General features: G+C 41.1%; 6 protein-coding genes across 10 annotated transcripts; 2 read left to right on the top strand and 4 right to left on the bottom strand.

The window, feature by feature from the left end:
• The first annotated feature begins 20,110 nt into the window (after window positions 1-20,110).
• On the top strand, window positions 20,111-28,296 carry adra1ab (adrenoceptor alpha 1Ab). Its single transcript, XM_072371966.1, has 2 exons — window positions 20,111-21,027; window positions 27,191-28,296. The coding sequence occupies exons 1-2, from the start codon at window positions 20,127-20,129 to the stop codon at window positions 27,664-27,666; spliced, it is 1,377 nt and encodes a 458-aa protein (XP_072228067.1). The 5' UTR covers window positions 20,111-20,126; the 3' UTR covers window positions 27,667-28,296.
• A 10,182-nt stretch (window positions 28,297-38,478) lies between these two features.
• Window positions 38,479-68,131, bottom strand: dpysl2b (dihydropyrimidinase like 2b). Of its 3 annotated transcripts, XM_072371306.1 has the most exons (15): window positions 68,008-68,131; window positions 67,330-67,711; window positions 54,651-54,739; window positions 54,225-54,409; window positions 52,902-53,066; window positions 51,266-51,327; window positions 49,508-49,588; window positions 49,066-49,134; window positions 47,537-47,657; window positions 47,220-47,376; window positions 46,969-47,110; window positions 46,479-46,649; window positions 44,032-44,211; window positions 43,593-43,758; window positions 38,479-42,044 (listed from the first exon to the last, which is right to left on the bottom strand). In XM_072371306.1, exons 2-15 carry the CDS (start codon window positions 67,594-67,596, stop codon window positions 41,953-41,955), a joined length of 1,947 nt encoding a protein of 648 aa, XP_072227407.1. In that variant the 5' UTR covers window positions 67,597-67,711; window positions 68,008-68,131; the 3' UTR covers window positions 38,479-41,952. The 3 variants fall into 3 exon arrangements, with proteins under 3 accessions (XP_072227407.1, XP_072227406.1, XP_072227408.1); XM_072371305.1 differs by having other exon boundaries at window positions 67,330-68,131; XM_072371307.1 differs by lacking the exons at window positions 67,330-67,711; window positions 68,008-68,131 and adding an exon at window positions 64,379-64,715.
• Window positions 68,132-75,335: 7,204 nt separating this feature from the next.
• On the bottom strand, window positions 75,336-87,751 carry bnip3lb (BCL2 interacting protein 3 like b). The gene is made up of 6 exons (XM_072371312.1): window positions 87,456-87,751; window positions 83,588-83,801; window positions 81,375-81,453; window positions 80,875-80,978; window positions 80,034-80,183; window positions 75,336-77,750 (listed from the first exon to the last, which is right to left on the bottom strand). Exons 1-6 carry the CDS (start codon window positions 87,508-87,510, stop codon window positions 77,702-77,704), a joined length of 651 nt encoding a protein of 216 aa, XP_072227413.1. The 5' UTR covers window positions 87,511-87,751; the 3' UTR covers window positions 75,336-77,701.
• Window positions 87,752-88,241: 490 nt separating this feature from the next.
• Window positions 88,242-99,601, bottom strand: ppp2r2ab (protein phosphatase 2, regulatory subunit B, alpha b). Its single transcript, XM_072371664.1, has 10 exons — window positions 99,311-99,601; window positions 97,433-97,501; window positions 94,915-95,012; window positions 94,637-94,802; window positions 92,969-93,081; window positions 92,069-92,246; window positions 91,783-91,947; window positions 91,441-91,610; window positions 90,931-91,022; window positions 88,242-89,932 (listed from the first exon to the last, which is right to left on the bottom strand). Exons 1-10 carry the CDS (start codon window positions 99,315-99,317, stop codon window positions 89,653-89,655), a joined length of 1,338 nt encoding a protein of 445 aa, XP_072227765.1. The 5' UTR covers window positions 99,318-99,601; the 3' UTR covers window positions 88,242-89,652.
• A 6,203-nt stretch (window positions 99,602-105,804) lies between these two features.
• On the top strand, window positions 105,805-128,390 carry gsna (gelsolin a). Of its 2 annotated transcripts, XM_072371303.1 has the most exons (17): window positions 105,805-105,949; window positions 114,748-114,947; window positions 116,648-116,802; window positions 116,927-117,088; window positions 117,232-117,381; window positions 117,459-117,548; window positions 118,166-118,298; window positions 118,482-118,786; window positions 118,911-119,044; window positions 120,438-120,528; window positions 120,742-120,768; window positions 122,853-123,023; window positions 123,919-124,093; window positions 126,435-126,556; window positions 126,770-126,847; window positions 127,179-127,239; window positions 127,995-128,390. In XM_072371303.1, exons 2-17 carry the CDS (start codon window positions 114,752-114,754, stop codon window positions 128,162-128,164), a joined length of 2,220 nt encoding a protein of 739 aa, XP_072227404.1. In that variant the 5' UTR covers window positions 105,805-105,949; window positions 114,748-114,751; the 3' UTR covers window positions 128,165-128,390. The 2 variants fall into 2 exon arrangements, with proteins under 2 accessions (XP_072227404.1, XP_072227405.1); XM_072371304.1 differs by lacking the exon at window positions 120,742-120,768.
• A 1,346-nt stretch (window positions 128,391-129,736) lies between these two features.
• Window positions 129,737-138,690, bottom strand: stom (stomatin). Of its 2 annotated transcripts, XM_072371310.1 has the most exons (8): window positions 138,530-138,690; window positions 137,709-137,741; window positions 137,270-137,379; window positions 137,067-137,139; window positions 134,348-134,430; window positions 133,950-134,153; window positions 130,839-130,973; window positions 129,737-130,410 (listed from the first exon to the last, which is right to left on the bottom strand). In XM_072371310.1, exons 1-8 carry the CDS (start codon window positions 138,588-138,590, stop codon window positions 130,222-130,224), a joined length of 888 nt encoding a protein of 295 aa, XP_072227411.1. In that variant the 5' UTR covers window positions 138,591-138,690; the 3' UTR covers window positions 129,737-130,221. The 2 variants fall into 2 exon arrangements, with proteins under 2 accessions (XP_072227411.1, XP_072227412.1); XM_072371311.1 differs by lacking the exon at window positions 137,709-137,741.
• Window positions 138,691-144,179: the final 5,489 nt, after the last annotated feature.

Here is a 144,179-nt window from a genome sequence, read left to right as displayed (position 1 = left end):
ATTGATGTTACTAGAAAACACCCAAGGAACTATAAAAGTCTGTGCCGAATCGAATTTTATCGCCATAAATCAAACGACTGTTTTTTGTTTTGTTTCAAAGGATGTGAAGGAAATCCAGAATTTTTTTACTCAGTATGTACAGTGCTTTAAAAAAAGTATGATTGTTGCTTTATGCCATGACTTAAAAGTAGATATCATCTGGAATTCTATAAATAGTCTTCAACAAAATTCTTAAAACTGGTTCAGTGGAAAAAAGTAGTAACAGCATATGTTATCACCTTGTTTTCTTTGAACCCCTAGATTATGAACTGGTGCAGCCACTTATCTTCAGGAGTAATGTAATTAGTTGAATTAAGTCAACCTGAGTGCAGCCAAAGTGTTACATGATCTGAGCAGGCTATACATACAGCTGTTTGGAAAAGCCTGAGAATCTGCAACAGCATTTAGCAAGAGGAACCCCTCAGCTAGAAGCACAATAGTTGGGTTTTCATTCACTAACAAAGCAAATCCGGCCCGATATTTTGAAAATACATGAAAAAGAAAGAAAAGACAAAAGAAATATGAATCAAACATGTTTCCATTGGCTAGTTTAAAGCTAATAAATAAATATCTTGTCTTAAACAAATATCTTCTAAAACAGCGATGGAAACCCAGCGGATGGAGACCAAGGAGCTCTCCAAACATGTCAGGGATAAAGCTGTGGAGAGGCACAAATTACTACTGGGTTATACGAGAATATCAAAAACCTCCAATACTGCTCCAAGCACCATTAAATCCTAATCAGGAGCACTTTGGAAATTGGTCAGACTTTAAAGAATGATCAATGGTGCAAAAAGCTAGACAAATTGCTGAGTAGACTCTTTAAAAATTAGAAACTACCTCAGAGGACCTTTCAGCATCAGGTTACTTCTAAAATAAAACTCTGGTGGTTTAAACGGACACATTCAAATGTTTTGGAAAGCCCTGATCTCATTCTGATTGAGCATCTTTGGTAGGGCTTTAAAATTGCTCAACCTATCCAGTTTGAACGAACTGGGGCAGGTTTGCCTTGGGGAATGGGCAAAAATCCCAGTGTCAAGATGGGCAAATGTAGAGGTATAACCAAAGAGGTATCACAGTTACAGATATCTTGTACTTTCAAAGTGGCAGACATGTTGTGTTGATAAAGTTATACACAACTCTGAGAAATGCACTTTAATTCCAGGACATAAACCCTCTATATGGGAAAATTGCCTGTAGGATGAATTCTTATTTATGGCACTGTATCATCATACTGACATAGCCAGTCATATTTTATTCATCTGTGACTTTGGAATAAACAAGGTGTAAGAACTTACATATTGCAGGATTGCCTACACTGTGTGACTCAGCGCCAATCCTGTTCTTTCAGTGCAGTGACATTAACAACTTCCACTATACCCTTAAAAAGCAACCACAGCATTGTGGGAAGCAAGGCCATCAAATATCCAGCATGAAGTTGGAGGGACAGTCTGGAATTGACCGCCTGTTTCTGCTAATGGCAGGAAACCAAGGACCTTCAATGAGAACTGACTGTGCCCAGATATGAGCTTCACACCATCATAAATAACAAAAGAACGTGCTGCTTTAATCATTGTGGGAGCTATAAATAAAATTTGGTGAGTCAAGTGGGAAAAAACAACTGGAAAAAGCTTTTATTATCATCATCATTCAGACCTTTACTATAAGAAAGAAATACTATACATTCCAAATGGCATATCAGCAACATTCCCCCTTTTTAAATCAGAAACTACACTCAACCCCTGCCTAACTGAGAATTTACAAGCAGCATGAGAGTCCATGGGCAAACCAGGGTAATATTTCTTAGAACTTATGGTTTCCCTTTCTGCAAACCTCTGCTGTATTATACTTGTGCTTTAAAAAAAATGTCAGAAATAAACATTCATCATTATCTAATATTCCAACTGTTCCATATATAAAACTGGACAGACTCAAATCTGGAGGCGCACCGTGTACATGCATTGCACCATCGATAAAAGAGGTCATGGCATTTCAATTACACAAACACCAGTTGCACACTTATGGTCATCAGAAAGTGCTGAGAGGTTGCTACATGGCAGTAATACCTGCATTTATGCCAGTGTAAGTCTGCTGCCATTGACGTTATTACACGGCATGCGGTGTCCTTGTATTTCTATTGACAAGATGTGAGTTCACACAGATGCTCCAGTTGTCATAAGGAAACACTCCAGAGATGCACAAGTTGCCTGGCCTGCTTTTCAGAGCTGGCAGGACATTTTGGTCCCCTTACCCAGCCAGTAATGTACCAACTGTTGTGCTATATAGTCCCCTCAGATTTCATAACACACTGAGAACATGCTTTGTGCTTATTCCAAAAACTGTAATAAAAAAGAATACTCTAAACAGATTTTTTCAGTGATTGTTTCCTTATTATTCATTGATATTTGGTCACAATTTTGGTTCACAAATTTCTAAAATTAGCATTCCTCATATTGTCTTTTTGTGATCTTACAAAATTATGTTTAATCCACATAATTCAGTGTAAAATAGAAGAAGCACGTCAGTGAAATACAAAAATAGGACCTCCTTGAGGGAAGGATCTGTTACAGGTTTGCTGTGTCACAGACAGCAGTTTTAGCCAGACGTAGCTAAAGTAGACACTGAGCCTGCATGCTGTGTGCATGCAGCATACAGTCGTGCCTACTGTCATGAGGTGTCATGAGGTCCTGACCAGGTCTAAAACAGTTAGTAAATGCAAACCTCATGTCTGTAACAACATGACATAAGATGCAGAAGCAGAGTGTGAAGAAGTAAAGACAGCCAATGATTCCATTGCTTGTCCTACAATTAAAAGCAATAACTTTACATCATATTTTTCTTTAATATTATCAGTCTCTCACTTTGAATTCAATTAAATTAAAAACCAAATCACATGTCATCTCAAGGCACTTCACAGATACAGTTTAATTCAAGCCAATTATAATCCATTTCATTGCAATCCCATCATAATTCAATAAAATTAGGCAGGCAAATTAGTTCAATTCCTATAATGCCAATCAAAAGAAAATCCCTAGGCTACCAACAGATTGCATCAAAACTGTTGTGGAAGCTGTGACAGCTGGTATGAAGTATTTGTGCAGATATGAAGTATTTGTGCAGATAAGATGCTCTCTTTAAGGCCAAACATCTTCTTTCTCATCAATCCAAAGGACTTCTTCCATGGACTGTTCAAATGTAACTGCAAGCCGAAGCTGTGCTGCCATGTTCTTTCCAGAGAGAAGAGGTTTTCTAAGGGCTATCCCTCCAAACAAGTCACTCTGGCTCTGTCTTTTTGTAATTGTACTGGCATGAACTGTAACAGTTAACGTGCTTGGTTAACCGGTCTGTGGGGTCTGAGATGCAGCTCTTGGTTTTGTTGTTATTTCTCTGAGCATTGCACTGTGAATTTGGGATGAACTTGCTGAGAAGTCCATTTCTGGGAAGATTGACAACTGTCTGAAATTAATTCTACTTGTGAATTATCTTCCTCACTGCAGAATGACTGACTCCAAATAGTTTGGAAATAGCCTCACAACAGATTGATGGGCAGCAACAACAGCTTCTCTAAGATCATTGGTATCGTCTTTCTTCCTTGACATCGTGTTAGCACACACCTGAATGCTCCCAGCAACTTCTGCTTTTATAGAGGTGCTCACACTTACTGATGATCAGTTAATCAAGTGCATTTGATTAACAGCACCTGGCTGCTACTTACCCTCTTCACTCATATGGAAGGGATAAGTGTGTACTTAGTTTTTCACACACTGCCTCTGGATGTTGGCTTAATGAAAAGAATAAGATCATGAACATGTCCCCCTCTGCTCCGTGTAGGCTGTAAATCAGAGGAGCTCGCAACTGTGGCTGATTCCTGGAATAAAACTATTGAAATGTCTACATACTAATACTTTATTGCTCTGATTCATGACTAATGGGGAACGGACAACACTGCAGAAGCAGCGTGTTCATCTAACCTTATTGTTATCGTCTCTGTCTCACAGATTAAGCCTCGGTCAGCCACCTCAGTTCTGTTTCAGACTAACATGGAAATAAATTCCTCTCATTTCACACTAAATCTTGAAAGTTTGCTGCATCTCAAGATGTCCTCTACTCTCTTGCAATACATGGAACTGTGATATATGCAATTCACATTGCATGTCACCAGACATTTTTGGTGGCGGTCTCCTCAGCATGACAACAAACTGACGTGTATAGATGTGCATGCGTAAGTCACAGATAGAGGTTGTTTTTTACAACAGTGCCATTGGATGCCACAGCTGTAGGGGGAGCCAGAGAGCTAAAAACAGACAAATTCTCAAATTCTGATTTATTAAAGTGAATGTTTTTATAGAAAATAAATCCTGTAATAACCACAAGAGATAATCCACAATTTTATGTCAAATTTGGGAACTTCAGGTTCTTAATCATCAAAACAGCTCAAAGCTAAATCTAGTTACCAAGTGCAGAATATTTAACAGGGTTAAAGAGATTTATTTCATGGTTCACTGTTAACATGAAAGAATTAAGTGAGCCAGTTCTGCTTATTCAAATCTATGTAGTAATCCCTGTATTTGCAGAGTTCAATACATTTCTCAAGCTGACTTTGCCAAGTCCCTGCCATAAATTGTAGGCCTCAAGGCAGTCTTTCTATTTCATACCCTTCTTTTCTCAACTGTTGATGTGGTTGCCCTGTCTTTTGTCAACCCTTCAGTTGATGAAACAAAAGTGCTCATATCAAATCCCATTTGCCCATCACTAAATGCATTCCGTAATGAATTGGACCCACCGTATCTTTTTCTCCCCCGATTCCCTGATGTTGTAGATATCCCCTTGAATCTCCACAGAGTCCTTCCTGGCACAGCAAATCAAATTAGAATTGATATCAAGAACATATGTTGCTGAGTCTGCACAGGGAGGGGAAACAGTGTGTCCTACATTTGATGAATGTAAGTGAACCGTCCGTCTTTTTTCAATGAACTGTGGTCAGACAGGCTTTCTTTCTCAGCTTTCAGAGCACATTCTATTGCTGTGTGTCCGACAGCAGGTCAAGGCACTGAGCAAGAGGCTGTTGCTGGGAAAATTATGAACTACTAATTATTTTAGGTTGCTTCAGCAAAATAATTGTCACTTATCCATATAATCATAAAAAGCTCTCTCTTCTGTCACCCAACATCTGAGATTTTAATGCTGCATTAATTAAGAAAGTCTTGGGGCCACATTTACTGAGCCTTAAGAATTAGAATAAGGCAGCATTTGCTTTTAGAAGTGATCTACTAACCATGATCTATGAATACAGTAGCACCAAGCTCATTTCAATAGTGACCAAAGTGATCCATCAAGAACAGCGCTGCTTAGTACGGGTTGTGAACAAGCAGATAATCTGTTAATCAGATGCAGGTCATTTATCAATGCCACACATGCTCCTGGATTCTTAACTAGATAGTTTAGAAGCTTGTCAAAAGATTGAGACTGTAACTGTGTAATAAACATGCTGTCATGATGAGAAAATGAATGTTTCCTTGTCCTTACTGGTTCTTAAAATTAGGTGGTAAAATCTAAGCCAAAATGCGTAATCCATGTGTGGAAAAACTAAGTGCACCCTTACTGCTATTCCATAGGAATAAAGAGGGTTAGTAGCAACTAGGTTCTGCAAATCCAATGAAACTGATCATTAGTAAGTGTGAGTACCTATATAAGAAGCAGATGTTTTGGCAGTTTGCTGGTGTGAAGCATTCTGATGCGAGTTACGACGATGCCAAGGAGCAAAGACATCATCTACAACTCTTCCTATCAATCTGGGACGGAATGGGCTCAGAGAAACTGCACAAAAATCCAAGAGCCACAGCTCAGACTCTACATGCCTCAGTTAGAATGTTAACTATTAAATTTTATAACAGTACAGCTGGAAACTGGACTTGTTTGTAAGGATTGCCTGGTTTGTACGAACAAATATGAACAAATCAAAAAACTTCTGGAATACTGTCCCTTGGACAAATAAGATCAAAGTGGAGATGTCTGGTCATAATGAACAGAACCACATTTGGATAAAACTAAACATGGCATATCAGCACAAACACCCCATACCAACTGTCAAACATGGTGGTGGAGGGATGATGATTCGGGCTTATTCTGCAGCCCCAGGAGCTGGACACTTTGCAGTCATTAGCCCCTTTTACATATGCCTTTTTAAACTGGGATGCACCTTTGTTGCACACCGTGTCACGTGTGAAAATACACAGGTGGAATGGAGGTTTGAAGTTGATCCTCTGCTTTTATGCTTATATGCAGGCAAAAAGTATCCCAGCATCAGGGAACGCATCACTCAAACTCACAATGCTGTCGTCCCTCAGCTGATTCGGCAACGCCAGCTTCATGCTTGAAATGACAACGTGACGCAGAGCTGTTCTACTACTGTTTCACATGTGTGACTTACAAAGATGAACAGCGGCGGATTAACCAGGACAACTTTTTTTGTGTTGACATGGTTTCAATTCTTGTGTGAAAGAAGATACTGAGTCAGCCATGAACTCCTCTGTATACCAAAGTATTCTAATGTTGAATGTGAGGCCATCAGTCTGAACACTAAAGATTGTCTCACAGAGAAGAACATCATACAGAAAATACTTTTTCAGCACTTATATAGAGCAGTTTACGTTTATGTTTATGTATTTAGCAGACGCTTTTATCCAAAGCAACTTACAAATGAAGATATAACAAGCTATATAAAAGAACCCACTAGTCTAACTATGTCAGAGGTGACAGAGTAGAGATAGGGTGCAGGCATAGAAGGAAGTGCAGAAAGATAAAGTGCAAAGATAGAGGGGGTAGGTAAGGAGCTGTGGATAAATAAATGCCCACAAGCCTCAATGATTAGAAACAACATGGAGAAAAGAAGGCAGAAATTCCCCGACAACGACATGTGAGACTGATATCATCAGGTAGAAAACAATTATGTGAAGTTAATGCTGCTAAAGGTGGTTCTACATTCATGTTGTGTTTTAAGTTTTTCACAAACTGCACTTTTAGCTCTTTTTTTTTTGGGACAAAAAAATGCATCAGCAGAAAAGCGGGGTTTAGTACCTTGCCTATGGTTACTTTGACTCGGAAAGCCGGGGAACGACCAACTGGCCTTCTAATCACTTTTCTACCTGAGCTACAGCTCCATCAGCCATGGAGTGTTACCGTTGGTTATTGTACACTACAAGAAAAGTAAAAGAAGACAATTCAATCTTATACATTTGTAATATAACAAATGGTTAGTGTTGTGCTTCAGAACTTTGAATGATACAAATAACACTTGCTTTGACCTTGGACTGTCCAATGACCTCTTTACAGCCTTTTTCACAGACACACTGAAGTGCTGAAATGTTCTAAAAATGTTCTGAGTGGCAGCCTTCAGTAACAGAAATGTCTGCATCAGTCACTCCAGATGTTTTCCACTTACAATTTCCAAATTTCCAAATCACACTCCATTGTAAAATCTCTCAAACATCAGTGACTGAGACATTGTGAGAACACAGCAGCAAATATTCCAGCGCATTTACGACCTACAGTATGTGCGTGCTGGTAAGAGTTGCCCTTTCACTCTCCTTCCTGTTGACCTGTTTGTTGCTTTTCAGTTGTTTCTTTCTATAGTGGAAACTTTCAGGTACATGCAGTATTGACAACAACATGACTAGTCTTATTTTCCCCCTCTTTTTTATGTTTTCACATAAAAAAATAAGTCTTATCACTTATTTTTTTATGTGAAAACACTAATTTCCATGCAAATGTCTCAGAATACTCAGAAGTAAACATCACTTAATCCCATTTTAATCACATTACATGCAAAATTAAACCTATATTAAAAGTTTAAGGAAGTCTCTTTTTCTCATTACAGCAATCCTCCAGGATGGCGGCGTTCAGTCAACCTGTATTCAGGCAGAAAAACAGAGGAACAACTACACCCACTAATCCCATGAGGGCAAGACTTTACCTCCTTATGAATAATTTTTCATTTAACCAACTGAAGCTGATAACAACAAAATACTTTTCTCTCTGCTAAGTGGAGGCTGGAGCCGCCAGTGTTTGCACTCTCCTGGCAGTAAAAGAAGAGAGAGAGTTTCTCCCAAAACGTAATCAGTTTAATGTCTGAAGTCTGCGAATGTGACAGAACATCATTTATGGAGGAATGCTGTAAGGACTGTGGTGCAGTAATATCTCTTTGAGATGCTTCTCTGCCAAGAAGGTGAGTAACCTGACCTTTAAATAGAAGGAGTTTGGTTGTTTCAGATTCCAAGACGGGAACTGAACAAGCACAGTCTCACCAGTAAATGTGTAATTGGTATTTTTGACCACATCACAAGTAAATACTATTGACACAATTCACAGCGGTAAATTATGAAATGCCAACTTATCTCTATGCTGTTATTTTTCTGTAGGCCAGCTTTCACATGAAGCTGAGTTGAAAGTGTAAGGACTATGGAAAGGGTTGACTAGAGTAAGACTCAAACTCAATCAGTGTGTTTGATAGAAGTCCACAGGCTGGCATCATCCGCCATCCCCTCGCTTTCCCTTCTAAATATCTAATACCATTTTAGAACCAGTGTTAAAAGTGTAGGATGACATGACAAGTACATTTAACAAGATGTGGAGCGTGATAGACGTCACGTACAATAGCAAGACGTGCAAACATGTTGAATGCCGACGGATGACCTGAAGCTTTAAAGCTTTGTGATGCGGAACAAATCAGCTACAACTTGTTCTGTAATGAGATTGGTTTTCACACATTAGATGTTATGGTGAATTGCTTTAGATGAAACCATGGAGGAGGAAAGTTTGAACAGTGCTATGATTTTTTCATGGAAGAATGCACCCAGTCAGATTTCATTGGACAGCTGTTCATATGCCAAATCAGCCCTTGCTGCTGCGTGTTCCTGTCCATTAATGGGACTGCAGCAGTTCACACTTGTGCCACACTGTTACAAGATCCAAGCCAATTAGATTTCTGCCTCAAAATGTCACTTAAAAGCATAACACTGACACGTTCAGTTGCCACTAGATTAATGGAAAGAAGTGCATGCGTGAAAGGAGCTTTATTTACTCTGTCACACAATTCTTGAAGCCAGCATCTCTATCTTTAAGATTAGGCTTAAAACTTTCCTTTTTGATAAAGTTTATAATTGCAGATAGTTCTGGCTTCCCTGAGATATTCCTTAGTTATGCTGAAATGGGCTTGACTGCTTCCCATCAAATTAAATTTAAAATACTTTATTCATGCCAAAGGGAAGTTATAATAATGCAGTCACTTTTTTTCTAAATCATTATGCATGGTTATTGCTGCTGGCCAGAATGACCTCCTGTGTCATTCTGTGTTGTATTGGAGCTGCAGAAGCCTTTTACAGAACACACTCCTTTGTTTCAACATGATGTAATGTAGAGGGTGGTCAGTGTTGTTCTTTAAGTTCATTAACTTGTGCCGCATTGTTCTTTGGCACAGAGCCAGCTTTCTTGTCAATTTGTTCAGTTTCTTTGACTCTAATGCTGCTGCCCCAAAAGATGGCTGTAAAGCAGACCGCTCTCTGCCACAGACTTATAAAAGATATACAACTTTTTGGTGCTACCTTTGACAGACCTTAAGAAGTACATTCTGCTCTGTCAGCCTCACTGTTTCACCTCCAACTTATTCTGCTATCCATGGTATCCGTATTTCACAACTACTGCAACCATGTTTGTTTGCATTACATGAAGTAAAAAATTTAGTTTTTATTTTAGTTCATTTGATTTGATTGGAATTACATAGAATTACTGGCTTGAATTAGACTGTAACTTTAAAGTGCCACTGGTTGTGACTGTGTGCTACATAAGTAAAACTGAAATTAATTCAGTTGAATTTTTTTAAGCATTATATCAGGTTTTTTTCTTAAAACACATCTGCTATTGCGTTGTACCTTTCATTTATTACAGTCGTATATTTTTGCTTCATCTATTTCTGCTTCTCAGAAATGTGTTCTATAATTCGCATCAGTCCTAAACAAAGTAAAAAAAACAAAAACAAAAAAAATAAAGCATGAGTTCACCATGGCAAGTCTAAGGACAGTGTGAAGACGGCCCCAAATGTGCACTGAAAGTTGCAACCTAAAACCGTAGAACAAAAAAGATCCATAAGTCAGATCAATACACCCAGTAGCAGCAGATATATGAGACAACTCTGTCATTGAAGATGTATGTTTCATCTCTCTATTCAAGCAAAAAAACAAAAAAAACATCTCAGAGTGAACAGATGCCAGGGCCCACAGTGGTATCTGAGACACCAATAGTCAGGTTGCTGAACCATTGGAGAAACCATAAATAAGTCAACCTGAAACAATAACTTGAAAGAAAGATAGCCTATTTATCATCCTTTGGGTATTATTGATGTAGTTGACACCTCCTGGTCCCATAAAGGGTCTGCTTCAATACATCTTGTATCTCTCTGTAAAGCAAAAGACAAGCGCCACCAGGCTTGAGGCAGTGTCTTTTCATCACTGGAGCCCCACATATCCCTCACAGTCTGATGGGCTTTAAGACTCAAAAACACTGCTTAATACCTAACCATTTAAGTCAGCTATATGTAACCAAACACGTTACAAACCAAACACTTCAGTTTTGCCGTGGGGTTGGTTTTATGGTTTACACCTTTTATTCTGTGGAGGTGAAATCTTACTTTCACAGCATGCAAGGTTATGACTGACAGCAATCTGTATGCCAGGACTAAGCAAGACTTTAGTTCACTGTCAGCCCATCTCAGTAACATATACAGCAAAGATACTAAAATACCAGAAACATTACCTCAAATGGTATCAAAACTAGCCAGATGCTAGTTAGTGTCAGAGCCATTTTTCAGGACAAAACAACAAATCTCCAGGAGATCATCAGGAATGAACACCAATAATGAACAGCAAGTGAATGCCTCAGGTAGGTGAAGAAGAAGGATATGGAAGAAATGGTTGATATCAAGAAGTCCTACCAATGGCAAGAAAAGGCTAATCTGAAAGACAACATAGAGCACAACAACAAGCTTTGAGCACAGGGGCTAAAGAGGCCAGACAACACCAGACAGAATCCCGGCTGCAGGCTTTGCTAAGAGACATCTCAGACAGTCTCCAACCTAGTAGCAGGATGTGAGATGAATGCAGCTTTGGCATACATGGAATGTCGTAAAAAAGTGGCTGTACTGTGCCAACTATGGGCTGGCAACCATACAGATGGGCAGGGTGCGATTTGTGAAAAATACAGAGAGGGGGGTAATTTTTAGAAACATTTTATTAAGAAAAATTACCACAAAACAGTGTGAAAACATGAAAACTGTTGATTCTTGTGTAGATAAACCTTACACTTAGGCTACATAACGTAGGCGGTAGGCCTATTTTGATCGTGCGCTTAACCACTGTATTTGCAGAAATATTTCCTCAAAATATTGTTTTAAAACTTGTCAAATAGAAATAAAATTTTAATTCTTTACCGATATCAGTTCAACATAAAACACACACAATGTGCTGTCAAGATGTTTTGTTTTTTTAAATGATTTTTTAATGATTAATCTGATAGACTATAGGTCAGACTATGAAAACAGGATATATTTTTTGTTGCGGTCCTGTAAAATATGACGATACGCTGCTCTGGATTCTTTTCATTTTTTCTTCCTTTGATTTAAGCTTTTGTTTTGGCGCGGTGACGCAGACAGGAAGTTAGACTTGTGAAACGCAAGAAAATTCGGTTGGTTTTCAAAATAAAACTGCTCTCTGCGAGCGCAGGGGGGGCAAATCGCACCCTGCAGGTGGGGATAAGTGGGGAGAAGAAAAAGAAAGACCTGTCGCTGTGTGACAGAACGGTGTTCTGACTGGTCATTCTAACTATTCCTAACTTCCGAAATTGATTTTTATTTGCAGACATTGATTTGTTTTGTACTCAGAGACTTGAAGACAAGTAGATGTGTACACAAAGAGATTATCTATTTGAATTTATTTTATCCAAAATATTTTAACACATTCAAACATAGTGTAATCATCACAGCAACCTGATAATCTACTTCAGTTAATTTCCCCCTAATCATAGCACGTAATTCCGTCCGAGAAGACAGAAAACATACTCGGAACATTACATTTTCACCCCGTTTTATGCTTCATGATGTTCCTCTTTTGGAATTCTGTGCTTGCTTTATGCCAGCACCTTGCAACATAGCAAATATTTTCAGCTTTGTTGTTACAGTTTGTTGTAAGGAAGAGCCACAATAGTCCAAACAGTTCTTCACTCGTCAGTTCATGAAATATTATCCCAAAGTAATCTCTGTGTGTTTGGACAAAGTCCTGAAAAACATTTATGTCTATCTGGAATAGCAGTGCTTTTTGCTTTCTGACTAGTGTCTTTTGGCTGTTGGAATCACGAACTCCGGCCTCTTTTAAGGTGAAAGGTGCACTCATTGACACATCCGGATGAGTCGTCATTAAGCTCTTGGAAAACAGTGGAGAGGTAGTCTACTTCTGGCGAGATTTACTGATGTGTCTTCATCCATTCAAAGCTTCGAGCCTCTATTGGCTCAAAAAAGACGTTTGCTTTCACCCGCACTGTGGAATCTCAGCATCACTGTCACCGGTTGCTGCATCATGTTCCTCCACTTTGGCTCTTCCCTTACTCACATCCTCTTTTGTCTCTTTTACTGCATCCCTACACTGACTCAGGCATATCAGCTCCAGAACAGTCTCAACCCCCACCACACTCCCTCTGTGCACACAACACAAATGCACAATGAAGGTTCATCAGTCCCGACCACACTGTGAATCCGTGGCATCCACCTGCCTAAGAAGGAACTGTGGAACACTGCAAAGACTTACGTATTTCAATCACCATCTGCTCTTCTCTTCTGTTTTTCACGTTCGTGCCGTGTGCAACTTGTGACACCTGTTGACATCCCTCAAGCTTCTGAAAAATATCCATTTAAATGATGACTGGATCGAAGGGGGCAGACGGTAATCAGGCCTGGGTAGGTCTGGTACAGCTGCAACCTGTTATCTCTGCAATTTGGAGGAAGAAACCTTTTTTCTACTCTGGCCAAGTTGGTCAAAGAAAGCCATTTTTCAGACTACATTAAGGTATTATTTGACATGTCACTTTAAGTTCACTTGTGCTACCTTTTTAAAAGTAAGATCTGAGAGTTTCGGAAACTGAGACGCACGAATAAGCATTAATAGCACAATATAAGCATTAAGGAAAATGATTTTCATAACTCTGTGTATTTACACTGGCAGTTGGTGTCTGTCTGTCTGCAGCCCATGTTTCTCCAAGTAGATCATTTCCTGTTGTTTTTTATTTTAAAGTCACTTACCTTATTGCCTTCTTTTTTCTAATTAGTGCCAATTGTTTCCTCTCTCCACAGCAATCAGTGTCATGAAATTATGGATTTATCCCACGAACGGGAACAGTTACCGTTCATCCGACAGAGGCTGTAAAATACAACAGTAGGCTGTAACAAACCTTCAACAGATGACACGGCTGTGTCAGTTGATTAAGAACGACGGCCCTGAGGTAAGGATGTCACATCTTGTTAGGTACCTCTTATGGTTGGTGTCTTTTTCTCAGCTCCTCCTCTTGTATTGCAGATGGAATGGAATAAAATCCAGGAAGGGAAGCGGAGAAGAGGGAAAGTGGATGTTCAAACCGTGAAATGAGAGAAGACAATTGCGTTGATGTACTTTCCGTCCAGGTGCTTTTGCTACTCTTCACTTGAGTGGTCTTATCTTTGCTTCTCCATATGTATCTAAAGCCAATTTATTCTTTCCCTCATCTGTTTGTCCACATTAAAACCATTTCACTTCAGTGTCTGTTGCCTGTGTCCACTCCCTTTATTCTTCCTTTTGTTTTATTCATATGACGCCAGTTCAAAACCAAAAGTCCACCTTGGACACTTTACATAGAGAAAACCCCTTTGAGCAAGCAGCTGTGAGGGAAAAATGCCTTTCAGTAAAGAAATCTCTCTCGCCGTACCAGACTCAGGGTTCCCAGCCATACTCCTCATGGCTGCTTTAGAGCTTTGGATTTCTTACTTCTGTCTATGCTGCTCCTGCTTCAAAGTTGTTGTTTTTTTATTCTGTGTTCCTCGGCCACCTTTTAACCTGGACTTTGACACGTTACAGACAGAAACTGAATTATACAGTGCCAACTTTTCTTTGGTAAACTGTAGTTTTACAGTCTTTACTGTGTCTTTCTTGTTAAACATGGCCAAAGAAGGGGATGACTGATAGCAAAGATAGATGATAAATCAAAAGTTTCATAAAGTTAGTTGGACAAATACCATGAAGCAACTTTTGTTGTTTAGCATTCCTCTGTGCCCCATCAACATCAAAGCAGCAGAGATCCTATAGATTTAATCTACTAGCTGTTTTCATTGTTTTGAAATAAAAGAATTCTAACATAAATCAACATTCCCCTTTACAAACTGTAAATCTTGGACTGATCCCAATACCAAAATGAATGGATTATATTGGAATCAGTGTGCCAGACTGGCTCCTTTCTTTTTCCATTAATTTAAAATGTGAGAGACATGTGGTTCCAATGTAAGAGATCCAGTAGGCCTACAATAAGGATTTATCACGGCTGGTTGACTGGTTTTCAAGGTCAGATAAAAAGCTTTTGAGTTTTTTTTCGAGGTGTTCTGTGACTAACAGTGGATGGACTATAGGTCAGACTATGAACTATATAGCTGTAGGTCGCTACAAAGTACGCAGTGAGGCAGGCAAAGAAAAAGACTGGACCGCACACTTGATATCGATTGGCCCTAAAAGTGGAAGTCAGTGGTAACCCAGTCCAGTTCAGTCTAACGCATCAGAATTCTATACATATATACAAAGCCAGCTCATAAACTGTTGATCTCTTGAGAGGTCATTAGTAAAGGGTTAGATACCCAACCTGCTCCTTCATCACACCTCGTAACTCAAACCCTCATCACAGTATGAAAATGTGGATGCAAAACAGTCTCTAGTACCTACCTGATTATCATGATAACGTAGAGCGTCGACCTAGGTGGCTCTCACAGCCACACAGATGTAGACACACCCCTGTAATCAAAGGTTGTGCTGCTACAGTGGGGGTGGGGGGTGGGGGTGGGGGCGGAGCCTGGGAGGATCAGGTTGGTGGTCCACTGTGACTTTATTTTCTATCAGAGGAGGCAGCAGGAGTGCAGGAGGGAGGAAAGCACTTGACTGTGCTCTCTGTGGCAGGCACAATAACGAATGACTGCTCTCAGAGAAAATTAACTGAATTCTTTTATGGGAGCTGTGATATGAGTGCGCTCTGAGGAAGGTAAGACTTTCTTCCTTTTCTCCTTCCATCCAGCAGCTTACTTCACTTTCTGAATGGCTTCCAGTTTACTGAATGAATTATTATGGGTTTTTAGTCATAATTGTTATTTTGGAAGTGAGTGATTCTGCAGGCCACAAAGGAACACAGTGAAGGGGAAAATGCTATATTTTAAAATTCAGTTGGCAATGTTCATTCATGCAGCTTCTTTTTCTGTTTCTTGCACGTGTACAAGCTATACAAACAATATATACCTGATAATATTATTGCTAATAAGCCAGAAAACACAGGGTGTTTCCCTTTGCCTTGATTTAGATTCATATTCTGAAGCTCCCCCCTCAACAGGTGGGCTATCTTTAAAAACAGATGTGGAGATAGAAAATTAACAGGAGTACTTAACGAGCAGAAAGAAGATAATCAATAACTAACACAAATTGGCTGCAGTGACATGACAGACTACCAGCACCAACAACAGAACCTCTTCAGGTGGATGAAATCAAAACTAAGGCATATTCTGAAGGGCATCATGTAGCTAATATACAGGGTTGATGCATCATAATGACAAATATCATAAAGGAACTGAGTTAGGAACTTCAAGCAGTGACTCATCCCTGGGGACAATATGCAGCATTTTCGAAATGGACTTCCGACGAGCAATTCATCATGGAAGTGCCCCTCTCCATAGACCTGACACAAACTGTTATATTACAGTGTTTATGGAAACAGCAATTTTATTCAAACTGACCGACTCTGACAGCAGAGGAGGAGGCGGCATTTCATTTGTCTCTCATGATACCATGACTGGAAGGACATATTCAGCATTTTACTCTGAGCTGCTATTGTGGCATTTGAAACATTTTTAGTAAGGTTAATAGAGTTTCTGAGGAAAGATCTGGGTTTTTTGGCTCTTATTGTTGACTGGGGTTTTCTTGGAGGTTATAGATCGTTTGTTAGATGAGTCTTTTTTCTTTCTTTTTGTTTTAAAGTCCAAATGTGCCTTTTTCCAAAACTTACAAGCGACCGTAATAAATCTGTCGTGGTATAAGTGAGTTAGCAAAGTGCAAACTCCCTGATTAGTGTCAAACAAAATATTGTGAGGAATGTTTGTTAAAGGTTTGTTTTGGTTGTTATATGGTTCACCAAGAAAGGTTTCTGCTGTAAATATATTGGTTCCCCTAATTTCTATATTGTGGAAATCTTTGGGTCACCCTTTTCTGTTCGTTCTCCTGACGTCTGGTTGCATTAAAAGGTGTTTCCTATGATTTTGTTTTGGTTGTTGGATGGCTTACCAGAAAAGTTTTTCTCATGTAAAAATAATGTTCGTTTTCAGTTACATGTTTTGGTTCCCCAAGGGCTATCATAAAGCTTGTAATGTGGTAAATGGAGCCTTGAACAGGACTTTTGTTTGTTTTCATTGGAATTCTCAAAATGTATTGCCTGCTTCTGCAATGCTTGTCCCATCTGACCTGATCCTGATCCTAATGTAGCCGTTTAAGTTTAAACCATCTGGCAAATGCACCTAACATTACACCTAACACCTTTTCTGTTATTATCACAAATTAACACAATAAAAAAATTACAATTTAAGCCTCAAAGTCTGTTATACACTCTAATCTAGAAGGTGCACTTATAAGTTTGCCAATTGAAAAAAACAAAGAAATAATAATTGTACAAGTGGAGACACCCCCATAAATTCTATTTTACTAAATTCAACACTGGTTACAGCAAGCTGCGTCTCTTAGCCGTTGTCACACCGTGCGACCTGCGAGCTACCGTCCACAGCAATGTTAAAACTACAATAAGAATGTTAAAAACGCCCACTACAATCAAATGTCACTTTTTCCAAACATTAATTCATGGTTCTTTTCAATCCTTAGCATTAACCTTAGGAGAACCGCAGGCTAATGTTAGTAACACATTCTGCGCTTGCTGGGTGAACATGTGACTAACACCATGCAGCGGTATGTCACAAAAAATATCCACATATGCTATCAGGAGAAATTTACAGTATGAGGCAGAATTAGGGTCGTAAATTCATATTGTGTGTAACCTCTGTGATGCTAGTGCTTCTCTGGACTATAAACTACTCCTCTGAGTAATTCTGCCCACATGTCAGGGTACATTAGGCAGCCTAATATGCTCGCTAATATTCTGTCTCCTCAAACAAAACTCTAATCATGAATCCAATCCTACATTTAATTGGCTTACAAGTTTCAGCTCTGTAATGGCCTCTCAGCTTCAAGGACAAAGCACCATCTTTCCATTACATCCATTAATGCAACAACGTGAGCAGATCACCCTTTGGATTTCAAATGTAAATTGGAGTAATAGAATGTTCACTGATAGCTTTTAATCAAATCCTGTCTGTTGAGAAAGGAGAACGTGTTTGGCCTCAGTCTCTTACCGCTGCTCCTTATTATCTGTTAGTCGCTACGTTATTTTTGTTGTTTGCATAATGTCAAAAAATAGCCTTAAGAGATTCTAAGTCCACAACAAAATAAAATTGGAGAAATACAGCAAATCTTCATATCTGAGAAGCTGTAGGCCTAATACCTGTTTGTGCAACACACGGTGATTACATGAGCTCCCAGATGATAGACTGAATCAACAAGTAATTTGGGGCCAATTGACGGGTATGCTAACTCTGTTTTCTCAGAGCGAGAAATATTTGATGGAAAGACACTAAGAGGTAATCGCATGACACTTGAGAGAGGGTTGGAGGACAATACATAGCGGACCAGACTGAAAAGGTCATTTCAAACATCTCACAGCACTTCATAATTTTGTCTCTGTGCTGCTGTCACCTTAATGCCCAATCCATGGTAATACCTGCATGAATTCATGAATACATGAATGAAGCATGAAGTGGAGAGATATGTTTTTGGCTGCAAATATAAAGCTATGTCTCGGGCCTCAGGGCAGCCATCAACACAGGGCATGCAAATAAAATCTAATGTATGCCGTGCGTCACCCAAGCAGCTCCATGACATAAATGTGTCTCTGGTTCTGACCTACTGCTCTGGGTTTTAACTCTGGTAAAGTCTTTAAAAGCAGATCTTACAGCCTGAGGACATACATTGCTGCTGAGTGTAGGAATAACAAATGGCAACATAAATATCAGCAATCTTGTTTAACCTCAGGTCAGGATTAATATATTTCATGTTTCGCCACTTTCACAGTAACGCAACAGTCCTCCAACACTGCAGTTAATCTCTTTTTTGCATGCACTTTACAACAGTGAAGAATCTCATTACTGTTGAAAATGCATTCCAAATATGACTGAATTCACTTCCCAGTAAATCCAAGATATCCATTCCCCATCTACTTTCTTTCATTTCCCCACTGGCCACTGATGCTGAAATCCCAGCCTCGACTGTTTATTTCGGTGTATTTGGTTCCGCCGCTCAGTTCAGCGAGCAGAAGCCTTTGATCCTGCATGAACATGTGACAAGCATGACTCTGTTCTCCCAAGGCTGTATCGCAGCTGCTTTATCGGCCCTCTTTGCCATGCCGGGGCTTATCTCGCTCAGCAACATCCTCAGTCTCACACACGTACACTGAGAGTGATACTGAGCAGGACTATCAGCAGCCAAAGCCCTCACAGGGACTTATATATTGCCCTCCTCACGGTTCAATTCTTGGCCTGTCATTCGGCAGATGACTTAAAGCCCGATCTGCACACACACAAGACCTTCAAGGAACACATCACAGGCTCTGGCTGAATGTCTGCCCTTAAAAACATAATTATTTGTGCTTTCATTTATCTTCCCACTGCACAGTTGGCTGGATTTCTCATAATGCCACAAATGATTTTCCTTTTGCTCCTGAGGATCATTATTTCTGCTTTGGTGTCCTTGTGTTCGCCCCTGTTGTTCTGTGATTATATCATATTTTTCCCTGTCTGTGATAATCTCCTGCACCCTTAAAGAACATCAATCTGGCTGGTTAAATAAAGGTTAGACAAAAGAAAGATATCAATAATGATATACTGTTATGGTTGTCAGTTGTTCACTGACAGCAGTAAAAATAATAGAATAGCAGGAAACACTGTTAACATTGTTTTTTTTTGCTTTTGTCAAGCATGTAAAGGAAATTGTGAATGCTCCCTTGCTCACTCAAACATTCGCTATGTTTTCTTTGCTGAAGCTGTAACAAAGAGAGACTATTAAGTGATATTTTTACTTTTTATTTAGTTGGGTAATGTGTAATGAGCTTGAACAGCTATTTATGGTCCATATGTTGTAATGATTGTGTTTTTTTTAAATTCGCTGTCAAGAACAGGGTCTGACAGAGAAGGGTTTAAGGAATCATGAGCATGTTTAGAGTATTTATACAAGGAAACTATCACTGATTTGTGGTTAAATATACTTAATGGCTGTCCTTCTTTTACAGGTTTCTTGCATTGAGGTCTTTCAGCATCAGCGTCAAATCCATCAGCAACTGCCACTTAAATCTGATCTGATTTGTGTGTCCTTTTCATTACCATTTTTTAGTCCAAATATGACAGACTGTGGTGGTGTCACGCTGTCAAGATATGACAATAAGCCAAGAAAGCCAGGCCACATGATTGCTGGATTGTTGGCAAGAGCTGTTGCGTCTGCAAAGGAAGTGGAAGAGCAGCTTTTGCAGCTGGAAAAACTTTCCCTCTCTACACTGGATGGAGCAGAACACAGCAGAGGCATGGGGCTGTAATTCCTTCAGGAACAGATGTGGTATGAGCGCCATCAGTGTGCAAGACACTCAAGAAAGTGTTTACGGTGGTTAATGCTGAATAAACAATGATGAGTGTTTATTCTTCAGTAGATATATGCCCCAACTGCAGCTCCTCCACCCACCAAGAGGTGGATGTAGCCAAGGCGGTGGTTTTGGGGATTGTGCTGGTCGTCTTTTTAGTGTTTGGAGTCCTTGGTAACGTCCTGGTCATCCTGTCCGTGCTGTTCCATCATCAGTGGCGCTCTGTGACTCATTACTTCATTGCCAACCTGGCAGCGGCTGACCTGCTGCTCAGCTCTGCCGTCCTGCCTTTCTCCGCCACCTCAGAAGCTCTGGGCAGATGGGTGTTTGGCCGGTCCTTCTGCAACGTCTGGGCTGCCCTGGATGTCCTCTGCTGCACCGCCTCCATCCTCAGCCTGTGTGTGATTTCTATTGACCGATATCTGGCTGTCAGCTATCCTCTGCGCTACCCCGCCATAGCAACTGGGCGGCGAGGCCTGACCGCAGTGGCTGCGCTATGGGGACTCTCAGCAGCTATATCTGTGGGCCCTTTGTTTGGCTGGAAGGAGCCTGACCCAGAAGATGAGACTGTGTGCCGGATTACAGAGGAGCCTGGCTATGCTTTGTTCTCAGCATTAGGCTCTTTCTATATACCACTGGCCATCATCCTGGCCATGTACTGCCGTGTGTACACAGTGGCGAGAAGAGAGACCAAAACCCTCAGGGAGAGCAGTAAGGGAGAGGGCGTAGAGATGGAGGGGGTGACGCTGAGGATACACAGAGGGAATTCTGCTCAGGCAGGGAAACAGGAGGACTGTGAGGATGCTGCAATGCATAAACGCCCCTCCTTCCACCTGCCGAGGATGCTGAAGTTTTCAGGAGAAGAAAAGGCAGCCAGGACACTTGGCATTGTTGTCGGGTGCTTCATTCTGTGCTGGCTCCCCTTTTTTCTGGTTTTACCAATCGGTAGGTACTTCCTAAATTTCTCTGCACTGAACCTGATAAAACCCGAGTTGTCTCAAGTTTAATTTTTAGATTGAAGTTTTTGTGAAAGTAAGACTTGTTATCTTCCAAATATAAAAATACAATTGATGTGCATCACAGAATAATTGGCAGAACATTTTAGCCTTTAATTCCAAGTAGATCATTCAGAATATCTTCAGACATAAATGCAAATGATCAAGTTTTGTATCAGGTTTTTTCATACAGTGCCCAAAGAATTTGAGCCCCCCTGATGTTCCCCTGACATGATTATTAGCACCATTCTAATGTTTGGTTTCATGTTCTTCTAGCAACAATGAGAGTCTCTGAGTCTGCCTCGTAGCCATCTAGAAGGTTCTTTTTACCAGTCCGCCTGTAGTTTCTGCCACTCCTCCAGTACTTTAGATTCAAGAATTTGTTTAATGGCAAATTTCAGCTCTCTCCAAGGGATTTCAGTGAGATTTAGGAGTGGACACATTGCTGACCAGCTTAGGGTAGCCCATCTTTTCCTTTTCAGCCACCCTTCTGTTGGAAGTTCAGAGGCTGGGTTATAAATTTTGCTGTCAAATGCCTTGTTGATACTCTCAGTTTAAACACTGAATGCCTTCAATAGCGAAGCATCCTCACATCCTCCACAACATCACCATGTTTGACTATATGGCTATATTCAGACCGATGCACTGCATTCTCAAAGAGCTCCACTCTGCTTTCTTCTGTCCATATGCAGAGTAATTATCCCTGAAATACTGTGGCTTTTCTAAGTTTGTTTTCACAAACAACATTCTTGCCTTTTTGTGCCTCTCTCCCAACATCGGTGTCTTCACTGGGCTCAGTTAAGTGGGCAGTGGATAATACAGGCTGAAATTGCCACTCCAGATTACTGCAGAAGGCGACAGCCTGTCTAATTAAGTAGATGAAGCAGTGCTTCATAAAAGATTTTAAAAGAACTCACAACGGAGAAAAACAACTAATGGGGCTGCTGAATATTGATTAGATAAACTCATAGCAAGTTGATTCTTCTGCTCCTCTGCTGTTTTTGTGATTGGTTCAGTGACCTCTTGTTCCAGGCTTTGACACAGAAGAATCAATAATGTAGTATCCGTGCATGTTCATGCAACATGGACTGACAGGTTTTTGTGTGATTGGCCGCAGACCACCTATAGTCTATGATGGAGTTAGTCGTCAGATGGAGAGTTTTCTCTGCAGTGCCAGTGAGAAAGGTCAGTCTCATGGTTTTCGGTGTGGATTTTTTAATGGTGGAGGAAGTATTCAGAGGCTCCCTGAAGCAGAAATACGAAAGCAACACAGTACAAACGCTCATTTTAAAGTTCAGCTGTGAAAATTGTACCCTGTGACTTTAACACAGTCACATTTCCATCATTACATCTCGTGTAGAATCACGAAAATGTAATGAAAAGCGATTTCACGATTATAGTTGATGGGGCTGGAACACAAAACATCAGGCTGCAACTAATTATTATTGCCTTTGATTTGCTGACTATTTCCTCAGGTGGTCTCAGAAATCTCAGAAGGACACGGTGAGTCCAAATGAAAAGAATTTAACAAAAGCGCTGAGAGAAATGGATGCAAATTCCCACATTTGAAAAGGAGGGTGTGATTTTTTTTTTCAAATATAAAAACTGACTTTAAATGTTATCAAAGATTTGTTTCAAGTTCTGTAAATTCAAGCGTTTCAACTTTATTTCAATATGAAATGTAATCTTTAAGGACCTGAACCATATATCATAAACTCCATGTCAAAAATCTGTGTTCTTTGTTTTAGGAGAACATGATCCTGACACCTTCAGGTCATTCCGGTTCACAGTTTAAACCTCTTTCTCTACTTCATCACAGACCACTGGCTCTCGCTCACCCTGAGGCCCTTCAGATGTTCAGTGTGGCTTATTTTCAACAATCCTTATCGATTCTTTCAGACTTCTCTGATTGAGTTTCTTCTTAGCACCACATCCTATAGGGGTCTTACCAGTTTTATGACTTTAAAACTTCCTGCAAACATTATCAACTCAAGGCCTTTGGTGAAATCGTGCAACTGTTGGAAATGTTATGCTCTTTGATAAAACATTTCACATTTCTTAAGACAAATCTCTCGTCTTTGCAAATTAGAAAAAGAAACCGGAAATCAGGCAACAAAACCACCATTTATTAGTTAAATTGGGTCACGTGAACACTGTCAATTAAACCTAATAAGTTACTTTACATTGTAAATATGGGGACCAAAGGGAGGAAGGGATTTTTGAGGTTAGGACTTGGCTTTAGGGTGACGGTAAGAATTAAATCATGGTAAAGTTTATGGTGGGTTAGCCTTTCAGTTGTGGGGCCAGGGAATGCGTATCAATGAAGTGTTCCCGCAGAAACAAACGAAATTATGTCTGTGTGTGTGTTTGTGAGTTTCATGCAAATAAAGAATGGATATGGAAATCACAAATAAACTGAAAATTAATCATTTAACTTTGCTGCTGCAGTGGGAATGTGTTAGTACACTGGCATCACTGGTGAGTGCGTTTATGACTGCAGAAGACTTGAAACATTCAACCAGAGGGAGCAATCAAACACTGCTTTCCAAGCCTGTCATTGGGAAATGTGTCAATTTTAAAAAAAAAAAGTTATTTTGCTGATGCTGCATGTTCAGGGAACCAGATATACGACCCACATACTGCATCTCGTTGGATCAGAAGTTTTGCAATTAGTGATACCATTGTGAAGTGCCTTTACAGTTTTTCCCTCCTTTTATTTCTACACAAACAGTAACATCATGCAAATCTAGAGATAAGATCTCTAGTGGAAATGTATTCTCAGAATGCAGAAGGGGAATTAAGTTCCAGGAAAAAGTAAAATCCCACTGAGCCAGAGGTTCTCTGCTTTATCTATAATTAATCATACCTTCGAAAACACTGTCAAGGGGGAGGGGGGGGGGGGGGGGGGGGGGGAATAATGATGGCGTTATGGAAGAAACTCAAAAAAATCAATGTTTTACCTTTTAAAAAATGCTTTTATGGCTTCACTTCATTAAGTGATACCTGGAGTGGGTCCAGGGGAACCACAGTGTTCACAGACAGATAAAAATATGACAAGGAATGGGGAAGATGTGCATGACAAAACATCTGGTCAAAATTATGTACCATCTCCTTATTTTATTTTTATTTGCAGTGTGTTCAGCTGTACTGAGGGCCCAGGGTGTAATCCAAATGTCCCCTGATAACAAACACTGGAACCTGTTGCCTTCCCGAATAAAAAGCTTCTTTAAAAGGAGGATCAACTCGACACAATGAGTACATCTATGGTATTACGGCTTAACAATTACCGGTAATACCGTCTTTTTCAGAGTTTAGATCAACTACATTTGACTTCCCTCCCACTCGTAGTTCTTTACTTTTCTACAGCGCTCTCACCCAGTGATGATTAGGTTTGGCTGTTGAAAATGACATGGATTTAATATGCGTCATAATGTATTCACACTCATACAAGCGTGCGATATTCTGTCGGGTAAAGAAAGTGACAGGGACCTGCCCACCCCCACATGATTTGTTCATCTATGTCTTATGTCTTTGGACAGCATATTGGCCTCCAGACGCATCCTCTTGTTTTCATTCCTGTGCTGCCTGTAACTTTGGTAGCCTTGGTAACCACGGTAACCACTGGGACTGTTGTCACCGGCTGCATCAACAATTCTGTGTTTATAATTTTTGTAGCACTTCTCTCTGTCGAGCTTTGACAGAGCCACACCGCTCCCTCGTGAGGTCTGCATTCACCCTGCATTCACCCTGCATTAACCGTAGCTTATAAGATTTGAAATGAACACTGTGAAAAACTCTCATTTTCCTTTAGCGAAAACAATTCAGGATCAAAACAGAAGTTCATGCAATGGTGAAGCAAAGCAGAAAGACGGATGTCATTCATTCGTGTGGACAGACAATGAATTTAGTTGATGAGAGCCTAAGAGAATATCGTGAACAAAAATACTGGCACCATTTTTGTTGCAATCTCCGGCTCAAAAACCAGGCAAAGTAAGCTGAGATGCTCAAGTCTTCTGTTGCTGTGTACACACAATTACACAGAGTACAGTTTTAAAAAGTCACAAGTCACTTTCTTTACCCTCTCAATTCAATTCAGGGTCGCAGGTTGGCTGGAGTCTATCCCAGCTGCCATTTGGCGAGAGGCAGGGTATACCCTGGATGGGTCGCCAGTCCACCACAGGGCCGGAAAAAGATGATGATTGAATTCCATTTTCACATGCTGGGCTCAGACCCATGCTGTCATTGCATGATTCCATTTGAATTTCAGCACAAGGAATATTCATAAAAGTATCCCCACCTTTGAAGAATTCTTGTTTGGTGACTTCAAAGGCATTTCATCATAGATCAAAGTATCATAAAAATTGAGATTCTGACCTGATGCACTGGATGAAAACTCACAGGATCACAAAAAGTAATTACAGGTAATGTTGAGGTGACCTGAATTTTTAACTGATCAGATATTTCACAAAGCTTTGTCTCAGTACATCTAGAGGTTGGTCAGATATGTCACTCTGAAGTTCACCAACCATTTGAGAGACAGGCAGAATGACAGACCAACATTACCTTCCAGAGTCATGCTGTTTTAACAACTCAAAGTCTAAATTCAGCTTTTAAAAAGAGGAACCCAAATATGAGTTAGCGCTGCAGCTACAACTATTATGAAACAAAAGGTGTTGAGGCCTGAGTTATTTCCTTAACGTTGCATGATAATATGTTTTGCTGTGTGGGCAAAATGTCAAGCGGGACCTTCTTTCACCAAGACTGCTGTGTCTCGACTGTTCTAACTCTGTAGTTTCTCTAAAGGGACATCAAGAAATTCAATTACAAGCAACCAAATAGAACAAACAAAATGGGCTTCTACTGTGAGATGAAATGGAATGAACCAAACTATTGCTCCCTTCTAAGAAAGCTATTACAGATAACAAGCATAAGGCTTAATGGGCTGTAATGCCAAGAGGCATCGAGTCACTCTTTGGACTCCCGAGGCAGCCAGTCACAGAAGGACAGTTATACATTTCAATTGAGACAGACCTTCATGGTTCACAGCACAACACTCTTTGAAATGCTTATTCAATGATAGTCTAAGAATCTGACTGAAGGTTAGGAAAAAACGAACAATTTTATCTTTCAAACTCCTCAGATGAAAAGCCTTTTGTGGCCTTCATCTCTTGCTAGTCTCCCACTTTTCACAGGAGCTGCAAATGTGTTCCCACTGCAACAATTCTGTATGTTCTCGAAAATTCCCACAAAAAGTACATGTTTAGGAGTAGGACGCCTAACTTTATCGCTGAATAGGTTTGGTCTACCTACCAGAAAATACATGGTTAAACGGTTAGAATTATCTACTCAGTGACAGGCTGCATATTTTTACATTAATGTGATGTGATTCCCACGTCCCATGTCATGTAAAGGCTGCCCAGCAGAGTGCTACAACAGAGACATACAATATGTTGTTGGTTGGTTTTGTTGTATTTTTCCCCTCAGGGCCACTATAGTGAGGCCATCATATTGAAAGAGGGAAGGATCCGTTTTCCACAAATCTACAAAATGGCAATAAACTGTAAAGGAACGTGATGCAGTTACAAACTGATCTCACTTCCAACTCGTCACATATTGACGCTTGCTCAAGAACCTGCTGTACCGGTTTTGAATGCAGAGGGTACCCCCTTAGCATGGCTTTTGGACACGCAGGGTTTTTTTTTCGCAACAGAATGTATGTTATTGTGTATTTGAACGTTTAATCATGATGTTTTCCTGACCTTTAACAAGTACTTCAGTGCAGTAGTAAAAGGAGGTCAAGGCCCGAAGTTAACTCGAGGATGCGAAAGTATAAACTGTCAGTGGAAACTAATGAAAAAGGGGCACCTGATGCTCTGAAAACTGGTGCGAGACCCTCTTGACGAAGCGGCATTATGTGATGAGTAAAGAATGTGCTGGCCATTTAGACTGTAAGAAGTTGAACCTTAGAATTAAGTTATGAAATAACTGAGAAAACACTGAATTTAAAAGACTTTTTAGACCTGGCAGCCAATCTGGCCATCCAAGTGAGCTTAAATATTTGTACTCTTTTATATTCATTTTCTGATTAGTATCTGTTTGTGCTTCTTTTCCAGGATCAATCTTTCCATCCTTAAAGCCCTCTGAAACCATCTTTAAAATAACCTTTTGGCTGGGTTACCTCAACAGCTGCATTAACCCCATTATCTACCCATGCTTCAGCCAGGAGTTCAAAAAAGCTTTCCATAATGTGCTGCGTGGGCATTGCCTGAGAACAGGAGTGCCATCTGCCAAAATGCAAGGACACGTCGCCGCCCATTCCTCCAGTCCCGGTCCCACAGCTGATGCATCTGTTACCTCAGACAAAAACCATGTCACTGTTTCCTCGTGGGCTTGCTGCAGGGTTCTTTCAGCCTCCTCCTCATCTGTTGGTGGTCTGGACCAGAAACACAGTTCACAAGTCCAAAGTAAGAGTCTGCTGAAGGCTTGGTGTTTCTCAGCGAGGCAGACTCCGGTACCACAGAACTCCTCCACTCACAGGTCTACTAAGGTCTTGCGCCTCTCTCTTGGCATTTCAGGGGAGGCTGTTTGATTCACCCTGTTGAGCTTTTGGTCTCTTTTGGGTAACAGTTATGTACAACTCCTAGGTGAGCATAATCCCCAAAGGCATCAGGTAGCAGGTCAAGATGAATCCAGAGCAGGCAGAGGATAGCTCTGTTGCTTTAGCTCTTGAAAATTAGCATCAAGTAGCTTTAATTTGGAGACTGAATGAATACACTTGAACGCCACTCCAGAGCTGCTCCAGGACTAGATATGTAACAGGACTGGAAAAACTCAAGCCAAAAGCCCTTTTTTGCCATTATGGACAGAAGGATAAAAGGTATATCATGCTATGTGCTTGCCAAGGAATAAAAGAGATTTTTTAAAAATCCATTGAAACTGAAGCTATTAAACAACCTTAAATAATTAGTGATATTTCTGCAGTTTGCACAAAAGCCAATCAGGTGACGGTATTAGGGGGTTGTGAGGATAATCAGTATTCACTGACAGCTTCGAGAATGTGTAGGCTGGTGTAAGAGTGTATTGGTATGTATCACATGTGGGACCATGATTTTAAAGAGAAGAAGCTAAATTTGAGACATACTGACATATTTAGGAAAAGGGTAAATAAAGGGAAACGATTTATTGTACAGTTCAATGCAAAAGTTCTTCACTAAACCAAAGTCCTGCTTTTGTTTTTAGTAAAGGCTTCATCAAAGATATGTTGAATCAGCTTTCCATGTTTTACATAATTGCTTGTGGTGTTAAATAAATGAAAAGGTGTCAGATGTTTTTCTCTCTGTCATGATGATGGACTGCTGTGTGTGGACGCTGTTTTCCTGCCAGCGATGAGCTTAACAGATGGATTTACTGCATACAAACACTGGTGGGGTTTTTTTTTTGTAAAACTGATGCAAAAGTGGTTAAAGCACCACTGGTTTGATATGACTGGTTCCCACTCCCAGGACATTAAATAATATTGTCTTGTCAAAGTCACGTTGCTACTGTGACACACCAGCAGTAGCATAACGGATGCTGTGAGGAAAAACAGACTTATGAATAAGCAACAAAGTTCCAATTAGGAAGGAAAAGAGAGCTTGGTTTTGGAATGAGCCGATTGTCTTTTGTTTCACAAACTTGATTAGCATTGACCAAAAACAGTTTAGGTACAAAACATACTTGATTAGAGAGAGAAATTGGCCAGGGTTTGGGTAAAAATGTCCCCCTTTCACAGCAAAAGGTTTGCACAGGGAAAAACTAAGCTAAAGGATGTTGGGGCCCTCATAAAGTGACCGTATGTAGTGTGAGACAGGGCGTTTGGTTTAAAAAGAAAAGAAAAAAACAATACAAAGCAAATGGGGAAACTACATCCTATTCAGAGCTCGTAAATTTCGTAGATTTGCAATGAGGAAACACTAAAGGCAGTTTAAAGAAATACTAAATTATAATCTAAAATCCTTAACCAGCACTATGAGACTATAAACATAAATAAAATCAACAAAAATTACTTTAAAATGTTAATATTGACATACTAGCTGTTCATTTTCATATTGGCATTGAAGATTATGAATACAATTTTTTAGTCAGGGAATAATCTTTTTGTTAATTTGTAAGGTGTGTATGATTAAGATTTATCATGGATTTGTTGAAGCTACTTTAAGTGCAGATTTTAAAACGCATCAGGAAGGAAAGCAACCACAAGGTGGTGGTAACGCACAGAGCTGTTCGCTAACTGCCATGAAAACATAGCAGAAGAATGTGTCACTACAGTGACTGCAGGTTGAACCAAAGAACAGTTGGTGTTTGCATCTACACACATACCATACCGCTCAAGCCCCCTTTCTAAAATAATCAGTTGAGTGGTGTCTGCTTCAGTTTGGGGGCAGACATATGAGCTGTGTTTCGCACCTGCTGCTTTGTAGAGATGGCACTTTAGAGGGCACAGTAACGGCATGTGAGGGTACGAACAAACAACCTATTTTGTCTTTTTAAGCGGAGGACTTGTTGTACCATCACATTGCCGACTCTAGAAAATAACCCGTCACAGCAACACAGAATGATTCACAGGGGATAGATTTCATTGCAGGTATTGGATGGTATGTTCCACAGATGTCTGTCGTCCCACCCTGCCGTCACAACACAACAAATCTTTATTGATTCTGTCGATCAACTACACAAATCCCATTGTATGACACGTGTTTCAGGTGTCTTCTGTTTTCTAAAAAACTGTCACAGGACTTATTTTTGACATCAACCCTTTGCTTTCCCTAGTTACAAGAACCCCCCATAGTGCTTGGATCAGAAACATTTTTCTACCCCTCAGACACTGTAACAATAACGAATATCTGAGAAGGATTATCTCTGAAAGGGAAGATGTAAAAAGAATTTCCAGAAGACAAGTGGGTTTTCATTTTTGCAATCACCCAAGGTCAGGGCTCAATAGTTTCGTCATCCTGCTCTGCAGTTGAGGATTTGTACTTTAACGTCTCATTTCAAACTCTGTAAGCTCCCACACTTTACATAATTGTTGCCACTAGACTGTCTCAGATTGCTAATAAACATGCAGCTGTTGTTATTGGGAATTAAGCAGCCAAAGGTTTAATTTTACGCTGCAATGAGCACAAAGAGATTTGCTGACTTTTTCCATAGAGAAACAAGATTGAACATATACAGTAAGTGCTGGATTTTTTTTTCTTTCTATCTTTTATATGAGTTATTCACCAAGATACAGTTGAGTTACAGTTATACTGTGGATATATGCTTAAAGGACAGACTACCAGCTTTAATTTCATGGTATTCACACCCAAACTGAAGGCAGGGCTCTTTATCATGTACACTTGTTTTCTGTGGCAATGAACATAACATCATGAAAATGTTCATTTTAAATGCCTTTTTTTTCTTTTAAAAACCTGTAGACAGAAAGAAAGAACAGGTTCCTTCCCCTGAGATGCTTTGCCTGGTCTTTACTGCATTTGTTCTCAGTCACTATTTATTCATGGGTCTTTTTCCTTTTATCTTCAGACAATGAAACTCAATCTTAGCAGGGCAGAGATCAGATGACTGGCTCCTCCACTTCTTCACGTTTTAGTTTCATCCATCACCAGAACGATCCAAAACTTTTTAAGATGTTGTCTGGCGGTCTAATCTGGCCTTTCTCCCCGATAGTGTTATGAATGCTTTGCAGCTTGTGGAGGGCCCTCTTTTCTCTGACTTAGACTGAGAGAGCTAATTTGACACATTAATTATCTCAAATGATAATTAGGAATAAAATTTGATGATACAGTTAAAAGTCCAAATATTTCTGGATCTAACCAAATTACATTTCATGATAGAAAAATCTCTCATACTGCCTTGAATCATCTTGATGTGACACTGCAGGTGCTTTCATAAATAAAAAAGAAAAAGAGAGAGCTTGACAGGAAATGATTCACAGCACAATAACAGGTCACAAGGGGCACTCACAGGGGAAGATGCATGAAAAACACTGCTTGCTTTCTGAGTATGTGTACAGCCACATTAAAGTGAATCTGTGTCCATCCACGTGTGTGTACAGCAGTATTTGTTTCCCGTTAGTAGGTGTGTGTGTGACGAGCAGTCGTGCAGTGTTGTGTCTGCTTCCATCATTCTCAGTATTATTTATGGAAATTAATTCACCAGACTCATATTAAACATGCAGCTTTCAAATTCAAGAAGCAGCACATGATTCAATGAGAGTTGCTGCCCAGTCACATTTAGGTAAAAACGGTCATGATAAGTGGATCTAGGCTCATAAGTGGAAAGGCGAACTTCAACCTAATCAGTTGACTCAGCAAAGTGAGGTTTCATTACAAAGGGATGATCATGATTAATAATGTTGAGCAACAAAGTAAGGCAGATGACAAGTATTCTAACTGCATCAGGAAGTTAAAGATTATTGAGGTCAATGAGGAAAATGAGCTTTGTGCTATGTATTAAACTGGAAAACGTCCTTGAACGTCCTTCCTGTGTAAAAGGTTTTTCCCAGTGGCTGCACAAATTCTGAATCGTATCAACACACTTAAAGGCATTCCTACTGAAATGATGGCTTGTAAGAGCATGTTGAACAGACTTTTGAATGTCCAACCACAAAATATCCAGAATGTTCCCATGTTTAAGTTTGTATCTGATGTTCGTGTAAATGTAGGTGTTGCTGTTTTTTTCATCTGTGTTGTTTGCTTGAATTATTTTCTGTCTCAATAAATGTTATGATGATATTTTGCGACACGAGAAATGTCAAATCGTGATCGTTTCCCCCAATGCTTTTTTCATATAGCTTATTTTAATACATGTGTTAATGTGGACGAGCAGTGGCTGCAAAAACACTCTGAAATGAGATTAAATTAAAGAGAATGTCTCTGCGGTTGCAGTTTAATGTTCTTCATTCTTATTCAGCTTAGGCAGGCATTTTCTGCATTGTCCAACAGAACTAATTTGTCATCAAAAATCAATATATTCTAATCAAAGTGGATTTGGGAGACAATTGCAGTGATGAGCCCACAAAGTGATTACCAACTGTACAGCTCATTTTCATAGACACAACACGTGAATGCTAATGTTGCTTTGTTTTCTATTAGCTTGTTTTGGAAGTTCCCTATTAGCCAAACGTCTAGAATTCTGCCTTGAAGAGATATAATATTTTAAATGATCATATTTTGAAATGGGGTTGTGTATAAGAAAAATTACCTGCTATAAATTGTGGTTAGCATTAAGCTAACTACTACTCAGACCAGTGTCACTATAAGAGCAATATTTTGCCATTCACAGCCAACTTAAAATCACTAAAACCTTAAAGTGGTAAACATGGGAGCAAGTGCACTCATAATTTATACAAACGTCTTAGTAAAAATAACCTAACTTTGCAATCATATTGTTTTAGAAGCATAACGTCAAGATTGGGAGTTTGTCTACTCTTTCGTGTGATCATACGTCTTTTACCACTACGGGCTGGCAAAGTAATGTTTTAACAAACAAAGGTGGGTTTTTTTTAGCATTAGCTGAAATGTGAGCTCAGGGACATTATTCCTGCCATCAAGAAATCAGTAGGCATAAACAAAGGAAATGTTTTCATGGAGTTGGTTCGAAATGTAAAAGACACAGTTCTCTCCTGTGGGAGAGAGCACAGGCCAAGTTTTACATCTGAATAACTGTAGATGAGTTTTGGCTTCTGCCAAAAAAGATTCCATAAACTCTGCCACATGTTCTAATGTGCTTTTGAAGTTTTGTACTAAAAACTTGCTCAGTTTGAAAACACACAGCTGAACATCGAGCTCTTGAACATAAATAATTTGAAATTCTTTTAAGAGTTGAACAATTTCACAGGTTTTATTTTTGGCTGCAGTGAAAAAGTTGGCAGATGGAAACTTAAGGTGTTTTAAAATTTTTGTACCGTCTACTTAAGAAAAAAGATTAAAATAATTCTGTATGTATGGGTGGACATGAATTGTGAATTTCAACTAAGAAAACAGTCAACTTTCAAAGTAATCTATTTCACTAGCAGCATTGTTAAAATAATACATTTTATTTGTATTGCACGTTATATTTTAATCAATCTCAAAGTGCTACAGAGCAGAAAAATAAGACAAGAAAATGTTCATATACATTTAAAAGGAGAACCTATAAAAGTCATTTTAGCAATAAGCTTTCTTACAAAGATGAGTTTTTAGGTGTCGTTTAATAGTCTCTGCAGTCTGTGGGGCCCTCAGGTGGTCGGGGAGGGTGTTCCACAGCCTCGCAGCTGCAGAGGAAAAGGCCCGATCGCCCATTGTGCAGAGCTTGGTTCTGGGGGCTTGGAGGGTGTTCTTGGTTGCAGAACGGAGGGTGCATGAGGAGGTCTGGATGGTGAGTAATTCCTTTAGGTATTAGGGGGCATGTCCGTGAATGCACTGATGAGTGAGAAGGGAGCCAGTGTAAAGATTTCAGAACGGAGGTGATGTGGTCGTATTTGTTGATCCTGGCAGCGCTCTTTTGAATGTATTGCAGTCTCTGGATGTTCTTGCTAGAGATTCTGATGAGGAGAGCATTACAGCAATCCAGCCTGGAGGAGACAAAGGCGTGGACGAGCTTCTCTGCATCTGCCCGGGTGAGTGTTGGACGGAGTTTGGCCATGCTCCTGAGGTGGAACCTCCACCAATAACACGTTTTCTATCTTTTCTTTTGCAGAATTGATAGGACTCATAATCTAGGTAGATTTTTATGTCGTAGAGTATTTCAATTTAAGCCACTATGGTTTCTATAACCTGACTACATTGTTTTTCAGTTTCTCTTTTTTTATGTCTAAACCAAACCAAACAGTAACTGAAAGCAGAACAACTACTGGAAACAAAAATTAGGTTTCAAGCCAAATTAAGCTGAGGAAGTACTGGTTTTGACAAGAAACAGATCTGGATCTTCTGGTTGCTACTCATGAGTGAAATTCCTCAATCAAACCCTTCTGATCTCAAATGGTTGACTTTTTGCTTCCCTCAAATACTCCTTCCAGACAATAGAGGAGAATTTTCTATTAATTCTGACCCAAGGATGTGAATCAATAGATTACCTTCAGTGGCAGTTTTAAGACCTCCCTGAGACTATGCTGGATTTCCATCATTTGAGGTTTGAGAAGTACAATTTGTTTTCTACCATCTTCCCCCATGGCTATCATCAGGAAAAAAAAAAAAAAAGCTGAAGGAAATTTGGTTCAAATGTGCCCAGTTTTTGGATGGACAGAGGGCCCGTAATTTACACAAGGTGTCATGGGGCTAGAGATAACTGCCGACAAGGCTAATTTATGAGCATACACTGATATTGTGTTAAAAGAACACCAGATGGAAAGCGCACTAGAGTGCATCTACACAGTTGTTTTCACTTATTTCACAACTGGCATGATTTTGAGACTCCATCTGCAGACTGATTGACATCTTTATATTCATGCTTATCATTCTTATAGGTACACAAAGCTGAGAAAAGTTTTAAATCAACAAAAACAACTGTGAGGGGGTGCAGTCCTTGGACATCTACAAAGAACAACATATCCTTGAGCTTCTCCGCCAGTACTAAAGCGTCTACAGGCACGGTGCCAGAACCGAGTTGTGACTGAAGGAATACAGATCTCAGACATTGGTCTAAGCTCTACAAAGAACCAAGACCATTTTTTTTTCATGACAGTATTTAAATTGTTTCGAGGTTATAAAAACTATTTAAATGTGAACTCCAGTGAACTACTAATGGAACCAATTTTCCTATATAATAAAACTATAATGCCCAATCTGCTGCTCATTGATTGGTGGATTATATGAGACTGATATTATAGTGAGATATTTTAGAAAAAGGCACCCAAAGTTGCACAGAGTGGCCATGAGAGAGCTTCACAAGAGCTGTAAGAGAGCATTGTGTGAAATGCATGTCAAATTCCCGGTTTCCAGTTTGTGTGCAAACAAACTGGAAGTGGGTCTTCTGATGCAAGTGGTGTGGGTCAGTCACACCAAAGCTTCTCGTGCAGAGGCAATAAGGGTATTGCGATATACCCGTATTGTTGATAATCTTAACATTAAAAAGAGAAAAAAAAGATATCCATGTTGATTGTACACAAGTGATTTCCTGATCTGATGTTAGCTGATTAAATCAAATCTTTATTGAAAGGAGGTTGGTGTGTCCCCCCCCCCCCCCCTCCCCAATAGGTTCCCTCCCTCCAAAATTTCTTAAAACAAAAGGGAACGAGTAGTCTGATAGCAATGTTTTATTTTCAGCTTTTCAATTGATATTACCATAATTTTACTCTGATTTCCCCACCACAGGGATCTTGTTTTCAAACTATATTGTTACAGCACTTATGGGCATAGAATCGGTCCATTGTTGAGGTATATATAACAAACTATTTTCTTGCAAAATCTGTCCTTGAAAGAAGAATCCATGTTGTTATTCTAGTCCTCGTCTCCTTTGTCTGTTTTTTTTTTCCTGAATGGGAGATCAATGCAGGCACATGTGCAGTTGGCAATCCTAGTATGCACAGTTACAAATTTTTGGCCTGCACATGGTTGGCCTCAGAGTGATCCAGAGCACGCTTACAGACTGGTGCAGATGACAAATTGTATGTTACATAAGCCAAGCACTCAAGCAAAGTCGAAACCATGAAAATCCTCTGTGTAACACAGCCTTTAAATCCTTTTGTATTTCTAAGAATATCTGTGAGTGGGCAGAATATGAGAAACAGTGCAATATTAACTCACAGATAAGAAATAAGGCTGATCTATGAAAATTCAGGTGAACTTGAGTTTGGCTTTTTGAACACTTTAATTTTAGAATGCAATGAACAATTAAACCTGAAGAGGAAATCCTCATGGAATACATTCATTTCAACCTCTAACAGCTCACTCATTTAGACCACATATTTTTCTCCCCCCCTGTTTTTCCAACCCTCTGAAGAGAGCACATGAAAGCTCCTCTGAAGTCAGAACTCTTTTATGCTTCAGGAAATTATGGATTCAGCTTAATGCTCTTGAAAACAGGCTCAGCAGGTTTATGGCATAGACTGTATAGCTGAATAACACCACCATTTGATTTCGCCCCAGTCAAAGGTGAATTTTCTAAAGTTGGTGCAGCGACGTGAAAGATAAAAGTAACAGAATTTCTCATAACATAATAAAAAAAAGCCTTAGAAATCCCTCAATATTGTGTGGCAGAATGATTTGGGAGCGATGGTGGGAACTGCAAGACAGCACTGCCATCTAGTGTAAAAAATGCAATACATTCATTTTAGCATTCACTGTGAGGTAACAGAAAATTATGTGAGAAGAATGAATGCAATATGGATTAAAATTGTCTTTCCCTTAAGGATGAAGTAATCAGAGTATCACTTACTTTGGTTTATCTAGCGTAGAGTTGCAAAAGGCTGGAGACCATTTCAACAGGTGGAAAGGCAAAAGCATTGTCATGCAGTTCAGCCATTCCAGGCCGTCTAACATGAACATCTACTGCAAGACTAGACACCCTGAGCGCTTTCAGATGGTCAATTAGGGGCAAGGACTACAACCTGTTTGAGACAGCACGGTTAGAAACTAAATGACTTTACTTAAAAGTATGGCTTTCATTCTAAACCCATCTGTTTTTTGTCAATTTTTGTCAAAGTTTTAATGACTTTTTCAAGAATAAGTTTAAAAGAGACACCATCCAAACATGAGGATTGTTAATGAGCATTTGTTCCCATCCAGTATATTCTATCATTTTAACCATATGTTTAGGAGGAATGGTGGACTGAAACCTACCAGAAAAAAAGTTGTAGTTAGATCCGGTTTATGAAACAAAAACCTGGTGAAACAAATCAAAATTGGACGAAACAAAGATGGTAGCAAAGAAGGCTGAGGAAAAGACAACTTCGCTGCAATGAGAATTCAACCACATTGATGTGGGTCTGCTGCAGTGAAACTACAGATGCGGAATACATAATCTGCAAAAGGTGCTTCAGAAACTTTGCCTGTTCAGTTTGGTACATGAAAATTATGTCTTATATATGATATTAAAGATAATGCAGATTACTTATTTATCAAAGCTCATAACTGAAAATGATAGGAAACATATTAAACTGAAATACAGTGTTGCCACAGGCTACTCATACTCATCCTGTTCTCATATTCATCCACATTATTCGCAGTTAGTACAACTGGATGAGAATAATCAAGCATCACTATAAAAGTTACAGCCCCAAGCAATTGTCAGATGGAATTATCTCCTTTCTCTCATAAAGGATTGTCCAGTGTATCCGGTGCTAAACGAGATCATTAAGGAAGCACTGGAGCTCCTTTAGTATGTAGAGAATTTGAACAGCTCTTATCTTGGCTGCTACGCAGATACTTCCAGGTCATTTCACTCGGTTAGGACGGTCCTTAAGCAATCAACTATTTGACCAGACCCAGTATGTACTGAGTGATGAACAGAGTAAACACAGGTGAGGAGTAATCACCTGATTGAAATCAGATGGGAACCAAAAGTAACTGGGAAGGGTAACATAAGAATGGTTAAAAAAAAAAAAAACAGGAAGTGGAAACATAAACATAAATTTGTACGGGCTGCATGGTAGTGCGGTGGTTAGCGCAGCCTGGCTGAGACCCTTCTGTGTGCATGCTCTCTCCAGGTACTACAGCTTCCTCCCATCATCAAAAAACATGCATGTTAGGTTAATTGGAGTCTCTAAATTGTGTGGTTCTGTAATGGACTGGTAGCCCGTCAAGCGTGTACCCTGTGTTTGGTTTCTGCATGTGACAAAGTGTTGCTCAGGATCCTCAGCTCCTGTGTCGTTTTCATGCTGTCGTTTCTGTGGTCGCCACGGTCACATGACAAACTGCTTGAAAAGGCTGTGCCATAATTAAGTTCAACAAAGGCAGCAGCACCCACCAGGGCAGCAGCAGCAGCCGCTCCACCTCCCTGTACTGCTGCTGCCAAGCTCACCAAATATGGCTGCAGTTGTGTGTACACTGCAAACTGTGCAGCTGCAACTGCTCACTGTGTGTTTGACCCTGCCTTTGAGTGTTGCTTTCCAGGACAGGTGTTAAAACTTTCCTCTTTAGATGGTCAAACAACACAGAGGCCTGTTTGATAAAAGCATAGCAAAGGCTTGAGTACAAACTGTGAATAGCCACACTGCTACAACTAAGCTGGCAGTGTTCTTCCAGTCACTCCTCCAGTTACTTAAAGTTCATCATGGAACACTTTTACACATCTCTAAAGTGGTTCGGTAACTGCCGGTTACCGAACTGCAGGTGTAGTTAATTTCAGGTGTAGTTAATTTCTCTCAGAAAGCTTCCAAAATCCCACAGAAGTCAAACAAAAATGTAAGACATTGTTTCCTTTTTCCTTTTTTTATTTTTTGAAATCCTTGTTTGTTTCTCTTTTTTTTTACATCACCATCCAAGGGATTTGACACTTTTCCCATAACAAGCAAGCATCCCAGAAACCCTACAGCCACCAAGACAAACACCATCACACAGTTTCACTTTCACAAAGGCGGGGAAAGCTTACAGAGGGTCGACTATAAGGGGCTCAGGGGAAAGACGGTGTTCAACAGCATCGGCAACCTCAGAACGGAAGGAAGTTCCTCTCAGTCTGCAGCACGTTGTGTACATACATATCACTCATATATCATTAGCATAATATGGCATAGAAAAAGCATCCAAGCTGAGAGCATCAAAGGAGCATAAGTGTGTGTGTATGTGTGTGTAGACAGAGGAGGCATGGGACACAGCAAAGATGCCAGTGCTGACGGATGTTTTTTTTTAGTATCAAAGTCAATTCTTTGGGTGCAGGCGATGCATCATAGCAACGGTTTCTAAAACGGTCTTTTTCAAGGTGTAGTCGAGTCTGGATTCCACCCAAGTCAGCGCAGGATTATGCAGAGATGTTGCTGCACAGTAACAGAATAATTGGAAAAATATGCGTGTCCGCACAAAGCTGTACTAATAGCACCAGGTCAGGGCGGGTTGCTAATGGCACCCTCCAGTTTGACAAAGCGTTGCCATGACAAATAAAGAAGCAGCACCGAGTGAGAGTGGAGGGGTCTGTCCCCACGGCAACAGCCAGAAACAACCAAAGATCCAAGCAGGGAGGGAGTTAGAGAAAGGAAGGAAAGAGTGAAAGGAATGGTTGCTGCCAATTTGTGTTAGTGGAGCTGGACTTTATGCTAGTCTAGGCTGCCACCAAATTGATTTTCTTTTTGCAGTAACAGTTTATTGTGTCTTTAAAGGAGGCAAATTGATGTTAACTTGGATGATAAAAAAAAAAGGAAAAGTGAGATAAACGCTGGTAATTTCAACAGAAAGTTCTAGACAAAGAAAAAAAACATGCTGTGTGTAATTTGCTACAAAGGTTAAGTTCTGATTTGCAATTCCTATCTCGTGCCATCTTTGAATGCCTTAGGGACGTGCACTGGCTACGATCCTTGTCCCTTGGATTCTTTGAATACATGTATCAGTTGTAAAAGTGATGGACTTTGCCTGAAAGAACAGAGGCTGAAAGCACAAACATAAAGAGGCGGTGTACATTTGGTCATCAACTTTATGTAGGAGTGAATAAGTCTGGCTTTGAGAATGAAAGCCAAGTGGCAACATTAAAATGAGTCAACTTGCTGAATTTAAGCCCAGCCAGAAGCCTTTTCTAGTCTTAATTAAAGAAATGGCTCCTGGTTACATGTATGCCAGAGTGAGTTTACTGCTCTGTGTTGACTTATAGGGAAGGAAAAAGGCTGCAGAAAGGTGGTCAGGACCTTTTCAATATAAGCAGGAGCACTGCAAATCTGTTTAATGATAGCTTAGTGAAAACCAGATGCTTAAAAAAAAAAAGAGAGAGAACATTTGAACAGATTGCCCAGCGTGATGTAGCATCCACAACCAGGAGCCTGCAGTGCGTGTCCCATCCCTCACACATCAACACTGTACACTAGTCAGAAGTACAATAGCTCATGTCTACTTTCAAGCATAAATCAATAGTGCTCAGCCCGTAGGCACCTAGTTACAGAATAACACTAAAAAGCAGTTGGACAACAAGGTAAAAACTCTAAAACATTAGAACATTTCAAGATAACAAGCATTTTTCGTCTTTACAGGGGCTCTATCGGCACAATAGGCCCTACGAAAGCGCAAAGTCTGGCACCTTTGAATCGGTTAATCCTGGCTATTTTACATTTTTTATCTTACATCCTTCACTTACCTCAAAAAGAATAACAAAACAAGAATTATAAGATCAGACTATCAGTACAACTTCTGTGGGTTCAGGCACATAAAGAGTAGAAAGGAAAGAGGGACTTTGATGAGTATAAAAGTCACATTTGGAGGAGGAGAAACATTCTGTATGTAAATGCACTGGTTGGTGACGGACAGCTTTCAGATGTTTCTGCAGCTGTCAATCAAGAAATGTGGACTTTGTGATTCATAGGAACGCAAACAACGTGGAAAATGAGCATCTGCGTAGTGAATGGCACCTTTCCCGCACTTGTAAAATCTCTCTTAGTTAAGTTGACTCTCTGAGTTAAGAGACAGTAAGGCAAGGAAAGGCTAAGTTTGAAGTGACAGAGTAAAACTTCCTCTTACCTCTACAACTCTTTTCCACATATTCTTTATATTAAAGTTTCATTGTGTAGGATTTAGAGAGATCTTTTGACCAAAGTTCCATATTGTATTCCAAATTATGGTTTCGTTTGTGTAGAATTGTTTAAAAATATGACTTTAATGTGAGGCCTTTATATCTCAGAAGGTACAGGTCCTCCCTCAGGGTGTCCCCCATATTTGTACAATCATGTTTCCATGGCAGCCACATAAATAACATAACATAACAAACCCTGGTTCTGGTGATGGAGTTTCACAATTTCTTTTGCCATTTGAGCCCCAGGATAATCTCACGCACCCTCTTGTAAATTCAGAGTGGTGCAGGGTTATTGTATTGGTTGCAATCTGCAACTTCACCAATAGATGTCACTAGATCCTACACTTTGTTTCTTTAATCATGACCTAAATCTCGTTTTATGACGTGCCAAAGCTCGCTCTGCTTCACAATATTCTCCAGCCGACTCATAACGTGTCTACCTTAGCAAAGCCACAGGTGGGAAAACATGAGAGCCACGGCAATGACAGTTAAAAGTGAAAATAAGAGACTGCTGTATTTAATTATGTCAAATCTTAAGGCAGCCCTCAGAGCAAACCATCAATTAAAATCACAGGTAGTCAGATAGTCAACAGCTTGAAGATTCTTAACATGGCTGCAAGACCGTAAGACTTCAATTTCAAGCTTGTGTTTGGCTTATTGAACAAAGGAAAGAAAAAGAAAACACAACAGTACTGGCTTTGTACCCATGCTCCATTTCAGCTACTTCCAAAATGAAATGAATGAATGGAAATACAATGAACATCCTGCATGAAATTGATCTTCTCTCCTTAACTGTGTTAATTCAGTTTTGTTTTCAACTGACCTCAATGAAAACAACACAGCAAAGCAAGCATCAGAAGGACACATGGCAGGGAGCAAATACAGTATAAAAAGAAACACAACAAAATAACAAAAGTGCTCAAATAAGCAGTGTTACATTTTTTTCTCTTTATCCTATCATATGAGGCAGATTTTTTTTCTTGTTTCTTACTGTGTCCACTAGGATCAGGTTAAGGGGATGAGGAGAGTGGGTTTGTGGGAGGGAGGAAAAAAAGGAGACAGAGGAGGAGGTGTTAGATCAAGGCTGGGTGGCCCGCTCAGGTGCCGTGTAGGGTTTGGCTTCAGGTGTAGTAACGTCGCTTCTTGACTTGCACAGCTCCTGAAGGCCATCCTTCCACAAATCTGTATTTCCTCCTCTGCAGCAGGGGACGGAGCTCTAACCCAGGCTGGTGATGTTAGCCCTGCCGCCTGGAGGCGCCACGATGCGCTGGGTATTCCGGCGAGGAATATTGTCATCTACTTGAGCACCTTCACGATCAAAGGAAAAAAACATGAGTTTATTTCATTATATGTCTGTCTTGTTTTCTTTTCAAACCAGAAAGTGGGAATGTTAAATTCTGGAAGTTAACCTGCATTTAACACCTGAGCATGAATGTACAGTGATTAATATACACCTGCTGTATAATTCATCTTTTGACTTATACATCAAAAGATTTAATTAAGTTGTTGTGGATATCACCTGTTTATGAAATTCTGAAATCCATATTTGAAGTTTTCAATCAATGCAATGAAGGCTACAAAATATTTTCTATCAGCGGTTGTTAGAACCAGAAAAAGGGGTTTAACTGAACAAAAACAAAGTCTAAATGAAAGTTGAAAGAAATGCAGTGACAGACAAGAATGATTCAGTGAAACCCAACATGCCGTGTCAGTTAAGCTAATGAAGCTTATCAATACACTAAAATCAATCACCAGCTAAAAGACACTTAGCTAACTGTAGGCTAAGCTTAGCTAACTCCTCAGAAAGTTTTTTTGCAGACCTCACTTAAGCTTAATGTCTGCAATGTACTTTAATTCTGTATTAAGAAAATTTGAAGATTTGCTTCAAAACAAAACATGTAAAAAGATTGAAAACAGTTGTGGTGTTAAACTGTTAACCTTCTTTCCCCAGTGTTTTGTGTTTAGCATTGTTTTGGTGAGTCAGAAATCCAGGCTTGAATTGTATTCAAAACGTGGTGCTCCTGACTATCGTGTTCTAAATACTTAAGGCATTACCATCTGATTAGCTATCTGTAGCACCTAGCTAAACATTCAACAATTAGCTATCTAATTATGCTGGCTCTGTCACACATATCAATCTTCCTTAGATGCCTGAATTTGCAGAGCAACTTGGGCTCCTTATTTAACTGCCCAGGAATGATGACTTTAAAAAGAATTGGTATTATTAAGAGAAAATCTGCTTTGTGGATGTGGAGTCACTGGAGTTTAGCTTAGTGCACTGATTTTTTTAGAGCCACAGTGGTGGTGAGCGGAGCATTACCACAAATTCCCGCCCTTGCGGTGTTTATGTAGTGACTGTAGGGATCTACCAATAAACTACTGAACAAAACCAAAGCTGATAAAGATTAAAGCTAGTGTCCAATTACATTGATGTCAACCAATTTCTAAATAATTTCAGATATACCTCTCTAAACTGTTACTTGATTTATTTAGTAAAGAATTATATTTTTTATAAATCCTTCCTTTGATCTGTGTGCATACATCAAATTTCTTAAAGAAACTGTTACGAAAGGTGTCAGATAAGTATACTATTCCTCTCAAATGCCATGAGAAAACAATCAGATTTAAGTAAACTACAAGAATTTCAAATTTATCCAGTAATACAAAGTAAATCTTGCCTGAGCACATTTTTTTATTTTTATGGATTGCCATAAAATTGGGCAGCACTACTATAGTCTTTAATTAATTTTTTCGACTGAATGTTGAGAAAGAAAACAAACTGAAGGCCCTGAACTGAACCATCAACTCCACGCTAACACTGAGTTAAGGTTAACGAGTTATGGTTTTATGACTGACCGGATAGGCTGAAGCCAGATTGGTGCAGGTTACGGACGGGTTGGTTGGCCTGCTTGGCAGGTGAGGTTTTGGCAGAGGAGGCGGGAGTCATGGTTTTAGGAGTGACTGACACCTCACAGACTGGGCCATCATACAGTCCCCTGGGTACACCCCTCAGCTCAGCCAGCTGCATTGTGGGAAATAAAAGACAGCATTCATTGCAGTTAAAGCCTGACAAGCTGCATAGTGCCTCCAGTTTTCCAATTAACAATCGTAAGTTTTTTTTAAATTATACTGAATGTGAGTTGTGGTTTGAACATTGAAAATCCTTACTTTTAATAGCCTGAAAAAAGGATGAACAAAATGTCCACTCCTGTAGCACATTTTGCACATGTATTACAGTCAACATCAGACAAACATACTAAACACACATCCTAGCTGAAAGAAAGAAACACTTTACCCTGCTGCGAGCTTTTATCCTCTTGTAGACGTAGTCAGGGAATGGTTTACGAGCCACAAAACGTCCTGAACCCTCAGTGGCGTGCAGGTTCCCTTCCTCCAACACGATCTTCCCTTGGCTGATAACCACAAGAGGCCCGCCGCGCACCTCTGTGCCCTCAAAGATGTTGTACTCCACAGTCTGTGAGGAGGACGAGAAGAATACTTTCAAAGTAATGTTAATTGGAAAGGAGGATGAATCCAGCTCTGTATTTTTTTTTTTTAGTACAACAGATCATGATCATGATCAAACATGAACATCTGGGGCTAAAAAATTTCAGCCAACTGCCATAAATGGCACTTTCTCAAATAACCACCAGGGCTTGTTTACAGATGTGAGCCACACTCCACAGTTCAAGTGTTAAAGGCCCAAATATATGACAGAAATAAATATTTTCACAGCCTGGCAAAATAATGCCTTTAAAGCTAATTTGTCCCTTTGTGACAACTGTACGAGGCATTTATTTTCATGCCGCACTTTCAGCTAAACTCTTAACTTTCAGTTAAACATAATTAATGTTGGCGTTGCTTTATGTTATAAGTGAGTACTGTGTTTACTACCCTAAGAATGTGAATGTGTGCATAGTCTGAGTAAAAATTGTTGTATTCAGTGTTTTTATCTATTATCAGCTTACTGATAATGAAACTGCCAGAAACTATCACTACCTCCCATGGACCATCATTTGTGACTCTCAAAAGATTATCAGGCTAGTTTTCTTTGACAGAACCATGGACATCAGCCCATCAAGCCATCAATTTCATAACTTTTTTTGGTCCACGAGTTGCTGATGTCAGTTTTGGAGCCTCCATATGAGACACTGAGGGCTGTTGAAGGTGTGTTTCTGTAAAGAAAAGGTGAGCTCTGTCCACTTTTTGCAGCCCTAAGCATCGCACCCTCAGTAAAATTAGCTTGTGCGCTCCGAAGTTGTGTTCCTATCACTGTGAATGAGAGCCAGGGCCGCTAAACACCTGTAACTACTGCAGAGTGATTTGATGAGGGACTGAATGCCAATCAAACACTTTCCCATTACACTCACCGGTTAGCAGGTGTTTGTGGATTTTGACTGGTTTAAAAAGGACTGTGGAGACATGATAGAACAGAAAGAGGCACCAACAGAATGTTTAACCTAAAAGGCCCTGACGTCAGTCATCTAATTGCATAATTCATTTTGGGCTCTCAAAGCTTTGAAGACATACCCATGACGTGATGCAGCTGATATGACATCTTAAAAAGATTCCTTTGTCTGCTGATCTTTAGTTTATGCTTTTAAATGTTAAACTAGTTACAATTCTTGTCTGACAGCCCACAGCTGTGCTTCTGTGATGTTTTATTACAGCCGCTTATACCTCAGTGCCGATACATTAAGTCAGAGCAAAAATACCTTCAAAGCAGGGATACAGCTGATTTTCCCTTGTCATCGGGATGATGTAAGTGCCTGTAGCACATGCTGAATGCCCCTTTTAGTTAATAGATTTATGAAACCACACCCAGACTTTATCTTAAAAACTGCCTGAGCTATGTTGTTGGACTTATGAAGCAGTCATATAAAAACAGCCCCAATGTGTGGATTAAAGCGCAGTTGTGGAAAATGCTTAAATTATTTATTTCACACTGTGTTCAAAGTGTTCTCTCTAGCCCAATACTAATAAAGAAAGCACCAATAAAGAAAGTTGTTAGGAGGGGAAGGAAGGAAGTCAGCTGACAGGCACCAAGGCATCAGTTCTTGTGCCAAAAGGAAGAAAAAGAAGCGCGGTCATTAGAGTGGTTTGGAAGACTTACGACAGCTCTCTCCTAAAAGCCACTGGAGCTAAAGCTGAAGTCATGGCAATCTTGCAAACTTTTAGAGCCCAAAATGAGGTCACCAGTAGGTTGGTCTATCCCATGACACATACATTTACACGCTAAGCTATGAGCAATCTTTCCCGTGGTGCGTTATTTTCGGACAAAATGGAATTAAAAAGAAACCGAAGAACAAGATGGGATAAAGCAAAGAGATCGGAAGAACATACGCCGTAACAGTCTCTCTGTCGTTCTTACACACACACACATATACACAGATATTGGCCTGCTAACAATCATACGATGATGTGTTTGAGTTCTCTGGCAGATTTTATGGATGACATCACTCCCTCGACGCTGTGTGAGGCCCACACCCTGTTCAGCAGTTGAACAGACGACCATAAGTCATCCCTTACAACAAAGAAGTGGACAAACAAACCAGTCGCTCAGACTGAGTAATGACATAAAAAAAAAAAAAGAATCACCATTAATTACATCTGTCACATAGTAGAACGATTTGTGGTTTGTAGAAATATCAAAATGCTCTGTGTGTAATGCAACCTCCATGGCCCCAGTGCGTTTACATTTTTGGGCTTTGCTGTATCAACAATGGGCCGTGAAGATCATACCGAGTTGTGGCTCTTGGCAGAGATGATCTTTGTGACGTCTGGGTCCCAGAGCACCAGATCAGCATCTGAACCCACAGCAATGCGGCCCTTGCGGGGGTACATGTTGAAGATCTTGGCGGCATTGGTGCTGGTCACAGCCACAAACTGGTTTTCGTCCATCTTACCCGTCACCTGAAATGAATCAGAGCTGAGAGTGAGAAAAGCACGCTTTCCTCCCTTCAATCAATCCTTTTCTTCTTTGTGCCGTTCAGAGTTACATGGCTTTGCTTTGTGGGTAACAGCCCACACACTTATCCCCCTCCTTTTACCTCTGTTTTATTGTATATATTGTATATATATATATATATATATATATATATATATACATGTATGCTGTACTTCTTCACAAATGTATCTATGTATACCTATACTCAAATTCATAATGACAGATTGACTGATCAACAGCTAGATCGATAAATAGGCCCAAGAGAAAAAAAATATAAACACATACCACACATTTGTCCCAGATGATCGACATCCTCTCCTCGGTACCATTGACACCCTCAGGAATCAAGCTGAAGTCATCTTTTCCCACCGCACGTTGAGCAGTGTTGAAGGGACAGTGTGCACTTCCTGTCACCTGCAGGTCACCACTTTATGAAAAGTTACGCAGAACAAAGGGGAAAGGAAGAAATTGGTGTCAATCGTACTTCTCAGACAAAATTTATTTGAATCGCATTTTAGTGATCGGATCATACATACCAGGACAGCAGGGAGTTGAGATAGTCTGGTGTGGTAGGGTCAGGGCTCAGAGGAGGAGAGGTGACGTAGGCTGCTGCCTTGGCCCAGTTCTTGCTCCAGTAGTGTGAACCGTCTGTTCCCAAGCTAGCAGTAATGGGTTCTCCATAGACCACAGTGCCTGAAAGTCCAGTGCTATTAAAACATGAGGCACTACTACACTCCTGGAGCTGTAGTTACTTTATTATGAGGACTAACAATGCGCTTGAAAATTGTGTTTTGCAGGATATGCAGGTAGCATTGATACAAAATAAGATGCATATTTAGTTTAAGCTCCTTACCCTTCTTCCTGGCTTGAGCAATGACATCAGCAGCACTCTTGCTCATCACCTTGGTGACATACAGGGGGCAGTTTGTCTGATTGGCTACAGTCACAGCACGGTTGACAGCTTCTGCCTCCACCTGGTGAACGATGAAGTTTTCTTTGAGAAATGGGGCATTTTAAAATTGAGTTGAAACATTCCCACCACACTTTCTTCCTGCATCTCCTGTGTCATGTTTCGCTCACTTATGAAAACCAGATTTCCATACTGTCACTCATAAAAGGGAAAACTCCAGTCTGTGCGCTCATTATTCTAAAGTGTCGAAGCAAAATGGTCAACTTTTATGATGACATGAAGGTAAAAGAATTAAAACTTTTAAAAAAAATACAGAAAAGATAAATCATGGATTGCTTAATCAAGTAATAAAAAAGAAACGGCAAAATATGAAGTATAACAACAGAGAGTTGTTACAACCATACAAATGATACAGATATACTTTCCTTTCTAGAATTAGGTGCACTGACAGATTTAGCTTGAATAAAATCTAATTTAGTCAGGGTACATTTACTTTCCTACTCACAAACTACGGCCAACAGTCAGCAAATAGCTAAGCGGTTTCGCATAAACACTGGAGGGGTACACAGCTTGACGCTATCTAGCAAAGCTAAGCTAACTTGAGAGCTAAGCTAGCTGTTTCCCTCCACAAATATAAGCTGATGCAACCAGGTGCTGGCAGTGGTAGTTTCATATTTGACAGACCGTAGAATCTGTGTTCTCATCGAACTCTTTGCGAGAATAAGTATTGAACTATTCGTTTCACTGTGCTGCTGCTTTATTTCCTTAAAATCTGTTCTCTAGCCATAGCAAAAACAAAAAAGAGACTTTTTTTAAAAGCGAAATGACAACATGTTATGATAAGAATACTGTGAATTCTTCACTTTTGCCTATTTTTCCAGAGCGTCCTCTTTAACTTTCGATGAAATCATCAAAAATAACACCATTTATCCCAGTCCACATTTGATTAGCCTGAGGATCCGGAACATTAGCATGAGAACTTTTCTCTTTCGTCTCACTGAGCATTGAGTAATATGCCTTAAGGAATTAGAATAGGGGAGAGTTAAAGAAAGCTAAGAAAAAGTTTTACTGCAACACAGTGTGTTATCTTTACAACAGATGTCTTGAGGCAAAATCTCATTCTCTAATCGTTTTTTTGTATCTTGTAGTAACACCAGTCGCTAATTCATGTAGGAATGATGTGCTCTTATCTTTCATGGTTCAAGGGCAAGAATATTTACACTCATCTTGTTAAAGATGACCCCGAAGAGGATGTTATTTGCTAAGATAGTGAAACGCCAACAGCTTCAATATAAAACTGTCAAACACTTTAACACTAAGAGCTGTGAAAGCTGGAAAAGTCAAAAGACAAATAACTACAGCAAATACAAGGTGGAGATGAGCTGATCCCTCTTGCCCAAAAGTCAAAGCAATATTTCACCCAGTATTCAGAGGTGCCAGTCAGTATCCACAGTGCTGACACTCCTTCTTACCTCCTCAGGACGGCTCAGCACATGTCCTTCGGGCCCAGTGATCCCCTGCTCCAAGATCCGGCGCTGCTCCTAAAAACATGCGAAGAAAAAGGAAAAAGCACAAGCAAATAGGCTACCATGGGAAATGTGAAATGTTGAGTCATGTGCAGGTGCTCACATGTTCCTCATGAGCAGTCTTGGCAGAAAAAAAACTTAGCACAGCCATGACCCTCATGAATATTTATCCTCATCTGTTGACTATTAAGAGCTCAGATTTTGTCATGACGGAGGAGGAAATGATGCATCACGGCCCTTTTTGCTCAACGTGCTGGCGGCAAGCAGCACCTTGAGATACTCAAGGCTCAGGGCTGTTCCATCTAAAGCTGAATTCAATTAGGAAATCCAGCAGAAAACTGTCTGTTTATCTCCAGTTGGCATCTCACTTTGGTATGACATGGTGTACCTCAGCTACGATGTCCCCATTCTCAGCGTGAACCTGGGCGATGGCTCCCAGATCGCGGATCACACTGAACACCTCATACAGCTGTATTAAAGAGAAAAACACAGTTATGAGTTCATTTTTTAATCCAACTTGGCAAAGAACAGCAGCAAATTGTTACATGTACAGACCTGGAGTCAGAAAACATTTGGATTTTTCTGTAAAACTGACTTGAAAGATATTTACGTCGCTATAACTACATTTTTACAAGATAACGGATTTTCAGACAATAATCTATTTAGTAGTATGCAAAGGTTTGAGCACCTGTTGTCAGAGTTTCTTTGATCTGTGAAAGGCATTACGTCACAGGCAAAACATTTAAGCTAAATTAGGGTTACTCTCCTTTGGTTTTTTGTACAACTGGAAAAAAAGAAGCTGGGAAATGTTAATAACTCTCAAAACTTGTCCTTTCGATCAGCAGCCATGCACAATCAAAATAACTGAAGCCCACAAAGCAGGAGGAGACTATAAGGAAAAACTAAAGGTTGCTGAGGTGGCCAGTTCCTCAGGTTGTAATGTGATAAAGAAACAGCAGTCAACAGGAATGGTGGAGGTCGATAGTGAGGAATGGAATAGTATATCCAAGAAAGCAGCTTGAAAGGTTTGTAAAAAGGAAGCTCAAAACTCCTTTTTGAGCGACTTCAGGTTGACTAAACAGACTCTTTCAAGTGTTGGTGCAGTGTTCTACTGTGCAGCAATCACCTGTTTCTCCATGTCCTTCAGTCTCCCAAAACTCTGTGGATTGACTTCAATGCATGCAAAATAGTTCAACAACCTCACAGAACTATATGCCTTTGACTTTTTAGAATGGACGAATATCTGACTAATAACAGCTGTAAGACTTTTGGCTATAAAAAGCATTTACTAGCTGGGATTTCTGCCAAACAGGCCTTCAGGCTCCTTTCCTTTTTTGATATTTTGAAACTGTCAGATCAGGGACTTAAAGAACGTTATCTAGCTTAAACTTTAAAAGAAATGTTTCTTCTTCATGCCTTTTGGAAATCAGGTCAATGTTTAACTACAAAAAGTCACAATATTTGTGGTAAAAGAGAAACGGAGTCTGTTGTTTTTTACACAATATAAGCAAGCCTCTTACAGTCTGGCTGTTCACGCAATGCCATGAGTTCACAGAGAGTCATCCCCTCCCGGCTGCCAAACATGCAACAATAAAGACTCATCAGATTTTGACATGGGAGAGAAAATTATAAACTCAGACTGCACCACGCTGCCAGCATTCCTCACGCAGGTGCAAACACCAACACTGTTTCAAAGCTGCTTTCAAGTGAGATTAATTCATTTTGAACAATGAGTCAGAATGAAATGTGCAACCAAATGTTTCTTTAATTATATCTCTCTCTCTTCCAAGAGGAACATTCAAACTTTTGGTCAGAGACAAAGTGTTGCCAAGACAAACAAACTCACACTGTAACTCACGCTGTGTCTGAGTGTGATACCCAAACTTAACACTGATACAGGATATATTTTGCTCATCATAGGCTACTGCCTCTGCTCTCAATGCATCATGATGTGGTGATTGCCTTGGCATTCCGACTGGTTCCAATTAGTTATTTTCAATTTATGAAAAATATAGAATCCATCATCATTTCAAAGGCCGAAACATGTAAAGAAAACGTATCAGTTTTGGCCTTAAGTCTTCGTTGTTTCTCAGAAATACATTTCAGAGGAGATGCAAATGACAAGAAGATGCAGAAGATGCCTGACCTGAGCATCAGTTAGCTGGAAAATATCTTTATAAGCCAAGTAAGCCAGGAAAGAGTTGACACCTGTGGGACACAAAGTAAATAGCAGACAAATATACATATATATTAGAAACCACTAACGAGCCACATTGTGAGTTTTATTAGCATGTACAAAAGGACATAATACTTTGACAATGTGCTTGACAAAAGCAAACCGTAAAGTGAAATTTTTACAGCTTTCATAGCAATGTGGCGACATAATAATAATGACTGACTTCCACATACCTCAAACATTGCAGATCCACCACAATGTTTCTTTGCAGAGAAGTATGACCCCTGTGCTCAGTAGTGTTGTGAGCATAACCACCTCTAGAGGGCGCTAGTATTTATCCCCCTTTCTGTAGTTGCTGTGTTTCACACTCGTTTCTTTTTTTGTTTGTTTGTTAACTCATTAAAACACCTATGAATAATTCAAGATTTTAAAAAAGCACCTAACTCAAGGAATAAACCAGTGTTGTGTAACAAAGTTAGCAAAGAAACCATTTTTTACGTCAATATGTTAAGTAAAAAGGGCTGGCTCGAGACTTTTGTACAATACTGAATAGGTCAGTGCCTGGCCAAAAATGCAAAGAATAGCTTTTTTTTTTTTAAATATATATATATATATATATATATATATATATATATTATTCTTAATGAGATTTCCCAGCAGACAAAAAAGATGTCTCTTGGACGTTCACTAAAGCTAAAGGTCTTCTTCGAACAGACACCATACTCTGAATAGCATATGTTGCTATTCAGAGTTCACTCTTAGTTACCGGGATGTTATTTGAGAGAGATTTAAAGTCAGGACATTAAAGGACGCCTATATCTGACGTGACTGATTTTATGTATGTACATCTGAACGCATTCACGCATAAAACGTAATCAAATGAGCATTCTGGAAATATCCCGATGTCCTGGTGAAAATGTCATCTGGAGGAGGAAAGGGGATGTTGGCTGAAAGGCCAGATGTACATCTCATTCAGAATAGAGCACTGAGACCACATGACAACTCGTTACTTGGTAAAGTCCCTCCAACATGGTGGTGAGAATGTTGTAGTGGGAACCAATGTCTTATGGAAGTCCAGGGGACATCCCTTCTTTGCTGGTTTTAGAGCTCATAATTTCCTGGAAAATACTAAAAAAAGGCGTTGGTGACTCATTCTGCACGTAGAGGTGTTAACTAGTTCAGCTGCAAATGAAACACTCATATAGTGAAATACTTAAACACATTTTTATTATCCTCTCTCATGAACCTAAATTCAAAGAAGGACCTTGTGGAGCTGATAAAGAATGGTGGGCAGGGCCTGCTCAGACCTGTGGAGTTGACCTATCGGAGCAGAGTGGCATTTTTTGGCTTCTATTTTTACAAGAATCCCTTAAGTATGTGATGCAAATAGCACCCTGCTCCCTGTTTCATGGGAACATAAGTTTGCTTTAAAGAATTTGCTGCAGTGGGTGTTGGACAGAGATTAATATGTGTTCATCTCTTTCAAAAATCTGATCAGAATGCCTGGAATAGCTTTAAAAATACTTAATTTTCTTGTCTAGTTTAGTCCCTGAATGGTTCTCTAATGAATTCAGATAAATGGAGGGTGACTTTGAGTTGGTCCTACCGTGGTCCTTCACGAGTGCCTCCATTTCTTCCTGCATTCCCCTGTGCCACTCAGTGATGTCGACATGCAGCGAGTAATCACAGCAGGACTTGCTGTCGGCCCATTCCCGCCACTGCTCAAAGGCAGAGATGAGGCTGACGCCGGGCTCAGGGACCACATGGTCAACTGGATACGCAAACACACACACACACGGACACAGTCAGGCAGAAACTCAAACAGTGATTTTAGCTGATATCATATCTAACCCAGATCGATTGATGTTGTGAACAGACTTGAGCAAGACAGATTTAGTTCACACATGTCAGTCAAACATGTTAGAGAGGAAATACGCCCACATAGAGAACAGTGATTACAACTCTGTCTTTATGTTCACTGTAGATTCAGCTCTATTTCATTAAGCCTGGACCAGACAGAATGTAGCGTATAATGTAATTAATTGTAAAAATGTGTCCCGGTATTGCCTGCGAAATGGCGCCAGTCATCAGTGGCTGCTGTACATTATGTCCAAGTTCCAGACCTGTGTGACTCTGGCTGGGTCCACGGCAGCCAGTCAGCTTTTAGCCTGAGGCGACAGCGGCATGCAGAGGGAGTTTGTTTTGCATCCCGGGAGAGGACGGTGTAGCTGCTGAATTAGCAGGAGGAGGGCCCGTGTGGCATTTAGAGAACAAGTTTTCATTTCAATTTATTTTCTTTTTCCATTCCATTACCTTTTTTAATCATTGTAGTCTAGTACATATTTGAAAAAAGATGAAAACTTAACATTTAACCACTGTTACAGCTGAGATTATATATTGGATAAGATAATGAATAAGAACATGCCGTTCACAACAGGAACAATAACTATAGCTGTAAAAGGTGACACCAAGAATGCAAACAGAGGATGAAACTGGGCACTTTACTCTGGAGTGTCAAACCCAGAAGGAATATGCTGATGGAAAACTGTGAAAAACAGGGATGGGAGTCGAAACACGATGAAATCCAAAACAGAAACACACAAATATGAAACCTGAAAGATTAACAGCCTTTGGGAAACACAGGCAACTAATCTACTGTGTCCATGTGTTCAAAGAGAAACTCTCCCTGACTCAGTATGACTTCTTCATGGCTCCAGAAACTAGATGGACTGCTTCGTAATGTGGCTCAGACGAGAACAGTCCTGGCATCCGTCCTGTTCTCATTAGGAAACTTTCCATTAGAGCCAATCAGTGACTGAAGAATCGCTGCAAGAACCAAGGACTGCTTGGATCCATTTGAACACTAAACTAACAATTTACCTCACAGTTGAATCTTTGGTCATGGAGAGCTTTTTTCCAAATGACTTACTGATCATGGTGGTGCCGCCGCCCAGCGCCGCCTTGGTCCCCTGGTAGAAGTCATCTGCAGACGTCATGCCCCGATCTGGCATCTGGAAACGTGTGTGCACATCGATGCCGCCCGGCATCAACATGCGACCGTGGGCATCGATGGTTTTCACCCCACCGGGAACAATGAGGTTTTCCCCAATTTGTCTGAGAATGGAGAAAAGAAACTGTTGCTGTCATTCAGTTCAACTTACAGAGTGTTGAATCACACCATATTTCACCTCATGGCGCTCAATTTAGAAAGGGTCAATAATATGGAGAGAAACCAGAATATGCCATTTGAATAAGCACATGGTGGCAGCGCTGACTGATTTCCACTCCACATTTGACTCTACAACCTAAAAGCAGAGTTTTCATGAACTGCCTAAAGAAAAACCACTAAACTCACTTAATGACTCCATCCTCCATATAGATGTCAGCGCAGAAGGACTGGTCATCGTTCACAATCTTCGCTCCTTTGATCAGAAGACGGTCACTCTGGAAAGCAAAAAAAAAAAAGACAGTTACTTGAACCATTCTTGATTAAATCGGTCGTGTTTTTGAATGCGCAGCTACTAAAGCTGTGGGAATGGAGCACTGCATTGGGTTTGGGGATTTTATAGACCTATAAATATACTCCTATGAGGTTGAGTATCCGATTTGGCTTGATTGGATGCAGGATTAAGGGCATTTAATGGAAGTCATTTTGGGAAATGTCACATAAAAGAGTGGATTGGCACTCGCAACAAAACAATAATCCTCCGCAACCTGCCAAATTTACACGGCTTGCTCTCTTCATGATAAAGACCACATGGCTTTGCGATGCTTTTTTTTTTTAGCTGATATTGGCTCACTTCTTCGGCAGACACACACGCAGCGATGCCCAAAAACACAGTGCATACACTCTTAATACGTGGATGGAGCAGAAAAGGCAGTGAAACAGAACTGCATGTTGGAGCGGCACTGAGTTTCTAGTGGATGTTCAAACTGTCAAGCGGGAGTTACAGAAGGAAACAAGAACAGCAATAAATTTTAAAAAAAGGATGCAGAAAGGAGGGAAAAAGAGGAAAGGAGAAGAAGAGGAACAAAGTAAAGAAATTCAAGGTTTTGATTTAAGATTGAAATTCAAGACTCTAACGATAGCCAAAGCATTTAAGAATAATCACAAAAGCAAAGATTTTGTGATAAACTTAGTAAGAAACATTTACTTTCTTCTGATAAGAGAGGGGAGCAGCTTGTTTTCCAGCAAAAACTCCATCTATCCATCCATCCATTTTCTAGACCTGCTTTATCCAATTGTGGGTCTCGGGGGGTGGGAGGGCTGTAGCCTATTCCAGCTGACATTGGGCAAAAGGCAGTAAAACCTGGACAATGACAACGATCAGCAAATTTTCATCACTCCTCCTCTTGCTGTTGGATCAGTTCTGCTCTGCTTAAACAACAAGTCACATAGAAAGACAGATACACCCATCCGTCCTGTTCACATGGTCAATTTGTCGCAGTAACAGACATGAGAACCAGTGAGAGAACGGACCGTGTGATCAATCATCCATTCCTGCTACTGCACCAATTGTCCCTGTTCAGGAGAGTAGGAGGCAGAATAGGGGAAGAGGAGGGAGGGGGGAGGCTACCACCTCCACTATCGGCCCCTCCCTGCCCCGTCTCTCCCTTGAGTCACCCTGGGGGCCCGGGCCCTCGCTCCAAAAAGGGAGTGGCAGCTCTGGTCACAAGAACTCCAGCATCAACGGCTAACAAAGGCTGCTCTGTTCGAGCTGCTGCCACTGGCTGCTGCCTGGCCAGCAGCTCTGGCCCGAGCACAACTGCTGCACTGCCGGCCCCCAATCCTGCACCTTCAACGCCATGTACAAAATTCTAATATTTTCATACATTTTTTAGATAGATTCAATCAGATTTCTCTGCCCCATTTGTAGAAAAACAATTTTTAGAGCAGGTGGATTGTGGTACCCGATAGAAACTGTTTCATACACAGAGTAGACTTTCCTACATTTACAACTAAACCCTTAAAACACTGCTAAATAGTAGGTGTTCACTACCTTTTCTTTATTTGTCAGTTAGCAAGATTATGCAAAAATCTACAAAACCAAGTTTCATTAAATGTAATAAAGACTCTGATGCACTTTTGTTAAAATTGCTAAATAAAAAAAACCTCATGGTCTTAATAATGCATGGTGTTTTGACTTTCAGTGAAAGACGATCTGTGAATATGCTCATTTCTGCACAGCCTCTTCAGTTTGTGGAAAACTAGCTATGCTACATTAATAAAGAACAAAAAACAATTAAATGATAACCAGCGGTGATAATTCACTTACTGAGCTTAAGACTAATAAGAATTTCACAGTGGCACCCGCTTGTACTCACTGCATCTTTAGCAAGACAACTTACAGAGATGCCCTGAGTGATTGACCGAAGGAAAGTGGAGCAGAGCGAGGGCCTCTTGAGCGATGAAGACTGATGCTGTTCTAGTCAATTCTCCTGGAGACGCCACGGGTACGAATAGACATGTCGGTGAACCAGCAAGTTTATTTTTCTAATGTGTTATCTCTGTTCTGCTTTTAGCAGTTCCTGCACCCAAGTGCTAAGCCGGCCAGTCCTCTGCCCCGAGCTGTGAGTCAGCAAGTCAGCTTGGGCCTTTTGAGATAGAAGCCCCGGCCGGTGGAGGCCTTACTGCCCCAGCAGCAACAGAGAGATAACACACTGAAATAAAAAAAACTCGCCACCTGACCGACATGCCTGCCGGAACTCTTGTTGTGTCCCGCAAAAATGGTTGGAGCATTGGCAGTTTTCACAATTAGCTCAGCGGCAAAACCAAGCTGTATTTTAGTCAAATCAGTTTAGCTAGTCAGTCCTTAATGTCAGTCAGTCCCCCAATGTTGGATTTTCAATTTACTTTAAAAAAACATTCCACCTGTTTAGCTTAGCACTTCTCAAATATGGTTGATGAATCCATCAGAAAAACTGCTTTTTTATTTAATTAAGATGTTCTTTGGTCTTCCTTCAAAACCTAGCAACACTTTACCTAACTATCAGAGGGTCATGACACCTTGAAACATATAAGGTCATCTTTTTCTGACTCCAGGTCTTCATATTTTTTTCCATTCTCAAACTTGGAATCTTCAGCCTCAGTCAACCCCTATTCCAATGATATCATTTGAGAATATTTATTAGGTTCACAGGCAGCTGCCTCCGAATCCAGATGAGACTTCAATCAACCCTTTCTTTATGAAGTTACAAACAGAAAAATTCTTCTAAATATAGAGTGAAGAATCTTAATGCACACACTTCAGCTGGCCAAGAAAATGTTTTGCAGTTGTCTTTTGAAAGGTGTGGCCACACTCTGACAGCAGTGATGGAACTAATGCAAATAGATCATGTTGTAATCTTCGATCTGTGTGGAGCAGACTGCCCTTTTGGAGCAAGTGGCCTCGCTGCAGCCCACTGTTGGCATGTTTTCATCCCAACGATTGCTTTGAAATATGCCGTTACATCATGTGCACCATCATGACTGTCATTATCGCATTAGTCACTGCAGTTCGCCAAGACGTTACAGCTCCTGAGTCAACACTATCAGCATGTTTTTTCAGAATCAATCAATTTGATCGTTGTGGTAGGGTGGTAGGGATGATTCTAAAAAAGTCTTTAATGCAGAAAAGTTTGAAGCTTTGGCTGCATTTCTCTGACAATGTAACTGGATATTGGGTCTGGGTGTACTGGATGCGTTCCAAACATGACAGTGACCTTTCCTGCATGGGAATCTCTTAGAGCGCTCACAAACAGGATGTGGACAAATCTCAGTGGGTTCACTGTTTTCACTCCAGACTGCAATGTGTAATGTCATTGATATTTTTCCACTATACAAATGCGGTTTAACTACTGAAAAGCTGCAATTAAAAAATTATCAGTTCAATGTTTAGTCACTCAAATGAAGTCAATAAGTTCAATTTCTCTTTTTGATTTCCATGTCCTTCACCAAACATCCAAGTTATTGTGAAAATGAGGGACTTGGATCTGCAGAGGCAGAGTGCTCCTCTGCACTGCAGGTTTAAACTGTAAAATAGCACAAAAAGTCCACCTTCTTCTTTGATTAAAACAATCAGCACAGCAAAGCCTTGTCTCCAGGGACAGCTTCACTCTTTACAGCAGGTGAGCTCCCTGTTGCCTTCGTTTTCCAGGTCAGTATTCTGTCAACGCACAGTACTTAATCCTAAAGTGGCGCCACACTAGTGGTAACCTGTTACAGTAACGCTGGTCATACTGTGCTTCGGATCGCTTGAGATTTTTTTGATTAGCTTTTTAGTGGGGGGGTGAAAACTCTCATTTCTGAAACCTTTTTATAAGCCTGTTTGGATGTTGTACTGTTGGAATGATTTCTGTTGGCTGGCTGTTTGTAACATCTGTAAAGATGAGTAAACAATGCCAACGGGCGATTAGGAGCGACATATTGAGCATTTCAAAACCCAATTCGTGCCATTATTTAGTCTCGAAGTCGAAGCAGAAACATCTAGGATGCAGGACAGGAAAACAGGGGAGAGCAATAAGGAGCTTAAACCATTTCTTCCACTGATCATCACGTGGAATGTGAGATCACTAGCAAATAAACATCTGGTTTTAGAAATACAGGCAGACAGAGACTGCAGACAGACAGAGAAGTAAAAGTAAAGGAGGACGGACTGCAGTGCTTGCTGAAAACAGAATCTTGTACCTGGTTACTGAACTGTTGGCTGGGAGTTTGACTCCAAGTTGTCAACTGAGAGTTCATCCATGTTACCTGCTGACGCTGCATGTGATGTCATCAGCTTGGTTGTCGTGGAGCTACAAACACAATACCCCAAAGCTTTCATGGCAGTCTCTGGAGATTTCAACCCTGCTCCTCTCTCTCTGCTTAATTTCCAATATTCCGAAAGTTTGCCAACTTTCATCCTTTTTTCCAAGTTAAGAATTTAGAATTGTAGAAATATCTTCTTTTTTTCCCTCTGGAGCAAACGTTTAAATTATTAACTTAAACACACACAAAAAAGTGTCAATCTACAGGGAAGGCTGGGAAGACCATAAAAATGTAGAAATTATTCTGTCTTTGTTCAACAACTTGCCGTAAAGTTGGTTTGTGTGCTATATGCCCAGCAAGACAAGAGAGTTATTGTATTTTTGTAATGCTTGCAGCTGAGATGAATGCTGAATAGAGTAATGAGACTTAACTACAACAGCTGCATGCTGAAAAACCAAAACACTGAGCTAAGAGATGCTAAAATGTTCCAGAGAGCTGAGGAACCGAGTGTTCATCATTATGAGCATAACATTCATTTATAACTATGTAGCCTTAACACAAAAATTGGTATAAGTTAGTTAAAAAAAAATTGTTATAAAACTTTATTAAGAGTAATATAATAACCCTAAAGAATCCTGAGATGCTCCGTTGTCACAGACAATCAGAATCTAGCATTATTAAAATCAGGTTGTGCATATAGCTTTATCATAAAACTGAAGAAAAGAGAAGCTTGGTCACTGATTCTTCTTTTAAAAGAGGAAATTTTTAAAGAACAGACTGAATCAGCTTAGGTGCAGAGCAAACGTCTGCCAGAGTTACATGTAACCCGGCAACGTTGTGTGTTGTTGTGCAGATGGAAAATATCCTGGGAACATTTGTGAAGTCAGGTAGCCAATGCTGCCAGGTCACACAGTCAGCACTATGAATTATGTGTGTTCTGGACGGGGCAACAACCATTCATGCCACCAAAACCATCTCCATAGACGTTCGATCGTGAAAACACACAAAACAGAAGAGTTGGTTTCTCAGAGCAGCCAGAAAAGAAGGAAAGAAAGTAAATCACCAAACAGTAAAAGGTAACGTTACACCTTGGCAACAAAAATACAGATCGATCTAACACACAAACATAAAAACAGAGACCTGCTGGAGCTTTGGATGGAAGTGTTGCATCAGTTGAAATCAGAAGAGAAATACATAGTTAAAGGTTTTTAACATAAATTAGTCTCGCTGATTTACTACAAGCCATTTTAGGATTAACAATTTACTAAATTTCTCTTTGATTACGATTAATTTAATTCTGTCACTGCTAATGCTAAGCTAAATAGATCCTCTCTGGCTGAGAAAGCTGAAAAGTTCTGTCTGCATCCATATAGAAACAGTTATTTTGCTATAACAGTTATCTCAATGAGAATACAACAGTTCCTTCATTTCTCTTTAACCGTTAAAATTGCCCTTCTGAAGCAAAAACTGTAAAGTCTCGCTTCAACAGAAAACTTTGCCCATTATTTCCTATTAAATTCACTTCAATTCTAGTCCTTCATTTAAATTCTACCCTCTAAAAAAAACACCCATTATTGACCTGTTCCTGTACTCTGCTGCGGACACTGAGCAGCCGGAGGCACTGTGACTTTGTTACTTAACAGGATCCTCCTCCACTCAGGAGCTGGGTACAATGGTGTTTGTGAACATGTTTTCTCTGACTTCTGGCTTTATGAATGGAGTTAAGACTGACTCTGGGCATCAAAAAACGAGGCGAAGCCGGTGTGTGGCTGACTGGGACGCTGGCGTGCTGTGTGTGAGGAGTGTGAGGAGACTCTCCGGGCTGCTCTGCACTGTGAGACAACTGCATGAGCAGGCCACCATCAGCAGGAACTGCGCGCACGCTGAGCTGAACCGGAGACCACTGCTGTGCTGCAGGTAAACTAGCAGACTACCTAATGATCTGCAGAGGATTGTAGCCACAGAGATGTTAATCCAGGACAGTCTTACAATAGAAGCTGTCTATTTTTAGCCTCAGCTTCACCAGAGGGGCCTTCAGTTTCCCAAAACAAGCATTTTTGTTCTGTTCTTACTTTGCTTTTATCTGTATTAATATCTTTCATTGTACTGTGAAGCATGTCGAGCCCGGCTGCTCTTGTTTAGGGGGAAAAAACAGGCATCAGCTCTGAGAAAACCCCTAATTTATTTTATTTCTGACCACTTAGAAAACCAATTACTAATGAATTAATAGCAGTAACCATAATAAAACTGCAGTCCGGCAGCCTGGTCTAGATGTTCATTTCTCCGGCACACCTCTGATCTCTGCTCTGACGGCTTAGCTGCATAAATCTGAGGTCACAAAGAAGCTCCAGTTCCAGGTGGTGAACCTGCAGAGGTTCGTTCATATTTAATGAGAGCTACCAGTAGCAGCTGACCTGCTGACTCCATCTGGCTCGCTGTGCGGACACCAGCACTCCACCCATTGTGACTGGGAAGTGAGTAAGAAGGATTTAACATTTAAATTCAATGTAATATGTAACTTAAACTGATCTAAGAGGTGCATGCGGACAGGCGTGTCACACACTGATTTTCTTTGTCTCCGCTCTGGCCTTTTTCTGTCTCGTTTTTATTAAATTTAACATTCATTTCCTCTCCAGCGTCTGTGCGGTTTAATTAGCTCATATGTTCCTCAGGCTCTGTGAAGCAATCCAACGGTTGTAGCTGTGTTACCCAAAGCTTGCAGGGACTCAGAACCAATCACACTGCTGAAATCTGTGAGGTGACCAACACGTTGATCGGTTTCTTTCCTGACAGAAACGAGCACAGCAACTTTTTAAGAGGAATCAGTTCTGTCTCTGACCCACATTTTCTTTCATGCGCTGCTCAAGAATAAGCAGTCTATCCATTTAGGCCTACGACACCTACTAATCCTCTGATCTGTCCACCAACCAGCTGCTGCATCTCAAGCAGTTGAAAGAGAGCGGAGAAGAACAATCACACAGTTCAAAAGGTTTCTGATTTTCATGAGAGAGAAAAAAAACACACACCAAAAGATTCAGCACGGTTGTAATAAAAGCAAAATATTCACTGAACATTGAGAAAAGATGGAGGCTTTTTTCTTTCACATAGCAACATACTTTTGGTATTTCTCCACATACAAGATCATTTACATAAATCTTGGTGTGTGTTTCGACTGTTTTACTTACTCTGAGGTTTGTGTTGATGTATTTATGCGCGTTAGCAAGACTACAATACTGTGCAACGGTCTTGGTCCACCCCTCGTTCCTCGTTCTCCTCGTATTTTAGCTCCAATCAGAAGGACTTGTAATATTTTTCTAAATGTTCTTGAGCAATAATTCTCCAGGCTTTCTGAAGGTCTTTCAAAGCTTCCTTTGGATGTTGGCTACGTATTCACTCATTTTCAGTCCAGTCCTTGTACCTGACCATTTTCAGAGGAATGTGTTTTTTTTGTTTTTATGTTTGTTAAGCCCTCTGCTCTGACCTATGAATCATTAAAGCATGAAAAAGTCACCCAACTCAAAGGATGAACCACTGCTGTGTATATAGGAGGAAGCTTTTCAAACTAACTCTAAATTGTATCTTTGACACATTGTTACAAGCAGCCCATCAAAAGACACAAAATGTGTTCACAGTTCTTCGGTTGCATCAACAAAAATGGTAAGAACAAGAGACGTTGACAGAAATTTGTACTTTTGCACCAACAAGGTGATGATGAGTTAAACTGATAACTTAGCATAAGTCATCATGATGTGCAATGTGTCCTTAAAAACATTGAGGAAACCTGACAAGTGGTAACAACTATCTACAGCAGATTAGCAGTATCTGAAAGTGATGTTCGAAGTAACAGGAAAACAATCCAGCTAAGGACCTAAGGGATGCACCTGGACTTTCACTGAAGCTTCATCAGAAATGGTCTCCATGGAATGGTGGCTTGTCAAGAAGCCAGAGAAAAGGCTGAGCTATGCCAAATGACACAAGAAGTGGACTGAAAATCAGTGGCAACAGGTTTTATGGAGGGATGAATCCTCCCCAGAGCCCGGACCTCAACATTATTGAAGCAGTGTGGGATCATCTTGACAGATAACAGAACAAAAGGCAGCCGACATCCAAAGAAGAGCTTTGGGATGTCCTTCAAGAAGCCTGGAGAACTATTCCTGAAGACTCCTTAAAGAATTAACAAGAAAGCTTGTCAAAGAGTTGTGTTGGAGAATTAAAGTGCTCATACCACATAATGACTTTCAAGCATTAGAATTGTACTGATGACTTGCCTGATAGGCTGTATTTTCCTTCATGTTTTCACAGGTTTAATTAAATCACTGCACCTATTTCTCCTTTTTTGTGGCATGAAAGTCAGTCTCCAGCTTACCTGACTGCTTTGAGCCCCTGATAATGATGGCTCATATGAACGCAGCCTCTTGTGGGGATATTCTGAGTCATTCCTATAGTTATTACACTTAGTGACACTGCCATGTAAAGACAGTGACCTCCTTCCTGATCAGCTCTGCCTACATACATCCTCTCCTCATTACACAGCTGAAAGAAAAACACTGAAGGAAATAGGACCCACTGTCCCCTCCCTTCCCTCGCTCCCCTCCCCTCCCTTCCCCTCCCCGTTCTCTACTTTCCATTGAACCGCCACCATCCCTGCAGCCCCGCTATGAATTCAGGGAGATAATCGACTCCACACTGACATAGTTGATACATTTTAACTTAATCTGCGTCTCTAAGGATAAATTGAAACAAGTGAAGGCGGCTTTCCAAGGTGGAAGAAGGGCCCGTACGGAACAAAAAACCAAGCCGGGTTCTGAGCCTTTGCAGCGGATGCGGGGAAGCATTTGCTCTACCAGTTGGTGTGCAGTGATACCCGGACACCAGACACACCGTCTAACAAAGAGCAGCGGCGTGAAATCTCAACTGTCATGCATACCACAGACACAGGGAGCTGGACTGAGTGGGGATCCGGAGCAGAAACATGCATCCTAACAAATAAAACCTCAGGTTTATCCACACATGAGCACTTGACGCACAGCCGCGGCAAAAAATCTGACATTTTCGGCCACACCACTATCTCAGTGGCCTCGTCGATTCGCCCGTGGTGAAGCGCGTTCAGTGCCCGAAAATCTGATTTGCCATATAAAAACAAATCGCATCAATAGAATGCTTTAAAGAAAGCAGCCCGTACGGCGATGTCCTGCGGATCTCCGCTCAGATTTGTGGCGGAGCGCAGCGGCGCAGAAACCATGCCGCCCCGGTGACATCCTGCACCCACACCCACAGGCCTGCACCACCCTGCACCGGACCCCACGCTGGAATTCTCCTCACCTACGTCAACATTCAAACAGCCAGGCACTCACTGTGATGCGGGGGATGTTTTTCTTGCCCTGATATCCAGACATCTTCGCCGGTGGTTCGTCTCGCGCTGCGCCTTGGACCGCTATCAACTCAGGATGTGCGGATTTACTGCCTGCTGCCGGGTTGCGATGAGGACGACGATGATGAAGTGGCGTGCAGTTGATCCTTGGGAGGCCACAAATGTGAGGAATCAAACTTATCTCTCAACTTCTCGTCGCTACCTGACAGCCTCCCGGTGTCCACCGATGCACCAAGCCTTTCCTTCCCAGACGGAGTCAGACAAGAGGGGAGGGAGGGACCGCTAAAGAGCCTCTTCCCCATAAAAGAACCCCACGGAGCATGCGCAGAGCCTCGCCCTGCTCCATTGACAGGAGAGCCACTAATGCCATCAATTGCTCTCATGGATTAGGGGGAAGGCATGGAGTGCAGCCTGCAAACACCCACATGAAGAAACACCCAGCAGCCATCTTAACTCAGTTCACTTCATCTGTTGCGGCTCAGAGTCTAGGAGTTTTTGTCAAGGCAAGGAAGAGCTCAGTCAGTGCATTCAAGCTGAGATCTGTGCACAGGCGTGAGGAACTTGTTTTAGTGTGGGTACCAGTGATTTAAACTGTCACAAGATAACTCCAACATGTGACAAGAAACTGAAAACTGCTGGGGCCACAGAAGGCAGGAGTCTATAAGGCTAAAACAATTTTACATCAAATAAAACTGATTTGCATTGATGGACAAAGCTAAAAGGCTTAAGAGGAGCTCTATTCAGAGTACAAGAGAGGAAATAAACCAATGCATCATGCAATCAACTGCATGATATACTTATTGTCATATTAAGCAGTGGTTTTGCTTATGTCTTGTTTCTCTCATCTGTAACATGAAACACTGGAGCAAAACTAAGTGTGTTTTGTACTCAGAGAGTACGTTTTAGTTCTTATGTGTTAAATGTGTTATTTGTAAGGAAAATAAAGTCTATGTCATGTTTCAGATATTAAAACAATGCCATTCGTCTCAAGAGATCGTTTTTAAAATTATGCTGAAGTCTATAGCAATAAACTGTATGGAAGACTACATCCACCAATGTGATGAAAATAAACAAAGAAAGTTCCAATTCTGGCCTTATAAAATAAAATATAAAATCCCCCCCCAAAATCCAATATTCCCACTGCATCGTTGTCCAAGTTCCAAGCTTGTTCATTTTATTTGCCACTGATCACACCCATGATTATCAAGGGAAGAAATTGTTTCTTCTTCACAGTTGTGAAAAGGATGAGATACTAAATCAGAATTTTAAGATACAAACTTGGATTTTTGAGAGAAATTAAATGCAAAGTCAGAATTACAAAATAATAAGTCAAGTAATATGTAATACGGATTTTAAGATACTGAAGATGAATTTTGAAATAGTTGCTCAAAATTCTAAGATACTAAGTCAGAATTCTGAGATACAAAGTCTAAACTTTTAGAAATCTCACAATTTCAAAATTTTTCATAAACTATGATGAAATATAAAGCCAGAATTCTGACAAAGTGGGACCGAATTCTGAGACTGTGATTTAGAACCTTTAGATAATATCTCAAAATTATGAAACAGAAAGTTAGTCTGCTATTCTAGCATCTCAGAATTTTAAGATACAGCAGAATTCTGTGATAGTATCTCAGAGTTGTGATTCATAATTCTGAGATGCTAAACCTGAAATCTGAGATACAAAGCCAGAATTTTGACAAACTTACTCAAAAGTGTAAATAAACAGTGGTGCAAATAAACTATTATACTGTTGTTCATTGTCAAATACTCATCAGAAATGTATATATATTTCACTCAGATAAAAAAAAAAAAGCAAAATAACACCACAAAATAACACAAAATACAGCACGTACCAAATAAGAAGAGTGGCCCAGCCTTATCCTGAGTAAAGTACTAGTATGATGTTTATTGTATTATGTATTATGAATGTGTGCATTCATGGACCAAGGTGTGGCTAGTCTTATTGTATCTCAAGCATGGGGCTGAGATGTCAGCCTGTCATGAAACATTCTACTGATGTAATTGAAAATAACTTGTATTATTGATATAATTCATATGCAAGATCAGGCCATTTAATTCCACATGTACTTTTTCAGACTGTAGAAGACCACCTTAATATGCATGAAAGAGATAAGAGAGTAAAGAGAGAATTACGTAGCTGATGCAACTGATCAATATGTAACATGATACAATGGCTCAACACCACCGCCCCAAGCTTTTAACACCATCCAGAGTGCTTGAATATTAGGTAAAGGAAGTACCGATGGTGCCACGGTGGACCACCCAACAATGAATCCTGCAAGTCATGGTAGCTTCTGTCTGTGGTGCACCAGCTCTACGACCTCAGCTCTGCTGCTACAGAATACAAAAGAGCAAAGAAGCTCAAGAATATATTGCAACGGTGGTGCAACAGTGCAACTATCATGTTAGCATCTAATGTTATGTGTTCACTCGTGTGTTTGATTTGTAACCATCGTAATGGATGACACGTAACCATCTTTATGTATATGTGTTTCTCAGTCCAACCTGCTGACACTGCAGATGTTTGCTTCACCTTCAGTCAATGTACTGTTCAGCAGAAAGGGGAAAAATCAACATTATGAGCCTTGACTAACAGAGCCACTCCCTCTGGCTGCTCTGCATGATGGGCCCTGTGTCTGCTCCGTTAAATCACTGTGCTTTCTGGGAAATGTAGTCATGCCAAGTTGTCTGGATTACCCGGGCTGTGCAAGCTTAAATTAACTCAATTTAGGGGCTGTGGTTGACAACACTGAAATGACCCAGGTCTGTGCAAATAACTGAATGTTGGATGAGAAGTAAATGTTAGTGTGAAAGAAGGAGAAAGCAAATAAAAACAAAAAACAATAGGCAGGTTGAAAAATAGAAGTGCGTTTTAAAAAAAAATCTGCATGCAGAAATCCAAAAATTTACCCGTTTATCGTCCAGGTTCTGGAGCGCTTCTTTCCCAGTGCTCTCCCTTATCTCCACCTTCTTCGGCTGGGAGATGTCGGTCTGTCGGTCAATGACTCGCGAGGCACTCCTGCCTCTGCATGCCGAGAGCGCGTCAAAGTCCAGAGTCTTGCTGTCCGCGGAGCCTTCCACCGGGCAGAACATCCCACAGAATTTCTGCCTGGGCCTGGCGGGGCTGTCAGAGCCCATACTCTGGAAGAAGGCTGGCACTTCCCCGGCGGTTGACATGGCTGTGAGGATGCTCCGTGTGTCGCAGCTTCTTCAGCTTTTCTTATTCCTCCTGTCAGCTCCGCGCGCCTGGACAGCCACCGCCTTCACCGGGTTTCAAGCGCAGGTGGTCGCACTGTGACAAAGGGAAAACAATCTGTACGGCTAATGCCGCTTGAAAACACTCCCACGGTAGAGAGAGAACTGCACCACGGGCTGGAATTCTGTGGCTGATATTAGGGGAAAGGTAGATGAAAATCCTCCCGTTTCTCCCTACACATCAACAATTTTTGAATCGCTTACTCATGTGTCTGAACAAATCCTATATCCTTGCGCGAGTTATAAGTCAGCATAAGAGGGGGAGACCTACAGGAGAGGGAAAAAAAGATCCAATAAGCTATGGGAGGAGGATATTTCCCAATGGGGGATTACCTGTAGCCTGAGAGAAGCTGTCCAGACTCTGTTGGAGTGTGTTGATGGGTCCAAACTGGAGACTTGTTCTCCAAAAGCTCTGGTGTGCTGCCTGTCAGGGAGTCTTAACGCTGTGTAATGTAATATCTTCTGTAAAGCGTGTCATGCATTGTTAGGATGTCTCCGCGGGGCGTCTCTGTCAGACGTCTGAGGTCAAGAACTGATCAGGACCACGGAGAGTTCCACAAAGTCACACCCAGTCCTAACAATGACGGGCGCTGTCCCTTCAGCACCACACCCACCCCACACACACATACACACCTTAGCGTTCCACACCCAGTCAAGTTTGAAATAGTTTCAGCTGCAGGATCCACGCGACTCAAACCCATCTGATAACCCCGGTAAAACAGCACTTTCTTTGGTTAAAAAATGGTAAACTTTGTCCCTCTAACTTTAGTTCACCATCTTTTTAGCTAGGGGGAAAAATGGACTCTTAAGTTTTAACAACTCTATTCTGAGAATGTCTGAGCAGCAACACCCAGATTAAAATAACATAAAAGTGCATATTCTATAAATACACAGGAATGTACTGAAAATAAATCTATATGATGAAGAGGAAACATCAAAACAAAAGAAATATAATGCCAAATACAAGTCATGTGAATAATTACAATTATCCATTTAGTAAATCCCACGATAGGCTGTTTTGGGGGGCTTATTACTTCTAATTTTTCAGTTACTGTAAATGCCCTGAAACCCTCGCATCACCTGCATACAACTGAACACTGACTATTCATGTAGGAGGAGAGATCAGAGCTAAAACTTCTTGAAAGAAATCACATTATTCTTCAAAACCTTGGTAAAGCTGTTATTTACAACTTCTACAGCATTTAGAAGGCTGCTGGATTCCTCTGAATAGGTCTGCTACTGCTATCATGCTCAAAACTGCACTGTAAGCTGATCTGGTATCAGTCTGCAGGATCCAGTGATGCTGTCTTGGTCCCTGTTGGGAAACTTGCATGTCTCTGCAGCCATTTAGCATACATAGGACAGACATATGAAAATGCTGAATCATGGACTCATGAAAGTTGTATTTATGTTTTCAGACGCATCTTTAGGTATCAACAGGCTCGGAAACAATGAAACAGGTCTGTGTTGTAGGGCAACTGAAGAACGCACATTAACAAAGTTGATAAGCCAAAACACGTGAAATAACCTGGGTTTATATTGCCTGCAAAGCAATGCAGTTTAAATAGAGATTAAAAAAGAACTTCCATATCGTTCCAACTTGTCCTGGTCTGGTGTTGTAAAGGCATGACTTCTTTCTCACTACATGCCCATATTTTGTCCCAGGTCTTTCCTGCAAACAGGTCTTAAAATGTGCAGCAGTGCCAGGTTATTGTTGTATTTTTTTTTGTCTGTTGAGGACAGAACTTTTGGCAGACAGGTCCAGTACCTAAATTTCCGCTGTCCCAACTTTTTTTGTGTTGCAGGCCTGAAATGCACAAAACGGATAAAAGTAAATAAAAGTAATCAGTGCCCTTTTTTTTTTTTTTTTTTTACATTTGAACAGAAGTTGAACTTTGGGAAATGAGGGACACCGTGTTGGAGTTGGGATTCAGAATCAGCATCTCAGCTTCAACTGGTTGGTTTTTACTCTTTTTTTTTGCCCTCTCATAAATGTCAATAATCTCTCGTTATTCACTAAATCTTATAGTTTCTTTCTTACCTTTATATTGATCATTAACCCCCTGCAAAATCCCGCACTGCAAACTTCTGCTTATGCCACTGTTTTTCAAACTTTGCCCGCTTGACAGTTTTTAGTATCGCACTGTCTCTGCCCAGAAGTTTTTAATTCATCTGGTGTGGTCGCTTTGCTGTCATTTAGACGAGTAATGTTCAGTTCAGCCTGTTTAACAAAACCACATAGAGTACAGTACCCCTGCAGCCCCGCTGCATCTACAGTCTGATAAATGCTGAATGTTCAGAATGTGGAGGGACACTCTGCTCTGCCTGTATTTCGTCATAGCAAGCATGTTACTGGAGCAACAAAGCCCATCATAAAGTTCTAACATTATGGCAGTATGCATCAAGATCCGGGGTGTAATTAGTGCTTTCAAATAGCATCAAAGGTGCATCAAAGTCAGTTGATTTAAACCGCAGCGAAAGTCAGTAACATCCTGTCTACCTGGATGTGTCTTCATTAAGTTATCATGGCGCTAAAGTTGAGTTGCATTCAAACAATTTTAGTTGAACTTCCCTGTGAGGTTTGAATGAATTAATACTGCATGGTGATCGATAAGAACAGGAAGTAGGAGTCCACTCTAACACACATCATTGATGCCTGGCTTACAATACAGAGGCACAAGAGGCCATGGAAAACATTTTAGCACCGAGTCCACGTCGGCCCAGTTTCCATAACAACGTGGTGGGCTGTAAATGGCTTTGCTGATTCCATTCCCTCTCCCAGAGGACCATGACGGCTGCTGTGTGTGTGCGTTTTTTAACGTGTGGGTGAGTTGTCTTCTCTGCAGGAGAGGACTGCAAAGGCTAATAACTCTACGTCTACGTCTCCAAGTGTTGGTACTGCAGTTATGCCCAAAAGGTCCAAACTATGTCCTGACACTCCCACCCACCCCCTCGCCGAACTGTCTTCCCACAAACCAAAACAAAGGCTCAGAGCAGAGACAGGGAAAGTGTTTGATAATTAGAGGGGAAAGTTGGCAGGGGGCCCGATAAGCAGTTGGAAGAGGAGGAGGGAGTGTGTGGTCTCTGTACAGGAAGGGCACGGCCTTGGCATCCAGAACAGATGTAGGACAAGCGGCGAGATCAGCGAAATCTGTGTGGATCCTCTTATTGGCTGATCTCAGAGAAAACATGGGCGACTTTCTGAGTGGATTAGATTATTGGTCAGGTTCTAATCAGTTTACAGTCTGAAAACAAAAATTGAGATGCCTGAGCTAGCATTATGCTATTTTGTTTGTTTGTTTGTTTTGGAAATAGGAGTGTGTAGATTTGAGAATAAAAGCAAAAAAAATGCTGTATTCACAACATGTTATTACGAACAACTACACTCTGATGATATTAAGCTATCATGCAAGGCGCTGGCTTTACTATGAGGCAATTTGTGGTTCAGTGTCTTTTCCAGAGATGCTTCCGGAGGTGAACCAGAGGGGTAGGACAGGTCAAGAGGATGACCCAGTGTACTTCCTGGCCAGCAGACGCTCAATTATTCAGTGGATAGGACTGAAATTCCTTTTTGTGTGCCTGTCAAGTTTAATTTTGCCCCATCATCAGGTCAGAATGATTATTAGTATTACTTTGCTCTACCAAACACAATGACACAGTGGCAGTGAAGTGTGAAACACAACAAATACAAAACCACACGAACACAAACCCAGACAAAAAGATGTAAAAAGCACAACTTCAGAAGATAAAAACAATTCAGAATTGTTTCACTTCATTAAATGTTGTTTTACTGCATTTAGTTTAGTGACGCATCTAGTTCCTCGGGTTTTGTGACGTTTTGTTTTGAGAAAAGACGTCTTTCGTCTCCTGTGTGAAACGCGTTTTTTCCCATTTAGTTGACAAATGTTTTCTAACTTTTGTTGTATTTTTCTTCATGTTTTGTAAAATGTTATTTTTGTACAGTTGTGTGTTTAGCAGTGTTGTTCATGAATATCTTTTGCGTGTTCTGTCACTGTGCTTGGAAAATGGACGTGATTTCTGCTTGTTGTTTTCTCTGATGTAAGAGTTTTGCACAAAGAGATGCACACATAGCACAGCATTTCTGTATTCACCTGCGTTCTGTCCATCTCCATTCGTCCTCTCAACTTGTAGTGCAGAGATCTAAGCTCTGAGTGAAGCTTCACGAAAATGAATCTTTGTCTTTAGCTGAAGACAGCGCCCCCTGTCTGTTGTTTTTCCTAGTGGGCAGAGAAGTCCTTGCAGTTTACTATTTTTCAGAAATGACGAGCATCACTGTCCTACACGTATGCGAAGAGACGACAAGAAAACTAAAGCTGATGTCTCTTTGTTGCACCTTGTTCAAAGAGTGAGCAACAAACAACCACCAGCTAACATCACTTTCCACAAGTCAGTTTGGACATAACTGTTACATCTTACCACAAGTTGTTTTTTTGTTTTTTAAATAGCACATAAAATGACAAGAAATAAGAGTGAAACAAATCCCACACCAAAAAGTGCACCAAAAAAAAGGTGATTTTAGTTGGACCTATACCCACAGGTCTTTCTTTGCATACTTAAGTGCAGATAAGCAGCTGGAGCAAGCGCCTGCTTGCATGAACAGACATTTCAAACACTCCATTATACCAACTTTATCTCAAATGTGTTGGATATTTGTCACTGAAAATGGCTTCTTGCTGCAGTACATTCTGCTGAAAGCCGGGGAGATGAAGTCTCCTCGCCAGAGGGATAGAGATGGAGCCGGCCACCACCCTGTAACCCATAGTAACGCTGTCAGCTGCAGTGGGAGGAGCTACATGTCTCAGAGCTTTTGGATTGGCTGGGAACAGGTGTTGCGAGGTTCCATGTGGGGAGGAGGGAGCATCGATGTAGTGGGGGCTACTTTAAAGATCAGATCTTTGTTACTCGACTAAAAGTGTGACAACACATACTTGATACTTTATTCAAAGCCTGGACTGTGTTGACAAGTGGTGACATATATATGACTGCATTCCTACAACCCAACCTGAGCTGCATCATTTCTTGTGTTTATGTGGTTTAAATCACATTTTGTATCATCACACTGTCAGACTGACTACAAGCATTTCACAGGATGATGCAGTAAAGAGAGAAGTGCAGGCTGTCAGCCACAGGAGTGCAGTGCTTCCCCTCTGAACAGATTCACTGTTGTCCTCTTAGTGACCAGACAAAAGGTGTGTTCAGGGGCCCCATTGTGCAGTTTCAAATAGCCATAATCAGAACTGACATGGGGTCCTCCTGAAGGTCTTCGGGCTCTGGTTTCAATCTGCTTAAACATTCAGGTTACACTGGGTCGAAGCTTTCATGGACGACGGGTTGATGGTTTCTTCAGGGAAGAATTTGACATATGAAGAACTTTAAAGAACCAGGTGTCTGCAGGGAAACTAGGCTCAAATGTCCAGATGTGCAGTGAGCCGACATTTCAACAAATATGTCACTCTTTGGCATTCCAGTTTCTTCTACATTCACTTAGTGAAAGACACGATGGTCCTCTCAACCTTTTGTTCCCTCAGCTGATCTGAACATCCTCTTGCTGTCAGGCAGAGCTTACAGGACTTTCCAGGAAGTCGGAGAATTCCAGAGAAGCTCAGTGCCTCAGATTTCAGTCATTACTCAAACATTTGCAAAGCTTCTGCTGCTGTGGACTTGAACCACAGCCCAAAAAAAAAGTGGTTGAGGGCTGTGACAGCTGCTGAGTGTGACAGCATGTGAAATCAAGTGCACAGAGAGACAGTTTCAGAAAGTATACATCCTTTAAATTCAAAGGTTCCGCTTATTGCGACATGACAAAAAAATACTTCTTTTTTTTTTTTTTTTTTTTTAAAGTCTGGTTCTTACCAGGTCTTTAAATTAAGTAAATATAACTTCAGCTGAATTATAGCACACATTACACTGTGTCACTAAGCCAAAATGCAGAAGAAGTGTAAGTTCACTCTCACTGCTTCCTTAGGAATTAAGAAGGTGAGAAGCAGTCAGGTGTTTCTAATCAAATACACTTGATAAATTGACCGTGAGCAAGTGTGAGCACCACAATATAAGCAGAAGTTTTGGCAGTTTGCCGGTCAGGAGCATTTAGATGTGTGATGGCACAATGCCAAAGCGGAAAGACATCAGCAGGGATCTTAGAGAAGCAACTGCTGCCGCCCATAAATCTCCAAAGGGTTAAAAGGCCATTTCCAAACTATTTGGAGTCTACCATTCCACAGTGAGAAATATTATTCACAAGTGGAAAACATTCAGGACAGCTGTTAATCTTCTCAGGAGTGGACGTCCTAGCAAGTTCACCCCAAGGTCATACCCTCAAGAGCTTCATCTCAGACTCTACAGGCCTCAGTTAGCATGTTAAATGTTAAAGTTCATGACAGTAAACTAGAAAAAGACGGAACAAGTATGGGTCGTTTGAAAGGGTTGCAGGAGAAAGCCTCTTCTCTCTAAAAAGAACATGGCAGCACAGCTTAGGTTTGCAAAGCTGCATCTGAACAAAGCACAAGACTTCTGGAACAATGTCCTTTGGACAGACCAGAGCAAAGTGGAGATGTTTGGTCATAATAAACAGAATATCAGCATAAACGCCTCATACCAGCTGTTAAACACGGTGGTGGAGGGCTGATGATTTGGGCTTTTTTTGCAACCACAGGACCTGGACACCTTGCACTCACCGAGTCAGCCACAAACTCCTCTGTAAACCACAGTATTCTTGAGTCAAATGTGAGGCACGTAAATACAGAAGATAGATGACATTTTTGAAAATAACTAAAAGCTCAACAAAGTCGTCATAATCCAGTTTTTCTCAATTCCGGTCCTCATGACCCACCGCCCTGCATGTTTTCGATGTTTCCCTCCTCCACCACACCTGATTAAAATGATCAGCTCGTCATCAAGCTCTGCAGTGGCCTGATAAGGAGCCATTCATTTGAATCAGGTGTGGTGGAGGAGGGAAACATTGGTCATGAGGACCGGAACTGAGAAACACTGAATCTATCCTCAAAATGAAATCACATGTACTAAAAGTTTTTTTTTGTTTGTCTTTTTTATATAAACACTGCTTCTCCAATTTGACTGTTTTTTTGTTCAGTGAATAATGACGTGATGCATTAAGCCGTGCGTTTGCTCTGAAGGTTGTATTTACGTTATTTTTAAGACCAGATAAGGAACAGGTGATCTTTTTTTAATAGCTCAACACTGTGAGTTGTACAACCTTAGAATTTCATTCTTTTTCTGTATCTTTTACTACTACTGTAGAAAAAAGCAATGTGACACAAATCACCATCCACTACAGTTTCTGCTCATTTATCTAAGCAGATAAAACTGGACCTGATTTGATGGACAGTGCTTAGATCTGTAAACACTGTCCATCAACCTTCAAGGCATCCATGGTCATTTTAATTGAATGAGCCTGAAATTAAGCTAATTTTAAATTGAATACTAAAATAACAATAGCAGTAATAATAGCTCTCTAAACTTGGGATGGGTTTCCATCTAATACACAACAAAAACTGACAAAAAAAAAGGAGGAAAATTCATTTAAATAACCCATAAAATTCAAGCCCCTCAATTTCTATAGAACTTTTACACCAAAGGTTTCTGATAACTGCTGAAATTAAAAAGGCACAGTCACAAATGTCTTAATTCAGGTCATCTTTAATGATAAAATGTTCATCAATTTTATCAATGTAGTGGGGAAAAAAATTGAAGCAAAACGCATCATTACAATAACTACTGTTCGACCTTCGCAGCCTTGAGGGAAATCTCTTTCTGCGTCTTCCGTTTCTATGAATCGGGCCCTGCCGTCAACAATAGGGGTTGTGTTTTTAGCCTTTTTCTTTCAAAACACAATGTGCGTCAAACTCAACTCCCGCTCTGTGCGTTCGTCTCTCTATAAAGTCGGGAAAAAAGAAAAACAAACAAACGAACAAAAGAAAATTAACCCTAAATATTAAAACAAACTACTCAGGAAAGAATGATTCATAATTCCACTTTCAAAAGCTGCACGTGCAAACAGGCAGAAGCGTGAGGGCTGCAACGAACACGAGTCTCTGGTGGTTGTTAAAGGAGTCCTTTACAAGAAATTTTAAAAGAAGTGTGTGCTAATTATTCACCGGCGAGGCTAATTTCACTGCGTCTTCAGCGACCGAGCTTTTGTTTTTTCTCCTCTTCACAACGAGATCTATTTTGAACCTGAAACAAGGCGGATCCATGACTTACTGTTGTGCGACAATGTTTAAGTGCAAAAAAAATTAAACAAGCTATTTGCAAAGGCAGCTATGAAGACCTTTACCGCGACATTTCATGTCAAAGTTCGTCTGTCGACGCAGAGGTCCGCAGGCCGAGAAAGAAGAACAACGCTGAAAGCCGCCTTCGCTTTTCTCCTGAATGACTGAAAACACTTGCTGCTGCTGCTGTCCAAGTTTAGATCTCACAGCACGCAAGATCTCTAGGAATCATTTCACCTCTGCATGGAACCACTCTACGCCACACCGGCTGTGGCTTTTCATGCTAAAATAACACAAAAGGATGTGAGCCTCTATGCTGCAGTCTGCCTCACGGATGCTGAACTTTAACATCAAGTTTTGCAGTGGACATGGCAGCCAAGCTTCTCCAAACACCCCCCCAACCCCCTCAGTTGATTAGAAGCTGCTGCTTTAGCAGCGTCATATAGAGGTGAGAGTCACCACTCTGCCTGTCCACAGTCAGACTCTGAGGAAGCATCCCTTCATCTGCAGCCTCATGGAGTATTTCTGCTCCTTTACTTGGCATTTTTGGCAACGTGTTGGAGTACAGGACTGGCTATGTTGGATGCTTTATCCAAAACAGTGGCAGTTTCATATCTTGGAAAAAAAATTTAAATAAAAAAACCTTCTATAAAAAGAAAGATTTAGCCTTACGTTTCTTCATGAAATACCTCTGACTTTTTAAAACAAAAATCCCTCGATACCTTGCAAAACAAACTATTAAAACGATGTAACACCCAGCCTCGTGTGAAGTCAGAGTAAGCAGGAGATGGAGCTGCAGACAAACCAGGAGGCTCACAAGAGGCTCGGTGTGGACACAGAAGCAGTCCGGACAGCCAACAGAAACTTTCTCTGGAGCACACGGTCCCAAGTCAGATCTGTACACGTGTTACTGTGCACAGAACCTGCCCGCAAACAACTCACATCTCCCGTACACCCTGTTTTCCGGTTATTGTCGATTCACAACACACCGTGTGAATTCAGACGCGGCTTTCTCTACTTTCCGTCACAGAAACAGTGAAAATAAAATGGACACATGAATCTCTGGTGGCATACGGAAGCAGAGAGCTCTTATAGTTTGTGTTGGCCACTGTGGTAACTCCTTCAATTGTAAAAACTTCCTAATAAACGACCACTGAATCTAAATTAAATGAACAAAAAAAAAAAAAGATATTTCTTAAAGAAACAGAAACAAAATGGCTACTTTCAGGGACAAAAAAAAAAAGGCATGATCACATCTTCAGTATGCGTAGCTGACTGAATTTGGTCGAACCCTAACGAGATCGAGTGCTGGGCTACTGCTGCAGGTGGCACAATCTGTGGTCAGTCCTCCTCTACTGTCACATGATCAGAGGGCACCAAAAAAAGACATGCAGTAGAGGAGTTTGGTTTAATGCTGCAACCCTCCCTGTAAACCCACCCATCGAAGGCTTTTAAACCCAATTGTTGGGGAAAGGGGATATGACCTTACTCATTCTTGAAAAGCTCGTACAAATGAGTGAGGGAGTCATGGAGTGGAGACGGGGATATCTACAGACAATCAGAACAGCCGATCAAGAAAAAACAGCGAGAGGAAGGAGGGGAAACGGCGGGAGAAAGCAGATGCGTTTCTCCTGAGAACATGTCATATCTCAGGGCGGAGGAGGGGAAGCGAGGGCAGGCGGGATGGAGGGAGGGGAGGCGGGCATTCCTCTCGCGACAGCTAAACTTTCTCCAACAGCTCGTGGCCACTTGTCAGGCACTTTTCTACAGATTCGGGTTCAGAAGGAGCTGGCGGGTGGCGTGGTCAACCTCTTTCCAATGTAGACCCTGAGAAACAGAGAAGAAGGTGGTTTGCAAATGATTCAAATGAGCTGGTTGAGAGGATTCAATCAAACAGATATGAAAGGATACTTCCACAGGAGAAAAAACAAACAAGCACTTTTTATTTCAAATAGAGAGAAAAAAAAGGATTTATTTTACAACATATCAAAGCCCAGGACGTCCAGCGGGGTTGTGATGGCTTGCTCAATGACTTGTTTCAGACCTCATGGTGTTCAACATGACTGCTGTACTGACTGAGGAAGCCTGAGTGTTATCACAAACAGGACACTGCTGGGAGTGTCAGAGCCGGATCTGAGGCAGCAGGTGTGCAGCAGCTGCTCAGCAGAGACCAACAGACACAGCTGACTCCTGCCTGTGGCCTACAGCTCCCTCTGCTGGACAAACTATGGCTATCACCGCAGCCTGGCCCCGAACCAGTTGGTGATATTCAGCTGTATCAACAGCATAAACCGGCTGTTCATTTTGTTTTAGGCGCTGAAAATTCTATGAGTGATTATAATTAATCTACTAAAAGCAACCTGTGATGCAATAAAACGTGCTTTCACAGCTACTAGGTCGTTGTTTTGTGTTTGTAATTTAGAGTCGAGAGGTCACTTCCTCTATGAAATCTTGTCTTAAAACAACAACAAAAAAGACTATTTTGACTTAAGTAAAAACGGCAGATTGTTACTTTAAGTGCGATAAATTTCTTTTTAAAAACTAAACTACAGATGCCGTAGTTGGACCAGATTCTGACACAAGAAACACTAAATCTAATGATGTACTTATCATCCACTCACTGGCTCCTACGGAAAAGCGGCAATCCTTCCTGTCAAACACGTGTGCACACGCATTGATAGAACCATCTCCAATTAGCACCCATTGGCAGCACAATGAGTCCATAAAGTAACAAATGGCCATCTTGAGCTTCCATTCCTCGGTCAATGGATGAGACGTAAAGTTGGATGTTTGTAAGCTCGTTTCTGACTTTTGTTTCTATTATTTGTCACTAATTGTTGTTTTTCCCCGTTGACATGTAATCCAGGACTCTGTATCAGCAACTGATTGTTGGCCTTACATTAGAGAGTGAATGTATCTGAGATGTATGTTTTAATCAGAAACGCATCAGTTATGATGTTTGCACGGTGCAGAAATCTAAAAGTGCTCATTCAAAGCTTACATACCCGGTTATCAAAACTCACCTATAGAGACCTCTGATCATTATTATCATATTTTGTCATTTTTTTGTTTATTTTACAACTGCGATTAAATACGTATTTTGCGAGACAAACCTCAAAGCAATCATTTCCTTGCACTTAGTGGGAGCCACAGACTGCAGTAACAACCAAGTGAACAGTAGGTGGCAGCAGCACAAAGCTCAATCTGCCGCTAAAACAGAAAAGAAGACAAGCTAACGCAGCAGCAAATTCAGTTAGCTTTGATAGACTTGTAACCAAAGCAGATGGTGATTTAGTAGGTTATTACCCTCTGCATGATGGTTGCGAACCAATAAATATAAATTAACAGCCTGTACATGCTAACGCACATCCGAGGCTGTGTCTAATCCAGTTGGTCACAAGCTTAGCGATGCTAGTCGTTAGCCTCTTTAGGCTAAGAGACGGTAAATGATCCAGACTCGCTGCGTTAAATGCATGAGTTACTGTCTAAGTCGAATGAATATTCGCCCTCTAATTTCTCACCTTACAAGTGGTTGGGTCAGTAGCTGCCTTTACCATGGATATAGCCTCCTGCAACACGGATATAGCCTTTTCTGAGTTCTAAACAGTCTATATTTGTCCCTCTTACTGTGCCGTATGGCAAGGCACCAAGTGGGAACCCACTGCACTTTGAAGTGACTCAGCTTTTCTGTCGCACCGTATGAAATTTCATCTGTAAATTCTTATTCACAATATAATCCAATACAGTGCACCAGCAGTAATGTGTTTGGAAGTTTTACACTACATGGGTGGAAACAGACCATCACATATTGAGGTCTGGAGCCAACAGAGTGAGTTGACACTAATGTCTGCTTCTCATTTGTTGATTCTTCTTCGCTGAAAATGTTGGATTACAGTAAACATCTCCACCCCCTAAGCTGAACAACTCATCATAGATTTTTTTTTAAAACGACAGTTTAAAACAATTATTTGACCTCAAACATGTTCATATATATCAATATAAGCCTGGAAAAAAATAAAAATACACCATGGTCAAGAGTCATTGCCACTGTCAGTGTTGTACACACAGACGCTGCAAGTGGAAACGTGATTTGTGGCGTTTGCGTCTTACCCCAGCCCCAGAGCAACGATGTGCGATAGCAGCAGCGAGGGGATGAAGACTTTGAGAAACTCGGCAGAGAAGATGCCTCCTTTCTTCATGGCCCCGGTCTTCCTCATGCTGAGCGTTACCGACCGTCGAGGGTGACGGAAATGAAATTCCCTGCAAGAAAGAAAATTAACCACACTCATTTCAGATGCCACCAGACACGTATCCGAGGTAAACATGCATCCAAACGCCTCACAGTGTCAGCCATCTGTGAAGCAAAATTGTCATTCTGTGTCCAAGGCTTCTCACTTCAGAGTCTGCTTCTTTTCTTCGTCACTGACTGAAAGACTGTGGTGGCTGAATGATCGGCTGAATTAGCAAGGGGGGAAATGATCTTTAGCTGTGATCCAACGGTAGTTTCTAATGTTGCAGTCGATTACTGAAAAGAAGCATTAAAGTCCATTAAAATATATTAAAAGATAAGAAAAATGAGACCGATTATTAAGGTTAAAGTTATGACTCGGTGCAAGGGTGTTCATAAAACTGACACGAGCCGTTAGGAAGATGAAGGGGTCATTATGTACGTCTGAGTGTTTATTACAGTTGTAATCCAGGCGGGAATGCAGATTTTTGGTGATGTCATGTCAGTTTTACACACCCCTTCACATAAGACTTCTATAGCAGAGGACTAAACCTTTGACTGTTTCCGTTTGCATTGAAATTTCATCGCAGCAGGCTCCATTTTTGTGCAGCTAAACACTTTTATCACCATAATCACAAACGCCTCTTTCTGCACCGACGAGCAGCCGAGTGTGTTCAGTTGCCATGGAGACAGAAGGCTGAAGTTTACATAACTTAGACGTACTTGGGGGGAATGTTTTCCGGTCGACTGGACCAGTCGGCGACCCAATCTGCGTCCTTCATCAGGATGTCCATGTCCCTCTCCTTGTCCAAGACGTCCTCTTCAGACTGAAGGAACAAAACGCACAACAGTCTTTAACAGTCTGACGCCGCAGACTTGCTCTATAAAGCAACTTTTGTCAGGACAAACAGGACATGTTCTGAATACTTGTATATGCATGTGCAACAAACAGAAGCTCGCTCTAAAATCACTTCCTGACACCATCAACAAACATAAAGAAAAAAGAAAACAAGCAATCCGCTGTCCTGTGAGAGACGGAATGGTAATGGTGAGCACAAGCTGAAAGCGAAAAAAAAGAAAAATCTACTCTCAGTGAGGAAGCCATCTCCACAGAAACAACAGGCAGGCAGCAGTTGTTCACACACAGCACCTCAGGGGCCAGTGGTTGAGGTTGCCATGGCAACAGAGTGATGGAAAAGCTGAGGAGGCACACAAGCTCTTACTTGGCTGTCTCCTCTGCCGGTCACGTCCACATCGAAGATGATCTGTCCCTCCTCCTGGGGAGAGTGGGGCCGCGGAGGACTGTGGATTCACAGCAGACAAACCAGAGGCCTTTTACATCAGCAAATTCCTGACACTTCTATGCACCGACTGAAGATCACATGAAAGACCAACAGCCTAATGACCAATCCCAAAGCAGCAGAACCATTCCGCTAGAGTAGATCTATTGATAACCTCTGAGTGCGTGCTCGGTTACTAGTTAATAAACTACCTGGAAAACATACATGACAAACCTTGAGCACGAAGTTTCCTTTTACCTTCGTGGTATCAGTGTGATAAAGGACAGATAAGTTATTACAGTTCTGTTACAGCAGTTATAACAGACAACTGGGACACTTTTGGATAGTCCTATGACTCATGAGTGGTAAACAAAATGATTGAACCAACTGTGTGATTGGATATTTGCTGATTGAGGAAACTTTCCAGTTCTTTTGTCTTTATTTTCTGACACTTTACAAGCTGAGCCAAAGAAGTTACACAACTTCAGTAAAAACATGATGAAAAAGCAACTTGCGGCTCTAATACTTGCCCTCCTTGTGATCTATTAATGCTTACAAATGTCATCTTGAGTTCAATGTTTGACCAGTCCGTTACTCACAGTAAAGTCCAGCTGCTCCTGTACTCTGACCTTTCTTATGAAATGTGTATGGCGGTCTGTGTAAAGAAACATTTTCTTGGTTAACTTGGAGCGCCCTGACACACGTATTGTTCTAAAAGTGGTAGAAGCAGTGTTATGTTGATGTTTGTGTTCCTGCTTAGCTCAGAGTCGCCAGCTAACACAATGTCCTTGGCTCAAATACTTGAAAACATCCTCAGGTGACTCACTGACAGCTGACAGTCCAGCTTGCTGATAAGGTCAGCTTTATCGCCGTCTTCAGGGTTACACATGAGCACATGATGTGGACACAGGATGAAGGGTCATATTTTCCTAACATGTCAACAAATGTGAGGTAAGAAGATGTTTACGTGCATGTATGATTATATTTGTGGAAGAAAATCAAACCTTGATAGGCTGGCGCCTCTGATTCAAAGCTGACTCAACACAGCACCAGCCACTCCTCAATGTTGGGTGGATTCTTGTTTTCCAAATATGTTTTTGGAGGTTAAGTTTCCCTTTGTTATAAAATTGTTGTGAAATGAGCTCTGTTTGGATAGATTGTCTTCAAATAAAGGATGCAACAGCAGAGTCCAAACTTTCCTGCCCAATAGGAACTACGCAAAAACGTGGGTGGTCGTAACACAGCTGAATGCATTACGCATCTCAGGCATGTTATGGTATTTTGCACTATAACATGCTCGAGATGATAGCCGACCAAAATCTTGATATGAATCAGCATTCCTAGCAATACTTTAAAAAAAAAAAAAAACAACATATCAGCACAAACACCTCATCCCAACTCTCAAGCACGGTGGTGGAGGGCTGATGGTTTGGGCTTGTTCTGCAGCCACAGGACCTGGGCACCCTGCAGTCATCGGTCCACCATGAACTCATCTGTATACCAAAGTATCCTAGAGTCAGATGTGAGGCCATCTGTCCCACAGCTAAAGCTTGGCTGAAACTGGCTCATCAACAGGACAATGATCCCAAACACAGCAGCAGATCTACAATATAAGGGCTGAAATAAATACATAAAGGCATCACAATGGTCCAGACCTCAACTTGACTGAAACAGCACAACAGAAAATTTCTTGCTTAAAAAGTGGTTCCACAAGCTGCTGAATGATTGACAGAACTTCTGTCGCCTGTTCAATAAATAATGACACAGTGACATGTGTCACATGACCTGCTGTTCATCTCAGGCTGTATTTACCCACTTCTACAATCTGATAAGGACCACATTAAGTTTTATTAGATCCTGATACGTGAAACGCTGAAACTAAAAGAGGATGTACTTGGTTCACACACGGAAATTCAGATTGAAATCATAGATCATGATTCTACCAAAAAGGTTCTAAATTAATTATTCCTACAAAAAAAGAAACACAGCATCCCTTCATGAGTTCTTAATGTTCGTTTAACAGATGGAGAGCCATCTTTGAAGGAAAATAAAAGCTCAAAACAAAAATGAGTAACGCTGGGGCTGAGAGAGAATCTAAAGAAGCTTTCGCCTCCGATCACGGGATCTTTCGAACGGCAAAGTGTTCGTAAGGCTACCTGTCACAGGAGGAGTTGCTGCGGCTGGACTCGTGCTGGGCGTCCAACAGGATCTTCTCCATGTCCCCGTTGTGGATTGAGGAAGAGGAAGGGACATGCTCCAGTCCCCCCACTATGGCCTCCTCCTCCTCCACCTGCGGGAGGGGCAGCAGGCCAACAGTGGAGGAGGACTGGGCTTGATGAGCTCTGTTCATCTCCAACTCTACCCAGGACCCTGGGAGGAGAAACAGAAAAATTGTGAATTTTCTCGTTCGTTTCCTACCATGTTCACATCCATGCTTTAGGTGCACTTCAAATTACTTTATTGGAAACTGTTGTGAAGTAGAGACATGAAACATGCTTTAAGGAGGGAAAAAAAGTGCTCAAATAAAAAAGAAAAAGAAATCTAGTGTTCCTGGTTCCTGACCGCAGCGCATTACTTAGCACGCACCAGTATTACCAGATATCGTGACAAAATGGAGCCTATCCCAGTTGCCATCGGGAAAGAGGCAGCGCACACAATGGACAGGTCGCCAGTCCACCACAGGACCAGCACAGACACAAACAACCACGCATAAATCACCAATGTTTTTGGACTGTGGGAGGAAGCTGGAGTACGTGGAGAGAACCCAGCGAACACTGGGAGAACATTCTAACGCCACACATCAAGGCCCCAGGCAACATTCAAACCAGGACTCGTCTTGCTATGAGCTGACAGTGCTAACCACCATGCAGCAATATGTTTATGTGTTTCAATAAAATAGAGGAGACAATAAGCCTTCAACTCAGTTCCCTACCTTGTACCTCCAGTACTCCCAACATCGACAGAGTGGCTGCCTTTTTTCCTCCCCTAATCTATCATTTCTAGGCTACACGATGTGCATGTATGTCACACTTACTGAATCCCAGCTGCACACAGCATTGAAAATGCGTCCACCTCCAGAAGAATCCATTCTTCTAAGCCACCCTTTGTTGTATTCAATCTGCACCTCCCACACTAAGAGGAGAGAAGCTTGAGAAACCATGTCGATGGCACTATTTTGAGTTGTGTCACTGACGTGACGGTCACCTGTTTGTATGGGGAGGGGTGGGGAAACGGGGATCCCACTATGGGAGGATCAAGTATGAGATTTAGGATTGCTTACACAGGCAAATTGCGTATGTGGAGCAACCTCATATAAGCAAATGCACTGAGGCAACAAGGCTTATGGATGACTTTGGTCCAAAAAAGTAACTCCAGCTACTGCTGCAAAGGTTTGTTTGATTGTAAAAGATTTTCTCTAAAACAGATATTATTTTGTTTTGGTGAGTTTTGCTGAATTTCTCCGAACAAAGTTTCAATTATTTTTCATCCAGATTCCATGTCTCTTCTGACGAGACTCGGACACTAAATGAGGAAACTTGCAATAAACTGCACAGAGAGAGCACAAAGAGCTGCCATTCCAATGGCCATTACTCTGTTTCAATCTTTCACTTATTCACCTCCAGAGGTAAAAACAGACTCTCAATACGTAAGCATTGTGTTGCACAAAACAGAGGCTCAACTAAGTCTACACAAGATGAGTGGATTGAATGTACGCGTTTGTACCAAAAGACACAAAACAAAGAAGCTTGTCATAGCCTGTCAAAGAACTTCTCTGTTTTAAACATATGTGGACACAACTGACTGGGTGTTCTGATAAGAGTCAGGAACCATAATCTGTGTCAACAAACCAATAAAACTAATATCCTGTTCAGAAAATCTTCCCAAAGGAGCAAAGTTTTCCTCATATTTATTACAAAAAAATCCACACCGTCCATCCTCTTGTGTGCTGGGTTAGCCGGTTATGTCGTGTCAAAATGTCCACCTGAAGTCTTTGACAAGTTGGGAGTATCACACAAAAAGTTTTTACTAAGAAGGCCGAAGGGGGGAAAAGGAAAATGTCAGAAGTTACGACGCGATCCGAAGCTGGGAGGAAAAAAGATGAACCATCAGTCAAAGACGCTGAGGAGTAACGTTCTATTTATTGCTGAGTGATGAGAGAGCAGTAAATGCTTACGTGCGTGTGTACTGTGCTCGTAGACCTTGACTGGGATATATAATGCTTTCCCGGTTTGTACGTGAGCTCCAGCATGGACTGGCAGCTGAAAAGGCACAGCATGTCAGAGCCGGGTGACAAATATAGAGGAGGGGCAGGTTAGGTTAGTGACAGGGTGGGGAAGAAATTCTTTGCCATCCCTCATCATGCGCTATCACAACACTCCCCCCCCCAGAAAAACAAATAAAGAGGAGGGCCTCTTTATTTGTCACACGACCCCATAAAAGTGAGTAAACAGCATGTTGTACACGCCACCTAAACAGGGAATCTCTCCCCCATAAACAGGCATCGACTCAGCACTCGCACTCATCCTGTGGATTACACAGCGGACCGCAGGCCAAGCTGCTGTCCACAGCCCATTGTCTCCACTCCGTGGACTAAAACCACGTTGCCATGGCGCCGACGCTTCCGAACATTCTGGCCTCAGAGACGTTATCAGCTGTTGGATCGGCTTATCAAAGGGAGACACGATGTGACCTCTTGCCTGAAGACTTTGTGTATTACATAAAAAAAAAAAAACACTTATGAGCAACTTCTGTTGTCTCACAACAGAACACGCGGCTATCCTTTACCAGCTGATAAAAAAATAAGGCCTCGCTCTCCTTAAAGCTGTGCATCAGCATGTACCAGCTACAAAGAATATAGAGAGTTCAGGTTAAGTCTGATGCAATCATGAGCATCACGTTTATCTGCCAAATAGCAGAGCTAGACTTACCAAAAATCTTGTTGGATTAATGTTGCGAGGCAGAGAGTTTACGGGCAGAAATGTATACAATAAGATACCAAGTTTGGGCTGTTGGACATGACACACAGCAGAACGACAGGAATATGAGGATAATGATGTAACATTCTGATAAAAGCCAACACTTGTTATGTTTATGTCATAGCTGGGTGAAACATTATCACCCATTTCCCAAAAGATGGCCAAAAAAAAAACCCATCTATGTGCATCTCAGATGAGATGCTGGAAAGTTTGTCTCCAGGCTCCGTGGGCTGCGTGCAGTAACACCTCCCTCGTCTTCATCATGTCCAAAACGTCTGTCCCCTCGCCGCTGAGGCCATAAATAGTATGCCAAGCCACGGCCCCCCCATAGTCTTGCAAAACTTACCACAGCAGCCCTGTCGGCAGTGCCCTGAGTCAGTGCAGCAGGGTAATAAACACCCCTTTGTTTACGTCTCCAATGGCCGATATAAGCCGAGGTCTGACACATAAGGCCGCCTCAGTTACACAAGCAGAATTTATAAAGAACTGCCCAAGAATTTACGGTCAACCCTGTAAAACTAATGCGGAGTGACTTGAAACGTATTTATACTAAAACAACAATGTTCTTAACATTATCAAGTCTACTACCTGAAATAACAATACGTAAATGAGTGAAATGATGCATAACTTTAGTTTATCTTAAATGTACTCACTATAATGTATCGTAAGTGTGTGTAAATGATCAAAATGCCTTTGCGGAGTTTTTACCAGCTTTCACTTATTTCCTTTATCCTTGTTGACAACACTTCAGCCCGCCTCCACCCTCTACACTAATCAGTGATTGGTTTATTTGCTTGTCAATCAGGCATGGAGGATCGCCATTGGTCGCAGCGCTGTCATCGTACACACGGAACATAGCGTTCTAATTAGAACGCTATGCTCCCCATTCGGTAAAAGCTTCGCGTTGAAACAAAATATATATATATATGAGCACATTAAGCAGACCCTATTGAATGAACCCCACAAATTAATTTCAACGACACATAATGTGGCGTTCTTGAAGAAAAAGACACACTGACAGGGTGTTACAGAACAGCATTCAGCCTACCGTTTAGCCCCGAGTCTCCGTTGTCTGTAGAAGTAACGTTAGCAGCGTCAGACATTGTCGTGCCTGGTGAGCAGGGTGGGTTGCATTAAGGACTCAAGTCAGTGCAAGCCGTGCACCGCCTTATCTATACACATTCAGGCGCGCGGTAGCACAAGTGGCCCGAACTGTCCTCAGTCTTGTGTTTAAAAAAGGGGGCTAGCTGAGCTAAAGCGCCACAGCCGTTAGTTTTCGCTGGTTAGCTGGTCTGGAGGCAGCAGTGGCGGCGGGCCGATCAGATCACATCTCCTCTGAGCTGGGTGATGACGTAACTCCGCCTGATTGATACGAGAGGAAGAGGGCGTCGAATTACTTATTACGTAACTACTTCAAAAAAGAAAACACGCATATGATGGATGTTGCAGGCATAAGCTATAAGCATCAATATATTAGCTCTGAAATAAGTAAAACTGCGTTAAGTCGTGTGGCATTTAGACTGGCGCCAGCCCAAGTTTCCAATGTTGGTGGGGGCGTGCGTGCCTCCACGTACACATGGCGCTAATTAGTCAGATGCGAGCTCAGTTGCAGTTTTCTGCAACCACACACCCGTGCGGCTGATTTCCCAGAGCGTTTCCATCAGAAATCCCATGTAAGGTGCGAGAAACTACAACAGATGTTCAACTAGAGTCACATTATTTTTAAGTAAAGCGTCAACACTAATCTGATGGCGTAAAAACAAAAAAATCTGGCAACCGACTAATACAATGAGAGCATCACTGTAACCAGGCATTTAAAACAGACCAGGCATGCTTAATCAGGCAATCACAAGGATGCAAAAGTAGTCCTTTATTGTTATTTTTTTCCTTCGCTGTCAAGAGTAAAATTGCAGTTATACATTACCAGAGGCATCGATAACTCAATCCCCCACATTTTTAAATATGATTTGTAGATATCAAGTGCAGAAGTTGTTTGTGTGGCTTTATTGCACCGTCAAATAAAGAAGCAATAACATCTGCGGTAGTTTGAATAGATGCTTTGGACGACTTAATGCCCCAAATAATGTACTTTTTTTTTGTTTTTTGTTTTTAATTGCAGCCGTACAACACAGATATCCAAGTATTTCCGTTGGTGCAGCGACAGAGTCCAGTGTCAGATTCAAAGTTTTCCCTGTTGTGAAGCGCTGCTGGGGAGCTATGGTACACGTGGGAAGACAATACTTAAGATCACTCAAGAAGATATGTCAAAAGGTCCAGCTTCATTTCACAAAATGGGACGGAACACATCAGGAGACTTTTAAACTTTTTTTTTTTTAATATAAATATGACAATCATAATAATTATCTTTGTATAGGCTCTATCTCTCATACCTGACTATTGTTGAACACAAAACAAAAGAGGGAATAAGAACCAATGCACAGAGATGTCAAGACAAAGAGCCAATCTAAAGAGGAAGTAAATAAAATTTAAAAAAAACTAAATCTTTTCTGGTGTTCGGGCTGTTTTGGTCACCCAGAGCCTGAGGCACAGCGACAGCGAGCAGAACAACACCTCTCTGGGCCAAAATCCGTGAAAACACTCTACTTAAAATCTTGGGAGGCCACAGTTGAGGTGTTGTGGTCCTGTATGAACAGTTAGTGTGTGGAAGGGACAAAAAAAATTATATATATAATAAATTAACTGAGCACACTTGTGTGACCTTTGAGTGCATGTTTTAATAAACACGGAGACGTAAAGAACCTCAAAAAAAGGTCGTATTTTCCTCAAAAATTTAACACCACGATGGCACAGGACAAAAAGGGGACATACTCAAGTGTTTATTTTCAACTACAGAGCAATTCTTTTGGGGGAAGTTATAAAAATAAGCGTGTCTGTAGTCAGAATTTGAAGGAAATTAAACTGTTTTACCCACATTAGAGAAGTTAGAAAGAAAAGGGCCAGTGGGCAAGAAAAAAAAAAAAAAAAAAAGAGACATGACAAAGGAAAAACTTGGCACAACATCACTTAAACGACAAGGCAGACGTCCCTCTGCTTCAGACAGACCGATGATGGGCAACAGAGTCTTCATCTGTCCACATCTAGAACAAAGTGGCAAAGTCTGGTCACTCGGTAGCGACGGACAGGGATGCTGGTTGTCGGCGTTACCACAGATCACCCCGGATGAGGCTGCGAGTGGTACGGTTGACGACACCTTCGCCTGATCACACACGAGGGTCACCCTGCTGCTAGTTTATTTTATCCTGGAATATGTAGAGGTTGTTGGTTGTTGCCACTGCGATGATGTTGTCCTGGGGATGCCAGGCAGTGTGAAGGATTTTCTTGTTGAAGTCCAAGCTGTCCACGCTGATTTCATCCTTCTTGCGTTTGCCGCCGGCACACACCTTGCGGGGCTTTAGGACCTGCATGGGCTTGCTGTTTTCACGGGACGCTTCCAACATGACATCCCGCCTGTGGCCGCGGTCGAACATTCGGAAGAAGTTGTTGTATGAGCCAGTCATCACCACACTGACAAGAGGGCACAAGGGGAGAGTGTATGAGCCTTCAGACAGCAATAATCCAGGAATCACATCTCCAATCCCCAGCGATAATCACAAATCACCGGGCTTGGAAGATGTTCATTCAGTTTTGTTTTTTTTATTTTGTGAGAAAAAGAAGAAAAAGACAACAACAGGTGGTTTTTATTTGATAGCTGAACTTTCTGGCTCTGTAAAATACCTAAAAAAGAGACAATTTTTAAGGGATGTTGATGCATCTTTCTGAAGAGCCAAGAGCCTTCAAGTTTTCTTAAGAACACATGAAGGGGCTGCCCCCCCTTGTGGCTCAATTGTTAAAAAACGCATGCTAAACTGCCCTCTTGGGCACCAAAACGCATAATAAAGTGCGCCCTTGGGAGCCAAAATGCATACTAAACTGCCCTCTCGGGGGCCAAAACATGTGCTAAACTGCCCTTGACAGTGGCTATATGTGCCTTTTGTGCACCCCACTGCTGGCAGCAAATAGTCCTGATCTCACTCTGATTGAAAAATATGGTGGATATCAGGGAAAATAAACAAAAGAGGTTAATGACGAGGCTTAATCCTAGAAAGATGGTCTGTCAGCTGCTCTACAAGAGAGATGGAACCCGACTGATGAAAAATATTGATTTTCATGAGAGAAGTCCACTCAAGTTCACGCCCCAAGCTTCCGTATCGTTTTTACTCCACTTCATCTGATGAAAAAGAAAAAGTTCTAAGAGATCTTTTAGTGCATGTTTTACAAAGCCAGACTGCTCAGCTACTAATTATAAATAAAATAAAACTAATTTTGGTCACAAAGATGAAAAAAATACAAACAAACTGAAAGGCCATCTTTCAAGTTCTCCAGGGTTTGTGAACGCCACACCAAAAGGAACGATTCAATTATCAGGAGACCAACCATGAGTAGCATATGAGCAGAAAAAGAAACCCAGCTAATGTAAGGACATTTTTAAAAGCATTGTATTTTCCAGAAGGACTTGTCTGTACCTGTCATTGCCATTCCAGCAGCATTCAAACTTGTCAAAGATGCAGTCGTTCTCGTAGAGCGAGCACAGCTTGCTCCTCAGGTACTCATGAACCTGCAATGATTGAAGGATTGTAAAAAGAGGCAGATGTGGAGGAGCGCCAAGTGTGAACAGACTCTTACTGATCCAGTTTGGAGATATTACTCTAAACTAGATTGGCAAGTCTGTTCACACTTCATAGTTTCTGTGACCCATGAAGTAAGTGAATGGCACTTAGATATATTGAATTTCACTGTGGCGAACAGCATTAATGCTGTTAAAAAAAATAAAAAATAGTGTGGTTTGGAGCATGATAATGAAAGGACAATCTGACATTAAAACGTCATTAACAAAAAAGAATTGCTGCTTTGTACTTTGTGTCAACAAGGCCATCAAATTGCACTGGGCTTTTAAATTATATTACATGTGTTCGCAACTGTGTAACAAGCCTCACACCACATGGTGATGCCGAGCATCTGCTCATCATTCTCACCTGATACGTTTCCACTGGCCTGTTTTCCATGTTCAGGTCCCAAACTTTCACCGATAAGTAGTCCCTGGTCATCATGTAGCGCCCGTTGTGGCTGAACTTGACATCTGAGATCGACGATATGATCTCAGAGAAGAAGGAGCGGTTACTGGGATCTTCTGGCTCCTCGAACACTGGACGATTGAAAGCAGAAGGAGACACCGATCAAAAGTGCAGCCCTCTCCAGAGGTCCGGTGTTAAAGGACCAACAGCTCACTGACAACTTATTGTCAAGCTTCAGTGGTTAATCTACCTGCCGTAACAGAAGAAGAGTGATGGATAAAAACAAACACAGGAAGTACTCACACTTGGAGTGCTTGTCACAGAGGGCTGAAGCCCTCATGTCGCAGAGGCGGATTGTTCCTTTGCTGCTGCTGTAGACGAAGGTGTTGCACTGATGAGGATGAAACTCTGCTGCTGTGATCACCTCTGTTAGCTCCTCCATGTTGGCCGGTTTGATGTCAACAACATCTGAGGAGCACACGGTTAAGGACACATCGACATGGCCTCGTAAGAGAGTCTGACTCGATTGTTTCTTTCACACTGGATTTGGATGGAGAAGGTGCTCAGACAGACGTGCGTTTAAGGATACTGAAGCTGCGGTCGGTGATCTCCAGGTGCCAGAGGTTGACGCGGAGGTCGTCTGCAGAAAGGTAGGTCTCATTGTCACTGTTAACCGAGACTGAGTTGATGTGGTAGGTGTGAGCGTTGGCGAACACCCTCCGTGGACTGGCCTCAACCATGAGGTCCATCGGTATCAAAACAGGTACCTGAGGGAGGAAAAAGCAAGAGATCACCTTAATATTAGGAGAGCTGAATTCTGAAGCACTAAAATCTCTTAGAAATACTTCTTTTTCAATTCACCAGAGCATGTAGCAAGTACGTTGGGTGGAATTCTATTGGCTGGATGAAAATGGCGCAAAGCATCCTCTTTTATTCAGGGAGCCTCCCAGTTGTTGTTTTTTTTCCTTTTTTTTGTAAAAAAGATTCTGTCTCCACAAATAAAAAGACAAAGCCTGACCTGTGCTGAACGTGATTGACCAAGATAATGACTAAGATTCTAGTTCCTCTACAGTCCCGAGTCTTCTTTGCTGTATTTTGTGCTTCATGATTCATCAAATGGTTTCGGCTGGTTAAAGGTCGGTCCAGCACCCGGACAAAGCCATGCTTCGTTGGAATAGATGCAGTGTAGGATTTAGCATCGTCTTGCTGAAAAAGACGTCATCTGGAAGGGTGCACATGTTGCTCTAAAACCTAAAACACACCTTTCAGCACTGATGGGACCTTTTCAGATGTACGAGTTGCCAGTTCTGTGGGAACGAATGCACCCTCATAACTCACAGATCCTCTGCATTTAATCTTTTGAGTTCCGTACTGTAGATGATGAAAAGTCTACAACCTGGTTACGCTCCATAGAATATCTTTATAATGTGATTTCTATGCCCCACTGTATTCCTTCTCATGTCACGTATGTTTTGCAGCTTTGACTGACCCGCAGCGACGTGATAGTGTTTGGATCTTTGTATCTTCCATCCTCCTCTTTGAGATTATAGCCCTCTGGTCTCCTGTCTCGTTCACTGATTTTCCACAATTTAATTGTCTTATCTGTGTGAAGAGAAAATATCACATTTAGGCCCTGTTAACATTTGATTGAAACATGCATTTTGGGTGATCCTATCACAGGGACACAGCCCTAAAGACGGGCGTGAATGCACTCCGGGTGGATTCAGCAGGCATTCTGACCCGACTGCTCAGGCTACATTCAGAGGTAATCCTCGGATGCATTCATCTACGTTTGTTTAGCAGTCTAAACGCACATGTGTCCTGAGCCTCACTGAAAGACCACCTGCTGACCCGAAGGGAATCCATGCATACAGTGGAGTTAGCTCCAGATGTTTTTTCCCCCAACAGTATTTCCAGATTTCAAAGGAAAACCTCCTGTTCATCTTTTATGTTAATTACTGCAGCAACAGTGAACAGAGCAGCTGTGAGCCAACCCTAATCCATGAAAAGAAATATCCGATTCAGTGTGGCGAATATCAGATAGTAGCTTATCGGGTTGCTTTGGAAGCGCTTTCGATGTTTTTCGATTGTACCCACTGCATCCTAAAATGCTTTGGCCCTCTCAACTATCTCAGCTTCCCTAAAGGTATGTCACATGTGTGCCCACTCCTGCCTTCGGTTTTGTTCCTTTCTTCATTTCACTCGGGCTGTTTGAAAGGTGTTCATGTCTAAATAATGGCATAGTTCGGGTCACTAAATCCATTTGTGATTTCACCAGAAACAGTTGAGCTGTTGTTTGTTCTTCAGCCGACTGTGTGACGGAGACTCCGTCCTTATGTACACACAGAGAGCCCGACGCAGCTCTACGACAAAACCTTTGCCTCGCTATTCCATAGCTGCATTCCCCCAGTTAAAAAATATCTTAACAGAGATTAATTTAATTTCCTGCATATAGTAGTTTTGTAATGTGTATCAAACACTGGCCATCTCTTTGTGTTTAAGACTAAGATGAAAATTTAGCTTATATGGGGGTTTGGGTTTGGTCTTCAACATATTAATTTCATCTCTTTTTTGTTTGTTGCAGATTTTATTAATCTTACTGTAATCTACAAAAAGTAATAGAAATTAAGTGATTCTCTTCCATTTTTTATATTGTGTTTCATTGCTTTTAATTGCTTTTTGAAGCACTGTAGTGCACTTTGCTTGAAAAACTGCTGTATGATCGATTCGACTTCCTGAAAAACACGATCTCTGCCTTTTCTTCCCCGCTTATGGAACTCCAAAGCCTCTTAAACATCTTTTGGTAGTTTTCCTGAAATTTCCTCACAGGGAGCAGGCTTATGCACTTGGAATCTTTATGAACACAGCCCCTGATCACAAACGAGCACTGTGGGGACGTATTTTAGTGCCAGGTGCATACGCATGTACAGAGAGCTGTCCACCTGTGATCGGATCACCCAGGACACATAATACCTATATAATATAATACCTAATCTATAAACATTTTCATCTGCAGATCTTCACCATGTTCACATCTGACTTCAGTCTAAAAGGGTCTCATTTTTCTGTGAAAACACAGTTTGAACCGCTCCCATTTGTTTAAAAACTGGTTCACCGCAGACTTCAGCAGTTAACACTTATCCAGTGACTGATTTACCGTTAGTTGACAAGAGAAACTGAGCAGCATTCTTCTGAGGAAGCCAGCGAATCTTGTTGATCTTTTCCTCTATTTCCAAACTCTTCAAGTAGTCAAACTCGGGCTCGTGGCTCTGGAAGGTGCTGTAAACATTGTACTCGCTCCGAAACTGAGGCGGATTCCTATTCTGTCGGGAGCCATGTGAAAATTCACATTAACATGAGTTCATCAGGTGCATTACAAACAGAAAGAAGCATCTTCTGAGTAGGAAGTGATAGTTTGTTGGAATGTGAGAGTACCTCTATTTCCTGCTGGAAAATGACTACACGTCCACCCTTGTCTCCAGTGGCCAGCAGCTCCCCTGTGTGGTTAAACTCAACAGTGGAAATAATGTCCGCTGAAAACAAAAAGATAAAAGAAAGGTTAAAAGAAACTTTATTTATACCAAGAACAATGACAACGTAGTCAGTCTCAACTAGCCCTGCATTTCCCTCTCTGGGAATCAGAGCATTATATGAACGGACATGTTTGAGCTGCAGAGATATGTCAGAGAATGTAGAGCAGACAGTAGATGATCACTAACCTAGTTTCTCTCTTTACCCCCCCCTTACTCTGACAGTATTAAAATATCCTCTCGCTCACATATACATAAGTACTTGCTTAAGTCTGTCTTTCCTATTGGATACCAAGATAAATATATCATGCATCTCTATTCTATCTAAACATACAGAGATATAATACCTTGGCCATGTCGCCCATCCCTATCGGATAAAAATTGTACATGCGGTCTGCACAAATGGAAACAGTCCATTTAAAGATTCTGTGGCAGCCTGCAGAACAGGCAACAATATACAGGATAAAGAGACAAATGGAATTTAAGGCTAAAGAAAAGCATAATTAATCTAACTTCAGGCATCGCGTGTTTTTTAACAATTCAAATATTCAACAAAACTCAAACATGTCAGAGTGCTGCAGAACCCCATGATTAGTGTAGACTCAACCGGTGACAATCCAAGAGTCCTGTGGTGCTACTTCAGATTCGTTCACTTATTAAGGAATAAAAACATCAAAGAGTCGAAAAAAATTAGGTTTCAACTACTTGAGAAAATGTCCCAATGAAAGAGAAACTTTATATTCTTAAGTATAAAGTGTTTAATAGGCGCATCAAGTGTGAGTCAATTATACGGCATCCGTTTACATCAGCCGGCGTTTCACTATAATCAGTCGACTGCTTTGAGACACCAGGTTGCACCTCACTGAGATCCATTATACATGCAGTGTGTTGGCAAGTAAAGAAAGTTAAATCTGACTTATTTACAGCAAGGGGGGAGTGTAATAGTTACAGGCAGAGGTGTAAAAAGAAGTCACAGCTCCTCTTAAACAATCTTCTGATGGATCTTTTGTCACATGTGAGGCAACATCTCCAGTTTTATTCTTGAATGTGCTGTGATGGCGGATTCTCAAGGGGGTTTTCCTCTAAAAGTGGATGCAATGCTGGTCCAGAGCCAGAATCTTACTTATACCCCCCCCCCTTTCTTTGTTTGACCCACCAAAGCTCTGGACCAGCTCTTTGTTGGGCCAGAGCAAAGAAGCATCTGGGACTGTGGGCAAGGTTATGGAGCCCAATCGAACCAGCTAAAAGGGTTTAAAAGCCATGTTTAAATATTCAGAGTCAGTGTACTGTTCAATCTGCTTAATTTCAAACAGAACAAAAAAAAGAAAAGAAAAAAAACGGGTTTCAACATGGATTATCATTCCCTGCTGTTTAGCGGTTTCTTATTGCCAGGCAACGTTTATAAACCCGTCCCCATGTGCCGCACTCACCACTGCCACTTTCAGTGAATTTGAACTGAACTTTGTCACAAACATTATCGAGCGTTTTAATGTCGCTAACTGGCGATTATACGTCCCACTTGAGACAGTTGTATAAATCCCATTTGCATTGCTGCTTATAAATACTGATCAGCACTTACAGATGCCAATTGATAGGGCAAAGAAAGCTATTTGAGCTATTAAAATGACCCTGATGTTACCTAGCAAGTTAGCAGAACTAAGCCAAAATTCCATCTTCGCTTTGTCAGAAGCCAATTAATGGCGTTTGACTTGTTGAAGAGAATTTAGGTGCAAGTCAGTAATTGTTATTTTACAAAATGAGAAACAAATGGCTCTTTAATACGACATCTGCTGCACAGTGAACTGCAAAAGAGTGCACAGTGTAGGCACAGCAGAGGTGATTATCATGTCAGCATTTATACAGCTCTCTGAATTTACCATCTAAAATAATTCCTCTCAAAAATCTTTGCATTTCAGTTACTGGAGATAAGATGAGGCTGGGTGTCCAACTTTGCTCACCGACAGGTAGCTTCTAAAATTAAAATAAGTGTCTGGATTGCAGCAGCACTACCATAATTATAATACAGCTCTAATAAGACCAATGTTTCAGGAAACAGATTATAAGAACTGAACCATTAGTGTGAACAAAACACTAAAGCTGAAATCTTAATATTGGCTAAAATCTTGAACATGCAGTGCTCTCACTGATCATTTTCAAACTGAACACAAAAGATGAGTCATCGAGTTCAGAGCAATGACACAGCTTATTTAAGGGATTCAGAGTTCAAATTAAAAACCTATGACATTACAATCCTGCTGAGGGGCGTGTGCATTTAAAATGTGTAATATCACAGACTGTCACACCCTCAGATTGCTAAATAGTGACAGTGCTGTTTAGCTAATGTTTGCTCAATATCTTAACACACCGACATATTTTCCCAACATGCCTTACGCTTTTTTTCCCCCTCAAATGATAGTTCATACCTTCAGCTACGTCATCATCAATGGCTCCTTTCACCTGAGAGAAGCACCACTGCATGTCACCTCCAGGTCCTGCAAGAGGAACAAACACTCAAATTGCATTTCTGGCTAGCGACAGGTTTATGACATCATTAAAAAACAACACAAAGAAACAGAAAGCCCCTTCTTCTTCTCTTGTTTATGTACATGCAAACTTTTCAACAGCAGAATAATAAAAGGCATCGGTTTAAGCACAATCAGGCAGTGAAGAACAATGATGCTGAAACTAAAGACTGATGGCAGACCAGTTGCAAAACTGCGTGGCATCATCGATGTGCACATAACCTCACAACTTCTGCAAGTCTCACACCAAAGAAAAGAAACTGACATTTAATTCTCACGCAATACAAACAGAGAGATATTCCAGGACTACTCTACGCACACGTGATACCTGCAGAACCAGTTCTGTTATGGGAAGTGTCGGGTACAAATCATGTCCACCGTACAGAATGTACTCCAGACCACAGTTACAATCACAGAGAGACTTTCATCTTTTCTATGACTTGTAAACTAGTAATGGCAGGAGATGTTCTGAGGACAGTATCATACATCAGCTGGAAAAAAGGGGGAAAAAAAAACAAAGCATCCTGTCTTAACTGATAATAAACACCCGCCTAGGTTCTTCAACATAGCTCATTGCAAAAGAAAGGCGATATGCTCCTACATGATTTTACACATGGTTGTTTCCACTCCTGCAAAACTAAAACGGATTTCATATGCTGATTACAATGTCCACACATATCGTAAAAGCCCTGCAAAAATAATCAAGGACACTTATTAGTCAGGCATACGTAGCGAAGTGGATCCTGATATGAAACAATAAGGAAAGACAGAGCTGGCACCCAAGAAATTGCCAGGAAAAGTCAATAAATGTCTCAATGAGGAAATTCAATCCTCCAATAAAATTCAGTTTTGGGATAACACCCAATGCCAGTGTCGTCTCTACTACCAAATGGACAAAATGCATCTACTAGAAACATTTCTTGCCACCGTTGAAGGGCTATACTATCAAACAGGTAAGGAAGGGCTGAGGGCGCACACCCATTTCAATAACTACAACAACTCCACCCTTACTGTCAGGATAAACTAATGAATGACAAGCACAACAAGGCGAGATTGAATTCATTCTCAACCATCTTATTTGAACGGTTCGTTCTCTTCCTTCTGATGTCCCAGGCACATTCCCTGTGATTCTTCAGTCCTTTTGGGCAGGAACAGCACAAACAGCCAGCTCAGTCCGCGGCAGGCCTGGACTGCTAGCCTGCATGTGGGCAATGTCAAAGTTTGCGCTAAAGCTAGCTCGCCTGGCTTATCAAGCCACCTTCGGTATGTTTAAGAAAACTGTAGTGGTGCAGACACCGCCCCCACAACCTTTGACTATTTACTTAATTTCTAACCATTAGCAACATACCAGAACATGTAAATAAGCAGTTCATAGGATCCATGCACAAGTCTGATAATAAGCCGTTACAACTACGAGAACTTGGCGTTACAGTGTCAAATAATTATAGCAATGTTTGGCTAAAAGGGTACGCATAGTTAGCTTGTAATAATAGTTCGGGTCGGTTTACCAGCTATCGTATGCTAACAGCCGATGGCTAACGAGCTTTAGCCGGTAAAGACAGGCCAGATGGGCGATGACACTTGAGTTTACTAGCTAGCTAAGGCTAGCATTGGCTAACTTTGGCTAGCTTGCTGTCGTTAGCTAAACCAACAGTCAGCTGCGTTAGCTAAATCTGTCACCTCCCAAGTCGGAGAGCTTGTTGCAACAGAGCCGCGCAGTAAAAAAAAAAAAGCCACTCAGGTTAATACATTTATGAGTGTAATGGTTAAAGTAATTACCTGCCATGACGAGACAGACAGTGGAGCTTGCCTCAGTCAGTCACGATCCTGCTTCCCACTCCCACGCGCTGATTCGTGGGATCTGAACTTTTTCTTCCGCTCAGTACTGTGTGCGCAGAGCTGGATGTCAGGCCTTAAATGAAGCGTATCACTGGGTATTTTATTACTCTCCCGTTTGATTTCCCGCTACTCCCTTTGCTGATTCCCTCTGTGTGTCAGCCTCTCTCGCCGCCGGCTACCTCGCATCCCACAAGTCACTTCTTCCCCACCCCACTAGATTCTCTTCCGCACGTGAACCAAAGGCTTTTTATAATGCGCGCGCACACGGTAAAAGGAGCTGTAAAGGCACGCGCGTATATTCTGTTGGATATCTAGCATTGGATGGAGAGAGAACTGTCCTTCTTAATCTGTAAACTAACGCTGCTTCTTAAAATAACAGAGTAAACTTAGGTGCTGATAATTACTGCGTTCAGCTTCCTTAAAAGGTGCATTTGTTACTGTGTCGCAATGTCCAAGTCTTACAAACGGATACGACTATGTCCATATATTAATGAATAACACTTAGTGTAGTAGTGCCTGGAAAAAAGCGTATAAACTTACTGTTAATTTCCTTCTCGATGTTTGTTTTGTCTATCTATTTTTTTAAATGGCCTTTCTAGCAAAGGATAAACTCACCATTTGCATGTTTTTGTAACAACACAACTCTAGAACATCCCACATCATGAGTGTCCTGGAGAGGCAGCTATTGCCTCACCAAAGTAAGCAAGTGAAGGCCTTTCAGGACCGACTCCAGTTTGTTATCGTGCTGGGATTTGTGTGGAGGATGCTATCATCTACCTGCTTGAGTAAGCTTGCTCTCATCTAGACAAAACAGGCAGCACAGTGAGGACCGTGTTCTTTAATATCTCCAGTGCTTTTATCAGAAATCCAGCCTGTTCTGTCACGTAAGAAGCTACAGAAATTACAGATGGATGCTTCCACGACCTCCTGGGTTATTGACTACCTAACTGCGACTGAAGGGTTGTGTGTCTGAGGAGGTGGTCAGCAGCACAGGAGCACCGCAGGGGACTGTACTCTCACCGTTTCTCTTTGCACCTCAGTATAACTCCAGAGTCCTGTCATCTCCAGAAATAAGCCAAACAATGTCTCCATCTTAAGAGAAGAGGTGCAGGTTCTTGAATACAGATACCTAGGAGTCTACCTGGGCAGCAGACTGGACTGGAAATGCAACACTTAGGCTGTCTTGGGGAAAAAATGGCATAACAGACTTGTAACTCTGCTTGTACCTTTTGCTAAGGTCCTTCTGCACCAAAATGTTGCATGTTCTCTACCAGTCTGTTGTGGAGAGTGAAGTGGGCCTTGCAGCCGTTTGTTTGTGCAGCAGCTTCAGAGCCAGTGACTCAAAGAAATTGAACAAACCGATAAAGAAAGTTGGCTCTGTGCTGGGTACTGTTCTGAGCCCCTCCAGTTCATGCACATGTTTAAAAAATCCTGTTTTGGTCAAACTAACAATAATCTGTTTTTTTTTTTTTTTTGTAGTGACATGTAAATGTGCTTACCGACTCTCTGCCCCAGGTGGAGAAAGTTCTGCCCCACTTGCTCCAGTCAGTGAGTCCAGGGCAGCTCTGTCAGTGCCTCGCTTTTTATTGCTTTTTAGTCTTTACAGTATGAGCATAGCAGAGCCAGTGTTGCACAGTTGGAGGAGACTTTGCAGAACTGTTGGGCAGGGATGTGGGTGAGGCCATATTAGCTTAATCAAAACCCATTCACTAAAAGAGGAAGAAGTTGCAGGAACATACACGTCCTGTTTTCAGGAACACAGGTGAGTTCTTTACGTGAGTAATAACTGCGAGAGTTGGATGTTAAACTTGATATATATTTAACAGAATGTAACACAAAATTTTTGCAAATAGTGACATGACACAGGTAAACTATAAGATTATTATACAGTAATAAGCTTAACATGTATGTTTTCTTGCCTGTCACAGTTTCTCAGCAAGATATTTTTCCTCCTCCAGGAGTTTCTGTGAGTCATGCATGCTGAAAAAAAATCAATTGTCTGTTGAAAGAATCTGGAGGGACTGAAGAGCTTGTAAAATTTCTTCACAGCACCAACACGCAGGCCTTGACTTGGGTGAGCTTCACCACCCACATGGACGCGTCAGATCCTTTATCTTTTTCAGAGAAAGCATGCCTGCTGGAGAGAAATACAGCATTCCTGCACTTTAGCTGGCTCAGAATGTGAGGGACATCATCCACTGGAAGGCCCAAAGGGATAGAAACTGAGATGAATTTATCTTTGCTGAAAGCTTGCAGAGTTGGCCTGAAGCTATTAAAACAGACAAATGCAGTTTGGTTTATTAAAGTTGTCAAATATGTGAATTCACTCCCAAGCTATGCTTTCCAACCCAGTTCATGATTTCAAGTCTCGTTATTGACATTTCAGAGAATAAGATCTATATCAATCATCATCAGACAAGATCACCCCTCAGCTGGACAGCACAAACAAGACCCAGCAAGGTAATAAAAGGAAAGCAGCTGGAAGTAAGGCCAGCCAAGGTTTCATGTATATCTGTCTTTAAAGACAACCCACCAAGCCCAACTTCAACTGCTTTTACTCATAGGTCTAAATCTTACATTTTTATGGGTTATCAATACCAGGAGGATTCAGCCTGTTAATGTCTGTGCAAAAATTCTATACTAAACCTTTGAGAAGATAATGAATTATTTCATAACAGAGACGACAAAGTTGTGCTGCTGGTGGTAATAGAAGAAATATAACTTAAACTTCAAATCAAAGTCAGGAACCATTCTTTAAACAAACAAATCCCTTCAGGAGATGATATGTCACACAAAAAAACAAGAAAAAAAATGTCAGTGCACCACAGAAGGTTTTATGTGGCACACTCTGAAACACTTGCTCTGATTTGGTTGAGCTGATCCTTTTAGTTTAACCATGACATCCACAGAGGGCATCTTAGGTGCGCTGCTCTGTCAGTTAAGGGTTCCACAACTTCCTTTGTTCCAGGCTGACTGAGGCACGCGTTCCTGCCTCAAGCTGCAAGGCACAAAAACAAGACTTTCTTGTTTGAATGTTTTTATCTACAACTGGATCTCTTCAACGTGTGCAGGAATTACAACTTTTAGACTGTGGTAGACAATAATGAGAACAATACAGTACACAGTATCCATTGAAATCAACATGCAAATTCAATGAATAAGTTGCACCGACTTGTTCAACATGATCTTATGTGTTCATATAGATAGCACACTACTTTGGCCACTTTTGCATGTTGTATTCACGCATTTGTAAGCTTCTTGAGTGTCTTTCTGTGTTGTCTGTACATATGCTCAATATTCTAGTATATACAACCCCTGGCAAACAATATGGCATCGCTTTTCTTAGAGGATATTAATTTATCTGGTTTATTTCATGGGAGCAAAAATATCACAGATATGGCACAAAACCTTTGTTTCCCAGGTGAATATTCTGGCTTTTTAAAACATGTATTACACATTAAATACAAAATGCAAACGAGTCTACAGTTAAAGAGGGTTAACTGTCTACTACATCCAAAATGTGGAGCTGATACGAACAAAATGGGAAGCATGTAAAAGAGGAAACATACAGGTCGACCAAGGAAGATGTCGAAGTGTCAAAGTAATACACCTTGGAAATGAAAAATGCATAGAAAAAGGAGTCAGTGCCAGTGTCTCCGACCAAACTGCAAGAAACCAGATGAATGAATGTGATTCATAGCCTTAAAAAAGCCAAAGGTGAAGCACCACCACCAACAAAGCAAGGTTATAGAGGGCTAAAGACCATCAGTCATGGACTGTGGATGTTTGGATAAAAGTAATATTGAGTGATAAATCATCGATCTGCACTGGGCAAGGAGATGGTGATGGAACTTCTGTTGGGTGCAGGTCCAATGAAACATAGGAAAACGAACGCCTGAAGAAAACGAGCACATTTCCTCATTCATCAATGACATGGGGTTGATGCCAGGTAAAGGACCAGGGGAGATGGCACAGGCACACATTGAAGGAAGAAGAAAAGTTCCCAAAATGTCAATCAAAAGATTCAGGTGTGGTGATACTGAGGTCATTTTCAGAACGATAATGAATCTTGCCACAACTGTCCCGATTTCAATCTAAATGAAGATTCGTGTTGGAAATTAAAAAAAAATGGTCCATGACAAGGCTTAGTAATGACAATGTTAATAATAATAATAATAATAATAATAATAATAACAACAACAACATGAACTATAATAACAATGATAATGATGATAATAAGAACTTTTTAAAAATTAAATTAAACAACTTAATGAAGATCCTTCAAGAGTGATAAATCCATAATCTTGCCAGGTGTTGTTTTCAACCCATCTCTACAAATAGGGGATAGGAGATACAATCACATCCCTCGTGTTAAGTGTTCTGTTCAGAGAACCACTGTTGTTGCTCAGTCAACCATATAATTTTTATCCAAGTATGCTGGCTTTGTGTGGATGAATGAAAACATACCTGCAGTGTGTCACTGTGGCCACTAGAGGACAAGCAAGCTTTGAAGACTTGCAAGTTGATTTCAATTGAATCGCCATCTGGTTATTGGGGTCTGATACTTTCTTTGCATCCTAATATCAGCATTAGATTATGACTGCTGATTACATAAATACAAATTACCGATAAATAATAATAGAGAAACAACAGAAAAAGCAGTTTTTTGACAATTGCAACTTGTGGACTGCTGTGCAATCCATGCAAAACCAGTTTACTCCAGGTTCCTGAGCCATGGTATGGCAGCTGAAAGAAATATAGAATCTTCGTGAGATTTATACTTTCTAAGCACACAAAATCGCTGATTATAACAAGGTGGAACCATTTCTGACTCTTTTTTTTTATATACATACATTTTTGCATTCTCTACAGGAAGTCAGGTTAATGTCTGCAAATTTCATCATCAACAGCCAGCATCTTCCTTAGAGTCAGTAGAGTTTCATGTTGCTGCAGATGGCTACAGGTTCGCAACTTTTATATTACTTTTTGTCCATGCCGCATCACTCAGAGCGTCAAAAGGGCTGAAAGGACCAATCTTTACCGTAAGATAACAACAAATACATCCAAAAGATCTTTACACATCCTCTTGGAGATTCAACACAATGTAAAAAGTGTTTTTCTCTCTCTCTACAGCTTTGTTAATCACTTGTGTAGACGTCATAAATTACATGCTAGACACAAATCTAGGGTTCTGTGGGAGGGTGTCGATATTTGTAAGAACTTACGTTGAAATGTCACTCTGTAAAACAAACAATGGCTATTTTAGATCATGTGTTTTGACTCCAACACGTACACATATTTATCGATTATGAGCCTGAGAGAACAAGAAAGGTTGTCTGGAAAGTAAAATTCGATCTAATTCTGGCAACAACTGGGAAAAGACCTACACTTGATGACCTGAGATGTCTCATCAGTTTATAGACAGTGAGAGAGAAAGAAATGCACCAAGCGTCTAAGTGCTTTATGGTCCATCAGGAGGATTTTGAAGTGAATGGAACAAGGAACCACTGAAGCAACTTCAGGACAGGAGTAATGAGCACAAATTTCCATGCGTATGTTGAACTTTGTGGCGCAATACTGGTTGTCTGGATAATCTTATAAAAAGCGGATTAACAGTCAGAATCCCAGAGTGTAAGGACTCCTCAGTATAGACCATATATGGGCAAAATACAGCCCAGGGACCAGAGGCTGCATAGACATCATCACACAAAAAAATCTGTATTTTATCAATGAATCTTAAGTTGAATGAAAACACTCTGTTTTCACATTTAGACTGGACTAAAGTAGGCCTCGAGCTGTCATTCAGGTGTAATGACAGAACATAACAGGATGGATGCTTCAGAAAAGAGAAGACCAACCAAGAGCAGACATGTGAGGAGTTTGTCACAAGTCACAGTTCAAAGGTGCTATGTTAGATATGTCAGCTATTGTCTCATAACGTCAGTATGCTGTGGCCGTATTTCAGTTCAGTTTCGCTGATTACTTAACTCAGTCAGTATGGCCTCCTAGAAAACCAAAAACATAGGGTGCTGATGCCTGTCATGGACTGTAGGAGAGCCCATAGGAGAAAAATAACCCCAAACAAGAGCTCTGCATTCAGTTAGCAGCCATGTATGTTCTCTTGTGACCGTGTTGAGTCAGTCTCTGCATGCTCCATGTGCAGTCAGCACTTTCATGTGTATTCTGCAGTATATTTTGGTGATCTTGCACCCGAACCAGGCACGAACAATGTTCCTATCTCCTCAGTGTGGACTTTGAGTCGTGGCTGAGATAACATTTCCGGCTACTGTAAAATTAAATAAAATAAATCCCAGTTGTGTATTCGTTGTCTTGGAAGTGCTGCATGTTGGAACGATAGAAAAAGAGAGTAATCGAGTTGGCCGTCCCTCCGCAGACCGGGGGGTGGGGGTGTAACAGGGAGTGTCCCGTCGCGGGCCAGAAGCATAAACAGCGGCTCTGAGCTCCACTGCGCTGCCGACTCGACGCCTCTCTGCTCCCGCTGCAGCTTGGAAACGCTCTCCGCGCCTCACTCAGGTCCACACCCGTCCATCCGTCGGTCTCACAACCTCCTCATTCAGGTAAGACCGGCTGTACGTTTTTACCCCGCTGTATTCAATGGAACAGTGATGCCCGGACCCCAGATTGCGGAACTAAAATCTAGGCTAATGCGTTATTTAACGCCCGTTAGTCCAGACCTACTGCCTGTGGCTCAGACTGGAATAACGGTCTGGTATAATATGACGCAGTCCTTTTAGGTTTACAACGAACTCGTTCTTTCTGTGTTCTCTGGAGAATAAAAAAACATCTCAGAGCAGCCTTTACAGTGCATAACGACTGCACCCTCCATGGCCCCAACTGTTAAACTCCTGAAGTTTGCAAAAGACACCAGCCCTGTGCCAACTGTGGAGACCCTCGAGCGGGACAGCAACATCTCCCCATCCTGAAAAAGGCCCAGCCAAGGATGTGCTTTGGTACTGGTCTGGTCTTCCCCAGGAGCTGCTGATGCAATTGTGCAGCTGATCCAAACAAACCAAACAGGGGCAGAAACAGACTGCAGCGGACTGGAAGAGCCGCTGAAAGAATCAGTGGGTCCCTGCCTTTCCTCCAGGACTTGTACACAACAAGATCAAGGAAACAGGCAGGAAAAATCATCTCTCACCCTTCACACCCTGGAGACAATCTTTTTGATTTCCTCCCGTCTGGCAGACAATACAGAACTTTAGATGATGCCCCAATCAGTACAGTACATTTCTTCCCCCCATGGCACCACCCTCACAAACTGCTACAACACCACATGTCGTAACCACAACACAGTTAGGCCTGGTCTTATACTCTCACGCACATTATTGTGTATTGCTATACTGTAGTTTTCACCGTGTTGCCTGAGAGGCACCATCAGCCAGAACCAAATTACTGGTGTGTGTTAACATACTTGCCCAATAAACACGATTCTGATTCTTTTACGTGGAATCATTTAGAGATTGAGCTGCCATTTATGAGCAGTCTGCAGAAACACTGGCTTGAAAACGACGTGTGACTTCACCGTCACCACAGACGTGTTCACATCTTCCGTTGCAGCACGAGCTGAGTTCTGCATTTTGAAACACAAAACCACAAAAAACATTCATTGTGCAGTTTCATGGTGTCTATTTTCCTGTTTGAGCATCTCAGTTCAACAGCTTCTCCTCTGCTGATGTAAATCCCTCACAGTATTTGGAAAACATCTGTGTAGCTATGGAGATGACCAGACTGTTTTGAGGAAGTTTAGTCACAACACCCTGTAAGGGGCTGATTGTTACTTCCACCGTGATGTGAATATGTCAGACAGTGTTATGCAGCTTTAATGATTGGCAAAGAGATGTACAGACTTTTCTTGGCTGGTTAGAAGGAGCTGTATCAGATACTGAGCCCAGAGACTGTGGCATTCCTGAGCTCCCCAACTGTTTTAAGTCCCAAACAACGGAGGGCATACTTTGTGAAAGGCTAAACTATGGGGTGTGTTTGCAACTCAACAGCTGGAGACATTTCTGGATCGCTTTCAACTGCTGAATTCAGTAATTCCCATTTGGGAGGCTATTATCAGGGTACGGGACGAGGAAGGATGGCACAACTTGTAGTGGTGTTGTAAACTTAAATACAGGTTGTTTTGCAGTTCCTGTCAAGTGACCTTTCGCTTTATTCAGTCCTCTGTGTCCACAAGAGTCAGTTAATGTCAAGGTGATTCAGCAAAAAGTGGTTGGGCCAATAGTTTGATATGTAGTATTGTTTTGGTTGTTTTTTAAATGGCACCAACAGAGAGCTGAATAAAGAGTTAGCTATTTCAAATATCAATCCAATATTTAAATCAAGGCTTTAACATGGCCATGTTCCTTTTTCTGAGCCACTTCTTTGTGGCTTTGCATGGGATTCCCCACTTTTAAAGGCTCTACTTCCAGTTCAACATACACTTCCGGACAGACAGCTTAACATTATCTCTAAGCACTCTTTTGATGTTAGAGCTCACAGATGAATCATTGACAGCAACTTGCCCTATCTGTGAGGCAGTGAAGCTATCCCAAACCCTGACATTTCCACCCCTGTGCTTCAGAGATGATATGAAGCTCTTCTCGTGAAAAGATGTCTTTGGATTGTGCCAAATATGTCTGCTTTTACTGTGGCTAAAAAAATCTGTTTGATTTATAGGAGCGCAGCATATTACTCTACAGTCCTGGTCTGTAAACTAGGGCAGTTTAGTTCTAGTTCTAAGGTTCTTTGTGGATAGCAAAAAGCCTTAAAAAAGCCTTATCTGGCACGCCTCACATGCAGGTTAAATTAGTACAATCTCTGCACTGAGCCACCAACAGTTGCAAGAGTAACCTACAGATTATGTTCTCGGAACATCGAATGTTCTTCTCCTGCTGCTACGGAGAGTCCTGGATAAAAAGGCTGTTGTTTCAAATCTGTGCCACCTGTAGATGGTTTCCTTTGAAGTATAACCAACTCTTTATTTATATTGATTAGCAGAACCTGTAAAAATCACTGGCCAAACTCAAAGGTAATCACAACCTTTGCCAGGAGACTTTACAGAGCGTTTTAGATCTTGGAATAATCGCACTGTTCAGTTTAGTAGAGAACAATGGATGCCAGAGTCTACCACTAACAGCTTATGGGAGTCTTTGTTTCGGACTGTAACATGGTTTGTTACAGTCATTTACTGACAGTGCATTTTTGGTCAACGTTTCCCTGCATGTGGAAAAAAAGCCACACCCCTGACACAAAGAGCTCAGCTGCAGTTGCCCTTGATGCTCTTTGTGTCCTAAATTTTAGGACAAGGCAGCGTGTTTCACACTGTGTAGATGCTTGCTTCATTTGATTCATTCAGGCAAGAGAACGGGTTACAGATTACCTCACCTGTGGTTGTTTCCCAGATCTGTTTTCAGCTACATTGTTCCTGCTATAACTGTCTCATATCCTTTAATAACCATCTGTATATCAAAAGGGCTGTTTACAAAGTCATAAACATCCATTTTGTCTATCTTTCTCCTACATTGTGTCAACAGATGTTAAGGAAGCAGTGTGGCCAGTAAAAAGTTAGTGCAGTGCGTTATCTGATGTGTCCTGATCGAGCTGCAGAGCTCCTCAACAGCCCTCAAGAGGCTGAGAGTGGCATGCATGGAGAAAATGAGTCATCAGAAAGCCCCCCTTTCCTGAGGAAGGAATCTCTTCTTTTTGAGAGGGTAGGGGGTGGAAACTCAGGACTGGTATTCTGTTAAAGTCCAGATATCCAAGTTTGTGGAATAAAATCCACAGTTGCTGCACAGTGGATCAGATTTTCAGTTTTTTCATTCAGGCCTCGAGCAAAGGCTGACACGGCAGAGAGGCTGGTGAGAAATGGGGGAGGGGACAAAATATGTGAGGTAGGAATGGCACACTCACTCTGTGTTTGCTAGGAGATGAAGGGGGATGGGTGGGCAGATGAGGAGACTCAGAGAATACTTCCGGTTCTGTAGAGGTGTGAGGCAGGCTGCAGACATCATCTCCTTTTCCCAGTACGTCTGTGACCACTAATCATGTGACAAGTTCTATTTACGCCTGCAGCTGTGCGTGTGAAGTCAGACAAACTACCTCTTCTTAAGTCACTTGGAGCAGCTGAGGATCATTGAGTTGTGTGTGCTTGTTCAAGTCAAAGTAGACAAAGGTGTATTTATATTCAGTCACACCTATTAGGTGAGGGCAATATGATTTTCAGAAAAGCTCAAAGACAAGAGTGATAGTTTCCATGAGTAAAAAGTTTGTCTGTCTTTTTAAACGTGTTAACTTTTCAGGATTAAAAAAAAAATCATGCAGCATATTTTTCTGCATTTATTAAGGAGTCTGAATGGGTTTACTTTTGTAGCTAAACTTAAACTGCATTACCCCCTACACTAGAATACTGAAAGTCTGCGTAATGACCAGTTTTTAACTTTCTATTTTTACCTTCAGGGGCTTGGTTTCAAATTAAAGTCAACATCGATGCTGTGTGCCCGTCTCTGTTTTAATGAGTATGTCTGCATGTAAGCTGTTTCCAGAGTCTTGGTAGTTTAAATTAACAAGAGGCTGCAGTATGTCAAGTGGAAGTTATTGATTTGTTTCCAGCTGATTGCACACCCTGTGTTATTGTATTCTCTCACCAGTTGTTACAGTTCCCTAGATATTTACAGTTTTAGGATGTAGTTGCTAGTTAATTTAGATGCCTTTTGAATTTTCCTAAATGTTAGCATGTGATACAAGTCAATGCCGCCTATATCATAAAAACAAACAACAACGGAAAAAGAGCCGAACTGGAGCTAGCTTGGCTTAATCTAAAGCTTAAAATACAGTTGCTGTTGACTACTCATATGCATGTTTGCCATGGCTGCCTCGCATATCCTGTGTTTGTTTGGTGTGTCAGTTGCGCACATGAAAAGTTGTCAAGTTGCCCTTATTCAAGCTCTTAGGATTACGTGAGCTGGATGACTGAGAATCTACACCAACGTAAACCATAATCTGTTGCCTAAACCTGACCAAACTGCAGCTGAAAACTGTAAAGTACAACATAATGACAACTAAAAAGAAGTTGCAAGAAGATTCTGCTGCTCGGCTGGGACCTCTAAATGTGGAGTTTGAATGTATTACTTTTGGTCCAGTTTGGTCCCACTGGTCTGACGCGCATGCTAGGTCACATTAGGTTTATTCAGACGAACACATCTAAGGGCTCTCTTAGGGTTTGTGGCAATTAGGGAACCATAAGTATCTTGTCAGTCCATTCATCAGCCTGAACAGGAACTTTCTAAAAAAAAATCCACATTAGAAACATTTTTAGTCACTGATGTTAGAAAATTGTAATAATCTCAACACCATCTTACTGTTTGCCTTTGCTGTCACATCAAATTGATTTAGGTAGATATTGCAGATGCTGTGAGACTTTTAAAACACATATCAACCTAATGTGAACAATGGCGCTGACTGCGTTCAATAAGCTGCCTGAACTTTGGCACAAAAGGTGCGGTCGTCCCACCATACTTCCCTCGAAGCCAAATTTTCCTGCTGGTCAATAAGTTCAGTCTGCAGAGATGTTGCAGTTGCTGATGGGAACATGCTCTTGGTTCAGATCGCACATGGTATTGCCTTGGCCCCGGAGCTAGAGCTCATTAAGATGAGATGTTATGTCCACCAAAAAAGCCACAAGCTCCATGCTGTCACCATTTCTCAGAAAATCAAAGTACTGCCTGGCTTTGGAATTCACTCATCTCCAGGTCTCTCCCGATAGCCCAGCAGCTCTCTTTGGACCCTGCCCTCACTCAGCCACCTCACATTATTATGGATGAGTAAGTCATCATGGGCAGCATTAACCTGGTAAGAGAAAGAGTTTGGGGAAAAGCTAAGATTCTCTGTCTCTCATGTGTTCACAGATTTTTAAGTGGACACGTGACCAGCAGCTTAGAAATGTAGGTTTAACGGTATTCTCTCTATATATTTCGATTAAAATGGTACATACTTTCAAATGCATGTGACTTTGGATTTCTACTACATATATTAATTTAGATGCATATCTGGAGGATGTTAGGGGTAGATCTGCCATCATGCTGGTACATAACTGGGGGAGATATTAAGCTTTTGTGTCTTGCTCGCCAGTACAGTAGATCCATTTGAAAATGAAGTACTTTTGCTCTGAAACAGGATTCTTTCTCTGTGTGTCGTCACACAGTCATTTTGAGACCTCAGTGTCTCACCCACGACACTACACAATACAAAAACACACGACAACCAAGATTAACTCCCCTCAGTGATAAATGCACGTAGTAGACAGTGCTGAAGGGCAGAGGAGGCCCTCGGGCAATTCACAAGCTTCATAGTGTCCATGACATCTAAATATTACTTTCCAAGACTGGCACACAGCACTGGCTGGTGGATTATACAATGGTATGACTTCCTGCAGGCGCTGTACAGCTCTCTTCTCCTTTCCCAACATGGCTGGAGCACCAGCAGATTCAATGGACACGACAGTGTTGATGTAAATTCCACATTCATTTAGCATCTGCATGATGGCTTCATAGATGTCCTCTCATCGAGCGTAACAATGGAGTTGGGTAAGACCTAGCAAGTCCTCACAGAACTCCCTTTGCTTTGCCGAAGTGTCTGACAAAGACACATAACTGGGCTTGGTCTGTGCTCTCTGCTGACTCATCTGCCGCTAGTGAAATGTTTTGTGCTTCCTTAACGTCATTGTTAGCTGCTTTAGGAGGTCATCAGCCAGCAACTCTGTCCTCCTGGTCGAGGTGTCGTTCGATAAGGAAATTCTTTTTCCTTTCTCTGTCATAGTGGCGTTTCACGTTTCCACTCCTAACCAATCCAGCGCTCTCTGAACAAATTAAACACACGGGCCTCGTGCTGGATTGAGGCAAAATAAATGTGCATTTCTCTGAGCGTATATCTTTGAATACTTGGTTTTCTAGGTCAACTTTTCTTTTTTTGGCACATGTTGATACTGCCACAGCGATGTGACACCTTCTTCTCTGCTGCTTCACAGATAACGACACCAACAGGTCGCTGGTGTCTCACGCCTTTTAGCCCCGACACCAAGAACACCATAAAAAAGGAATCTAGAATACGTTATATTTTACCAAACAAACAACATATTGAGAAGAATTAAACAGTTAGGGTAGTAAACATGCACTTAATTGTATCATACCAATGCAAATATAGTGTGTTGGCTGGAGTCCGGACTTACAGAATCTATTGTAGACCAAACTACCACCTAAAATCTAGAAATTCTTACTGGACCTGCGTATGTCTTTTATAAAGTATCTAAAAAAAGTTTGTGTAATCCAACCAAACACAGCTGTGGATGCTGATGGAAGTTCAGATGGTGCACAGCCTCAAATGTCTCCAGGACGTTGAATGTTTTGACTGTGAGCGCACCATACTGTCTGTCTCACTGTGAAGTCAAATGGAGCTTTCAGTCAGGAAGGTCATCGTGGTCTGACACAGAGTCGCATCAAAGTACCTTCATTTTCCTCATCGTGTCAGAAGATACTCAACAGGTCTCAAGAAAATACAATATGTCATAAAAACTTGAAAAGCTTGACACTGAGCAAGGTTGTCGCAACTAACACGCGTGTTTTCCATGTTGAAACTGCCGGTAGGAAGCTGCACGGTACCGAGTCTGGCAGTTACATAAGCAGAGAGAACGAATGGGGAAAAAAAGAACCCCACTCTGGTTGGCCTGGTTGTGTGATTTCCGAGCCACTTCCCAGTTCCAGGGTCAGGAAGAGATTCCTACCATGTTTGTGGGCAAATGGCTGCCTCGAAGAATGGCCGATTCTTGATGCAGTGTGGACAGCAAGTCACGCAAATTGGAAGGCAGCATTCCTGTGGAAAACTAGATTGTGTACTCATTTTTGAACTACATGACCTCCTATTTATACAGCTTTTATCATATAAAAACTTGGCCTTTCTTAAAAAAAACAAAAACAAAAGCGTACTAAACAAGAGTACAAGTAAAAACTGAGCATATTTAGATTTAAATGCACGATGAAGGGTCACAGAGGCTTCATTCAGAGAGAGCGCCGCATTGCTTTTAAGAATTTGTTTATGGTCTCTAGTGATTATTGTCCCAACTAGCAATTAATGTGGAGTCCGTGTGGGTTGGAATCTGCTGCAAAGTCTTTTGCACATTTTTACTTAAGAATTGCTTCTTGGTATAAATTGCGTAGTCCTATTTGCTAACCCCGAGCTGCTAAACAGCTGCAAGAGGAGGGAGCGGTTTTTAACTGTTTTACTAAGATTAGTAAGTGTATTTGCTTTCCTTTTTTAAAAACTGAGCGCACATGAAATGTAATGCCAACCTTGAATCTCCCCGTACAGCATGACAGAGCGTTTAATCGATCGGCGACTCTCATCATACAAATCTCACACATCCACTCATGCTACTAAGAAGCCAGAGGGTTGTAATTCAGTGCAGCACAGACACCTACTTGAAACTCTTGACTGGGCGCCATGTGTCTTCTATGCTGTCAGATACAGCTGAAGTGTTTGGTATTTGTGTGCCTGAATGTCTGGATTTGAGTGTTTGTGTACTTTTGATGTGTGCTTTATCTTTTCATCCATGTACAATACTGAATGGCTGGAATTCAAACCCTCAATGCAAAGAAGTTGGAAAATACTCTAAATTACAACAAAAACTTAAATCTGTCGTTGAATTTGTTTGAATCGTGCAAAGAAATTATTTGTCACTGAGGAACTTCATAACAAAAAAGAATAAACCCATTTGGTTGGACTTTTTCTTGTTCAATATATGTTCAAACAAACGAAATTGCAGATTTTAGTTCATACAGCATTTAAGAAATGCTAGCATTAGACAATTTTTTGCTCTAATTAATGATCAGAAACATTTTGGGAGACGTTTTATTTATATAATTCTGACGGTATTAGGAAATGAAGTTACTTAACATAAACCTTATGCCACATTTAGTTTAGTTTGTTTAGTTTTATACTCAAAATATACTCGGTGACCATCCTGTTGAAGACAGAACTTCAACGTTCTCTAAAGTTAAAAGGTGTGACAGCATATAGTTGTGATATCATTGAGAGCAAGAAACAGCTGTTTAATTGTTTAATTTACAGCCATCACTGACAGTTAACAGGATTTCCTGTTGCTGCTCAGTGGAGGAAACACTTATGACTGGTGACTCATTCTCGCATGTATTAATGACTAACTATAGCCCTAAACTTTATCTTTGCATCCATGACAACAGCTGAGCCTTAAAGGGAGTGGCTTTGTGTTTTCCTGAGCGAATTTCCCTCGAATGGGGCGTCCCCGTCTCGCTTTTAGAAACTTTTTACAAAGGTCCTCAACCCTGGGTTGTGTTATTTCCATGCAGGATGGCAGCGCACCACCCAGAGTTCGAGCGGGCTGGACAGAACCCAGGCCTCCAGGTGTGGAGGGTAGAGAACTTCAACCTGGTGCCTGTTCCCGAGAACCTGTACGGGGGATTTTACACCGGGGATGCCTACCTCATTCTCAACACCATCAAACAGCGTTCTGGCAACCTGCAGTACGACCTCCACTTCTGGTTGGGTGAGTGCAGTGAGACAGACAATAACAGGAAAAACGTTTCTGGATTTTATTGTTTTTTTCTCTTTTTCAATTCTGTTTAGTTTTTTGGGGGGGTTTCATCTAACATGTGTCAAAACAACCAAGAAATTATCTCAGTTTTCCAGCTACCATCCTGTTTAACTTGCAAAGCAGACGAGGCTGTGCAACTGCGATTTAATCATGTCACTCGACAGTGTTGCTGCTTTGCAGTATTCTCTGTACATGCTGACACCAGTCAGAGCTACGTGTGATAATCACACAGTGTGCTCTGAGAAGCAGCGTTGTCTCGAAAATCAAACCATTTCAGCAGGTAATGCTGGATAGTAGCTGCTCTGCCATTCATCCATCAGCTTGGGAAAAGCAACGTGTGGAAGTAGAATTTTATAGCAGGCAATTGTAGTAATTTGGGTTTTGTCTAGAGTAGTTTGCAACATAATTTAGCATTTACAGTTATATTACTAGTGATGGATGACATATTAAGATTGTATACTGCAATAAAAACACATTGTAAAACTATCCAAGTTCCACTTCTACATTCAAAAGATGATCATTAGATCACCATTTGAATGTAGAAGTGTAGCAGCAAAATGTGCAGAAGCACCACAAGTTGACAACTTCATGCAGAATTTATTATTAATCTTAACATGTAACATTTAAATTTCAAGCGATAGTTTGATCTAATTCCTATTCAAATCAAAAGTTGAAATGAGAAAAGGCTGTGATGGGAAAAGCCTATCTGCATTTCAGGCCTGCAACACAGACTAACAAAAGTTGGGACAGTCAACCTTTTACCGCTTTCTAATATTGCCAGTGTTGCCATTACTTCTCATAGCACTTAACAGAAGTTCTGCATTGATTATACCAAGTGATTTAAGTGTTTCGGGTCTTATTTTGTCCCAGTGACCTTATTTTAAATTAAAAAATTCTCCAGACATCCACTTTTGGGGAAAGGTCAAGACTGCAGCTCTTCCTGAGCCAAGTTTATTTTTATTAATTATAAAGTCTGCAGAATGTGGTTTTACATTATCTTGAATAAAAAAATGCACAGACATTCCTGGAAAAGATGTCATCTTGAGGGCAGCATATGTTAACTCTATAATCTCAGTGAACACAGATGTGTTAATGAGCTTTGCCAACCCCATACCACGTCAGAGCCTGGTTTTGTGGACTTTTTGCTGATGACAGTCCGGGTGGTCCTTTCATTCTTTGGTTCAGTGCACACAGCACAGCATTGATTTGTCTGACAACATGTTTCCACCTCAACTGCCATCAACTGTTTGGAATAATATCATTGCTATTTTCTAAACCCTATTGATAGTCCTAAATATCCCTCGTATCACCTTTTTTGGGGATGTAGAGACCTAAAATACAAAAATATATATATACTGACTCATCCCATTCAAGGACACAAACATTTTATTTTAAGATTAGTATTTTGAATGAACTACTTAAAGGTAAAAAGAGAAAATAGTTACAATTGTTTTCCTTTATTGATTTCTTAGCTTTTAGTTAGCTAGACAGATCATTGACGCTTCTGCTGCACCCGCATATCGATCTCCTGACTCAGTGGTGTCATTGCCTCAAGAATTCTTTCTCAAAACTGTGTAGATCAACTGTATGACACTGAGATAAAACGGGAAGCAGAATTAAAATGGAGGGCCTCTGTACTTCCCCTGGCGCAGGTGACTTTTGCACCCAGGATGAGAGCGGCTCGGCGGCCATCTTTACAGTCCAAATGGACGACTTTCTGGGCGGAAAACCCATCCAGTACCGAGAGGTGCAGGGACATGAGTCCAAAACCTTTCTGGGTTACTTCAAGTCTGGACTCAAATACATGGTATGTTGTCATATATTGTATGCAAAGTGGGATTCCTGTCATTATTTTGTCAGTTTGTGTCTAAATTTCTCAGTATGTCCCACTTTTACTTACTTTATGTTGAGTTGTTGCTCTTTTCTTTCAGAAAGGAGGCGTGGCATCTGGGTTCAAGCATGTCGTCACCAACGAGGTGACGGTGCAGCGGGTGCTCCAGGTCAAAGGTCGTCGTGTTGTCAGGGCATCTGAGGTGCCTGTCAGCTGGGACAGCTTCAACCAGGGAGACTGCTTCATCCTGGACCTGGGAGCTGTGAGTCAGACTGAGCAGTATATCATCAGATATGAATCGTGGCAAACAACTGTTTGACAGATGGAGCAGTAGAAAAGACAAGAAAATTGTTCCCCTTTAGTCACTTCACATTGCAATCTGCTCCTCTTCCTCTCACCGCACAGGAGATTTATCAGTGGTGTGGCTCTCAGAGCAACCGCTTCGAGAAGCTGAAGGCCACTCAGGTCGCCAAGGGTATCCGTGACAACGAGCGCAGTGGGAGGGCTCGAGTCTACGTCTGCGATGAGGGGGTGGAGAGAGAGAAGATTTTAGAGGTGACACCCCTGAACTACAGCAACAAACTCAGTCACAAAGTCAGGCTTTTGAATGAAATAGCTGCCTCTGTCCTTAGGTTTTAGGCCCCAAACCGGATCTGCCTGCTGGCGTCTCTGATGACATCAAAGCTGACGCTTCAAACAGGAAGAGGGCGAAGCTCTACAAGGTACTTATATCCGGATTAAACATGGCGCCCACATACAGCACTTCAAATAAAATCAAGCCAGAAAAGTTTGTAGGCTCTGTAATATTGTGATGACGATATAAGCAAAAAAAACTGTAGATTTCCATTACTATGCTGAGTGGAAATTGTACAATGTGAGACCGCCATTGATTGGAAGAGCAAAAACCTACCTCATTCTGAGTCGCAGGAGGGCTGTCAACTGTTTTCCAGAAATCCCATACATCATACTGGTCTTTGTGGAAAATTAAGGAGGATGAATGTCTTTTCCAATAAATCACTCGCTAAAAAGGGCTCATATTCAAGGTTTATGTAGTTTGGCCAGTCAAATAACAGTGTACAAAAATTAGTTAAAACACAGGTGTAGCCTAGTTTGTACTGCGCACTTTATTTGATCACTGCAGCTGTGCATGAATACAAATTCAGCGAGAAGATGAAAAAAAGTTGCTTTTTTTATTCATTTGTAAGCAGCCAGGGATGATATGGCTGCTGACATCTTTCAGGTTGAAAACGCAGAGTAGCCAAACTGCATCTCAGCTCACTGGAAGTGGCACTTCATGATTCCAGCTGACAGCTATCTCTTCCATCTTCCCTTTCTGCAGGTGTCGAATGCCAGCGGAGGCATGACCATCACTCTGGTGGCAGCAGAGAACCCGTTCGCCCAGAGCGCCCTGGAGTCCGGTGATTGCTTCATTTTGGATCATGGCTCGGACGGCAAGATCTTTGTCTGGAAAGGTCGGTGTACGGTATCACTTTTTACACTCACAAATGTTTGACTTAGCCAAAAACATTATTTCTATTTATCAAAAAGTTTGAGTCGTAATTGAGTTGCATCTGTATCTGATTTTTAAGAGTCTCCGTAGGGCTTGTAAAGTCCACCGTCTCCATTTAATTAGCCTCACCATCTTTCCTCTTTAGGCAAAGATGCCAATATGGACGAGAGAAAGGCAGCAATGAAGGCAGCTGACGAGTTCATCAAGAAGATGGGTTACCCCAAACACACGCAGGTCCAGATCCTGCCGGAAATGGGCGAGACGCCGCTATTTAAGCAGTTCTTCAAAAACTGGCGGGATAAGGATCAGACAGAGGGCCTGGGCGTGGCATACATCGCTAATAGCATCGCCAAAATCGAGAAGGTGCCTTTTGATGCCGCCAGCCTTCACGAGTCCTCCGCCATGGCCGCCCAGCACGGCATGGTGGATGATGGCAGCGGAGAGAAACAGGTCAGAGTCAGTTTGTTACACTCATTTATGTCAGAGATGTGCCTGCGTCTGTCAAGAACAGAACAACTCTTTCCTGTGGAATTTCTACAGCCTGATAGCTGTTACGTGTTCTTCATCTCAATAGATCTGGCGTATCGAGGGATCTGATAAGGTTCCAGTGGATCCGTCCACTTATGGACAGTTCTATGGAGGAGACAGCTACATCATTCTGTATAACTACCGTCATGGAGGACGTCAGGGACACATCATCTACATGTGGTGAGAAAACAACCCATTGAATAAAGCAACAGTTTGTAAGGATTGCAACAGTATTAACCACCAGTTTCACCATTTTTGGTGTAATCAAGCTGAAGCAACTAAATTTGACTGAATCCAGAAAACTGGACTTACTGTACCTTTTTGAGATCTTTGGCTGATTGGCTATTGGGTGATCTCCAACTTCTAATGAGCATTAAGGAGTTTACAAATAAAAAACACAAAGAATCAAAAGGTAACCGAGCGAGTTTGGGAATCAGACGTCACGGGGAAACATGGTGTTGTCACCAAAAATCAGACAGCCCGAAAGTTCCACACAGAACAAAGGAGGAACCAATCCTGACTACTTACAGAGTAGGACTTCACAGATAATTTTATCATGCTGTGAGGAGCTGATGAAATGAAAACATAGGGCAAGCTGTGAGGAGAAGCTAGCGTCTGCAGCTGCTTGCTAACTATCGCCGGCCAGCCTTGCCGCAGTGTTTGCTATCTGCCGTATCTACAAGCGGCTGTATCCCGATTTAGCTGCTAGAATATGTGGCCAAGCGCTATCAGGCTACCAAAATAAGTGACATAGATTAGTTTTTAAGTGATTAATAAATGCTGGAGTCAGACCCTTAACGTATACTTTATAAACATAAAGATATAAGATATACCTCTTAATCCTCATCTCTCTGCCTCAGGACTGAGAGGTTCAGGAGGTCCTTTGTCCCCACAGCCATAAGGCTTTTTAACAGTGACTGCTGACATGTTCTTCTCACATATTATTTATTTAATAATTTAGTATTATTATTATTTACAATAATTATTAATATTTAACTTTTTTGAGCTACTTGACTAATTTGAATTTCCCTAAAGTCGACTAAAGTATTTTTCTATTCTATTCTATATAAAGATAGAATTCTATATAAAGATATATTTTATCTCTTTTCCAAGAGTATCCAGGCCAGCCCAGGTCAGCTACAATAAGCTCAATAATATACATATACTGAGAACAAAATAAAATATACATGTAGATATAATAAAAAGGGTAAAAATAACACAGGTTTAAGGTACCAAAACCTCAGAATTCTTTTAGCTTTAGCTTCGGCACACTTTTGCCCCCGTACCATTTTGAAAAGCTTACACAAAGTCACAACTTTAATTTCTGTCCAGAGTTGCATACATTTTTTTCCAAGATCTCATATTGGTGATGGGAGACTTGGATGTATGTAATATCTTCTCCAGCACATCCAAAGGATTCTCACTGGGGTTTAAACCTGGACTCTGTGGTGGTCGGTCCATTCTTTTTTTAAATTTTATTTCACTTTGAGCTGAAATCTAATTGGTTGGCTTGCGATCCCAATGTGTGCCACCCAGTGTGTTTGAACGGTTATAAGTTGGTCTTGTTTACCAGGCAGGGAATGGACTCCAGTCAGGATGAAATCGGGGCCTCTGCAATCCTCGGCGCCCAGCTGGATGAAGAGCTCGGCGGTGGTCCTGTGCAGGTACAATAAGTTGTTCCTGCAGTGGCTTTGTGTTTACCTACGTGTTGTTTTCATAACCTTATATTTTTATCCATGTTATTAATGTGTGCTGTCCTCTGGCTTACTCAGCGCAGTCGCATCTCGTCTGACCTTTACGTCCTTTCACTCTTTCTCCTCTCCCATATTGTTTCCCTGCTGCTGTTGCTTCCTCCCTCCTTGGTTTCTTGGTTGCAGGTTGTTGGTGCTCCTATAACCACTCAGGTATTTTCCTTCCATCCGCTGCTCCTCATTCTTGTTTGCAAACTGACTCACATGACTTGTCCAGAGCCACAAAGAGAATGGACAATGAACATATTGTCTCTCTGTTTCCATACTAGATACATGAGAAAATAATAAGGACGCTGTGGTGATTTAATCAGATTTACAGTAAAACCCACTCAGTCCAACACAAACAGGACATTCCAGTGCCGATGTTAATGGGAGGCTCCCTCCTCTGTCGCCACCCTGTTTCCAAACACCATGAATACTTAGTCTGTCTGCAATTATTAGACGCAAAGAAGCAAGGAGCCTTGAAATAGTGATTAAAATGGCATAACAAGTTCCATCCATAAATGTTACAGTGGCTCTGTACTCATGTGAGTCTTCATGTCATTTTGCCTTGGACAACCTTTATGTTCATGTTGTGCCATGATTCAGCCTGTGTGTGTTTAAATCCATCCGTTCACGTTAGGACATGTGCATTAATATTTCCAGATGTACCCCTTCCCTCACTGTCCAGTTTTAGAGAAAATGTCACATCTGTTTCCACAGACTGTCAAATTAAAGTTGACTTGAATGAATGAATGTTTTTAAATAGAGTCACTGCTACAAGACCTGAATTTCAGTATGTGATGTCATGTGAAAGAAGTAAAAAAATCTTACAAGATCTTAAAGTCAGATAATTACAACCTCAGATGAACAACAATACATGACATATTACAGTAAGAGCTAAGCCAGAATGCAGAAGCAGTGTCTGAAAAACACCATGATTCAACAGCAGTAACCTGAAGTGAAACGACAACACTCGTCTGTACGTGTTGCTTCATTGGGCTTCATGGGGTTTGGTTTCTGTACAGCTCACTTAAGGTCCCGCCACAAGACTTCAATCAGGACGAGGTCTGGACTCTGACTGGACCATTGCAACACCTCGATTAATTTCTTTTTCAGACATTCTGTTGCAGATGTGCTGCTGTGTTTGGGATCATTGTCCTGCTGCATGACCCAGTTTCAGCCAAGCTTTAGCTGTCAGACAGATGGCCTCACATTGGACCCCAGAACTTTTTGGTATACAGAGGAGTTTATGGTGGACAAAATGACTTAAACACACTGCTTCTGCATTTTGGTTTGGTTTTTATTAAATAAACTATGACACAGTGTCATGTGTTGTTGCTCCTCTGAAGTAGTACTGTGCCCAATTTTAAAGCCTCATAAGCACCCGATGGTTTTTATTATCTTAACACGAAAATCAATTAAATTAAAGAGGATACACTTCTTTTGTACAATGACTGAATGTCCAATAGGTACAATGACATAAATAGACAGTCTTTCTGATTTTTCATTTAACAACAAAGGTATAAAAATGTTTGATATAGAAATATATACATAAATAGAAAATGGTAAACAAAATTGTGTTTATCATTTAGTGCCAGTTTTGTTTGGATACCTATCATGGTTCCTGAGAACATGTCCGGATCCCGAGAGAGACAGGAAATCACATTACACCAACAGCCACAAGCAACAAAGCAGCAAGTGTCAAATATTTGATCAAACTGCAGAACAGGAGTTTAATTGTCAGTTTTGTCTGCTAAGCTTCCTATCATACTCAGAATTTTTCTTCTCTCTGATCTGATGTAAACTCATCTGTTAATATTTACCCTACATCTGTTTGCTCGAGCAAGCTGAGGATTACTATAATTTGCATTGTTGGCTGAGAGCAACAGACTGCAACGTCTCTCAACTATAAATATTTAGGGAAAAAAGTCAAAGGCTCAAACCGTGATGTTGGACATGACTTACAACGTTCCTTCATGTCCTAACTTCAGATTTGACAGCTCTTTACCCCCTCTTGTGAACTCACGGCTCTGCTCCATGCTGCCACCTTGTGTCTGTAGTTAAATATAGCAGAAGACGTCTGTCACATGTTGTTCGTGCATATTTCAAGAGACACAAGGGGAAATGTGTCTGCCTTGATTTCTTTGCACCACACTGGAAAAGCTCACAAACGCATGAGGTTTGTGTGATCTGACTCACAGAAACAACCATCAAGTTAGATCCAGAGTTTTAACCTTTTGGAGTTTGTGCACCAGGTGAGGGTGGTGCAGGGCAAGGAGCCGGCCCATCTGATGAGTCTGTTTGGAGGAAAGCCCATGGTGGTGTACAAGGGAGGAACTTCTAGGGAAGGAGGTCAGTCTGCTCCCGCAGAGATCCGACTCTTCCAGGTGCGCTCCAACTCTACAGGACACACCAGAGCGGTGGAGGTAAGAGAAATCACATTGTTCACTTTTCAACTTCATTGCAGCTAGAGCTAACTTTGAAGAACAAGTCTGCTGAGATTGTATAGTTTCATTATTTCCATGTCACCATATCCTATGTAAGGACCAAAGTCAGCACTGAACTAATAGCTGAAGCTTCGTGACTTATTCCTTTGTGCCACAGAGCTCTACTGAGATCCAACTATTAGAGACATGTTCCTTCATTAGTGATTGTAGTTTATTTTGAGGGGAGCTTACATGTGCCAGCCTGCTGCTGTGAACACACACACACTGGAAAACCAGATCTGTATTAATCTGCGGCTGAAAATACACCCCAAATACCATTTGCTCATGTTTGAGTACAGATTGATAGCATGCTGTTTTAGGAAATTATTGACTTTTATGGTGTGAGACTATATTTGTTTTCCAGTGTTTGAGCTTTAGGCTGAGGCTTATTACAGAAAACATTGATCCATAAAAAAAGATAAAAATGAGGCAGATGGCTGTAGCTCTTTTTGATAATAAATATTACAATCACATATACTGGATCATATCAGTACATATCAGCAGCTTTCAAGAAAACTAAAGCTTTTTTAGATTTTAGATTCACTATGATTTGGGTGCAAATGCCAAAATTTAATGTCAATTGCACAAAAAAACACTATTTTTTTTATTTAATTAGTCTCCTGGTAACTAGCAGAATATCTTACAGTGCATATGTGATCCACAGTAAAGTCTGGCTGCTGCATAAAACAGAAACTCGTCTAGGTTTCCTCTAGATGTGTCTTTTTAAGTTGCTGTATCCATTAGCAGAAGTTGAAAAATGGAAAATTAACTCAAAAGGCCTCTTTTAAAAAGCAGAGCGACAAGTTAACCTGCAGTTTTGTCTGTGCTCATCCAGCTTGACGCGGCGGCATCCAACCTGAACTCCAATGACGCTTTTATTCTGGTGACCCCCGACGGCACCTTCATGTGGGTGGGAGTGGGTGCCAGTGACACAGAGAAGCAGGGAGCTCAGGAGCTGTGTGACATTCTGGGAGTGTCGGCCTCTGAGCTGCCTGAGGGAGGAGAGACTGGTGAGCAAACACGACAGTTGTTTCTGCTACAGTGTGGTCTAAGTGTGGTCTAGCTGTTAAAACAGCACTTTAATGTGGAGCCAAATTGTTCTCTTCTTGTACTGCAGTGAAGTGCTTGTGTTCATCAATATAAAAAAAGGGGGCCTTGTTGCATCACCCCTTTAGCTGTTACCAGTAAACGTGTGATTTGATTGTCAGGTTATAGAAGAGAAAACCTGCTGCTAAAAATTTTTCACATAAAAACACCTCAGGCTAAAACACAAGACTCAATTTTTCATAAACACCACGTTTGAAGATTAGTCTCAGGTGAAGGCTGCTAAAGAGAAACGAGAAATTCTTTTTCTGCAAGCTGAACCTGATGGTTTGAAATGTTTCCTATTCAAACCTCATGTGGTTGTGTTAAAAGTACAAGTAGATAACTATTTTGACCCATAAGGCTGGTAAAAGCTGATCATATTATCTTAATATTTTAAGTAAATAAATCATAAAAAGCCATTTCAAGGACCTTTACAACAAGAACAAATACGACTGCCGGTGTACTATGTTCAGCGTGACTTGGCTGAAGTTTTGGTTTTTTCATGGTTCTTGCACGGAATGGTTCAGCACAGTGCTCATCAACCTCATTCTCAGCCACGGTGGGCTAAACTAAAGCTAAACTGCAGTTAGCTGCTAGCTAGTGCACGTTACAGTTGAGAATTTAGTAGCAGCTATAGAGCTTTCTTTTTTAAATTATTTTACTGGAGTTTGTAAAGACCAGAAGAAGACTACATACAGAACCTGAGAAAGACTAAATACAGGACCAGAAGAAGAAGACTAAATACAGGACCAGAAGAAGACTAAATATAGAACCAGAAGAAGACTAAATACAAGACCAGAAGACGAAGACTAAATACAGGACCAGAAGAAGACTAAATACAGGACCAGAAGAAGACTAAATACAGGACCAGAAGAAGACTAAATACAGGACCAGAAGAAGACTAACTAGAGGACCAGAAGAAGACTAAATACAGAACCAGAAGAAGACTAAATACAGGACTAGAATAATACTAACTAGAGGACCAGAAGACAGGAGAAGACTAAATAGAAGACCAGAAGAAGACTAAATACAGGACTAGAAGAAGACTAACTAGAGGACCAGACGAAGACTAAATACAGGACCAGAAGAAGACTAAATACAGAACTAGAAGAACACTAAATACAGAACTAGAAGAAGACTAACTAGAGGACCAGAAGACAGAAGAAGACTAAATACAGGACCAGAGAAAGACTAAATAAACTATAACTGAAAATAAATGCTACTGTTTAAGATCATGTAAGCAGTTGCAAGCTAATAAGTTAGCCATAAAACTTGTAAATGAGGTCTTTACTTTGCATTAGTAGACAGTTAGCATTATCCCGTTCTTGTAATATCCACCTTCACAGTCTTTTTTTTTGTTGTTGTTTCCTTTTTACACACAAGGCCAGCAGTCTAAGCTAATCAGTTACAGACTTTATGCACATCCATCAGTCATAACATTAAAATACTAACATCTGAGGTAAATTACATTGATTTTGTCATTACACTTGTCAAGAACACCAACTGAAGAAAACAGCTTTTAAAGTTGGTGTGTGGAAAAATGAGCAAGCAACTCTGACAAGTGCAGTGATCTGGGTCACAGCATCTCCAGCTGGGGTGTCCCTAGTTTACAGTGGTTAAATCGGGGTTATCGGCTCCAGAGCCTCTTTGATCCACATGAAAAGGGAAGCCCGGCCTGTATCGTCTGATCCAACAGATGAGCTACCGTAGCACAAACTGCAGCTTTGAGTTGTCAAAACACTATCACAGCTTGCTGCTTCTGGAATTCCATAGCCTCATAACAGGGTCAGCATTCCCATGAACCATGAGTCCGTAACACTTCTTTCGCACAATGTCATCAGCTATGTTTGTATGCGTTTTTATTCCGGAGAAGAGATGGAAGCAGGATGCTCTGTGGGAAGAGGAAATGGCGGCAGAGGCAGCTTGGTGTTTTGGGTACTTGTATTCATGTCGAATTTCTCTAATATCGAATCTATCATAACATGATGGAGTAAAAGATATTGACCTCGTCTCTAGAGTTCCTCAATCCAAAACAAACTGCTGGAAAAAGCATTGTGTTCAATGGATGCCAGGCCTTTAGGGTTTGCTTGAGAAGTCTTGCTGAGTCCACGCCGAGGAGTACCTGCGCAGCATGGGGCAGGTGGTTTTAAGTTAGCCAAAAAGTCAAAGAGTTGTTTTAAGAATTGTTGGTGAGGATGCACTTCCTTGTTTCCTTGTTTAGTACTTTCTACTATAATAACAAGGTATTGTCTGTCATCATTATAGACCAGTTCTGGGAGGCTCTGGGTGGGAAGACAGAATATCGTACCTCCACCAGACTCAAGGACAAGATGGACGCTCATCCACCTCGTCTTTTCGCCTGCTCCAATAAGACCGGAAACTTTATTGTAAGTCTTTGGATTTCACTTCCTCTCCTCTCCTCTCATATTACATAATTTTCCAACCAAATGATCTTTCAAGTATCATTTTAGTGTAATTTATGTAGGCTTCCAACTGCATTTGTGCCACTTATTATAGCATAGATGTAAATGTGCCAGGTTAGGAAAGTACGGAGGACTTTGGGTTGACACCACACCACTAAAGCTTTCTCCTCTTCTCAGATTGAGGAGGTACCTGGGGAGATGACCCAAGATGACCTCGCTACTGATGATGTCATGATCCTTGATGCTTGGGAGCAGGTAAAAAAGAAAAGGAAAAAGTCATGACTGCTTTAGCCGCGTTAATTCAGAGGGGTGTACTAAGAAGGTAGCTGAACACAGCCAAACTTTCTTTGTGTTACCCGGGTCGCCAAAGCATAAATCTTCTCTAAGAGACCATGGCTACAATGACAGTGATTATGTTTAACCTAAGTTACCATGGTGATTTAACCAGGTTAACAAAGAGCCACATTCATTACACTGAAAACTCTGATATAGTTCGCTATGTCACCAATATCACTTCAGAGTCCATCGCTCAGAGCACTACTATCTATAAAAAACAACTAAATAAATGAACCTTTTTCCTCTGCAGGTGTTTGTCTGGATTGGAAATGAGGCCCAGGAGGAAGAGAAGACTGAGGCCATGGCATCTGGTAAGAAAATACAGGGCAAAGCTCAATATCTTCTTATTAACATAGGTTCATTTCACTTTGAGGGACTGCTCTTAAATGTGAGAATTGATAGTGATAAAAGAGGAAAACACAACTACATCGTCTCTCCAAATGCAACAACTTACATAGACTACGTCTTAAAATGGCGTCTCTGACAGTTAAAACAATTGGAAAAGGACAATGATATCGATACGTCATCCGCATTGTTGATGCTGGCTTTGAAATGAAATATCGGCATAGATAAAAAAAAAAAAAAAAAAAAAGAATGTCAAATTTGGTCCAGTTGCTTTAACTTTGTACGCAATTTTTTTTCAATTCTCAAAGCTCTTCACGATGAGAAAGAGCTGATATCTGTAAAAAGATAAATATGGCATGATACAGATACAAGTTAGACTTATTTTTATCTATAAATTTATTTTCCTGTGACTTTGTAAACTGAAGCCGTCACAGTAAAAAAATTATTACGACAATTCCTCAGCTTCGTTAGCGTCGTCATCAGCAATCAATCAAAATTTGTTGGAAAATATCGGATATCGCAAAAGTGCATCATCGTGTATCTCTAAAAGTGGTATCCATAGTCCTTTCATACGCTATCCATCATGCATGCAGAGTTTTCTTATCAATAAAAGAACCAAATATTAAAGAGTAATCCCACTTCGCTGTCATGAATGAGTGCATTAGCCACTGGAGTTCATTCTGTGGCTGGCACCGACTCAGGCTTTTTTCATCTTCCTCAGCTGTCCGTTACATCGAGACGGACCCGGCCAACAGAGACTCCAGGACGCCCATCGTCAAACTCAAGCAGGGCTTCGAGCCGCCCACGTTCACCGGCTGGTTCTTGGGCTGGGACCACGACTACTGGACCAGCGACCCCCTGGAGCGCGCCATGGCAGAACTGGCCCTGTGAGCGCTCACCTCACCCTACCCTCCACTCTGCCTTGCCCTCCGACCCCTCTGCTGTGCTGCCAGCTTCAAGCTGCCTTTTTTTGTTCTTCCCCAGCTGCAAATGCACCCTTGAACCAAGAGGATTTTTAAATGTTTTTTTACGTTACATGCTACAGTAGTGCCTTCACACGTATTGTGAACCAACCAGTAGAAACAGGGCTTTGACTGATGAGTTTTGCACTTAAAATCTGATTAGAAAATTATTCTAATTTTGTAAAAAAGAAAAACGTTTACTCCTTTAATATAATTTACAGTAAGCCTTTGTTGTTTTTTCCTTTTAGAAAAGGTACTGTTCCAGGTAAAGGATCACTTTAGATATAACTTTTGTATTTATTTTTTAAAAATCCACATCGTAAAAGTATCATCCCCTGCTCCAGTGTCAAACTCTAAAACCAGTTACATCATTTCCATTAAACCAGATTAAAATCAGTCATGTGTTTTCTGTTCTTGTTTGTTCTTGCACTCACTTCCGGCTCCGACTCGAGAAAAAAAATTCAATCCTCACAAACATGCTTCTGAACAGCATCTTTATTGGAAGTCTGCATACATGTTGATTCCAGTTCAACTCTATGAAATCCAGCTGTGCAAAATGTATTGGCAGCTGTTAACCCTTAATAAAGCTGTAACACTGATGTGTGCCAGGTTTTTTTTGCAGAACTGCTTTATATTAATGACCTGCTGAAGCGTAACAACTGATAGGTAACTCCCAGGAACGCAGCTGCTGCCTGAGAATGTGGAGAAGACACAAGTGTCACATATTTGGCAAAGTTGACGGTCTTGTGTGTCCATTTCTCTTCTACCTGGAGCAGACTTTCAGTTTATATTCAACACGGGTTATGAAGCAAAATAATCTTGCCGTGGCAACAATAAACACAGAAATACAAGACGTTACTGCAGTATAAAATAATAAAACAGCCTTTCCATTCAGAGACAAAGTACATGGTATAGCTCTGCCAGATGACACTGAATTCATTGTCCATCCCTAGCAATAAACTTCACACTAATACTATATATATATATATGTATATATATATATATTTATGAAACATCGTAGAGTACACAGACTAAAAAGTATAAAGTACATATAGTAACATTCTAAACAATAAGAATACATGTCTAATGTATCACCAAAGATGCTAAAATCTATTTGGCTTGTGTTACTCACAGAGAGTATGATCAGAGTTTTTAAAAAAATTAAATAAAACCCTTTAAAGAAAGAGATGCATAGAATGTGGTGAGAGTGAACGGATGGCAGTAAGTTAAGGCTTCTGGCTGAAAGATTTGTAGCCCCTGCATCTCCAAAGTAGAGATTAAAAATAGAGAGGGAGGAAAGAAAAACAGAAAGGCACAACTGAAAGCGGTAGGCTGCAGTGCTGCTGATGAATGCCCATTATATGACTGTCAATGAGGGCAATGCAGCCAGAGTGTGGATAGAATCAAAAGGGTACGAGATCATTTCAGCACTGTGATGCTGGCAGTAGTCTTAGCAGTGTTACAATATCAGGAGAGATATGTGTGTGTGTGTGTGTGTGTGTGTGTGTGTGTGTGTGTGTGTGTGTGTGTGTGTTATCAGGTGCAGGCTTCTTATGCAGCAGGCACTTTCCTTTAAAAATGTAAAACAGGTGATGAAGAAGGTTGGAGGTTACTGCTGCTTTGACACTTTTACATCAGAATAAAACTGAACCACCCGCTACACTACGGCTGCTTTTGTTCTTCCAACGCTAAATCTGGCGAGTCAGTGGTCAGTGTTTGGCAGGCACGGCGGGCTGACTGCTGTAGACTTTGCTGGATGTTCGACTGACTGCCCTCGACCTCCGCTCAGCTGAATCAGTCTCGCAGCAAATGTTTACTTCCTGTTTGGTTCAAAACATGTTAAAACACACACTATTTGTGCTTAAAAGAAAAAAATAAGAACTAAAATGTGTTTGCAAAATAAATAAAGAAGTTTGAATGCACTGCTGGTTAAAAGATACATGCCTGACAGATCTCTATGAGTGTTTAAGTCATTTTTTAGGCTCCTCAGTGTTTAATGAAACCTTGCATCATCTCCAGCGGCAGCGGGAAAATGATGGTGGAGTTCTTCTCCGCAGCGATAGTGTTGAGGGTCTGAAGGTAGCGCAGCTGCAGGGCCGATGGAGACTCGGCGATCACCAGGGAGGCCTCCTTCAGTGCCCGCGACGCTTTCATCTCCCCCTCTGCTGCAATCACCTTGAGAAGGAAACAGGAGCACATCTCACATCCTGGTGGAAGAGGCCTCAGCACCAACAGTCAGGGCTGCTCTTAATAAGACATTCCTCAGAGCTTCTTTTTACTGGGCTCAGGCCAGTTTTCTCATTTGATTTTTAAATCCCGTCTCTCATCTTAACCCCCCCCGTTTTGACACTAGGATCTATCATTGTTTAGTAGGATTAGACCCGTGGGGGTGAGAATGAGTGGCATATTAATCCATTCAAAAGAAATACTGAAACATACAAATAATTAGTAAACGCATGATAATTAACTACTGTAATGTAGTATCCATTCGTTTATTGTGCCAGCTCAGATCAGAAGAAGAAAGTCCCTTTATATGAACTATTCCTCTTCTTTTTAGGATCTTCACCTTTAAACCGAGTGAGGGTGAGGCACGTCCAACTTACCTTGGCTCTGGCCTCGCGGCTGGCCTCAGCCTCAGCTGCCATGGCTCTCTGGAGCTGAAGGGGCAGCTTCACATCTTTGATCTCCACCCGCTCCACCTTGATCCCCCAGTCGTCAGTAGCATCATCCAGAGTGGACTGAGGAAAAGATAAAATACAGTTTGTGCTACCCCACCTGTAGAGGCCGTGTTTAAGACAAAGCCATTCCATAAAGTTCCCTCTTAAATGAAAACCTGTGTTAGTGCATTTCTAACAACTGCCCAGCAGATGGAGCTGTGCCGGGCAGAATACAGACGGTGTTCAGATGAGTGTAAATACACATGGAAACCAGGTGCATGTGAAGCACACAACATAACATAAAAGTTCCTCTGCCAGAAATGTTGAGATTATCTTTTGGTTATGAGAATGATCCCGCCTCCTCGTTTTTCTCTGCTTCAAACTTGAATTTCAAATGACGCTGCGTTCACTGTACTTTTCGAGTGGAAAGTTTAAAATATTTTGCTCGGCTCTACGGTTGATATCCAGGCTGGGAAATGTGGCATTCTTGAAATCTTGGACTAGATATTGGTTATTGGTTAGATATTCTGATTTCAAATGCTACCACAAAATCAAACTTTAGTTAAAAGCAGCTCAAATGGGAGCAAGTACCGTATTCCTAAGTAATGCATTTCCACAATGCATGGGGATGGGGTGGAAAAAAAACAAAACAAGAATGTATATGTTTAAGAGTGCTGACCACAAAATTATCCCTATAAACTGAATCAAGCCTCACCCAACCACTTTGGAACAACGGACTAAAAGACTGAAAGAATGAGATGGAAAGGATAACGGCGAGTCTACAACGCTGAATAAACTTTTTATTTAGAAAGGTGGTCTTCTGTAATGCTTTATTTGAGAATTTTGGACGATGCATTTGAATTGATGTTGAATCCTGTCTGTTGGACTTAGTGCTCAGTGTAAGGAAACCCATTTCTCTATGGGTTGGCTGTGGGGTAGTGCGAGCTCTCTGACTGTATGTGTCTAAAGAATAATAACTCGAAGGCTTACTGACAGTAAGCTGTGTCCGAATTAATGTTGGAACGGTAGCTCCAAGCTGTATGAAAGATCTAGATTAAGACACAAACTGGAGAAAAGAGGGGCGAGTGGTGCAGAATTTCTCATGTCACGCCCCAAAACTGTCGCACCAGTTAAGACCTCAGGAAACTGTGTCAGCTTATGAATAAGGGTTTAATGAGTCTCCTTGCACATTACTCATGGCACACCAAGAGTTTTTAAATGGGCACAGATGACCGTATACATACTAGAAGCCTAAAAAAGAAAAATGTTTGATCACAGTGCAGCAGTGTTGCTGGGGGAAAAAACAGATTCATTCTCATCAATAACTATCACTTATTGTTGATGTCAAGCACTATCTGCGAGTTAACAGGTGCTTGCATTAAAACAACTTAATAACCAAGTTAATCCTCAGCAGTGGTCTGACATCCAAACTACACGGATGACACCTCAGTGATGACATGTATTCAAAGAAATGTGATGTCCAACAGATAGTGGCTATTATAGCGTTCATCATTAGCAGCCACCACTAACACGTCCCAAACTTTAGGATTATTAGTACTAAAATCTCACTGCAGATGAGTATCTTAACTTCACTTTTACACCAACGACAGCTGGAAATTTCTATGAGAAATGCAGGGTCCTGCTGAAGCCGGCTATAAATAGCATGAACAGACAAACAAAAATGTAAACAAACCAACTAACTGAAACTTCTAAAGAAAAAAAATTGGTCATCTGGGAAATTCACATGACCGTAGCCACCAACTGATCACGTACAAACCCTCTGACTGGGTCTGCAAAGAAGTAAATATTTAATCATTTAGAGTAGCTCAGCATAAACTGGGGGTAAAAGTTTAATGAATAAATAAATAATTCAAAAGAAAAGCAAACTAAAGCTGGGCCCTACAGGGGAACACAGGATTACTTACATTTTCTGTGGTCGACAGCCGACGTGCACAGTTTTAACTACAGTTTGATGCCGACGGTTCAGGTGCCAACTACATGTTGGACCCCGACAGCATGCTCCGTGCAACATAGTTTAAATGGCTTATTTGATACACTATACGTCTATTAACTAACATGACATGCATGGCTTAAGATATAATCATTTGCATTAGTTATACAGATGTTATAGATTATTTAAAAATATTTCTGTTTAGACTGTTCAATCTAAACCAAAGTCCAATCTGAGGGTGATTCAAATCACATCATGTGTTACTTCACAAGAACTACCCTAAGCAGGATCTGCTCCTAGGAACTACTCCCCCATTACACACCTTTAATGATATCTTACTCGCCTAAACCTTTACACTCACTAAGGGAGAAATAACAGGTACAATTAGTTTATAGTCTTCCAAGGGTGGATGAAGCAAAACAGTGCAGGGTGTCCATCATCGCTTAGAAACCTGTGAAGACTTGCTTTGCTTCCTCTCTTGCTTTTCCACCAGAATCTACAACTAAAAGCAGCACCATGTGGAATATATTGACTTTTGTTTGCCACTAGTCAGCAAAAGCTTTAACTTTCCTTAAGTCATAATAGTTAACTATAGCAAAATGAGGTTTTTGAAATACTAAAATAAAAACACGGTTTCTTCCATATTGAAAGCAGGAATCATTCCCAGAAACTCATGAGATTTAAAGGGTTCTTTCATCTGCAACGTCCATTTCCACCACAAAAAGGTTTTGGGGGAGATATCTTACCTGTAGATATGACCTCAGTAAGGAAATTTCTTTTGCCATTACCCTGAAGACTTGGGTTGAGTGCTCAAACTGGTTGGACTGCTCTGTTGGCAGCTGACAGCGTTGCAGCCTGGACAAGCCGTTTGATGTGCCTCATCTACCCAGTACCTTAGACCTCAGTGGAAATGCAGATGTCCTAGGGCTGAAATAATCTCTTGGTTCCTTGTAAACTACCTTAATTTAACTGAATCAATGGGAAATAGCCTTATTTTAGTAGGACAGAGTCAATAGAGCATGTTAGGGTTTATTGATGTTACTAATCTTGGTCTCTTCACACTTCAAAGTGGATATAAAGTGGATATAAAAGCTAATATAGTTTACCTGCATGCTGTGTGCAATCTCCTCACGGTCAGACAGGATCTCTGCAAGGTTTTTGGTACCCAAGACGTTCCTCAGGGTGGTCTGGGCCAACAGTCGGGTGGCAGCGTCGGCATTAGTGATGTTAGCCACAGCTAAAGTTGCATTCTGGACCCGGTAATAAACCACACCGTCAACACTCACTGTCACAGAGTCCTTGGTCAAAACCTGGGAGAAGGACAGCAAGTGAAGGAGTTACATTATCAAGATGTAAAGAGGAAAGGGGGTCTTAGAAGAAGAGATAAAAATGACTAATTTATTCAACAAAGAGCACATCACTAAAGGACTGAAGGCTCAATTTACATAACAGTTAAAATCCTCTGTGTGGTTCAACTGGAGGAATGCGAGTTGTACATCTTTACCTCTTGTGGTGGGATGTCGAAGGTGATGGTGCGCATGTCGACGTTAATAAAGCTGTCGGTGCACGGCAAGATGAAGAACAAACCTGCAGAACCACAAAAATGCAAATGGGTTTAGCAAAGACTAAAGCTTCAGTAAACACAATAACGAGGAAGCTTCTTCGCAAATGTTTGAAAACACTGGGACGAGAGAAATCCTGGCGGGAGACCAAGTCAAGCTCCCTTCATGAGACTGCAGCTGTGTTAACAGCAAGGCGAAGCCGCGGAACTCTGAGGCTTTCATTAGCCCGTTTCAAGCCGCCCTGAACGGATTAGTGCTTCAGACAATGCTAAGCATGTGCCACAGCAAAACACACGATCGCGCTAGGTGTGCAATCGTTTAGCAAACATTAATACCACAACAGCAAGAGAGGGGTTGGCCGCTTTTTCCTGTCAGGATATTGTGAATTTAAATGTTGAGATCCCGACCATCTGTTCGGGAGGGGAATGCAGATGACAGCAGTCTCCCAGAACTCAATTTGATGTTTTTGTAGTAGAAAAAAAAGCTTGTTTTAAACAAAACACACAGTAAACACACCAAAATCTGTTCTTGCATAACAGCTATTGTTGACAGAGAGAGGTGTATAGGTGATTAAACTTTGCCACAGACCACTCCTGCCTTTAAAGAATGTGAGGTTGGCAGGCAGCTGGCTATAATTAACCCTGTGCTGTCATGTACACAGTCCCCCAGCGCTCAGAGGAGTCACATTTCAGGGCTTTTGAGAGCGTACTGGCAGGTTTTTAGATCTAATCAAACAAGTAATCAGACAAAGACACATTGAGTTTGGAGATGTATACATTTTCAACCTCACAGAAGAGTTTTTTTAATAACGGATGAACTTCTTTTCAAAACTAAAGTCGGTGTGAACAGGACAGGGAAACATGCAGCAATGTTACCAGACATGTGGATCTTCTGGATTATGCGTATTATTAGAGCATTTCTACCCATCCATGTCACCTGACTGAACTCTCTAGTGGAATTTCCTCGTGTGGTTGACATCAGACCACCATATTTTTTTCCTTTTTAAATTTATACCACTGACATGCCTTTTGTGGATCTGCCACTTGCAGGATGTGGATCCGTGGGAAAGTACAGCAGGACATCCTTTCACCCCACCATATGTGATTCGCACCATCTACATTCCCCCACTAATTCTGCTTCATGCTTGTGGCATGGCTCTAGGGGACAGCAATGCAGGATTGTTGGCCAATTTGTTCGTGGTTTTGGCACAAAAGGGAACATCTCAATGACTGCGGACTGGCACAAAATTGTAAAGCTATTCACAGCCCCAATAGGATGAAAATTAAGTGCTTTCTATGGTTCTGCTGCACGGACTGGAAAAATAAAATTGATAAATGTATGCTATGGTACAAGAGAAGGCATTCTAAGGATCTGCTGATTCTTTTTACCCTAACATATATACAATTTCATGACACACCAACCAAAGGTCTCAGCTGGTGACAGCTCTGAACTGCTGACAAGCCAATTCAACCACCTAAATTCACTTACATTACAGCTGTGCTACTTTAAAAGGTGCAGAATGTGGTGTGGAACTGTCTGACCACAAAAGGCAGAGAAAGATGTTGCCCAGATTGCTGCATATGTTGCCCGAAACCTGCCGATGTGTGAGTAACCCATTGCATGTGCACCAGTGCGCTCATATGCCACTGCAGATGCTGACGCTTTTGCACTCTGTGCTGACAGCATGGGATTTCTCCAGAAAATATTGATCTCTGAATGATTCCCTGACCCGTAGATGTCAAAATCTCCAAATTCTTTTGAGAAAGGTTCTTTTTACTGTTGTTAAACCATTTGCGAACTTGCTCACTTTTGAAACACTTGGCCTCTTACTGCACTCAATGGTTTTAAAAGCGGTGTTGAAGAATAAAGGTGATCACACCAAATATTTACTTTGAAACTTATTAGAGTTGTACAAACTCTGCTTGTGCCGTTTACAGGATACTATATTTTGATTTACGTTGACACATTTTTGAATTTATCGCTTAATATATCTTGCCCCACACAAAGCTGACACACAGGTGCTGAGTATAAACGCAGCTGCAATTGCTGCACAGTTCAACTGAAGGGGATGTAAACACGACCTCAATTGAACGTTGAGCTTTTAGTTTAACGTCAAACCAATTCTCTTCAAGAGCAGGAGTAGAACAAACCACTTCTCACCGCTTAAATACAGACTGCTCTGTATACTATATCTCAGCACTGCTCTTTGAGCCTCCGAGTTGTCATAGCAACCAAAGTCATTTAGCAGACAAGGAAACAAAGCCATCAAGTCTAAATGAATTGGCTGTACCACAGATGAAGGACCAGCTGAAGCAACGGTCACGTGACCCCTTGCTGTTATTTTCAGCCGAAGTGCCACACCCCATAATCAATTCTTGGCCTCCTTGAGCTCCTTTGTCAGCCTGTATTTAGCCTGTATCAGCTTAAAGCCATCCACTGATCACCTTCATAGAAAAGAATCCATAACAGATATAAATATCTATTTACAACAATTTCCCCCTATTTTATGTCAGAAAATTAAACAAGAAGACATATGGGGACAAGAGCTTAACCTATCATCTTAGCAGAAGAACTTAAGATACTGATGGAACAAAAGACAGATGTCAGTTCATTTGTCAAAAAGAAGAAGAAGAAGAAGAGAAAAAAGAAAGAAATTCTGACCTGGTCCTTTGGCTCCTCCGCGCAAAATGCGCCCGAGGCGGAAGATAATGGCTCGCTCGTACTCCTTCACAATCTGCAGAGAGCAAAAACACCTCACCGTAATGCGTCTGAGTCCACAGGTCAAAAACTGAGCAGGTAGTATTCCGTTATTAAGCTTTGCTTGTAGAGTAGTAAATTAAAACAGGATCTGATAAGCAGCTGACCTTGATGCACATCCATATAGAGAGGGGCAGAGTAACCAGCATGAGAAGGATGGAAATGCCAACCAGCAGCCACCCACATAAGCCGATGTCAACTTCTGAATTCTCCAGTTCTGGGTGACAGAGGACAAACACTTATAGTTAAACAAATTCATCATCATTTGAATAATCTAATACTCAAGGCCTGTAAAAAGACCTGTTAATTTTGTTTTAGATGCAAAACATCCCATTGAAGAAGTTCAGATTTAATCCAGTCATGCATCAAGACAGCCTCCATCCACCTCTAAACACTAAGCTTTCGTGTGCGTTCTGTTAGTCAGGATTAATGCCACATGAACCCACTTCTACACAGATACTTAGTGCTCCAGTGTTAGGCTACACGCAGTCATACGTATTGATAATTGATAATGACATGCAACCGATCAATGGCCGAGGTTCGTACCTTCAACATCATGTAAATCATACCCGCCTGGACCTACACACAAAGTTAGAAGTCAAAAAGCCGTTGGACGACGTAGACTAAAGTTACAGATAGGCACTGACCTAAGAGTCAGTCATTGGTAATTGCAATAAATGAACTAAATCAAGGTTTATTTGTTTCAAAATGTGGCACAGATGTCCATAACAGGACGGATCTACGTAATGACGTCACTGACGTAATCGTAATTATTACAACCCCATCATAAACATTACCCACCTTGTCGATAACAGCAAACCCGTTAGCTTCCAATTAGAAATCCACTTTGTACAAAAGAAACATCGACCGAAGCGTTTTTATGACCAGTTATTTTTTTTATCTCATATCGCATGTCACCATACAAAATTAAATCAGCGACGCACGCTCACAGGATGTCGTCTTTCTCCACTTTTTCGACGGTATACGTTGATCTATGAATATAACGCCACCAAAAGAATCCACGGGGTGCAGATGCAAGCTGTGTAATTATTGTTGTCCACAGCTGAAAATTGTTTGTTTGCACATTAAAAAACTTTTTCTCTAATATGAAAACGTTTCCGTTGTGTATACGTTAGGCAACGGTTGCTACCGTTAGCCTCACGTTCAGCCCGTCATGTTACAGTACTTTAAAATATAAGGCCATTGCATAATTTGATACTCGGTTAAGATATTCACATCAGGTAGAGATACAACTGAAAGCTGTGTTTCTGTGAAGTGAGAAATTCCAAAAACTTAATTTTATGTTCACTGCGGCTATGCTACCGATATATTCTCTGTGCCATACAAAAGATACCCGAAGACACTACCTGACTGACGCTCTCGACGTTTGGATTCCTTCATTGCAACCACTTCGTTATCGTCATCCATAGTCCGGGCAAACGGAAAAAACAGCCGATAAGTGAAAGCGTTGTGTTAATTTGAACTGTAGTATCCCGTGGGCAGCTCCTGTCTGTGTGAGGAGGAGGTCTATCTGTCCTGACGTTAGTCCCTGTAAACTCTGTGACGCAGCACGCAGTTTTCCCAGCAAAAGGTGGGCGCGGCAGCGGAAGAGCACAATATTGGAAAAAGGATTACATGGAAGCGGATTTAGATTTCAAAGGTTTTGTGCTTAAGAAACAAACTGCCCCAAAACCAGCTTGACACAGTGGCTGTATGCATACACAGAATAGTATTACATAACAACATACGGACATTTTACAACGAGTAATCAATAAAAACTATAGCAAAGAGTCAGAAGCCGTGTGTGTAAAAACACTTTTAGCAGCAATACCTGGAGGTAAAAAAAAAGTACTGCTACATAAAACATTAGATTGGTCCTCGTGATGTATATATCGACAACATTACCACTGAGCCCTGTTTTAGGTCTTTAGTGTAACAATAACTGACAAACCACTTTGAGATATTTACAGATACTTGGTTTGTGCTGCCAGCTGAATGGCTGTTTGAAAGTAAACACTGAATAACAATTCAAGCTGAATATCGGCCTGAAAACAACCCTTAACCATCTTCCTTAATGGTGTGGCTTGAGATCAGGGCCACATGTTTACTTTTTAAGGCCTGCCCACATACCAATGGTGCAGTTTGAGTAAAACAGCCCTGAGTGTGGCAGCTGGCTGCTAAATCAATCAGCACTTTAAACAAACTAATCTTAGCTGGCTATTTCCAGGAAACAATTCAGGGTAAGTTAACAGCTGATTTTCCATTGACGTCCTGAAATATGACAAATACTCCATGCGTGAATTGGATATATTTCACTGGACAAACAGCATGTCATAACATAGAAACAACATCAAAACACATTGAAAATGTGAACTCAAACATTCTTTGGCTGAAGTATGACACAATTTCATGTGCAGAGTGACAGAGCATCCCCCTCCACTGCACTTTATCTTTCTGTACTTCCCTCTATCCCTACACTGTCACCCCTGTCACCTCCGACAGAGTGTGACTAGTGGTTTCCTTCTATGTAGCTTATTGTTAGCTGCTAAATACATAAACATAAACATCCATAACACTTTTCTTATGGATAGGGGAAGCTGATGCCATTATTAGTGATTGACTTAAATTTCTGCCGTTGTTTATTTATGATTTATTTATTCTATTGTGTAATTTGTTTGATGACCACAATTGATCTTACATCGAGTTCAGTTTTATCCAAGCATTTTTGGAATTCTTTAAGAGTATAGCCTAAAGCTTACTGTAATTTGGATATAAATACAACAATTGTTTACAGAAGGCTGCGTTGAGATTGTCAACTTGGTTACTCACTCACTGACCCACTAAATCATGTTAATTTAAGAGAGGACTGACTTAGTAAGCTAGCTACTTGTGGACACTACTTGAATGCAGAGTTGTTTCATGATTATGTGCTGGATATCCTCACATGCACGTCACATAAACCAACGAGGGCATGATAGATACACACCTAATTTCAGGTGATGGACAGCACAAGATTGAACACACTGTAATTAATATATCCCTTATATATTCCCTTAATATTTTCCCTTATATATTTTTTTGAATTACACATGTCAAAACCCAACAGCTGTTTGTAAATATCTCCTTTCAGAGCCACAGTTTTAGCTGATGCTCACTTATTTCAAAAGCAAGCTACAGTACTACTAAGCTTAACTGTTTAGACTAGACAACTAAAATTTCCAGTACATATTTTGGAAATGTTCTCAAAGGTCCTGTGTATCAGGCAGAGGAGGAGACAAACTGTTCTATTGTTGAGATGTCTGAGGTGTTATTATTGTGCACAAACATTTGCAATCGGTAAGAAAATCACAATAATGGCTGTACGCATTAGCTTTAGCATTAGCACACTCAGTCAGCTCCATAACTGCTGGCTCCAGGTAGCAATGCATAATGGTAGTTTTCACCAATTTAGTTTTCAGCTTCCGTACACTACTTTTACTGTAAAGCATGATGAGTTTGTTGTGCACCATATAGTAGATAAAAAGGTATGGCTGAAATTTCATCACTACAAAATGGCTGACTACCCTCATAGAAGGCCATAGTGAATGAGTGGACAGTTCCAATACAATCTTAATGTAAGGTGACCAGACGTCCCCGATTTCCGGGGACAGTCCCCGGTCAAAGCTGTCCCCGAAAATGTCCCCGATTTTTACACTGAATGGGGGAAAATGAGCGCAGACTCAAAGCAACATCCGTTATTACGGTAGCTATTTAGCACATCGCCAGAGACGACGTCATTTGACGTACAGACGCAGCAGCGTCAACAACAACAATCTAAAGTCGACAAAAAGGAAAGAAAAGGAGACCAGCGGCCGCGATAAATGGTATGCTGTGTATTAACTTATTTATTTTGTGTGAACTGGCAGTAGACTTGGCTGAGTGCGCGCGTGTGCGTGTGAAGTGATGTAAAATTAAAGTGAGTATGTTTTTCTGAATTGAAGACCTAACGTAACGTTATAAAAGTCAGTGAACGTTAACATTATGACACTGTTTTCATATCTGTCATTAGTGAAGCTGTAACGTTAACATTAGCATGAGATTACCACGTGATGACACGTTTTTCTCATGTTCTCCTCTGCTCTTATTCTACCCAGGCTCCTGAGGTGGATGAATGAGGAGATAACTGTGATTTCACCCATTTTTTTTATTGTCACCTTTTGTGTAATAAAAACTGGTTAAGATACATGAAAAAGTACTTGTCCCTGTTTTTTATTTCATAATGATGACATTTGATGATTTTTTTTTTACCACTGCAATGAAAATGTCCCCGATTTTCATTTAACAAATCTGGTCACCTTATCTTAATGTGGTCTATCATTCAGCTGCAACCACAGTCTGCTTTTAAGACTTGTTATTATGAGGGAAAACAAGATTACACTTGTCATTTTAAACCATGTTACATATCCCAGAATATTTAGACATACTAGTTTGTGAGAGGACTGTGGTGGTTTGTGCCTTCATATCACAGCAAGAGGGTGCCTGGTTTGAATCCTGACTGGGGCCTTTATGTGTGGAGTTTGCATGTTCTCCACGTTTATATATGATTTCTCTCTGGGCACTCCAGCTTCCTCCCACCGCCTAAAAACACGCATGTTAGGTTAATTGGTGTCTCTAAATTAACCCTAGGAGTGTGCTCTGTGTGGCCTTGTGATGGACTGGCGACCTGCCCAGGGTGTACCCTGCTTCTCGCCCAATGACAGCTGGGATAGCCTGCAGCCCCACCACGACCCTCAGTTGGATTAAGTGGGTATAAAAAATGGATGGATGAATAGTTTGGGAGATGCTGTAGTCAACACAGTGTAGAGCAACAGTGACTGCTTTACTGCGTCATTTCAACTGGACCACCATCCTTGTCCAAGTATGCAGGGACAGAGAACCACTCTACCACTAGTTAATACATAGTCTTAATGGGCAAATTTTCAGTCACAGTTTTTCTGACAACTTTAGCTGTCTGACAGCTTTATTGGGAATTCGACTGTATTAATATACACTTACGCTTTCTTGTTGTTAAAAAAAAGATTGAAAAAGGTGGACCTTTGGTGCACGTAGAGTCCCTGGACCTATTTGAGTCTAGGTGAGCATTTACCTGCAGGAGTTATCTGGTGCATGTAAATATACTTTGTCTTTTTGGAACAGTCCATTTTTCTTGTATTTTTGAGTCTTACAAAAAATAATTTAAGAGTCAGAGATGATTGTTAAATTCAGCTGGTGGCATGCACAGAAAATCCGGGCAATCCAGTAAATATGGTTGTCCTAGAAGAGGGAAGGGACGGTGGTTGTGTGTATTGGGCTGGAGCTCCATTCCATCTAATCCTCTTTTAATTAGGGACAAAGAAAACGTGGGATCCCACCTGGATTAGTCACAGCACATTGACAAAGCACCATGCTGGGACCAGTGCACAATACTGGTGGCCAATGTGGCCAGTTAGGTACAGCCAAGACCTTCTCAAGTGTGAAAAAATATCCTCCCATCTCCCCGCGGCTACCTGAAGTTCGATCCTCCTGCACCTCAAACCGAGGCGCCTTTGGTCTCTGGTGAACTGGGAGGATAAGTCACAGCATATGATTCGCTCATTTCCACTCCTTTCCCCATTTTCACTCCCACTTGATAGGCCACTGTTTCTGTGGTCACACTTGCTCCCTATTATCCACCCTTTTTGCTAATCCTACAGGGTACTTTGTCCTCCTCGTTATCTTTCCTCATCCCCCAACTATCTCTCTTCATGCTCTATCTGGCCATTTCTCCATCCCTTCTTTTCTTAGCCTATAATGGAGGTTCAGCCTAATGCTGATGGGGATTGGGGTGAACAAAAGAATCAATTAAGAGCCAACTAGTCTCTGCATTGTGCACAAATGTTCGTATAGGGTTGAGACAGGACAGTTTAATGTTCACAGAATAAAGCTTAAAAAAAAAAAACAGAACTTTTGATTTTTGGATTTGATTTAATTTACCAAAGTACCAAATCCTCATGGGTTTGCCAGACATCAAAATAGAGCTGCAGTGGTCTAAAAACTCACAAAAGGCCTTCAAATGAGGACTGTCTTAAATTTCCAGTCCAAAGGTTGATGGTAGTGTTCCTGATTTATGCTGTACACGTGGGAATCTTTGTCTTTTGTTTTTTTGTTTTAGGATTCTACTCTACACTGTAGGAACTATATTAGACATTATGGGAGTAATTTTTGTTTGAACTTGATATCCTATAAGAATATCACAAACTAACTGGCTCCAGATAATCAACTACAAGTTACTACAGCACTTCAGCTCCAACAACGAAGCTTACAGAAAAACTCCTCCTGTGATTGTCCCAAAAGAGAGAGAACGATACAACTCTTACGAAAAATGGAATCCTGCAAGTGTGAAATTTTACATTAGGTAGAGCTTTGTTTTCTGTTTTGAAAAATGAATGAATGAATATTTTAGTGCAACACTAGTCATTAGTTAAGTGGTTGGAGAAGTGACCACCAGGGGTCTTTGATAAGGTTCCACTGAGATTTCTGGTCACAACCAAAACCATACTTAGCAATATGTAAACTATTCAACAATAGACAAACTAACTCACAATCAAATTAATAAATTAATAAATTAAAAAAAAAGATCAGCTGTGTTGTTTTTAACTTGAGTTTGAGAGCAGGACATAGTTTATTAAATATTATGGGTTTCCAATACTATGGTGAAATATAAATATTGTATATCAGTGGATCAGTTACATGTATACATAGATATATAAAAACCTTTGAATAAATTAAATTACTCTTAGAAATTAATCATGTTAGAGGCATTTCTGTTAGTAAAGCTATGAAAAGGTTTGTTAACTTGTAACATCGCTATTCAGTTCAATTCAATTTGATTTAAAAGTCAGTTTCCATGTTTAAATGGAAAAGCAGTGGTTCATTTCACTCAACATCAGCTCAGTCATGTCAGAGAGTTTATGAATGTGCGCCGGTGAGTGGACGCTGGCCTTGACCGATCCAGGTGCT

Source organism: Leuresthes tenuis, unplaced genomic scaffold (assembly GCF_036924035.1).
Source record: "Leuresthes tenuis unplaced genomic scaffold, fLeuTen1.0.hap1 SCAF_19, whole genome shotgun sequence".
Classification (NCBI taxonomy): domain Eukaryota; kingdom Metazoa; phylum Chordata; class Actinopteri; order Atheriniformes; family Atherinopsidae; genus Leuresthes; species Leuresthes tenuis.
Note: the sequence above shows the minus strand (reverse complement) of the source record. Positions and strands in the feature narration are given on the sequence as shown.

Bases quoted from the DNA above. Each gene is read 5' to 3' on its own strand.
- adra1ab (XM_072371966.1), top strand. From the start codon at position 20,127: ATGATGAGTGTTTATTCTTCAGTAGATATATGCCCCAACTGCAGCTCC. The intron at 21,028-27,190 runs GTAGGTACTTCC...CTTCTTTTCCAG, and splicing joins TTTTCTGGTTTTACCAATCG to GATCAATCTTTCCATCCTTA.
- dpysl2b (XM_072371305.1), bottom strand. From the start codon at position 67,596: ATGTCAACCGCCGGGGAAGTGCCAGCCTTCTTCCAGAGTATGGGCTCT. The intron at 49,135-49,507 runs GTACACCATGTC...GCATGTTTTTAG, and splicing joins ATGGGGACATCGTAGCTGAG to GAGCAGCGCCGGATCTTGGA. The intron at 44,212-46,478 runs GTATGATCTTCA...TCCTCCTCACAG, and splicing joins CTGCCAAGAGCCACAACTCG to ACTGTGGAGTACAACATCTT.
- bnip3lb (XM_072371312.1), bottom strand. From the start codon at position 87,510: ATGTCTGACGCTGCTAACGTTACTTCTACAGACAACGGAGACTCGGGG. The intron at 81,454-83,587 runs GTAGCCTTACGA...GTGAATCCACAG, and splicing joins AGCAACTCCTCCTGTGACAG to TCCTCCGCGGCCCCACTCTC. The intron at 80,184-80,874 runs GTACGTCTAAGT...TCTTTCTTGCAG, and splicing joins CCGGAAAACATTCCCCCCAA to GGAATTTCATTTCCGTCACC.
- ppp2r2ab (XM_072371664.1), bottom strand. The intron at 91,611-91,782 runs GTGAGTACTTCC...TCAATCGTCCAG, and splicing joins CTGTGACAAGCACTCCAAGT to TGTTCGAGGAGCCAGAAGAT. The intron at 89,933-90,930 runs GTACAGACAAGT...CCCTCTTGTCAG, and splicing joins TGCTGGAATGGCAATGACAG to TGTGGTGATGACTGGCTCAT.
- gsna (XM_072371303.1), top strand. From the start codon at position 114,752: ATGGCAGCGCACCACCCAGAGTTCGAGCGGGCTGGACAGAACCCAGGC. The intron at 117,089-117,231 runs GTGAGTCAGACT...CTCACCGCACAG, and splicing joins TCATCCTGGACCTGGGAGCT to GAGATTTATCAGTGGTGTGG. The intron at 120,769-122,852 runs GTATTTTCCTTC...TTTGTGCACCAG, and splicing joins GTGCTCCTATAACCACTCAG to GTGAGGGTGGTGCAGGGCAA.
- stom (XM_072371310.1), bottom strand. From the start codon at position 138,590: ATGGATGACGATAACGAAGTGGTTGCAATGAAGGAATCCAAACGTCGA. The intron at 134,154-134,347 runs GTAAAGATGTAC...TCCTTCTCCCAG, and splicing joins TCGACATCCCACCACAAGAG to GTTTTGACCAAGGACTCTGT. The intron at 130,974-133,949 runs GTAAACTATATT...TCTTTTCCTCAG, and splicing joins AGATTGCACACAGCATGCAG to TCCACTCTGGATGATGCTAC.